Source organism: Trachemys scripta, chromosome 3, assembly GCF_013100865.1.
Source record: "Trachemys scripta elegans isolate TJP31775 chromosome 3, CAS_Tse_1.0, whole genome shotgun sequence".
Lineage (NCBI taxonomy): Eukaryota > Metazoa > Chordata > Testudines > Emydidae > Trachemys > Trachemys scripta.
The window spans coordinates 107,634,725-107,778,903 of record NC_048300.1 but is presented as its reverse complement, the minus strand read 5'-3'; the positions used below and the strand labels follow the sequence as shown (position 1 = coordinate 107,778,903).

The window sequence follows — 144,179 nt, the reverse complement described above, 5'->3', positions numbered from 1 at the left end:
AGGCCCTGCTTCTTCCCCAAGGCCCCACCACCTTTTGCTTGGCTTCCTCCCTCCCCCCATTGCTCACTGCTTTTCCCCTCTTCCCACCTGCCTGGTTGGGAGGGACTTGCCTTCAGAGCTGGGGCTGGAAGCTGCAGCCGCCCAATGCAGGTAGGAGGTGGCCCTGGCCAGCTGAGTAGGGGCTAGCATGGGTGATGACCTGGTGCCTGCCCTCCTGCCCCGCCTGCAGTAACCAGACTTTTGGTGTCCAGGTGGTAGATCTAACTGGACATGGTGAGGTCCCCTTTTCAACCAGACTTTCTGGCTGAAAATTGGACACTTAGCAACCCTAGCAATAAGAGTCTCTGCTGCAGCAATCCCACAGTGGGTGAGTGGAGGCAGGTAGGCAGGCCAGCAGCAGGAGTAGTGTGTGATTGGATGGAATGGGGGGAGGGCTTCATGGCACTTTCCTCTTCTCCCCCAGCAGCAACAGCAGTGGTAACTCAGTAGCAGCAGCAGTAGCAATGCAAGCCCCACCCACAGTATCTTAGGTGTACAGGAATGGCTTGCAGGAAGACAAACGATGGTCTCATGGTTAAGACAGTTGAACACTGCCCTGGAGAATTGGAGTCTATCCTTGCCTCTGCCACAGAATTCGCTCTGTGATGCTGGGCAAGTCACTTAAACCAGACTTTTCCATGGGTAATCATTAACTGTGTGTTCCTCATCTTCCGGATGCCCAGTATGAGACAGTTGGGCCAGTTTTGCAGAAATGCTGAGCACTCACAGTTGCAAATGAAGTCAAAGAGAGCTGTGCTTTGAACATATAAAGTATTATAAACATGCTAAGTACTCTGAAAAAAATCAGGCACCTGAGGCTAGATTCAAAAGGGGCCGTGCAATGCTCAGCAAGAGTGTGGGTTTAGCTGTGCTCAAAGTACATCTACTGGATTGGGTCCCAAAGGCAAGAAAGGCAGGGCAATGCTTAATTTGGGAATTCCACTCTGTTTTAGTGCCCGAGCTGCTAGATGGTGTCAGGATTTAAGTAGTTGTGTGAATGTCCAGCCGCCAAAATGTCAGCACCTTGAGGACTTTAACAATGGAAAATTAGATGCCTAGAGAGTTGAGGCACCTACAGGGTTAGGTGGTAACTGAATGCTGGTTCTGCGAATATCAGTAGTGCCTAAATGTTTGACTTAGGCACCTAAAAAGTGTCAGTTAAGTGCCTACATTTTCCTTGTGACTATAGCCTTAGGTGCCTCAAGTTGGGCACCCAAAGACCAGGCAATTTTGGCCTTATAGCTCTTAGTCCCTCAGTTTCTCAAAAGCTGCAAAAGGGGAATTAAAAAACCTGACCTCACCTCACGGGGCATTGTGAAGCTAAATTCAGCTTTATGGAAGTTAATGGCACTATAATTTCTACCAGCTGAGGATTTACCCCAAAAATCTTTTCTTACAGAGAAGAAATATTGCATATGACATGTGTTCTCAATCTGTCAGTGGGAGTCATAGAATCATAGAATATCAGGGTTGGAAGGGACCTCAGGAGGTCATCTAGTCCAACCCCCGACAATTAGATATCAGGCAGTCATGACCATACTGCCATTTCCAAATGGGTAAATGGGAGAGGGAGCTCTGTTTTGATCCCAGCTATATTAAGGGATATTGACCTGACTATATTAAGCAATTCAGGGCTGATATTCAGCTGGTGGAAATTGTCACAGCTCCATTATAACCAGGGCAATATCCCACTTTCACTTTCTAATTTAGTCCTGTGTAGATAACAAGCAGTATGCTTTTTCTACCCGTAGTTTGGTTAATGCTGCTGCTATTCCCTTAAACATATGCATGTGAGGAAATAGGCTACTAAATATCCACTAAATATCTTTCTTTTAAGAGAAAATACTATCAAGTGATAAGTTGTTTCAAACCCTCTTAGTAATGTTTCAGCTTGCTTGCTAGGAATTTTCTTGTATGGTTTAATCAAAACCAGTCACTATAATGATACTGGAAAATTAGGTGCATAAACTGACTTATTTTCCTAGTGTCTGCAGAACACTTCCTTACATCTAATCACCATGCTTAACCATCTCTGAAAGACTTTAAAAGCAGATAGGTTTCTAACTTCAGCACTCGGTATATTATAGACAATTTCTCATTTTTTCTGTCATACCAGGTTTTGCTGGTTCCATCATTTGAGATGGTCTAATTTAAGGAAGTTTATTCAAACTCTTAAGAACATAGGCTATTTTTTAAAAATGTAGGTACTTTAAAATCAGGCATTACAGTGTCTAAATATGGATTTAAGTAAGTGGCCTGATTTTCAGAAGAGCTGAACACCCACAAACAGAAGAAATGTTTGGACACTGATCTACATTTTTACCAAACTTTCAAATCTGTGGAAGTTCCAGTCCTTCAATGAAGCCCATGAGCCAGGTCTCATAATACCCCTTTACTTCCAAGCCTGTCCTTGACAGAAAATACCATAGGTTACTTTGGTCAGACTCAATGGACTCTTGAGCCTTTTCATCCCATGATGTTCCTGTTATCCAAAAAAAAAAAAAAAAAAAAGATGTTAGCTATGACTTGGTACAATAAAGGGTTAGTTAGATATTCACATTTGACACTATTGGGCTGCACTGATACCTAAAATAATTGCTTTTTTCCTGTGGGCTAAGGTGTTGAGCACCTTCATTTAATTATGCTGGAGACAGTTTGTACAAGAGCAACATTGGGGAAGTATGATAGCATCTTTCTAAAATCATTAGATTATTTTGATGTATAAAATTACTGGAATCTCTGTGTTTAAATTTTAAAATTAACTTTGAGGTACTCATTTGATTCTTTAATCTACAATAGTTGGGAAGCCCATGAGATACAAGAGGTCTTGTATCAAATATCATATTAGTACCACTCCCCTTATGCCCATTGACATGCCATGTGGATGTAAGGAGTCTGCCTGGGTGAACACCTTCCAGGATTAAGGCCTTCAATGATAACTTCCTGCAATAGACAGTGTTTCAAAACTGTCTAAAAACTACAGCTCCAATGCATAAGCAGAAAAGTCCAAGGGGAGTGGTCTCCTAGGCCTGGGATAAATTAGGGCCCTATTATCTCTCCCATTATAGTACCTGGCATGGAGCAGAACAAAAGGCACAATTGCAGTGGAAAAGCCTTAAGAACACTACCACATGAGCACAGTACTTTGCCTCCTGCTCTATCCCAGACCTTCCCAGGAGTCTGTGGAGACTGCAGATGTGGAGTCAGAGATCCATGTCTAGATATAGAACTAAGTCTGTGGAGAAATTGCATAGCTAATTGTAGAATTGCAATCAGTTTTTCAGCAGAAGTTGATGCTGTTTGTCTCTGGGCTTAGCAACATCATTTCTGATACTTCCAGAATGAGACCCTTGCGAGGGTCAGTTTCCAGCCTGGTTTCATAATCAAAAAAGCTCTGCCACTAAAACAATTGTAAAATATTGGCCATTGGAAGCTCTCACTACTTATGCAGCTTGGAAAATGGTTTCCACTCTTTTACACAGAGCTATGCTACCACATTCTCATGTGTCACCGATGACCTCCCTTTTCAGCCTGATAGTTGAGAAAAGCCCATTAAAATTAAAGTTGTTGTTTTTTATAAATACACTTCCACAGTTCATTCATGGTGAGAAGTGCTCCTTAACCTCTGAATTTCTATTCTCCTGGGCTGAGCATGCAGAGTGGTGTTTCCATTTAATGAGACTGAGCACAATCACTTCTGCAACTGAAAATGATAGAAGCAGCAGTGAAAGTTTGGGGAGGGAAGGTCATTTCAGTAAAGAACAGTCCTGCTTTTTAGCACTTGTAGACTAGGTGGTTATCAGTGGTTTATTTTCTCTTTGACATTTTCAATATTATTATGCTTCTCTAGCAGTACTTAAGATTAGTGTGACATTTTTAAATTACCCCCTATCTTTTACTTGAATAGCTCATATAAAATAAAGGTAATACAAATATTCCTAAATTCAATTTGCCCTCATTAGGTCAGTGCCTACAAGCAATCTGTGTGAAATGAACCTGTGCAAAAGAATATACCCTGAAGAAAAAAAAAAGCCCATCAATTTCCTTTCTCAAACACAAATATTTGAAAGGGTCCCACACCTCTTTAAAATTTGTGATAGGTTTGTTTGACAAGATCCTTCCTCCACTTCAACTGACTCCCACCTGACTCCCTGGCATTTGTCATGGCATGTGGGAAAGTCCCCATTGATTGGAGTATTTGACTCATGAATGGATGTCTTTTTAAAAGATCAACCACAAATTATTGGGCTGGATGCAGAGATTACTGGATGAGATTCTATGGCCTATGTTAGGCAGGAAGTCAGACCAAATGATCCTAATGGTTTCTTTTGGTCTTAATCTATGAAAATTTAATTATTTGTTTTTCAGCCTCAGTTGTGGTCTCCAATGTAGTAAGTGGGTCTGCAAGCCAGTTCCTTATCCAGCCCTAGAAAAGGGAGTGGAGCCACACATTATATAGATTGTTCCATCCCACAGTAAAACCCACAGGTGGACTTTTAGGGTAAACATCTGAGGAGAAGCCCCTCCCCCAGGATTAGAAAAGTATGTTATCCCTGGGAAAGTGTGGGGTCAGAGCCCAAACCTGATGGATCTGCAGAAAGCTATGGCTGTCTGCATGCAACTACCCTGCCCCTGCATGGACTTTGGCTCCCAGAATCCTTCCCTCTTTTCTCCCTACTAGAATGGTTTCATTGGACCCACACTACTGGGTAATCCTTCTGGCTATGGCTTCTTCTGGGAACTCTGGCAGGACTATGTGAAAAAGGTAAGGGCAGTCCTTAGGCATATGCGGCTGCGTAGGGCACCCGAAAATTTGGGGCACTACCGGGACAGCACGTAAGAGCGGGTCTGCTCCCGCACACGCAAGTGCACACTGCAGTCTCCTTTGGCAGGGGCCATATTCATAGAGCCGAATGCACTGGTGCGGCGCATTCTGCATGAGGGAGAGGGTATGGGGCTCTTTGTGGGGAACTGTGACTCTTTGCCGCTGTGAGGCGGGCTGGGTGGCTCAGTATCCTTTGCTGCCTCGTTCCTCCCCACAAGGGGCTGCGAGCCTGGGCTGTCGCAGCATCTGCTGCATACAAAGCTTGATGTGTGTCAGAAATGGGGAAGGGGGGTTTCTCCTGGGGGTCCATAGGCACCAGTTTAATAATACTGGGTAGGGCCTCATAAATCCTAAGGATGGTCCTGAAAAAGGTAATATAGCCCAGGTCTAGGTAGAGAGGATAATATGCATACCCTGCCCCTGTCCTCAGTGCACCTGCCAATCCTACTTAGTGTCTGACCCTCCTCAATACAGATCAGGATTCTACCAGATTTGGCTGAGGAGGAGAACAGTGTCACAGAGGTGGCAGTAATCTCTTTCTTCATGGAAGGCCCCTCTACAAGTGGATCTATGAGAGCACCATCTGTTCTATGATGATCTAGTGAATGGTGCCCTTGCAGCATGGCTGGTGTAAGACTATACTGAACTATAAGCCACCAAAATGTTGGCCCTCCCCCTAGAAGATTCAGCATCATCATTCCAGGCCTCCCATCCAGACAATGCATAGTCTATACTATCGGTCCTGTACCTGCAACAGGGAATCGCAGTCGACAACCACCTGTGTGCTGTGTGCTTACACATGGACTTTCTGCAGTGTGGGGCCCTCTTTGATCCTTCTGGCTACCTATCCTGGATCCCAAGGGTCCGTGCCTTGACCCCCTCTGTCACACTTAATACTGTTATTTTTAACATGGAATTTGGTAATACTTTCTAGAGGCTCAACAGTGAGGAGAGACCAGCTTTATTCCAGTGTGGTTCCATTTATACCATTGTGAGAGCAGAATCATGGATAGTATTTCTTTATGGTGTTAAGACATTTCAAGACAGAGAAAGAGTGTGCATATCTCGACATCGTTGGGGGTTTACAACATTCAGCATCTTGCAGAATTGAACCCCAAGTAAAATATTGGTTGAAGACAGTAACATTAATAAAAATATCATTTTATTCTACAGGCATTCTGAAGTAACCCAAAGTCAATTGAGATAGCAGTGAATGTAGAATAGCTTAGGCACTGTGCTTTGTTATCTCTGGTAATTAATACCTTTTTGAAATACAAAAGTATTTTTGAAAGCTCTGTGCCTTGATAGCAAATGAATGTCATGCTGTATGGGATTATTATAAAATATTTTTTTGTCTCACAGGGTGACATATAATCTAACACAAAGAGTGCACACATCACATGGTGTTACTGACTTACTAGAAATAAAAGCCGATAATTGTCTACTGAAAGTAGGTATATCTTCAGCAACCTACATTTACATAGTTCCTTTATCCTGAAGGTTCCCAACGAATTTTTACAATCTATATAGGAATTGCTCATTCAGCTAACGTGCTTGGAACACAGCATTCTTTTTTCAATAGAAATACAACAAATGTTTTAATAGATGGAAAGTGAAAATTAACTTTCAATTGAAACTTTAGGGGGAACTTTTAAGTAGGCTGAATGCCAGAATACCAGGGTTAATAATTCTACTCCTGCAAAAATGTGCTATGAAGTATTTTAAAGACTACAATTGGTCAAGACCTTCATTTTACAACTGATCCAGAGATGACACTTTCCAACTATACTCAGGATTTGATTCAATACTGATTTAGAGAAAAGAGTGAATCAGCAATTGAACCTACTGAATCATCAACACCAATTCCTTACAGTTCTCCCAATCAACTGGCCAGGCCTAAAGCAGCTTGCTATTTTCCAAAGAATTCAGGGGCAGATTTTTCAAGTGTTCAACATAAACAATTGCAGCCCGATGCATTAGTGTGATGGGAGGGGTTCTCCCATCACTGTAGCTAATCCACCCCCTGAGAGGCAGTATCTAGGGCCTGGTCTACACTGGGGGTGAGCGATGTAAGATACGCATCTTCAGCTACAGGAATACCGTAGCTGAAGTCGACATATCTTATTCCGACTTACCTCCTGTCCTCACGGCACGGGATCGACGGCCGCGGCTCCCCCGTCAACTCCACTACCGCTGCTCGCTCCGGTGGAGTTCCAGAGTCGACGGGGAGTGCATTCGGGGATTGATATATTGTGTCTTAACGAGATGCGATATATCGATCCCCGATAAATCGATCGCTACCCGCCAATTCAGCGGGTAGTCTGGACGTACCTTAGGTTGAAAAGTCTTCTATCCACCTAGCACTGTCTACACTGGGCAGGACGGGTAGGTCATCTTAACCAAGTTGCTCAGGGGTGTTGGATTTTTCATATCCCTGAGTGATGTGGGTCAACCTAACTTTTTAGCAAAGACCTGTCCTAAGTAATCCAGCCATAACGTTTAATAGTTAGAAAGAATGGAACCACTGGAAATGAGCCACTTACACATGCAATGACCTTAGGCATTAGGATTTTCAGTACTCTGCAGGATCACTCTAAAAGAACAGTTTATAGCAGTGCTTGAGGTCAAAGCAGTAGTATTCTAGGATATTTTTATGCAGTTACTTTAAACCAAATTCTTTTGTTTCAACGTCTATCTTGATGACTCCGTTATTTGATTAGAGTCAAATGTTAAATAGTTCTAATAAGGAACTCTGTCCTTACAAAGGGAAAAGGGTGCTAAAACTCCGTTCAAACAAAAGTCCTATAAAGCATTGAGCTTCGCTAGGTGGCAGCATAGTTAGTGACTTTCTTTTAAGCACAACTGAAAAATGCACCTCACATCCCATGTATGTTTGACATATACTTTAAAGAAACTGGATAGGAAATTTGCATGAGGAGTCAGAAAGAGCCAACAGACAAGCAGGTCACCTGGGAAATTAACATTAAACATAAACAAAACTACTTTAGGACCTTAAGATCAACCACACTATTTTAGCAAAGCCCAGACTACAGTATATGTCTAAAATGATGCACTAGGTATACATATCCTAAATGAAAATATCAGTCTCTATGAATTCCTAGCTAAGGTAGACTAGTCCTTATGCACCTAATAAGGGGTAGTAACAAGTGGCAGGTTCTAAGACCCCCTTGGCGTTTTATATTTGCACTGTACATGCCTATTTTAGGAAGTTGCCTTCCTTCTCTTCAGCGAAAACCTAGGTTAAACCCTAGTAATCAGGAAAATTTGGTACTAAAACATAAATGGACTGAAATAATCCAGTCTGCTTAAACTCCTGGCCTCCACTCCTCCATACATACCCTGTGATCAATGGTTGTGGATTCTGAAGGGATAATTATGGTTTATTAAAATGTTCTGTGAGCAAGCTATTTCCTGGTACACTCAGACACAATTATCCAGTGATCTATGATCTCCAGCATCATGCTCAGCCAGTACTTCTTAGCTCTTTGCAAGTGTGTTTGCAGTAACATTGCTGCTAAGTGATTTAGGACCCAATCCTGCAGCATTTACTCAGGCAAAGTTTTCATTGTCTGTAGAATTTTGCCTGCAGGATCAGTTCCTTTAAATTACAAGCCTTGAGACTAATCCTCCAATTAAAGTCAACGGAAGTTTTGCCATTAACTTTACTGAGGCACATTTGAGTCCTTGGTGTTTTCCAGTGACATTATCTTGCTGCTTTGACTTTCCTTTCATTATGAAAGAAACATATTTTTATAGGTCACATATATCAATGCAGTCCCAAATTGAATTCCAGCCTTGGTATTTAATCAGGGGGATTGGCTGCCATTCACGAATAGCTTGAGCTGTGCTCTTGCTGTTTATGATTTCAGCAGTATCCCCTGATTAAATTACAACCTTGTTCAATCATGGATGATGTATTCTTTTACATTTTTGGCAGCAGATCTATGGCACAGAAGCAATGTATAATGTGTTGTAAATGCTATTGTTTATAATAAAATAGGATATATTTTGTATATTGATCCATCTATTTTTCTTCCATGGGGAAAAGGAAAATAGGAAACTTTAAATTCAGGGGAACTCTAGGAGGCTGGTAACTCCAGTCCAAATTATGCATATTTGAATCTACTCACCGCTACCCTAAATCTTGAGAGAATCTGTTTGGGGATTGGAGGAGGAGATATAGCAGGATATGCATTTAACTAATATAGTTACACAGTAACACTATGGCTAAGACACATGGGGCCCAATCTTGCAGTATTTACTCAGGAAAAAATTGTCTATAAGGATTCAGGCTCAGTTCCTTAAATCACACACTTTGATTCTGTTCTCACTGAAATCAATCGGAGTTTTGCCATTAACTTCATTGAAATTAATCATGTCTTGCTTCTTCAACTCTCCTTTCATTACTGAGGATGCTCAACTACTAGACCCCCTACTTCCACCAGTAGGGCTCCCCGATCACCTCCCCAACTGTGATGGGGCGAGCATACTGTGTGGCACTGCTCTATCCCTGTGTGCTAGTGGGTAGGGAGAGGCTTGACACAGCCTTGACTCCATCTCCCAGCACTATGGCCAGTGGAACTGAGTTGGCATGGGGCTGGGAGAGTGATGTGCACCAGGTGAAGGGCTATAACAGATAAGTCACAATTCCTTCCCTGGGTTGCTCTTAGGACAGCCCAGATGCATGCCATCATGCCTTAAGGAGGATTGTGCCAAAAGGCACATTCTAACGCCAAAGATCTGTAAATAATTTTGATTAAGAAAGATTAAACACCTTCATGTCTGCTTTCAAGCTAAGAATCGGTGGCACTGGAAAATGTCAACTCTTTAAAATAAGTACAATGTTTCCTTCTTTCAATAAGTATCTGTTTGGAAATGATAAACTGATTCTTCTGCTATGTACTTTCTTTGTTCCTTTTTTTTTGTAGCCATTTTATCTTCTAATTAGCTAAAACATGCGTTATTGATTTACCATTGTAGAATGTCCAGAAATTATAGCATGAGCAATTATTCCAACCTCTGTTTTCTCCTTGAGGTAGAAGCTAAATCTTAATGCATGCTTTCCTGAAGATCTCTTTAAATAAAATCACTGTACTTAAAAACAAAAACCAACAACAACCCTAATAATAGGTGGCAAGGGCCTGGGAATGACTATGTTACCATCAAGTACAAGCCAGTGTTTTGTCTTCAGTGGAGAAGAGTCAAATCCACAAATGATGGTCAAGGACAAGTCTATTGTTTAAATTATTTCCATGAGTCATAGTCAAGTGCAGAATAAAATAATGGACTCAAATATTAGGAGTGTGGCTTGATTTTTGTAAAATACACTCTTAGTTAAAGTATTATATGATTTTGATTTGGATAGAACTATGTCGTAGAGGTCCCACATGAAGACTCCTTTTTAAGGACAAAATGTAATGAAACCAACTTCAGCTCTAGAAACTAGCAGGCATTTCAGGTTGGTTTGAAAAAAGTGGGAGCGGTAAGAAATCAATAAGAAACAATATGAAAAGTAACTAAAAAGCATGTTAATATTTTGTGTGTACTTCACAAGTGAGTCATGATCGTGCTAACTCGTACCCATGCAAACAGTGTTGCTGAAATCAAGGGCACTACTTAAATGAATAAAGGGTGCATGACTGAGTCTTAACTTCAATATTGTCACAATGTGATTGAACATAACATTCTAACATTAAAGATCTGAAAGGCATTTAGGGGAATACAGAATTTTCATGATGAGGTTACTGTGAAATTGTGAGCTGTATAGAAATTACAGTACAATTAAGTCATAGGTGAATAGCAGTTGTATTATTACTAATGCTACTGTAATATGCAGTGTTACCAGATACTATGTTGATGAATGCAGAATAAGAACCTGAACAGAAGAAAGCAGGACCAATGCAAATCATTGTGCATCAGCAAGGCTGTTTAGAGGCTTATCTACATGAATGCTTAGTACAGGGGTAGGTGACCTATGGCATCCGTGCCAAACACGGCACACCAGCTGATTTTCAGTGGCACTCACACTGCCTGAGTCCTGGCCTGTCTGGGGGGCTCTGCATTTTAATTTAATTTTAAATGAAGCTTCTTAAAAATTTTAAAAACCTTATTTACTTTACATACAACAATAGTTTAGTTATGTATTATAGACTTATAGAAAGAGACCTTCTAAAAACGTTAAAATGTATTACTGGCACGCGAAACCTTAAATCAGAGTGAATAAATGAAGACTCGGCACACCACTTCTGAAAGGTTGCCGACCCCTGGCTTAGTATGTGGCAAACTGGGGTGTGGATCACTTGATGATTACCTGTTCTGTTCATTCCCTCTGGGGCACCTGGCATTGGCCACTTTCGCGGGAGACAGGATATTGGCCTAGATGGGCCTTTGGTCTGACCCAGTAGGGCCGTTCTTATGTTCCTATATTCTACCCACACTAGTTTTCTAACTGTACACTAACTGTAATTCATTAATGTGTTTTGATCTAGTCTCTTTCAAAGTGGTGTAGATCAAAAAGCATTAACAAACTATTAGTGCCCATCAGCATGCAGCTGGCTAGTATGGGGTAGGATTCACACCCCAGGTTGCTGTGAATTAAATGTTCATCTAGACAAGCCCTAAGCGAGTTCAGAACTTTCTGTGTGGGCCAGGTGGCTCTCACAGCATGAAAGATTTTCAGATTGGCAGAGTTCATATACATGGTCAATATACAATTCTAGTCCTCATATCAGGGGCTAAATTTATGTGTGTATTGTCGATGCTCTTAAAATTCTCTCCCTGTATGCAATGGGCTTAGTGTAAAACCTAAACAAGATTTGCAGGGGCAGCTTCTTTCTTACTTTTTCCAAAATCATGGCTAGGTCTGAAGTAGGTGTAAAGCACTCACAAATCAGAACAGTAGCACTTCACAGCCCGGTTGCTCAGGTGTAACTGATTACATAAGGTGCTTGGCAGGGGAGAGTCAGACTCACATGGTCAATAGAGATGTTATGCAGGCTCAAAAAACCCCAAACCAAATGAACAAAAAAAAAAAAAACCCACATAAACACTGCTGGAGAATCTGGATTCTGGGAAATCACTCTTCTGAACTGCAAGATAAGTCGACTTATGTATTTCTTAAGTTAGTTATACCCTGAGAATGTTATGGTAGGTCAATGACTCAAAGAAAAGAAGACAATTATCTTACATTTATATGGTTCCTTTTACAATAAATGACCCTAAAGTGCTTTTTAGACTTAAGAACTTGTCTATATTAGATAAATTGTATTGGTTTAAAGAAGAACAGGAGTACTTGTGGCACCTTAGAGACTAACAAATTTATTAGAGCATAAGCTTTCGTGGACTACAGCCCACTTCTTCGGATGCATATAGAATGGAACATATATTGAGGAGATATATATACACACATACAGAGAGCATAAACAGGTGGGAGTTGTCTTACCAACTCTGAGAGGCCAATTAATTAAGAGAAAAAAAACTTTTGAAGTGATAATCAAGCTAGCCTAGTACAGACAGTGTGATAAGAAGTGTGAGAGTACTTACAAGGGGAGATAGAGTCAACGTTTGTAATGGCTCAGCCATTCCCAGTCCTTATTCAAACCGGAGTTGATTGTGTCTAGTTTGCATATCAATTCTAGCTCTGCAGTCTCTCTTTGGAGTCTGTTTTTGAAGTTTTTCTGTTGTAATATAGCCACCCGCAGGTCTGTCACTGAATGACCAGACAGGTTAAAGTGTTCTCCCACTGGTATTGGTTTAACAAACTCAATTTGAGGTTGATCTAGTTAAATCAGTTCAAATCTTTACGGCAGACACATACAAATCATCTTAACACTCATGTATTATTTTTAGTAGTATTACCATATCACCTAGGTGCCCCAGTCATGGATCAGGACCTCATTGTATTAGGTGCTGTACAAACAAAATAAAAAAGACAATCTGTGCCCTAAAGACGCTGCAATGCAAGTATAAGACAAGAGACAACAGATGGAGACAGACAGAGGAGTACAATGAGATAATAATATTGATCAGTATGATAGGCAGTGGTCTCAGCACATCAGCAGCCCAACTATTGTTAACGTTTTTGAAGGCATCACAGGCAAAGGAGAATTTAAAAGATAAATTAGTTTAGCTTACAAAGGTAATTTTAAATGCAAGTTAAAATGATTTAGGTTAAATTTAAAATCTATTTAATTAAACTGGAACATTTTTTCTAGTGTAGACAAAGCCTTAGGGTCCAATGGTATACTGGGATCTGCAAAGCTCCATGGGACTTTCTGTGGGTGGTAGGATCCATGCTAGCAGATCCCAAAGTAGCATCTGGGCCTTACCAATCTAAATTATACAGATGGTTTAACTTTCTCCACAACTGAAATGCAGTCACCTAGCTACTCTATATAGAAGCAAGGGGCCAGAACTGAAGAAGAATACTGTAACAAATTGAAACGGCAGGGGGAAATCTAGATAGTGAGAATGTAATTACCCACACTGGAATTTAGTTAGGAGACCAAGGTTAACATCACCAGTCTTGAGAATCAGAAAAAGTGTCAGTAAGAGAATGTCAGTAATCCCTTCAATTTACAGGAAAATTTTTCCATTGACAGTTAACGTAAGTAAATGCTATTCAGAGCATAGCTTTGTCATCCTTTCATATTCTGAATTCACATTGAAGCCAATGGGAATTTGAGTGCAGACTGATGGCACAACTGGCTGATGTGTATATGTATGAGACAGCTACAATGCAACAATTCTCGTATCCAAAGTAAGCTTGATTAGGTTTGACAAAATTTGATTATTTTTTTTAAATATTTCAGTGGATAGTCTCTTTATTTTTAACCACTTTTTATTTATCAGTATAAATTTTCACAGTTGCCAGAAATTGTGGACGGGGGTTAGGCAATAATTATTTAATGACAGCAGACAGATTCAAAATGTTAAAGCTTTATAATCGTTAAAACAGATTGTATTTTGACATGTGATGGGTTGACAAAGTAAATATTCTTAACTCAAACTCTAAGACTTTTTCCTTACTTTGCCTAGCTGTGCATTTTTATTATTGATGGAAATATTTTTTCATCGGTCTGTGTTTACAGTGAAATTGACACGTGCCTACATTTACCGATAAAAATTGAATTCTTCCAAATTCCTCCAGTCGATCATGCTGAGTTTTGGCCACCCTGTTAATGAGGGCATTTTCCAGTATGAAGAGAGATTTAAAATAAATAGATCCCAACACAGCTCGTCAAACTTTAGTTATGGAGACAATTTGTGGAATGCCTTGGGATTCTGGCTAAATTCAACAGTGGAGCCTTCAGGCTGTCCGCTATGTGCTCAGTGGCAAACATGTTGCGGCAATTAACAATATTCTAAGGCAGGGGGTCAGACTCATTCTGTGGAGAGACCAAACTGTGTTCCACAATCTAGTCTTTAATTTAGAAAACATGTATGTTTCTAGCCTTTATGGTTGCTTAGAAAATCTTAAAAACATTAGTTGAATGTAAACAAAAGCAGTGTGTTCTTTCTGAAACTGCAGAAAACCTGAAACAATAGCTCTGAGAACTGAGAGCTACCCCCATTCATGTCAGTGTGGTATTTAACTCTGACACATAAACAAACAAAGATGGCAATTTAAAATGGCAACATTGTCAACTATTTCACTGCTGCTAATTTTAGCAGAAAAACCTTAACTATTGTGCTTATCCCCCAATCATTTCCCACTGCTTTTCGGTGCTAAAACCTTCAATTTCCCTGACATCTTTTATGATGATTTTTATGTGTTTTCAACATAAAATTTGCAGCACCTAGAAAACTAAGAATATAAAAAAGGCATAAAATACACTAAATATCAAAATAAATATCACTGGGGTATGTCATTGAATGTATTAATCAATTAATACTTAATTCAGTTAAGTTTTTTTAAAATTTAAATGGTGCTGCCACCGTATTTTCAGTCTGCTGCAGAAATTAGAACGTCTTGTCACAGAATTTAGGCCCAGCTTTCTGCAAGTCACATCAGTTCTTGATCACCATTGTCATTGTATTTTCTGAACCTTTATCTGATAACAGCAGGTTACTATGCTTCTTCATAATTCCTTTCAATTTTTACGAGTTATGGCACTGGTACCCCATTGCCTTCCTGGCAATATTTCCCCCACTCCTTCCTCTGTAATTACATACTAAGAATCTTTACTGTACATACATCTTGGGAGATAGGGAATAGTCTGTAGGATTCTTTACTCTGGGCTGTTGTTCTGTAGCGGGATAGTATCCCCGCTCCTGCTTGGAGGCATTAAAAGCAGTCCTGGAGGGGGCTGCAGCTGGGTAAAAGGGATTAAGAACAGCTGGGGAAGCTGAGTGAGTAGCTGACCACAGCTGTGGCCAGCTCAGTTAGGGCTGTGGGCCAGAGGCTAAAAAAGAGTCTCTCTCCATCTGTTGAGAGAGATGGGCTTGGCTGCTGGGAGTTGAGCAGCATACCTAAAGTGGAGTAGGGTTGGGGAAAGGCCAGAGGAGCTGGGGAGCTCCTGCCTGGAAAACCCCCAGGCTGCAGACCTTGTTAAAGGCCAAGAAGGGTACTGGGGAGGCAGAGGGGCAGCCTAAGGGTAGGCAGAGGCAGCAGGTCCAAACCCTCCTTGCCAATGATGAGTGGCAATTGTACTGCAGTCTGCCCCAGTGAGCGGGGGCTAGATGGTGACCGGCAGTAGCCATCATAGACTGAGGCAAGGTGGTGATAAGGGGATTGAAGGTTCCCCCAGGAGGGGAGACCCAGTGAGACTGTAGGGTACTGCAGGGGGCAGAACCCCAAGAAAAGGGGCACCGGGGTCTGGGAGGGACACTGGGGCCAGCAGCAAGGCAAGACACTGGCCTGCAGAGGGCCCTCTGGAGGCTGGTGAGATAATTCCCTGGATGACCAGCAGGAGGCACCGCAGGGGTGAGTTGTTGCCCTGCTACATGTTCATAAACTTCTTTTGCCAAATCTGATTTAAATAAATCATATCTAATTGATAAGTGGCATTTGAGAAAGTATTCTGCTCAAATATTCTGAGTGGTAGCTTCAAGTGTAGACTTATGCAATAAGTGATAACAGAAATTTGAAACACAATGATGAAGGATTCCAACTTTTAAGTGTCTACATAAAACATTTTACTAGCCCACTTGATACTGGGTGATACACATCAGCTCCAGTGTACCTAACTTAATTTCCATGACAAATATTTGAAATTCTTCACAAATGAATTGAACACAATTATCTAAAACAATCTCTTCAAATGGCAAGTTTGCAGAGGTGCTTTCTGTAACTGAAGAGCATTTGTCTTGTGGATTCAGACAAGATAGCTGCATCCACAGCTCCTTCTAGGGTAACTTCCTTTGTATAACTTGTGCTCAGCAGCTGCTCTGCTCTTGGTTCCTTAGACCTTGTCTACACTACCAAGCTTTGTTGATAAAAGTGATGTTAACACTCAAAAATCGACATAATAAAAATCATAATGTCATTATTACACTCGCTCCCTCTGTCGGTAGAACACGTCCATAGTTGGGGTATTATCATCGACAGTGTGAGCAATTAATTGGTACTTGTCCCACGGTCCAGCTCAACACCTTCTGTCGCTAGGTGTTGTGGGAAGGCGGAGCTGATCGTGGAGCATCTTGGGACCAGGCTCAATGTCCCGTGAGGCATTGCTTTCTGTCCCAGCACTCCATGGGCTTCCAGCTTTCTTTCACAGCATTTTTCAACAGCCCTTATTTGCTCTGCAGCCCGGCAGCTTTCTGAGAAGGGATGGATCCCGCAGTGCTCTCGTATGCTCTGTTAACTGTCATGAAGACATCGCGGATGGCCGTGCAGTTAATCATGAAGTTCCTAACTGAAGAAGACTCCCAGTTGCCTGACATGCTGTGAGATAGGAGCAACTTTAGATTGCTTTTAGCATTCACGGAACAGCTGCACGGTAGACTGTTGCTTTTGGGCTCGGGAAACAAGCCCTGAATGGTGGTATTGTATCATCATGCAGGTGTGGGTTGATGAGCAGTAGCAACAGAACTTTCGGATGCGGAAAACCACCTTCCTGGAACTGTGTGTGGACAGGGCCGTCCCTAGCTATTCTGGGGCCCTACGCAGCCCCCCCACAGAGGGGTCCAGGCCTCCATGGGGGGGGGGAACTGGCTTAGGGAACAGGGGGGAACCACCCCCCAGCACTCACCGGCAGCATAGCTGGGGCCAGGCCGCTGCACTTCCCGCCGCCGGTGAGTACGGGCCCAGCTCTGCTGCAGTCGTCAGGGGAGTGGGGCTGGAGCGGAGCAGGGGCCATGGGGAAGAGGCAGAGCAGGGGCTGGAGCAGCACCCAGCTGCGCAGGGCACCCCAAATTTCCTGGTGCCCTACGCAGCTGCGTACTTTGCATACGGGTAAGGATAGCCCTGTGTGCAGAGCTCGCCCCAGCACTGCGGTGCAAGGACACCAGAATGAGAGTTGCCCTACTGGTAGAGAAGCATGTGGCAATCGCAGTGTGGAAGCTGGCGACTTCCGACTGCTACCAGTCGGCTGCAAATCAGTTTGGAGTTGGGAAGCCAACCATTGGGGCTGTGTTAATGCAAGTGTGCAGGCAATAAATCGCATCCTGCTATGAAGGACCGTGACTCTGGGAATTATGTGTGAAATAGTGGATGGTTTGCAGAAATGGATTTTCCTAACTGTGGAAGGGCGATAGATGGCACATTTATTCCAATTTTGGCACTAGACTACCTTGCAACGGAGTACATCAATAGGAAGGGGTACTTCTCCATGGTGTTGCAGGCGCTTGTGGATCACCATGAGCGTTTCACTAACATCAACACAGGGTGGTCTGGGAAGGTGCATCACGCACACATCTTCAGGAACACCGGCCTGTATAGAAAGCTACAAGCAGGGACTTTCTTTCAAAACCAGATTACAGTGGGGAATGTTGAAATGCCCATAGTGATCCTGGGGACCCGGCATATCTCTTACAGCCGTGGCTCATGAAACCTTACATGGGTAACCTGAACAGCAGTAAGGAGCAGTTCAACAACAGGCTAAGTAGGTGCCAGATGACAGTTGAACGTGCCTTTGGCAGATTAAAGGTGCTCTGGCAATGCCTTTATCGCAGGTTAGACCTCCATAAGGATAATATCCCTATGGTTATAGCTGTGTGTTATACGTTACATAATCTTTGTGAAGCTAAAGGTGATAGGTTTGCTCAGGCGTGGAGTGCTGAGGCAGGCCACTTGGCACTGATTTTGAGCAGCCAGATACCAGGGCTATCAGAGGAGCCCAGAAGGGTGAAATTCAAACCAGGGAGGCTCTGAGGCAACACTTTGAAAATGAGAACCAATACTGTATATCTCTGACTGGTGCTGCAATGTTACATTACACGTAGTTTTCCTAGGAAGGAATGGTGAAATTTGGGGCCTTACATTCCAGCAAGCACAGGAATAAATGGCCTGTGTATGTATTGGTAGTGCCTGCTATCTCAATTTGTAGAAAACAAAAATAAGGATGAGTTACCATTCAAAAACTTTGATTTTATTGCACAAGAAACAACAACTACAATCACACAACAACGCTTAGTGGGAAAGGAGGTACCAGGGAAGGGCAGACTTTCAGAGCTGTTCATAGGTCCAGCTATCATTATGAAAGTTGGGTGGAGAGGGGGTGAAGTGAAGGGGAAACTGAGAAGTCCCAGAAAGCGGAAAGGATTGTGCAGGTGGAGTTTGGGGGGGAGGGGGGGGGGCAGGGCGTGGAAAAAAGTTCTGAATGTGCTGCAGGGGAGGGCAAGCACACATCTGTTCAGTATGAAGCATTATTAAGGACTTCAGCAGCTGCATTTGCTCCTCCGTTACTTTAATCATCCGCTCAGGAGCGTCCTTAACAAACTCATGATTTTCTTTTCTGTCCTGCCTTTTAGCTTTCCACCACTCCTTGTGTTCCCTTTTCTCTGCATTGGAGAAGTGCAGTACTTCCCGGAACATGTCTTCTTTGCTCCATCTCGGGCACTTTCTTATCTGTCGGAGACACTTGGCCAGTGTGTGTACGGTGTTCCTGAAGGCCAGATCTGCCGAAGCACAAGGAAAAAATGTACAGAAGCATGATTCTTAAATTCACGCATAGCATTGAAACATTTCAGTAAAATACACCGTTTGCAATGTAACAATTGCTTTCTCACTGACCCTTGGCAGGCACACATCTCTGCAAACACCCAAAGCATGGTGAGTGTTCGTGGGGGGGGGTGCCCCTCAACATGGGGAAAAGAACTCCCTCTGTAAGGGTTGTGGTGCCGCCGACTAGGGAAAAAATTCTAAAATTGTCCTACACTTTTCCACAGGTGAGGGGTCATTCTAGCAGATATCTCCTTACTAAGGGAAAGCAAGGAAATGAGGGTACATCTACTACATGCTTGTGGCTTCTGCCCTACTTCCTATCCTCCTCGCTCACCTGTTTGCCACTTTGGTCCCTGCACAAGTGATTCCTAAATGGCCTGGGAAAGTGTCCTACAATGGGGGAAGGAACAAAGCTACTCTGCCACGGAACCTTCAGCAAAGGATTGCAAAATATCTCCAGGAAACTTTCCTGGATATCTCTCTGGAGGATTCCTGTGAGATTTCGGCATGCATCAACACCCTGTTCCACCGTACTGATTAGCTACACAGGGAAATCTCTAGCTCACAGAAACACAGCCAGAGAGCAACTGCTGAGACTGGCTAGACACCTCTGGAGTAGTGAACAATTCCTGGCTGCCTGCCCCACCAGGCGACCCTATCGGGAGCTCCACATTGTCATCTAACTCCATCTTTTCATCAATGACTTCGTCTTCTGGGTTAGGTCCTCTTTTCGCCACCTCCAGGCCTGCCCAAGTATCCATGGGGCTCTTGGTGATGCATGTGGGGTCACCACCGAGGATAGCATTCAGCTCCTTGTAGAACCAGCAGATCTTAGGTGCAGCACCGGAGCGACAGTTTGCCTCCCTCGCTTTATGGTATGCCTGCCTCAGCTCCTTTATCTTCGCTCTGCACTGCAGCATGTCCTGATTGCACCCCTTTTCGCACAAGCCTTGAGAAATATACCCATGGATGGCTGGTGACCAGGCCATTGGAGGCTAACTCCTGCCCCTCACTTGTGCCCAAGGCCCCGCCCCTCCCCATTTGCCTCCCCTTCTGTCTCCCTCCCCCACAGGAGCACAGAGCACCACAGTGGCAGTGCTCCTGGCCCTGGTGCTCTGAGCGGCATGACCAGCCCTGGTGTTCCAGGTAGCACAGGCAGCTCCCCAGTGCTCCGGGTGCTCCCGCTCCTGGCCCCAGTGCTCCGGGCGGCGCAGTGCAGCCCCAACACCAGCCTCCTGGACTCCCTGCAGGAGGCAGACCAGCCAGACTGGGGCAACCAAGGCAGAATGCTGGGAACCACTGGCCTGGGGGCGGAGCATGGGCGAGGCCATCTTACCCATGCCTACAATACCCGCCGCACATGAGCGTCCCTGTAGGTGTCCCAATTCCTACAGCTCAAGCGCAGCTGGGACTGCACAGCCTCCTCTCCCCATATACTGAGCAGCTCCAGCAGCTCTGCAGTGGTCCAAGCAGGAGAGCATTTGCTGCGATAAGCCACCATGGTCCCCTGGGAAGATGCGATGAGCCCTCTCCATGCAGAGCCAACAGGAAATTGAATTTCAAAAATTCCTGGGGCTTCTAAGGGGGAAGGACAGATGGTTGTTTACCTGGCTGCAGGGCAGTGGAGTTCAAACTGCTGACCTGAGCAGTCTTGAAGGGCATTATGGGACACCTCCTGAGGCCAATTAAAGCGATTAAATCAAGCACGGTCTATACACTGGCACTTCGTTGACAAAAATTTAGAGGAAAAAGTCTTATGTCTCTCATCAGGGTGGTTGTATTTTGTTGCCAAAACAGGGCATTTGTGCCGCCAAAAGTTGCATTGCAGTGTGTATGGATTCACTGTTTTGTTGACAAAACTTTGTAGTGTAAACAAGGTCTTATTCTAAAAATCAATATCATCTCTAAGGGCTTCTTATTGAAAGTTACAAAATGACAGATAGTGAAGAGCTTCATTAAATTGAGTAGGTGTTCAGAAATATTTTGCTTCCATGGTGGATGAGGAAGTGGAGTTGGAGGAGGATTGGGGGCAGGTGACAAGGATTTGTGAGCTGGGACCTCTTCTTAACTCTGGAGGAGTCTAGCCAGTCCCAACACTCTGGCTCTGGTATGCCTGATGCAGGAGAGAGGAGCTCTGGTAAGTACTCATTGTGCTTTGATACTGCAGGGAGACAAGAGGTAGAGCTATGCTTTTTTTTAAAATCAGGATAGAAGAGGCATTGATATACAGGAGAAAGTTCTGCGGGGAGGAAGGAAATATTTTTCTGACAGATTTTAAAGATTGGTGACTGACCTGCTGAGAGATTTTTGAATGCTAATTGTCCTAGTGGAGATGGATTAGTGGGTAGAGTGCAAATGAAATAATCTGTAACAGGGTATCACTACTCACCACTAGGGCATATCCTTGTGGCTCATCATGGGATTAGCTCTTGACCAGTCTGATGCCTCTTTCAATTGCTCACCCAATGGTCGGTCTCTCTCTCTCTGGAGTCCTGTTACTCTCTCTTGGTGACTCAGGTGCTTCCTCATGGTGGCTTGGCCCTCTGGCCAGGTCACTATAGTTTTCCCCTTCCAGGGTATCAAAGTCATTGGACTAGTTGACAGGCTATTGTTCCCAGCAATCCTCCAATTCAAAGCTATACCACTTCCCCAGGGGCTGGTAGGAGAAGCCAGGCCCATCCATCCTCCACTCTGGGTTCCATCTCAGGGATCCTCAAATCAGCAGCCAAGGTCTGTGCCATCCCAAAGCTTGCTGTCATCTCCCTGAACCTTTGCCTACTCCACCTCTACTGGGCTTCTTCTCCACCACCCTTCTGAGTAAACCCTTCCTTCAGGTCCTGGATCCAGGGCTTCTACTCTCCCCCAGGTCTCCTCCTTGCCCATTCTAAGTGACTACTGGATTTCACACTGTAGTCTCCTTCTGCCCTCACAGCTCGCCTTATACCAGCTCTGCTTGCTACTGCCTAGCTGGGCTCCATCTTCAATCAGAGCTTTCCGATCAAGGCTGACTCTCCCTCAGGTATGGCCTATCAGGTTACTTACCCCCTTCTGAGCCACATTAACCCTTTCCAGGCTATTGTGGGCGTGGACACCCCATCACATGGTCAAAGAGTAATGATAAATACATTTTTTAACATGCTTATTGCCTGCAGATATATTGTATACCATCCTAAAGAAAATAACAACATAGCCAATAAGCTCAACAAAATGTATCTCAATAGATCAGGGGTCGGCAACCTTTCAGAAGTGGTGTGCCGAGTCTTCATTTATTCACTCTAATTTAAGGTTTCGCGTGCCAGTAATACACTTTAACATTTTTAGAAGGTCTCTTTCTGTAAGTCTATAATATATAACTAAACTGTTGTTGTATGTAAAGTAAATAAGGTTTAAAAATGTTTAAGAAGCTTCATTTAAAATTAAATTAAAATGCAGAGCCCCCCAGACCAGTGGCCAGGACCCAGGCAGTGTGAGTGCCACTGAAAATAATTTCTCGTGCTGCCTTTGGCACACGTGCCATAGGTTGCCTACCCCTGCAATAGATAATATAATTGGATGAATTATCCTGCATTTATCTATGTGATTAAATTTGTAATGATCTTTTATTCAGACCCAGGTGCAGGTGACAGTGTGATGTCACTTTGTCTTTTTAAGATGTATACTACTGTTAGTCATGGGATAACTTCCCGTCTCTAGACTTTAGAATATGGCTTCATTGTCTCATGGCTTCATTGTCCATTGAGGACAGAGCAGAATGTCTACAGGCTTCACTGTTAAACTAGCTAAAAGGAATTCTGAACAATTAGTTTAAAAATTATTATTTTTATTTAATGTTATTACTGCTGGAGAGGCCCTAATAAAGATCAAGACAACCCCGCAGTACTAGGCACTGCACATATACAGATGCAGACTTGGGCCTTGCCTTGAAGAGCTTATGGTCTAAGAAGTAGTACAACAAAACTGAACTACGCAAAGAGTTATGGAGTTGAGGGGTTTTTGTTTGTTTGTTTTGTTTTTTTTGTTGGTAAGTTTTTAATTTTTCTTCTTTTATGGGAAATGCCTCCCTTATTGCTAGGGAGGCTGAGGCTTGGCATGATCAATAGCTGTTGTAAAGCCAAATCCTTTTATTGATGTAATATCAACAGCATATTAAAAACTTAATGATCCTGAATGTAGATAAGATTCCTGCTGCAAAGACCATACTCACTTGAACATTCTTTTTAAAGTTAATGAGACTACTTGTAAGATGAACGGGGTTTGAAGCTAATGGAGCTATTCATAAAACTACAGTAGGGTCTCAGAGTTACAAACACCTTAACTAGGAAGTGACCAGTCAACCACATGCCTCATTTGGAACTGGAAGTATGCAATCAGGCAGCAGCAGAGACACCCACCCCGCCTCCACAAAAGAAGAAGAAGAAAAAAAGGCAAATACAGTACAGTACTGTGTTAAATGTAAACTACTGGGGTGGGGGGAGGAAGGAAGAAAGCAGCATTTTTCTTCTCCATAGTAAAGTTTCAAAGCAGTATTAAGTCAATGTTCAGTTGTAAATGTTTGAAAGAACAACCATAACATTTTGTTCAGAATTAGGAACATTTCAGAGTTAAGAACAACCTCCATTCCTGAGGTGTTTGTAACTCTGAGGTTCTACTGTATCAGGATTTGAAGCCAATGACCCTGATCTTCAACTCGCATGACATTACAAAATAGTTGAGGGTGCTCTGTACTTTGTTGGAGGTGCTCAACACCAGGGTTTAGTCTTCATAGCTTCAGTCCAGCAAAGTACTGAGAATCTGAGTGCAATCCAGCAAAGCAATGGAGTTTATGTAAAGTTGAGAACATTAGTTTTATTAACTTCAATGGGACAATTCACATGTTTAAATTTAAGCAAATGCTTATGTGCTTTACTGGCCTGGGATAGAGAGTGTTCAGCAGCTAGCAAAGGCAAGTTCTATGTGAGTAAGACAAGGAGAATTTGAATGTAAAAGGAATATTGACATTGATTTCAATAGAGAGAGAATGAGGGCTTTGGTTCTTACTCAAGGTAAGAACATTGCCATCTGACCCCCCATTCTGGCTTCCAAGGTCTTCTTGAATGTAAAAAAATCCACAACAAAAATCAAGTTACTAACCCTTCAGTACATTCTGAAAATCCTAACTGGAATTAAAAACAGAAGGAGAGAACAGCTGTGTACATCAGACAGACTGAAGACTGCTGAGATAAAGATCTAGAGAGGCTGGATTTTTATAGAGGATTAAGTCCCTGAAATACCAGACAAAATAAATTGCAGATTTGTGTTGGGTGGGAGTCATAACATTGGGTCTGGGTATAAATAAAATTACATAAATTAATCATTCTTGTTATAAATGTTAACTTCCTGATGTAATCAATTATTCTGCTATAATGCCATATTTGGCAGGCTTTGTTACTAAATTATGCATTAATTTTCATGCCTGTTTCTGAAAGGCAGGTAATGGAATAACAAATTGTACTGCCTTGTTAATAAAGCTGGGTCTATTTCCACAATATATTTCCATGAGGACCTAATGTTTAGGATTTCACTCACTTTATCAAACTATTCACATATAAGCTATTTTTGTCTGCGCTATTATCAGTGGAATTCATTTAATTGGGGGACTTGCATAAGGACATTACACAGGGGGATCCTAGAAAAATGAGGATGAACTACTATAAGCATACCTTTATTTGCTCTAAAGTACATTCCACTACCTATTATTTGGCATCATTAAAGACTGTCCTGACAATCTATAAAGATGATTTTGGCAGCTTTCTGAGCTAAAGCTGTCTTAGCTGCTGCTGCTTCATTTTTTTTTTTATTTTCTGGAACATCAATAAGTATATAACGTTTCTCCTATAACACTGGAATTGAGAATCTGCCTTTGAATCAAGGATAGACAGTAATGGCAAATAGTCCTCGGGGATAGAACACCAATCACATTGTAAAGCCCTATTTTGGGCAGACTGTACGTACCTTGAAGGATGTGTCACTTTTTTTAGATACATTTTGGCAACACTTGTGTAGCTTGTCATGCCACTAGAGCAGTGGTTCTCAACCAGGGGTACGTGTAACCCTGGGGGTACGCACATGTGTTCCAGGGGATACATCAACTCATCTAGATATTTGCCTAATTTTACCACAGGCTACCTAAAGAGCACTAGCAAAGTCAGTACAAACTAAAATTTCATACAGACAATGACTTGTTTATACTGCTCTATATACTATACACTGAAACGTAAGTACAATATTTATATTCCACTTGACTTATTTTATAATTATATGGTAAAAATGAGAAAGTAACCAATTTGTCAGTAATGTGTTACACTGTAAAGTGTGTTGTGACACTTTTGTATTATTAAGTCTGATTTTGTAAGCAAGTAGTTTTTAAGTGAGGTGAAATTTGAGGGGATATGCAAGACAAATCAGACTCCTAAAAGGGGTACAGTTATCTGGAAAGGTTGAGAGGCACTGCACTAAGGTATTACTGAAGGCCTATAAAATAGAGAGATTTTTAATTCACCAAGTGAATTATTGTTGATATTTCTCTGTTTTCTCTAGGCAATTCAGCAATATTCAGGTGACAGGAAGCTGATGGATCGCACTTGGAGTAACTTAATTAGGTCATTTTAAAAAAAGATACCTTAATGTTTTACAAGGACCAAGTTCTTTTCTCTATGGAGCTGGGGCTGGGAAGAAGGATGAAAAAATATTCATGTTTCCCATTATGGTGCATCTCCACAGTGGCATAGTTATTCAAACCAAATATCAATTTGCTTTTTCTAGTGTTTGAAGATGGTTTTTCCATAATAATAATAATGTGCAGAATTTAAGATGTCATGGAATGGAATGACATCTGATCTGATTATCGTCACAGTTAACATGATGGTAGATAATTACAGTCTGTTGCATCTGAAATACTGCCACGACATATTTCAAAATCATAAAGAAGAAATGGTAATTTCACCCTTAGCATAGCAACAGTACCTTTCTCCAGAGAGAATTCTGCTTCACATTCATTCTCCTTTCATCGGTTGATCTATAGGTCCCTGATGAACTTTTGTAGAGACAGTATTGGTAGTGCTCATGACAACATACATGCGTGGGAAGCTTGTTGTTATGGGACCAGGTTGTTAAATCACACAGTACATGGTTTTGTTTTGTTTTTTCTTCCAGGAAACACAAGGTGAAGGGATGGCATTTCCATGTGCCATCTCCTCTTTCACTGACACTATTGACTACATCTAAAATTTGAAAGGCACATACTTATGCACTTTAAAAGAGACACTGAGAAGACTCCTATGCAAATGAAGAGTGAAAGCCACATTAATGAATAAGGTAAACTAGCTACCATTATCCCTCTTCCTCCTGAGACACTCCAAACAGAGAGGGTATTTTTTATTCAGAGGAAATCTCTCATTAGGACTTCTTATGCTCTTAAATACAGTAAAGATGGGCAAGCTGTTTCCTGCAATTTAATTTTATTTAACCATTGAATTTTTCTGTTCATGAATGGTCTGTGAACGGATCTTGAGGTCCATGAATTTGTTCATTGTTCAAAAATTACTCCATTTATGTTTTATGTAAACCTATTTCAGCCCACTAGTTTGGCTACTTAGGCCACATGGTATATTTCTGTTTGCTAGGTTGATGAGTGTAATGCTTAGAATGAGGTTTCTGGTGCAATTACTATTGTTATGATTTCAGAATTGTTACTATTGTTATGATTTCAGAATTACTTTCCATTAATATTTTGCAATATTCACTTAAAATTCACTGTTTCTGCAAACTTTCCTGTCAGTGAAAAAATTCACTAAGGACTCAACCCTGCAAACACTGTCAGACATAATGAATATTACCATGATTAGTAGCATTTATGTCAATGGACCCACTCCTAATAGTAAGAATGGGTCCCATATTAAGTAAGTTGTAGGACTTGTCTACATAGGAAATTCACAGGGAAGTTAGTGCAAAATAAGTAGAGTGTAAATTTAAAGGCCAATAGCTATTTCACAGTAGACTCCTGTGTAGACACTCTTCTTATTATCCTTCATTAAGGGTATGTCTACACAGGAGATTAAATACAAAACTTTTTGATATGTGTCTGGTACGCTGCTGCTGCAGCGCTGTTTCTGGGCCCAGTAAACCAGAGTAAATTGGGGTAAAGGATCATTCTGCAGGCCAGGAGATGACCAGCAGAGAAGGCAGAATTTCAGGATGGGAGGGCTATCTTTTTTTGAAGTGTGTGCAGAACTGACCCTGGAGCTGCAGCAGTGTACCAACATGCAGTGCCCCATACCTTTAGAGAAGCAGGTCACCACTGCCTTCTGTAAACTGGTTCCCCCAGAATGTTACTTGTCTGTAGCCAACCAGGTCAGCCCAGGGAGATTAACTGTTGGGGCCATTGTCATGCATATATACTGCCTAGCCAGGTTATAAAGCTGGGTCATGCTCAGGAGATTATTGAATGCTTTGCACACATGGGATTCCCAAACTGTATTGGAAATTTGTGCCACCCTCCCCCATCTCCCACCAGGGTACAGAATTTATAAATAGAATGATGTATTTCTCTATGGTCTTCTAAAGGCTGATTGACCACCATGACAGGTTTACAAACATAAATACTGGGTGATGTGGAAGAGACCATGATGTGAGGCTCTTTTGGAACTCAGTTCTATTTAAATTAATGGAGAAAGGATTGTTTTCCCTTGGGGACTACTATGCACATTAATGGTGTGGAAGCTTATCTGCTGATGCTCTGGTTAATGAAGTCATACATAGGCCATTTGGACAAAAGGAAGGAACAATTTAACTGTTGACTAAGTGTTTGTCTACACACACAATGCTACAGCAGGACAGCTGAGCTACTGCAGCCGTGGCACTGGAGCGCTTCAGTGTAGCCACTACCTGTGCCAACAGGAGGGAGTCTCCCATCGGTGTAGGTAATCCATCTTCCCAAGAAGTGGTAGGTAGGTTGACTGAAGAATTTGTCATTGATCTTGTGCTGTCTGCATGGGGGATTTAGATTGGCTTAACTACATCACTCAAGGGTGTGGATTTTTCACACCCTTGAGAGACATAGTTATGCTGACCTAATTTTTCCATTTTAGGCCCGCCTGTAGTAGGTACAGAATGGTGGCTGAGCATGCATTTGGCTGTCTGAAAAGCAGATGGTGCTGTTTATGGAATTGTTTTGAAGTTTCAGAAAAATACGTCCCCACCCATTATAGTTGTGTGCTGTGTTCTGCACAATATTTGTGGGACCAAGGAAAAAAGCCTTAACAATGGGTGGGAGGCTGAGATGCAGAGACTTTCTTGGCAGTTCAAGCAGCCAGCAAGGCATCCCACAAAGAACACTAATAAATAAGGGAATTTTGTCAGTGATGCCTACTGTTCATATTTTCAGTCTTGTATGTAGCTGTACAGCCAACTGCTAATCTGTAAAGGGAGGGATGGGAATAGACTGTGAATAGTGTAGTATGGTTTATGGTGGTGGAAGTGGGATGTTGCCTATGTACTTTTGTAAAATAGTATAAATTGTTTTAGCTTTATTTGAAGGATTTTGTTACATGTAGTGATAAGTCAAAATTGACCAAAATGGGTTTTAAACCGTTTTTACTGTGAAACAACAGTAACAAATGTAAAACTAAAGTTTTAATTGCATTGGTGGATAAATAACGATACTTTTTAATCTAAAAATACATTTACCAAAACAAACTACTGACTAACTAACAACCCCCCCAAACCTTTAAATAGGATGGTGCAACCCAAACTGAAAATGAGACAATCTAAACAGTAGAAAAATAACAAGGTTGAAGGGTGGGGGTTAAAGTTATAGGTGCATATAGGCCTTTCCTCTGCCTTTTCTTGTATGAGGGGGTTCTGGGGTTGAGTGCCACAGCTCAACTTTTTCAGGTATGTTGCCGGGCTCAAGTGCTGGGCTTCCAGGAACTAGTGTTCTTGGTGTGCAGATGATGGACCTGAGCAGAGAATGGTCTCTGGGACAAGTGCTGTGTGGGTCTGGCACGGAGGAGTTGCTGCTGGTCCCAGCAGCCAGTATTATCCAGGGTCTGAAGGACATGGCAGGGTTCCAACTTATGGGACAGCAGGGCCTGTTGGCCTAGCAGGAGAATGTTTTGTAGGAGAGCATTTTGCCTCAGGATAGTGTCCAAGAGTTGCCTCTGCATTTTCTCCTTGGCCATGGCAATGCTTTCCTTGGTCATTGCCATGCTGTCCTTGGCCACTGCCATGATCTCTCAGGAGAGCTGCATTTTTTTTTCTACCTCTGGATCATCTTGTACTGCCTCTACCCATCAGCCAATGTAGTCTTCCTCTGGGTCTCTGCCATGCCTCTCCAAACATCTCATCCTGAGTCTTCCTTTTTCACCACATCAGATTGGCCAGCCTCAGCAATAGATGAAGACCTTGTGCTGGACAGTCTGGCTGTTGCAAGTGCTGTGACTGTGGGAGTATGGGAAAAAAACCCTAGTTGCTTATTGTTCATCTTCCAGATAGCCCATGTGAGATTTTTTTTTTAGTATGTGTATGTGACCATACATCCCTAAATGGTAAATGGTCTGCATTGAAATTTCTGTCTGCTGAGTATGCTGTTGTATCTTAATGGGCTAGGGGGTGGGCTGGGACTGGAATTATGCTCCTGTTTTGGTTTTGCAGGTTTGATTTTGCATTTGAGATGCTTCTGTTGTGTCAGAGTGGTTGGGGGGGAGGGGAGTGTTCTGGGGAGTGGCTTCAGGGGTTGAGCCAGTTAGTAATCCCCTCTGAATCCCCGTTAGGCTGTCCTGACTGTCAGTGCCATTACATTGAGGTGAATGACTAGGAGGCAGAGAATGGCCTTATTTAAAAAGGCAAAGGGCAGATTACAAGATATGCTGTAAAGTTATTTACCAGGATGGTCCCTGCTAAAAGTGCTAGAGGAGTGGAAGGGGCTTGCGAGCTATGCCAGGGGATGGGCTATTCCCTATAATATGTGATGCAAAATCAAGCAATTCCGTGGTCTTAAGTTCTTCTTTGTCTCCACTGCAGACATGGAGAAAGTACAGAGAGAAGAAGATAGTGTCCTGCAGTGATTGCTGTTTAGAATGCTTGCTTGTTATAGGACATTTACACCTCAGCAGGGAACAGTATTGTTTGTACCTTTACCAGGCATGAAATGCCTATGTCATGTAAATGGTGGACACTAACCAAACTTATTTTCCTGTAACCACTGTCTCAATAAACTGTTGCATTTTCCACAAATTATTTTTTTCATTATTTGAATGTTCTGGGTGGGGTGGGAGGAGCACTGTGTGTAGAGACTACTGTGGCTGTGCCAATCTGCTAGCTGCCATTTCAGGCTGGCAAATGGGGTTGTGGGCAGGGGTTTCACCAGATGAGGGATGGGGAAAAGGAAAATAGGCAGATGGGCGAGAGTCTCTGTGCTGCAGTCCTGAAAACTGTCAATAGTCATGACTTTGGCATGAGACAGAGGATGGGCACCTGGGGGGAGCACCCACCATTTTGGCAATATGTATAAGGGGGCTAGATATTCAGAAGGACTCCTAGCTCACATCTGTCTAAGATGGATGCAGCCAGGGGCACTCAGAATAGAAGGCAGAAAGGCAGTATAGCACAATAATAATAATTAATTTTAAGGATCGATACTTACATGCCAAAGTTCCATCCAGGGGATCTGCCTCTTTGGTTCTGGCCTTGGTTTCTGGCTGGGACTCGAGCTTGGCTGATGTAGGGCAGAATCAGTGTACATTGCAGAAGGGCATGACTGGCTGGCTTTCCAAGTGGTCGGCATGAGGGTCCTGAGTCCCAAAAAGATCCTGGCTCTCAGGGGACAGTTCCTTTCCAACATCCTTCTGCTCATCCTCCGGAGGCAGGGCCGGCTCCAGGCGCTGGCTCCAGGCACCAGCCCACCAAGCTTGTGCTTGGGGCGGCACCTGGAGGCAGGCGGCACAGTGCTCCGGCCGCCGGGGACAGCGGAGCCGCGGCGGGCTCGCCGCCCTCCCCCCGGCGCTCTGGCTGCCGGGGAGAGAGGAGCCCCGACTGGGACTCACTGCCCTCCCCCCCGGCGCTCTGGCCGCCGGGGAGAGCGGAGCCCCAGCCGGGGCTTGCCGCCCTCCCCCCAGCACTCTGGCCACCAGGGAGAGCGGAGCCCCGGTCGGGGCTCGCTGCCCTCCCCCCGGGGCTTCGGCCGCCCTCCCCTGCCACGCTGGGGGGGGGAAAGGGGGGGTCGGCCGGAGGCTTTTTTGCCTGGGGCGGCAAAAAAGCCAGAGCCGGCCCTGTCCGGAGGGCCTTGCCAGTTGTCCTCAGTGGGGGGGGGTGTGAGTGTGGGCAGCAGCCTTCACCTGGTATCTTGAATGGATTGTTCCATAATTGTGTAGGATCCATTCCTCTCCAGTCACATGTCCCCTGGCAGATTGTCTCCTTTTGTTCCTTGTTTCATTTTACATACTCCTGAGCTACTTGCTCTTTATCTGGCACCGGTCAGCATCCTGGTTTTGGCCCCTCTTGACATCTGCTTGGCAATGTCCACGAAAAGAGCTTTATTCATTTATAGCATTTATACAAATGCTTCCTGCATCGACACTTTCCAGATGGCTCTGAGATCCAGGGTCTCAGCATAACTCCAAGCAGCTGTTGTGGGGCTTCTGGTGCGCTATTGCAGTTGTATTGCAAGAATGTTGACACACACAGCTTCAGGAGCAAATGGGCAAATTCTGGCCCTGTGCCAGCTTTTAAAGTGGTGGAGGGGACATCCTGGGAACTTACTAGCAGAGCAGGAGAAGTCACACAGGTGAACTAAGTTAGTAACAGTTGCCTTGCAAAGCACTGTGGGATAGCTGTTGGAAACATGGAAGAAAGTAGAGAGCAGCCACTGTTTCCACATGAACACTAGCCCTTGCTAATTCAATTCTCAGCAAACCTAGTCCACTTGGCAAGAGGACTCCAGAGTTTGTGGCAAATGTGGAGTTAGTGTGCAGTGTTAATGTTAGTGTTAATGGCACTGAGAGTCAAGACAGCCTAAAGGGGATTCAGAGAGGATTACTAACTGGCTCAACCCCTGTAGCCACTCCACAGAACACCCCCACCCCCCCGCTTCCCCCAACCACTCTGACACAACAGAAGCATCTCAAATGCAAAAACAAACCTGCAAAACCAAATCAGGAGCATAATTCCAGCCCCACTCCACCCCTTAACCCGCTAAGGTACAACAGCAAATAGCAATGGATTGTGTCATGAGTACATAATTGTTTTCAAACCAGATTAACTCAGTTTGACCCACTTTAAAATCCCTGTGTAGACAAGCTTTAGGAGTGTATTTTTGCACTTTATCTTAATCCACTTACAAAGTGGATTAAGATAAAACCACATGAAGTCATTCTTAGTGCACTATAAAAATATCCCCACAGAGTGCTAGTGTGGAATAGCTATTTAACAATAGCTTTTTTGCCATGTAAAAAAAAATCCTTAGAATATGTGTGCATAACAAATACAAGAAGGAATAATTCAGTCAAAGCCAACTGGTCTACAAATGAGAATGATGTTTATGCAGTATGTCAAGTCCTATTTTTAACACAAAAATTGAAAAACATGACTGAAATGTTTTCAGACTTCTAAAACATAATTTAAAAGATTTTATCTGATAAGAATAACGAGAAGATATTAACAATTAACAAAATACTTTTTTAATACTTATGCAAATAGTCCATGGGAAGTGAAGGTAGGCTTTTGCAGGATTAGACCATTTTTATCAATCATCTGGTACATTAAAACATGATTTCAAATTAATTCTTATTTGGAGACAACTTTTCTTGTATTATACATTTATAATTTATTGGGTAGATTCTTTTTACCCCATCTATGGCATCTTTGTGTACTTAATTGTACTATATCCAACTTGCAAGATTTTTCATTAATTATCAACATTACCTTCCAGACATAGTCAGGTTGCCATAATATGTAACACTGCTGCCCCAACAACTACATAAAATAAATTGTTGGGTGAAACTACACTACTTCTGTGGAAAAACCATCTGAGAGATAGTGTAAACTTTTGAATCATTTCAGGACATATGTAAGCTATTGTAGTAAGTGTACATCTTCGGTTTCTTTTTAAATTATTTGTTTGATGATAAATAATACTATATATCAAAAGGATTTAAAAGTTAGATTAATTTAGCTTCTATTTTAATGAAAAGTGTAATCTTCTGAAGAGAATCAAATCTAGTTTTCTATACATAAAAACTACCAACCGATGATTCAGAACAGTCTATATTCAATTAAGAGGACCTCTTGTCACATATTAATGTTATCATGGACAAAAAATGAATTACTGGATGTATAGTAGAGTGACAACTTATTTAGCTGGCAAAATGGGGACCACAACCTGAAATAAATCTTTTCTGAACCCCCCCTCTCCTGGCCTTCAAACAATCTCCAAGCCCACCACCAAAAGCAAGCTCCCCACAGACCGGGACACACCAACTCAAAGCAACAACACACCCTTTCAGGCCAGAACAACAGATACAAAACCTGTAGACATATCTCTACTGCTACAATGATCAACACCCCACACCCCAACACACTGTTCAACATGTGGTGTTCCTCATCTAGTACACTAAATGACCTAATAACTAAGTGGGTGAAACCAGACAATCACTACACTCTCAAATGAACTCACACGGGAAAATGATAAAAGAAAAAACACCATCACCTGTGAGTAAACGCTTTTCACAAAATAATCACTCTATATTTGACCTCTCCGTCGTCATTGTGTACAATATCTTCAAAAGATGAGCCTGGGAGCTTACATTCATAACTTTGCTAGACACTAAAAATCGTGTACTGAATAGAGAGAAACTGGATTTATAGTTTATTACAACAATCTATAACCCACTTACAACCCTACCACCACCATGCCGAGCTGCTTTTTTCCCTCCTCCCTTCCTTTCTCCCCTGTAACTGAAGTGTTGTTAATGGGCTACTTCATCTTGAATGGTCCTTATGCTAAACAATGTGTTCCACCTTGTATTTAGCTGTGACACTGAGTACATTTTGCAGACCTGAAGAAGAGCTCTGTGTAAACTCAAAAGCTTGTCTCTCTTGCCAACAGAAGTTGGTTCAATAAGAGATTATCTCACCCATCTGAAGGCCTGGTCTACATTATGACTTTAATTCGGATTTAGCAGCGTTAAATCGAATTAACCCTGCGCCCGTCCACACAGCGAAGCCATTTATTTCGAAATAAAGGGCTCTTAAAATCGATGTCTGTACTCCAACCCGACGAGCGGAGTAACGCCAAAATCGATATTGTCATTTTGAATTAGGGTTAGTATGGTCGCAAATCGATGGGAGCTATCCCACAGTGCACCATTGTGACCGCTCTGGACAGCAATCTGAACTCGGATGCACTGGTCAGGTAGATAGGAAAAGCCCCGCAAACATTTGAATTTTATTTCCTGTTTGCCCAGCATGGAGAGCACAGGTGACCACAGATAGCTCATCAGCACGGGTAACCATACAGGCCGATAATCGAAAAAGAGCACCAGCATGGACCGTACGGGAGGTACTGGATCTGATCGCTATATGGAGAGAGGATTCAGTGCTAGCAGAACTTCGTTCGAAAAGATGAAATGCCAAAACTTTTGAAAAAATCTCTAAGGGCATGATGGAGAGAGGCCACAATAGGGACTCAGATCAGTGCCGCGTGAAGGTCAAGGAGCTCGGACAAGCCTATCAAAAAACAAAGGAGGCAAACGGTCGCTCCGGGTCAGAGCCGCGGACATGCTGCTTCTACGCCGAGCTGCATGCAGTTCTAGGGGGGGCCGCCACCACTACCCCACCTCTGACGTGGATTCCGAGGCGAGGGTAATCTCATCAGCCACACCTGAGGATTCTGCGGACTGGGAAGAGGAGGAGGAGGACGAGCTGGCGGAGAGCACACAGCATTCTGTTCTCCCCAACAGCCAGGATCTTTTTCTCAGCCTGACTGAAGTACCCTCCCAAGCCACTATCCAAGACCACGACCCCATGGAAGGGACCTCAGGTGAGTTTACCTTTTAAAATATAAAACTTGTTTTAAAAGCAAGCATTTTTTAATGATTACTTTGCCCTGAGGACTTGGGATGCATTTGTGGCCAGTACAGCTACTGGAAAAGTCTGTTAACGTGTCTGGGGACGGAGCGGAAATCCTCCAGGGACATCTCCATGAAGCTCTCCTGGAGGTACTCCAAAAGCCTTGTGTGACGAACTGGGACTGTTCTTGCTGGGGTGTGGGAATGCTGACAGGGGAGTGTGACTAGGATGGTCTGCATCGGAGGATGGGAGTCGGCCCGAGGGAACATACCTGAGCTTGTAACATGAGAACCCAGGAGGGGGTTGGAGGTCAGGTGACTCCGGGGCCCGGGAAACTGAACAAAGGCTGTGGGAGGGGTCGCTGAAGGCAGAGTGCTGGAAGCAGGCTGGAGAGATGGCTGGGAGGCAGAGATGGCTCTGACCCCCCAAAGGGGGGTGGGCTGGGATGCCCTGGGACCCCAAGCTGGACCTAACTGAGGGGGGCCCTGTTGTCTGTGCCTGCAAGACCTGTCTTGGACTGTATTCCTGTCATCCAAATAAACCTTCTGCTTTACTGGCTGGCTGAGAGTCATGGTGAATCGCAGGAAGCCGGGGGTGCAGGGCCCTGAGTCCCCCAATACTCCGTGACAACTGGTGGCAGCGGCGGGATCTACTGCACCCCGTGGACGGCGCTTCCTGCAGTAAGTGACTGGGGAGCAGTAAAACGAAGGGGGATTGACGGGGACCAGGCGTGCTGAAGAGTGAGAGAGAGACGGTTATTACCCCTGGGAGTGTGTGACCAGCGAGAAGGACTTTTGCAGTAACAGGGTCCCCCGGGGGGATCGCAGCGAGTGGTCCCAGGGGCGGAGGAGTCTGCAGCTCGACCCTGGCAGAGAGGTGGTGACCTCGAGAAGGGCTGGCACACTAGGGGTCCCCCTGGGAACTGTGGGGAGCTGTGAGCACACAGGCCGGTGAGTGGCCAGCAGGAAGATGTATGCCAAGCGGCTTAAGAGCGACCTGGTGGAGCTGTGCAAGCAGAGGCGGCTGCGCATTGGGAGGCTCACCAAAGAACAGCTCATTGCCCAGCTGGAGGCGGAAGATCGCGCGAATGAACTGATCCCTGTGTCTCAGGGAAGCAGCCTGGCAAATGCAGCGCAGGCACCAGTGTCTGTCCCAGCTGGGAGTGGTCAGCCGGCTGCTGAGGGCTTCCCGAGACCCCTCCTTCCTATGCCTAGGGGAAGGGTGGGGAGGAGCCCAGCAAATACCGAAGGCGCCGTGGCCCCCCCGGCCAGCAGGGGACCCTCCCGGCGAAGCTCGCCGGCCAGCAGAGGATCCTCCCGGCGACGTTCGGCATCCGTGGAGCGGAATTGGCTGGAATGGGAGAAAGAGCTAAAACTGAGAGAGCTGGAGGATCGTGAACAACAGAGACAGCATGAAGAGAGACAGCGTCAGCATGAACGGGAGGAGAAAGAGAGACAGCGTCAGCATGAACGGGAGGAGAAAGAGAGACAGAGACAGGAGAATGAGAGACAGCGTCAGCATGACCTGGAACTGGCGAGATTGAAGGGCAGCGAACCCCCGGCTGCGGTGAGTGAGGGGGGACCCAGGACTGCACGGAGCTTTGATAAGTGCATCATGGCCCCATACAAGGAGGGGGAGGACATGGATGACTTCCTGGAGGCCTTTGAGACGGCCTGCGAGCTGCACCGGGTTGATCCCGCGGACAGACTCCGGGTCCTTACCCCCTTACTGGACCCCAAATCCGTGGCATTGTACCGCCAACTGGGAGAGGCAGAGAAAGGGGACTACGAACTATTCAAAAAGGCCCTGCTACGTGAGTTTGGGCTGACTCCTGAGATGTACCGGGAAAGGTTCCGGAGTCAAGATAAAACCCCTGAGATCTCATATCTGCAACTAGCCGTCCGCATGGAAAGATACGCCAGCAAGTGGGCTGGTGGGGCCCAGACGAAGGAGGACCTGATTAAACTGCTGGTACTGGAGCAACTGTATGAGCGGTGCCCATCCGACCTGAGGCTGTGGTTGGTGGACAGAAAGCCAGAGAACCCGCGACACGCCGGGCAGCTGGCTGATGAGTTTGTAAAGAGCCGGTCAGGGGGTGGCAGGGAGGAGCCCCAAAGGAACAGGCCCGCCGCGATGCAGAGAGAGAGTCACCCTGGGACCTCCCAAAGGGGGAATATGGGGAATCCCCTCCCACGGGGAATGCCCAGCATCAGGGACAACCGACCGGCTCGAGGGGACCCACAGGACATGAGCTGCTATTACTGCGGCCGAAGAGGCCACGTTCGGGCCCAGTGCCCCAAGCTCAAGGACAGACTGAGCAGACCGAACCCGCACCGGGTTAACTTGGTAGAGGCCCAGACGGACGAGGGGCAGGCTTCCCACGCAAGAGGGGCTGGCAGCTTATCAACTGCTCAAGAGAGAGAAGGGCCCCCGGCCAGCTTCTCTGGGGGGCCAGATGCTCCGGATTCAAAGTTCTCCGTTTACAGGGTTGGCGCGGGGCTGTCCCTGCGGAGCGAGTGCCTTGTTCCCCTGGAGGTGGATGGGAAGAAAGTTTATGGATACTGGGACACGGGCGCAGAGGTGACACTGGCCCGGCCCGAGGTGGTGGCCCCAGATCGGGTGGTGCCCAACACCTTCCTGACCCTGACCGGGGTGGGCGGGACCCCATTCAAGGTTCCCGTAGCGAGGGTACACCTGAAATGGGGGGCCAAGGAGGGCCCCAAGGACGTGGGAGTGCACCACCATTTGCCCACTGAGGTGTTGATGGGGGGGGACCTAGAGGACTGGCCCAGCAGCCCCCAGACCGCCTTAGTTGTGACCCGCGGTCAGAGCCGGCGAGGGGCACTGCGCCCTGGCCTTGGGGGGGGTGCCTTGCCTGAGGCGCAGGACCCTAACCTGGTGGGGAGGGAACGCCCAGGGACACGGCTCAGGGAGGCTGCAGCTTCAGACCCAGCGGGCGAGAAAGAGCAGGTGGCCATCCCTGTCCCAGCTGCTGAGTTCCAGGCCGAGTTGCAGAGAGATCCCTCCTTGCGGAAGATAAGGGACCTGGCCGACCTCAATGCGGTACAGACCATGGGACGAGGTGGCCGGAAAAGGTTCCTGTGGGAGAAGGGGTTCCTGTACCGAGAATGGGCTCCCCCAGGGAAAATGGAGTCAGGGGGGATCAGGAGGCAGCTGGTGGTACCCCAGAAGTATCGCCGCCAGCTGCTGTGCCGGGCCCATGACATTCCCCTCTCAGGGCACCAGGGAACCTGGCGTACCCAGCAGAGGCTGCTACGGAGCTTTTACTGGCCTGGGGTCTTTGTTACTGTCCGACAGTACTGCGGATCCTGTGACCCCTGTCAGAGGGGGAGGAAGGCCTGGGACAAGGGGAAAACAGCTTTAGGACCCTTGCCCAGCAATAAGGATCCTTTCCAGAGGGTGGCCAAGGTTAAAAGGGCGGCTCTAAACCAAGAGAGCCCAAAGCACAGACCTCCAGACTGGAGCGCTGGGAGAAGACCACAGCCCAGTTGGAACCCCAGAGGTATGGGGGTGGGAAAAGGGCACAGGCCGCATAAACCTTCCCACATGCGAACTGCGAGTGCCATCAAGCACCCCGACCTAAGGGGGGGCGTGAAACTGAAGGGGCCTGGTGTAATTCCCACCAAGGAACTGGAGGGATGCGGGGGCATCCATGGGAACGGGGGTAGGTTCGAACTTCCCCAGGTCACTGGCTAAAGTGACCCCGCTCAGTTCGGTCTCGAAGGGGGGAGAGATGTGACGAACTGGGACTGTTCTTGCTGGGGTGTGGGAATGCTGACAGGGGAGTGTGACTAGGATGGTCTGCATCGGAGGATGGGAGTCGGCCCGAGGGAACATACCTGAGCTTGTAACATGAGAACCCAGGAGGGGGTTGGAGGTCAGGTGACTCCGGGGCCCGGGAAACTGAACAAAGGCTGTGGGAGGGGTCGCTGAAGGAGTGTGCTGGAAGCAGGCTGGAGAGATGGCTGGGAGGCAGAGATGGCTCTGACCCCCCAAAGGGGGGTGGGCTGGCATGCCCTGGGACCCCAAGCTGGACCTAACTGAGGGGGGCCCTGTTGTCTGTGCCTGCAAGACCTGTCTTGGACTGTATTCCTGTCATCCAAATAAACCTTCTGCTTTACTGGCTGGCTGAGAGCCATGGTGAATCGCAGGAAGCCGGGGGTGCAGGGCCCTGAGTCCCCCAATACTCTGTGACACCTTGCCACAAGGTTTCTGGGCAGTGCAGCCTTATTCCATCCTCCATGGTAGGACACTTGACCGCGCCATGCTTGCAGCAAGTAATCTGGTATCATTGCATGACAAAGCCTGGCAGCGTATGGTCCCGGTGTTTGCTGGCATTCAAGCAACATCTGTTCTTTATCTTGCTGTGTAATCCTCAGGAGAGTGATATCGCTCATGGTAACCTGGTTGAAACATGGGAATTTAATTAAGGGGACAGAGGTGGCCGTTCCTACTGGGCTGTTTGCCTGTGGCTGAAAAGAAATCCTTCCCTGCAGTTAGCCAAGCACGGGAGGGAGGGGGGGGAGGAGGGAATTGGCCCAGAGCTTTTCGCGTTTGGCTGGCAGGGATCTTCCCTGATACCAGCCACGCGGTGGGGGGAGGGGTAAAGCGATCATCTCAGAGAATTCATGGTGGGGTGGGGGCTGTTAGTTTGGTTCCTGCAGGGATCTTCCCTGATACCAGCCACGCGGTGCGGGGAGGGATAAAGCGATCATCCAGAAAAATGGATGGGGGGGGGGGTTAGTTTGTTTTCTGCTGCTGAAGGTTAACAGGAAAACCGCAGCACTCAACGGGCTTTGCTTGGTATGTGGGAAAGGAGGGCGCAGAAGCCGAAAGACAATGGCTTACCATGGCCGCATGCAAGCCGAATTCTGTTGCCCGGACTTGCATCTGTGATCTCTAGCAGCAAAGCCACAGGCACTCAAAATGCGACCTTGCACAGAAATCACATGTGCTATGTAATGTGAATAGTGTTGGTCACCATGAAAGAGTATAAGCATTGTTCTGCAAAATGTATCTTTTTAAAAAATTCTCTCCTTTTTTCTCTCCCTCCAGCAGCTGCAAATTCTTCAAGCCTCCCTCTTCCATCCTGAAGGCTATCTCAGATAAGGTGTCGGAAAAAGAAGACGCGAGATGAGATGTTCACAGAAATCATGGAATCCACCCGCAGTGAAAGAGCTCATCTGAATGAGTGAAAGGACATGGTTTCAAAGTATAGGAAAGAAGCCAGTGAACGTGAGGACAGGAGGGACCAATGTGAGGACAGGAGTGACCAATATGAGGAGAGGAGAGAAGAGATGCTCGAGATGAGAGGTGGCGGCAGGAAGATCAGAGGAGGCAGGATGCAACGCTGGGGCTGCTGCATGAGCAAACAGACATGCTCCGACGTCTGGTGGAGCTTCAGGAACAGCAGCAGGATAACAGAGTGCCGCTACAGCCCCTCTATAACCCCCCACACCATGTTCCATAGCCTCCTCACCCAGACGTGTAAGAACGTGGGGGGGGGGGAGGCTCCGTACACCCTCCCATTCCACCCCAGTGGACAGCCAAGCAAAAGGCTGTCATTTTTTTAACCTTTTTTTAGTGGCCTTTTCCTTCCTGCCGATCCTCCTCCCAAACCCCACCCGGGTTCTCGCCCTCTTTTTATAATCAATTAATAAAGAATAAATGATTTTAAATAAATAAAGGATTTTATTTCCTTTGAAAGCAAGCTGGGGGAAGGGGGAGGGTGGGTTCCTTACAGAGAATGAGTCAATAAAGGGGGTGGGTTTTCATGAAGGAGAAACAAACAGAAATTTCACACTGTAGTCTGGCCAGTCATGAAACTGGTTTTCAAAGCTTCTCTGATGCGCAGTGCTTCCTGGTATGCTCTTCTAATTGCCCTGGTGTCTGGCTGCATGTAATCAGCAGCCAGGTGATTTGCCTCAGCCTCCCACCCCGCCATAAAGGTCTCCCCCTTACTTTCACAGAGATTGTGGAGCACACAGCAAGCAGAAACAACAATGGGGATATTGGTTTGACTGAGGTCTGAGCGAGTCAGTAACTATCGCCAGCGACCTTTTAAACGACCAAATGCACATTCTACCACCATTCTGCACTTGCTCAGCCTGTAGTAGAACAGCTCCTGACTCCTGTCCAGGCTGCCTGTGTATGGCTTCATGAGCCATGGCATTAAGGGGTAGGCTGGGTCCCCAACAATAACTATTGGCATTTCAACATCCCCAATGGTTATTTTCTGGTCCGGGAAGTAAGTCCCTTGCTGCAGCCGTTTAAACAGAGTAGTGTTCCTGAAGACGCGAGCATCATGAACCCTTCCCGGCCAGCCCACGTTGATGTTGGTGAAACATCCCTTGTGATCCACAAGTGCTTGCAGCACCATTGAAAAGTACCCCTTGCGGTTTATGTACTGGGTACCCTGGTGCTCCGGTGCCAAGATAGGGATATGGGTTCCATCTATCGCCCCACCACAGTTAGGAAATCCCATTGCAGCAAAGCCATCCACTATGACCTGCACATTTCCCAGAGTCATTACCTTTCGTAGCAGCACCTCAGTGAGTGCTTTGGCTACTTGCATCACAGCAGCCCCCACAGTAGATTTGCCCACTCCAAATTGATTCCCGACTGACCAGTAGCTGTCTGGTGTTGCAAGCTTCCACAGGGCTATCGCCACTCACTTCTCAACTGTGAGGGCTGCTCTCATCTTGGTATTCTGGCGTTTCAGGGCAGGGGACAGCAAGTCACAAAGTTCCATGAAAGTGCCCTTATGCATGCGAAAGTTTCGCAGCCACTGGGAATCGTCCCACACCTGCAACACTATGCGGTCCCACCAGTCTGTGCTTGTTTCCCGGGCCCAGAATCGGCGTTCCATGGATAGAACCTGCCCCATTAACAACATGATCTCCAAAGCACTAGGGCCCGTGGTTTGAGAGAATTCTGTGTCCATGTCCATGTCCTCATCACGCTTATTGCTGCGCTGCCGTCGCCGCCACCTCCTCGCCTCATTTTTGTGGTCTTGGCTCAGCATTAACTGCACTAGAATGCGCGAGGTGTTTACAATGTTCATGACTGCTGTCTTGAACTGAGCGGGCTCCATGCTTGCCGTGGTATGGAGTCTGCAGTGTTCACCCAGGAAAAAAGGCGCAAAATGGTTGTCTGCCGTTGCTTTCGTGGAGGGAGGGGTGAGGCTGTACCCAGAACCACCTGTGACAACGTTTTTTGCCCCATCAGGCACTGGGATCTCAACCCAGAATTCCAATGGGTGGGGGAGACTGCAGGAACTATGGGATAGCTATGGCATAGCTACCCACAGTGCAACGCTCCGGAAATCGATGCTAGCCCTGGTACATGGACGCACACCGCCGAATTAATGTGCTTAGTGTGGCCGCATACATTCGACTTTATACAATCTGTTTCCAAAATTCGAATGATATAAATTCGGATTAAACCCATAGTGTAGACATACCCTAACTCTCTAATTTCCTGGACCAACACGGCAACAACAATGCCGCATATATACAAAATGATGCACTGAGACCTAGCTGTGCAATTCCTGTTAACATAAATAGGAAATACATGACCAAATCCCAGTAGATGGCTCTGAAAATATTCTCTTGGCTCTGTGCTGCTTTACATCTCAATTAATCTGAATGTTTTTACAACACTTAACGGTTGGTGTCCCATTTCTGAGGAACAACAGAAAGGTTTTGGACTTCTTTTTCTGTGCACTGAAACTCTGTAATAGAAATATTAAAGCTGTTAATTCCATTTTCTGCTGGAACATATTTATTATAAAATGACTTAGATTCCTCTTTTAGAGCTGAAATTTGGTTACAAATTCATAACTTATTATTAGTGACTGGTTTGTGATTTGTCTTTAAGCCTTCCTCTAAGCCCCTAATTTACAAATCACAGAAGCACATGGTTAAGTGCTTTGCTGAATCAGGGCCTTATACTGTAAACTTTTGAGGCAGTGAACCAGTTATTAGTCATAGCTCTCACTATACTGTACAGTAGAGTGTACATTTAAGGTGCTTTTATAATTATTATCACTGAGCCAAATCCTGAAGTCCTTATTCACTCCTTACTGAGAACTCCACTAAGTTTTTTGGGAATTTTGCCTTAGTAAGCAATGAATGAGGACTTCAGCATTCTTATGTCATATAAAGAAGTAAAATAATTCTTGATACTATTGTATTTTAAGGTGGAATGCTCAGTTATGTAAAAGTATCTGGCTGTAAGTCCCATGGAAAGCTCTAGCAAAAGTAAAAACAGTTATTTTTTAACTGGTCTTTGTTTTTTCCCCAAGTTATGGTTATGTTATGACCCAAGTTTGGCTACAGTGCTTCATCTCTAATTGGGATCCTTTCAATGTTTACTTTCTATGAAACTGAAATGCTAAGCTCAAAATACTACAAGTGTAGCTCTCTTAATAAAATGGGATAGCTGAGTATTATAAAGCTATAGGCAAATCCAGTCAAAAGCCAGCATGGGCACAAATCTGAGTCCAGGGAACAGTTCCTGTCAAAAGGGGAAAACCAAAATATCTCAATCTTGTTTTTGATTGCTTAAAATTTATAAAAGGTAAGCTTACAGTTTTTCCACTCACAGCCCTATTTATTAGAGCAAATAGATGGCTTCTAGTGCAGTGAGTTGAATGATAGAAATTGGAAGAAAAATTAGTATAACATTCCTAATGCCTCTACTTGCAATTGAAGTCATTCCTTCCTTTCATTTAAATGCAAGAGCTCAGTGATTAAGCTAATTACTGAGCCTTGATACATTCAAAGAAGCAATTACCCTCATAATTAATATATTAAAATATTTGTATTATTAGACACCAGGAATACCCATATTAACCTTTAGAAACAAGAATATTGGCCTTGACATTGGTTAACACTCAAATGATTTGTAGTTTTCTCGCTGCTAACTCCTGATCCCACAAGAAAAGCCTCTGGGCCTGATTCTCCTTTCATGTATTCTGGCTTTACATCAGTGTAAAGCTGATGTAAGTGAGGAAAGAATCAGGCTCTCTGTCTCTAAGAATGTACTACTAGAATATTGATAGAATCTCAAAACACCCGTGTAAGAAACAAAATCACATGTTCTTTGTTTGCAAGACAGACCTCCCAACTGTCTCTCACTGGAAGGGGCATCTCCACTTCTTTTTTACTAAAATTTCCTTGCAGCTCACACAGAACTTTCCCCCCCATATATTAAAATGACAATTAATGACAAAATCACTGGCCCTGTGTCAGAGAAGAGGATGCATGGAGCTCACTCCACCTCTGTATAAAAGCTAGACAGAAGGTATTCCTTGCAGTTCACTGTTTGAAAAATTGCACAGAATTCATGTCCCGCACAGAATTATTTTTTCTCTGCAGAAAATACATTCTGCCAGAGAGGTGCTGCAGTTAAGCCTTTCGCCCACCAGAGGGCTGCTGTGGCACCAGCAGAGAGCAGCCCCAACTGTGGATAGTGAAGAGAAAAGGCTGCATTTCTCACAGTGCCCTGCCCATGAGGCCAGGTCAGGAGGCACAGGATATGGGGAGACTAAAGGCATGGGGCACATGGGGGGGTCATTGGGGTTCAGAAGGGTTAGTGGGGGGGGGGGGAAGACTGGTCAGGAGGCTGAATGGGAGTGGTGGTGCAGGGACATGTGGGGACCAGGGTAGATGTGCCTGACTGAATGAGAGAGGCTAAGGGTCAGCCAGTGTCTGCATGGGGAAGGCTCTCTAACAATCCCTCCTCTCCTCAAATTCTGATGAGGTCCAGCAGCTCGGGATTGCTGCAAGCAGGGGATCGCCTGGTGTACGTAGCAGGCATGGCCACCTGGAAAGATACGCTTAGACCACTACGTGCATCAGCGAGCAAACAGGAAGGGGACTTTCAAATTTGCAAAGGAATGTACGGGGTGGGGCTGATGGTTGGTCACCTGAGAGCAGGGCAGTAGAGTTCAAACCAATGGCCAGAGAGGTGAGACCAGGCATTGTGGGACACCTCCCAGAGGCCAATCACAGCACTGAAATCTCCATGTTATCTACCCTGGCACCGCAGTGCTGTAGCCGTGGCACAGAAAGCTCTACGCTTCTTGTCGGGGTGTTTTTTTAGAGTGCTGCATCTGCGCAGTTTCTGTGCACTAAGTGGCTTGGCAGTTTGTACACCTCAAGAGTTACAGCATTCAAAGCTGCTTTATTGTGCACAAACTTGCCAGTGTAGACAGGGCCTTAGAAGCAGGTGGGTAGTATACAGGGCAATGCCAACTAATGGATTTTTAAAAAAGAATTAAAAGTAGCTTCAAGTACTACACTTGCCACTCAACCCCCTGTCATTTTTTGTGGTTCCAGTAACATTTTCCCAGTTTACATTTTTTTCTCACCTTTGTTTTTAAGTGACTCACCCAAATAACAGGGGAAACCCATTAACTAAACTGCCATACACAGAGTGCTATCAAATGCTCAAGCAATTTGTGCTGTCATCTTGCATTCACAATCACTGTGTTGCTTGTGACAATAGCAGATTAAAAAAAACGTTCAGACAGAAATGTGACTATTTAAGTTGATAGACTCTCTCTCCCACTAAAACTGAAATTTGATTAAAGTTGTGAGGGTTAAGACTCCACTTCTCACAAGCCCCACAGCCCTGGAAGGGGGTAGACCTGGAGAGATCCCACATTGGAGTTTGGCTGAATTGTGAAGCCTCTGGCTAGACACGGGGGATGGGGGGCGGACGCAGCCACAACCAAAAAAGCGGAATCATAAAACTGCGGTTATATATAAAAACTAAAGTGAATCATTTCCTGCTCCTTTCTCTTCTTTTTCGTTATTGCTTTGTCGCTTCCCGGGAGGTTATTTGCCACCCGTTTTAAGAGCCAGCGTCTTGCATGTACAGACATGCAAATTGGGGGTCAGGGTGCAAGAGCCCACTTCCCACCAGCCTCCCGGCTCCCCAGCAGCTGGCTAGGTGGGGACACCTTTCTCTTCCTCGGGAAATTCCGCAGATGGTCTCCCCTGCGCCGCTCCTGCCTGTTCCCGAAGACACGGGCATTCCCACTTCAGCACGTAGCTGCAATGTGTGAATGCAAGTGACACATACACACAGAGCTCCCCTCCAACACAAGCCCCCTACACTTGTACCCTCCTCCTCTCTTTCCTGCCGATCAGTGCCTCTCCTCGCGACTCCTCCTCCTCCTCCCCCGCCCGGCTAGCTGGGACTCGGAGCCGCCGGGAGCTCGGCAGTCTGGCAGACCGGCCCCAAGGCGCAGCGCCTCGCCAGGGGGAGGAGAGGTGGCACGAGGGGCCGAGCAAACCGCTCGCTCCTCCCGAAGATCTCGCAAAGCAGCCGGGAGAGAAGAAGGGCAGACACCGTGCGGGGGAGCCGCGGGGAATCCCGGGCTCTTCGCGGAGCGGAGAAACTTACCGACTCGCCTTTCCTCTTGTAGCAGGGAGGTAAGAAAGAGGCGGGGGCCGGGACCCCGCCCGCCTGCCCCTGTCCCGCCCGGGGGCTCTCTGTCCCTGTGCCTAGCTCTGGGCGGCCGCCTAAGGGATCCTGTCCCTGCCCAGGGGTCCTGGGCGGTCCCCGCCCTCTCCAAGCGTTGGCCTCGCCCTTACCCCGTGCTGGGGCTGTGGGGTCCCTGTCCAGCTAGGAGCTTTGTTCCTGTCCCTAAGGGCGCTGGGGTCCCGGTCCAGGGGCTCTGTCCCGGCCTCTGTCGCGCCCCTCGGCTCGGAGCCCGCTCTGCCTTCCCCACGGCTCTCCGTGGCGCACGGGGTTGGTTTCTGTGGAGACGGGTTTCAGGCTGGGAGGCGAGACGTGAAACTTAGCGGCAGGCACTGGCAGGCTGTGCCGCGCCCCCGGGGCTGGTAGCAGCGGGCGTGAGCGGCTGGGCGCGGGCCGGGCCGCCGTGCGCCAGGCGCTGCTGTGTGGGTGGCTGGCCAGCCGGTGGGCTGCGTTTGCGGGAGCTCCCGCGGGGGTGGGGCGGCGCCGCACGCACGGCAGCTGAAAACTTTCCCGCCTGTCTCTCCCCCTCTCCAGCTGACAGATGAGTACCGGCTGCAGGAGCAGCAGAGGCGCCCCCAGGCCCCGCCGGCTAACGCTGCGGTCCAAGAGCCCGGGGCCATGGTGTCTCCTCTGTGCCCAGGGATGAGCAGGGGGCAGCAACCTCTGGCTGGCCGTGCAACTGCCCAGGTGCCCGCGCCAGCAGCTCCGGGACGGCGAGCCGCCTCCCTGCGCCAGGAATAAGTGTCCTGCAGCGGCCCCCGGCTTCTCTCCCACACGCGCCCCCCAGCATGGCTCTCTCGGCCCGAGTCGCTCTCCGGATGATGCAGGGAAAGGGCCAGGCAATCGGCTGCCCAGCCACCCACTGAATCGCCCCCGCCTCTCTGAAGAGGGCCTATGCCCCCCCCGGCGCCGAGCAGCCCCGGAGTTCTCCGCTTGACAGCATCAAGCAGCCGGAGCGGCTGAGACCTCGCACAGTCACTGCAGGTACGGGAGGGGTGGGGTCTTACTAAACCAACCTTCTCCCCCTCCGTCCAGAGAGCTATTTACACGCCGCACCCTCCCAAGTCAATCGGAAGTGACTTCGGAAGAGAGGCACAAATCTGAGCTCTCGAGGCAGGGAAGACACGGGGTAGGGAGAACAACGCAGCGCCCGTTCTACCCATCTGTGAAACTCTTATCAAGCTGGGAAGGAGGAGAGACACCCCTTCCTTTAACTCACTGCACTAACCTGGGGCAGGAGAGGGGGCATGGCATTGGTGGGCAGACTGAAATACAACCTTCCTCGCCCCCCAAATTCCTAAATAGGTCCTTTGGCATGCTGGAGGCTACTGGTCTCTTTGCAGCTGCAAAGACTATTTGTTGTGGTCTCACAATTCTGAAATACTTCACAGGCTGCGATCGACTCGTTGGCAGGAGTCGCTAGTGAGGAGTGGAAGCAAAACGGTTGTACTTTTCCCCAAGGCTAGTTTGCCTGTTCGTATTTATTTGTATAGAACTTCGATTTTTGTTCAGCTTTATGTTTGCTTTGACAGAAATGGTGGTGTACTGATTATTGGTGAGAGACAGATGGAAACTACAAAGGGGGTTGTATTGTTTCCTTACATCGATACATAACTGACTACTAAATCATTCATCAAGTGGACAGAAGCTTATTAGTAACAGTATGCTCCTAAAGGAGACTACAGCTACAGTTTAGAGGGTCAGTAGATACTTTAATTTTTTTCCTAGGCACAATAATTAACAATAGTGATACAGAATTCTATATGTTGCTCTGCAGAATTGAAAACCCTTATCTAGTCAATATTTTAGGATTGAAGAGGTTAATTTTTTCACTAATCAATTATCATGCAATATGTTGATACAGAATTATTGTGTACTCATTTAAGTTCTTGGCAAAGTATATTTTATTCAATAGTTAAATATACAAAATAAGTGTCTTTACTTTTGAGGAGGGGATAATTCTCTTAATTTGTCCTTTTGGTATAACACCAGTTGCAACACAACCAGTTGCAACATGAAAGAGACCTGCATTTTATTACTATGCTTTTAAAGGATGAGGATTATATGGTTCAATAAAATTCTGTCATTATAGGTTTCCTATTTTGTGATTTATCTTGGTTCTAGATTGATCCAGAAGTGATTGTTCTCTTATTTTTTGCTGTAAATAAAAGGCACTCCTATAAAGTGATGGGAGCCATATAAATCCCTACAAAGGAAAAAAAGCCCCATCAAATTTCCCCTTCATTTGTTTCTAAAACACTCTATGCACAATGTAGAAACTTTAAAAGCAGCAAATTATGTTTTCATTGTATAGAAACTGTAGCTGAATAATTTGGAAATGCTGCTACACTGTTAAGTTTGGAACATTTTAGTGTATATGTTGCCAGTAGCATTTAGTTGTAACAAAATACTTTGAATATAATTATGGGACAATTAGTCTTTTGTCTTTAGAAGAAAACAGCACTCCATACAGGGAGATAAGCCGCCTTAGATAGATATAAATTACATATGATTTTATTCTCCGAATTACTATGTTGTTGGCATAGAAACATATTTTACTTGTTGCTCATTTGTTAGAGCCAGCATGAAAGTGCAATATTGCTAAAGGGATACTGACTCACAGAGTTTAGTATAGTAAGATTGCTTTACTTGAATATAAGTGAGCTACAACTGATAATTTTAACCATTATAATTTTGTCAGAATCTAAGGGTTATTTTATTTTCACTGAAAGCTCCATAATCAGATTAAAACAGTAAGGCATTAAGGGTTCAATCCTGCAAGGTACTGAGCAATCCAGCCTAGCATTTAACCTGTAATTACATAAGTAGTCCCAGGTTCAATCCCTATTGCTGACCTGTGGTGGGGTTTATTATTTACATATGCTCATAGTCCCACTGATTTTAACGCAACTATTCACTTGTTTAAGTGCTTTGGGTCATGACCAGAATTTCCCAGCCTCTTGCAGGATCAAGCCCTAATTCACTGAGGCCTGTTTCCATTTCCTTGGACTTCCATGGTAATATGACAGAAAATACCTATTGTATACCACAGGAACCAGAATTTGTGGGTAAAACACTCTTGGGTCATTCATGTGTCTCTCAGTTAAAAATAAAATGAAATGGGAAAAACAGAAAATCAATAGTTAGTTTAGGGAAAAGATGAATAAAAGACAAATTTATGGTACAACCAACGGAGATGGCTACTAATTGTAGTTTATTCATTTGGAACCAAAATCTGAATTTTTTTTTCCCCTCAGGCAAAATTCCCATTGAAGTTGTTTAATCCAGATGAAAATGTGATATACAAAAAGGGAGAATCGAAGGTTGCTGTCAGGAAAAGTTTGCTATTTTAAGATCACTTTATTTTTTGTACAGGAGTCAATAGGAGCCTTGCTTGAGTAAGGACTGGAGCACTTGATTGAAATGAGAGCCTGATGTAGTAATGTATTTTGTAAGCAGTGTAGTTATTTTATTCAGTAAGGACTCGATCCTGCCCCACTGAAGACACCAGGTGTCTTGCCTTTAACTGCGGTAGGAGCAGAAACAGACCCTAGGTTGCATACATCTCTGGTCTCGCTGTTAAGATTTATGGTTAAAAACAAACAAACAAAAAAGCAACCAAACTAAGAAAAGAGAATAAATAACTGAGCTAACCAGAAAAAATAGTAGGGGGACAAAGCAATGTTTACATATTTTAAAATAACTATTTAATATTTTTATTATAGCAGGTCCTAATAAGGGTTGGAGCGTTGTTGTGCTAGGTGATGTACAAACACATAAAAAAGCCTGGCCTTTGCCCCAAAGGGTTTATAATCTAAGGCTCTGATCCTGAAATAAGATCTATGTGAGTGGAGTTGTGTGTCTACATGGAGCTGAATCTGGGTATTTTATGGGATAAAAAAAAAAATGGGTAGAAATTCAGTATCCTTATTATTATACAACTCTGATTCTTTGTCAGCCACAGTGTGTCATTAATTGGATAACTGACTCCAAATGATTAATAAAAGTAAAAATCTAAAAACAGAGTCAGAAAACTCCAGATTGCTGAAAGAATAGTTTGTTTCAGCAAAAACAATGAGGAGTCTTGTGGCATCTTAACGACTAACAGATCTCTTAGAGCATAAGATTTTGTGGGCTATGACCCACTTCTTCAGATGTATGGAGTGAAAATTACAGTAGGCAGGCATAAATATACAGTGCAAGAAAAGATGGGAGTTGCCTTACCAAGTGGGGGGTCAATGATTCAATCAGGCTGGATGTGGTTTGTTCATCAGCAAGAGGAAGACAAAATATATGGCTATCAATGTTCCAAAAGTAACCATTAGAGTGAATGAAGAAATACTAGAAGAAGAAAATCATGTTCCCTATCTAGAAAGTGAGAGGATGAACCTTCAGAGCATTGTTTTTTAGGGCTCGATTAAAGCGCTCTACCAGGCTGTCCGTTTAGGGATGGTATACAGACGTTCATAAGGTCTTGATCTTGAGTAGACAGCAGAGCCGTTTGAACGTTTGGGACATAAAGTTTTTCCCTTGATCTGTCAAGATTTCCCAGGGCACCACGATTCGGGGGAAGATGTTCATAAGTTCCATCACCACCTCCTTGGTGTTCATGGAGTGTAACGGCACTGCTTCGGGGTACTGGGTGACATAGTCCACCACAACAAGGATGAACTGGTATCTGGCGGTGCTCTTCTCAAGAGGGCCAACTATGTCAACTCCAATCCACTCAAAGGGTACACCTACAAGTGGGAGGGGGATCAATGGGGCTCTCTCAGCTGGCCGCGGTGGAGTGAGTTGACACTCTGGGCATGAGGCACAGAAATCGCCACATCTTGGTAGATCCCTGGTCAAAAGAACCGGCCTAAAATCCCAGCCAATGTCTTTTCCCTTCCAAGGTGCCCAGCCATAGATATGGCATGGGCAAGCCACATAACTTCCTTCTGGTAAGGCCGGGACACCAAGAACTGATGTGGAACATCTTCGGTTGGTTGATCTTTCTCTATGCGGTACAGACGGTCACCTTGAATCTTGAAGCGTGGGAACCATCCCAGTTGGCGGAGTTCAACAGTCTCCCCATTCACCACTGCCACTTGGGCATATGCCCGGCTTAGGGTGTCGTCAGCCCGTTGCTCCTCCACAAAGTTAGAGAGGCGAGTCAGGATCTCTGATTTGGGAAATGGGGGGAGTTCCCTTCCTGGCTGGGAGAGGGCCTGGTGGTCCTGAGTTGACGCTGAGACCTGTGATGCCCCTTTACCAGGGTCAGCAACCTCCCCCAAGCCTGCAATTGGTCACTGATTCAGGCTGGCCGGTGGCTGGGGTCCTCGACCGTCCGACAGGGGCACCACCAGGTTCACTAACAATTTCCCAAAATAGTCCCAGTTCTGGCCTAAGATAAGTGGGTAGGCCAGTGTCAGGGCCAGACTGACCATCAGGGGCTCTTCGCGTTTCCCTATTGTTAAAGTCACTTCCGTGTGGGGGTAGGCCTTCACATCCCTATGCACACATTGCAACATGATGGTGCCCTGAGGTGGGCCAGGATTAGGCACCACTATATTTCATACCAGGGTCTGGGCACACCCTGAATCTATGATTTCAATCTCTTCTTTCCCATTTACCCACAGCAAGATGCTCAGCTTTGCTGGGTCTCTGGGACATGCTCGTGCCTGCGGAATCCAGATCTTCCCAAAGCTACATTTCGTGTATGGGCAGTCTCTGGACCAGTGCCCAGAACGGCCACATGTGAAACAGTGGTCCTGCTCTTGGGTGGCACGTAGGGTTTTCTGCCTGGGTACTTGGGCGCTCTGGTCACGATGCGCCTTCACGAGTTCTGGTGGTTAGGTAGTTCTCCATTAACTGAATGGCCTCTGTCATGGTGTTAGGGTGATGCCACAACACCCACTCTCTTCCCCCAGGGGGCAGGATCTGGACAAACTGCTCTAGTAGAACCTGTTCAGTGACCTGCACCCATCTTTGCATCTGGTTTGAGCCATCTCCAGCATGAGTCACGCAGCTTCTGGGCAACCAGGCAGGGTTGGGCCCCCCACAGGTACTGCTCCCCCTGGAAGCATTGCCAGAAGGTTTCCTCTGAAATATTTAGGGCGTCAAGGATTACTGCCTTGACTTGGGCATAGTCCTGGGCAGCCGCGGGGTCTAAAGCGTGGTATGCAGTGTGTGCTACTCTGGTTAAGTACGGGGCCAGCATTGCAGCCCATTGGTCTCAGGGCCACCAGGCTACCATGGCCACCTGTTCAGAAGCCTCGAAGAAAGCCTCAGGATTATCGTCAGGTCCCATTCTGGCAAGCTGGATAGGGGCGGGGCTAGAGAGCTCTGCTTGGGCAACGGGTTGCAAAATGGAGGTCACCTGTTGGACCACCTGTTGTTGCTGCTGCTGGGCTGCCAATTCACAAATTTGCTGATACTGCTGCATAGCCATCTGCTGCAGGAGTTGCTGTTGATGGTGGGTGTTTTGCTCGGCCATCCATTTCAGCAGCTGTTTCACCTCCATTCAAGGGCTTGGCATGGGGCGGCTTCTCTCTCTCTCTGCCCCTTTTTTTGTTTGTTTGTTTTTAACTCCCTGCAGCAGGAAATAGGGTCATGCCCACATTCTCGACCATTTGTGATAGGCAGCCTAGTGGCTAGATCGTTGGTTAGGGGCTGGAGGGGGGAACCTGCCCTCCTTTCCCTTGAGTCCTGGCTCAGTGTCCTGGGCCACTCACACCCCTAGAGAGGGGAGATGGCTCTTGCTCCCAGCCATGAGGGGGTTGGGGTTCAGTAACTGTTGTCTGAGCTGTTCCCTATGTAAGTCCTTTAGTTTGGGATGTGGCCCTGCTAGTTCAGTTTCCCCACAGTTGGGGCTTGGCGGTAGATTCCCCTTGGCAGGGGAAGACTTACTTGCTTCCAGTGGCTGCGTTGGCAGGTAGGTTGCATCTGTGCCTTCAGACAGACACACAGAGAGCACCTGCCTCTTCGCCAGTCAGCCGTTGACTGAGCCAGTTTCCCTTCTTTTCTCCCCCTTCGAGACCTGGCATTGGCTGCAGGCTAGCTGACCCCACAGGTTTTCTTTAACCCCTGCTGTGCCTGGTAGCCGTCGCTCTGCTCCTTCACAATAACCTATTCATAAAAATACAGAAAATAACTGAAGCTACTTTCCATTACAACTGGTCAGTGGAAAAAAAACAATTGAGAGAGAACAGAAAATTCTACTTTTGTGAATTTGCTGCTGCTTACCTGCTGCTTCATAAGGGAAGGGAGACTGAGCACCTCAAGACTGCCATCTTGGATTTCCTCCATAGAAAGAGGCAATCTGAGGCTGAGCTTTTATATAATTTGTATATACTGCATTGGGGTTTGTGTTACCATGCTTGTAAAGTATGTGTTGCCTCCCCACCTAGAGGCTGATACATATAGAGGAAAACAACCTCAAAGTGCCACCAGTTAATGGACTTACTTTTTTAGCTCAGGTGACAAAGTTGTGTACTTTGGTCCTGAAGGTCCCAGGTTAAAACACCACTGAAGACCCATGGTAGGGTTTGGTGTGTGTGTGTGTGTGTGTGTGTGTGTGAAATGTGGTTTTTAGAACGTTTACAATGACAGCTGTAAGGATTCCTTCCACAGCAGGAGGGAATTCAGAGAGCCATTTAATTATTTTTATAACCCATGTTTTTATTCGTTTAAATCAGGGGTTGGCAACGTTTGGCATGCGGCTCGCCAGGGTAAGCACCCTGGCGGGCTGGGCCAGTTTTATTTACCTGCTGACGTGGCAGGTTCGGCCGATCGCGGCNGACAGTGAGCTTGGTAGCTTCTACAGTTAATCCAGCTCCATTCAATTTTCTTTCTCCAGGATTTGATATGGATGATGCTGGTATCGTGACTGTCCACCAGTAAACTGCATGCTGCATGTGGTCTTCTATAGCCCATCTTTCTCTCTTTAATGAATGTGGTGAGGAGGAGATTTGGCCAGTTCAAGGATGGCAGAAATTTGCCTCCTGACCACAGGGATTCACGTGACATTCCATATCAATGGCTCGGATTTTAACCCTGCCATACTCCAGCACAGTTTCTAAACTCTGCCAGGGCTGTAGCCTTTTGCAGAGCTAACGTTTAACACACACACATTCACATGCTCCACAACGTTGGTCTAGGAATAAAGTGTACAATGTATAGGAGATGGAGTGTCTACATAAGGGATCGGCAACCTTTGGCACGCGGCTCGCCAGGGTAAACACCCTGGTGGACCGGACCCATTTGTTTACCTGCCACGTCCGCAGGTTTGGCCGATCGCGTCTCCCACTGGCCGTGGTTCGCCGTCCCAGGCCAATGGGGGCTGCGAGAAGCCGCGGCCAGCACATTGCTCGCCCGCGCCGCTTCCTGCCGCCCCTATTGGCCCGGGATGGCGAACCGCGGCCAGTGGGGGCCGCGATCGGCCGAACCTGCTGCATCAGCAGGTAAATAAAACTGGCCCGGCCCGCCATGGTGTTTACCCTGGCAAGCCACGTGCCAAACGTTGTCGACCCCTGGTTTAAATCATTACAAAACCAGATTAATTAGGAGGCTTTTTAAAAAACTTCACTTTTATGTTCGGTGTGATATCACTTTTGCCAGGATGTGATTTTTTTTAATTTTTTTTCCCCACCCCACTCCGTTATGAGCCTGAATGTTTCCACATGAATATCTCTGCTTATTTGTAAGCAGTAGACTGTTATTGGAAAACAAGTTTATAGTCAATTAATGTTATCACTTAAAATTTACTAAATATTAAACTAAAAATATACAAAAGATGCTTGGTCATTCTTTCAATAGCATGTGTTTAAACTCATCCACTTGACCTGCATTACGGATGTTTACCACTCCTACTCTAAATAGTTCATCTTGGCCAAAGGTATTACATGCTAAAACACATGGGCAATATGACCAAAAGTTGAATATTGTCATGAATGAGATGAATTTCCAATTATTCTAATTTATTCCCATATTTAAAATTCACCCATGATTTGTTAGGGCTCAAAGACTTAGAAACTGCAGTACAGACCAGTGGCTCTAAAACATTTTACAATCAAGTCCAACTGTTATCAAAACAAATGAGCTCAGGCCCCACCTTCCCATCAGTTTGGGTAAATCAGTATTCATATATCTCTGCAATTAGTGTAATGCCAGACTACTAAAGCATATTTACAGTAGCAATAGCTTTCACCTTGAGATGTTCCAGTAATATGGATGAGCTTGTTTCTGTGCACCTAACTCAGCCCAGGTGTGGAATCATTTACTCACACTGATAATGTGTAGAGGGACCCACAAGTCCCAACTACTCCCAGGAGAACAGGGACTCGAGGGGGAATGTAGTTAGAGACCTGAGGTTTAAGAGGAAATAGGCTCATTGGACATAATGAGGGGATACATATTCAAGGGATAACCAGGACTCCAGGGAGCTCCCCAACTTGTCTCCTCCCCCCCTCCCCCATGTTCTGTCCTTCCACTCCTCAGGCTGTTCCCCCGAGGCTGTTTCATTTTGTTTTCCTGATAGCAAGGCCCTGAGGCATCTGGCTGCTGCTGCCTCCTCTTTCCCCAGAAGCTCCACTCTGTCTGGGCACCACTAGGGGGAGTATAGGGAATAGAGAAGAAACAGTTTTTCTGCCTTTAGCACTAGCAACACATTTTTGCCCCCACCCCAGCTAGGGTGGCCAGGTGCCTGGTTTTTGACTGGAAAGTCCTGTGGAAACCAGTCCTGATGGTGTCTGGTTAGATCTACTACCAGATGCTAAACGTCCGGTTACTACAGGAAGGGGAGGTGGGGAGGCTCTGGCTCATCACCCTTGCCAGCCCCTGCTCAGCCAGGGCCGCCTGCTACCTGCGTTGAGCAGCTGCAGCTCCCAGCCCCGGCTCTGCAGGCAAGTCCCTCTGGAGGTGGGGTGGGAAAGAAAGGGAAAGCAGCAAGCAATGGGGGAAGGGAGAAAAGGAGCGAATGGGGGAAAGGGCCAGGGGAGGTTCAGGCACTCCTGATGGAGTGTCTGGTTTTTAAATATTACAGAGATGGCAACCCTAACGGCAGCTGGACAGGAGGAGTCATCATAGGGGAATAACTTCTCAGTTCCTGCAGCCCTGAGGGATGCATGGGAGAGTTTTTAGTAAGAGCTGGAAAAAAGTGCACAGGAGATCTAACAGAATCTCAGGCAGTAATTTGTATTTTGTTCTTGTCAAGACTGTACATGAAAAGACAAAGGTTTCAAGCTCCATCCAGACATGGGAGGAAAGCAGATGGGACAGGCCCAAGAGTTTGAGAAAGCCAGGTATAGGCAGCTCTTCTAATTTATTTCCCTTAATAGTGTCTATAAAACCCAGTCTCGTTTCATTTCTATGTAAAGAGGCTTAGAAGTAATTGTGCAAACATGTATGCTATTTTCATTATTTTCTATTTCTCTAAAACTAAGGCTATCGAAGAATTTAGATTGTGGAAAAAAAAAAAAACAACAACCCTTTTTACCCTGCAGCTCAAATGATTGAGTTTAAACCAGTATTGTTTTCTTTTAAATTACAGAAACGTTTGTCATGGTGGACATATTTACAGCATTAGATCTTGTCCCATTTGAAGTGACTTGTGCTACTAGGTCACTTAAATTTTCAAAAGTACATTACTCTCTGACTTTTACTAAACTTCATTTCAAAATAGTTAATTTCATTTTCAGGCTTGGTGTTTGTAAAATTTAAGAATGAAAGTTTGTAGTATTGTTGTAGCTGTGTTGGATCTAGGTTATTAGAGATGCAAGGTGGGCGAGGTAATATCTTGTATTGGACCAACTTCTGTTGGTGAGAGAGACAAGTTTTGGAGCCACACAGCTATTCTTCAGGTCTGGGAAAGGTATTTAAAGTGTCACAGCTAAAGACAAATAGTCAATACTAGGGCTATCGATTAATCTCAGTTAACTCATGCGATTAACTGAAAAAAATTAATCGCGATTAATTGCAGTTTTAATCGCACTGTTAAACAATAGAATACCAATTGATGGGCTACTTCACTTTAAATGGTCTCTCAAAATGTGTGTAAATTAGGGCTCTCAAGCAATTAAAAAAAGTAATCGAGATTAATAGCGCTATTAATCGCACTGTTAAACAATAAAAGAATACTATTTAAATATTTTTGGATGTTTTTCTACATTTTCAAATATATTGATTTCAGTTACAACAAAGTGTACAGTGTTCACTTTATATTATTACAAATATTTGCACTGTAAAAAATGATAAAAAAATAGTATTTTTCAGTTCACCTCATACAATACCGTAATGCAATCTCCTTATCATAAAAGTGCAACTTACAAATGTAGACTTTTTTTGTTACGTAATTCCACTCAAAAACAAAACAATTTAAAACTTTAGAGCCTATATGTCCACTCAGTCCTTCTTCAATCATGAAGACAAACAAGTTTGTTTACATTAATGGGAGATAATGGTGCCCTCTTCTTATTTACAATGTCACCAGAAAGTGCCATTTGCATGGCACTTTATAGCTGGCATTGCAACGTATTTATGTGCCAGATATGCTAAACATGCATATGCCTCTTCATAATTCGGCCACCATTACAGAGGACATGCTTCCATGCTGATGAAGCTCATTTAAAAAAAATGCGTTAATTAAATTTGAGACTGAACTCCTTGGGGGAGAATTGTATGCCCCCTGCTCGGTTTTACCTGCATTCTGCCATATTTTTCATGTTCTAGCAGTCTTGGATGATGACCCAGCACAAGTTCATTTTAAGAACACTCATTGCAGATTTGACAAAATGCAAAGAAGGTACCAATGTGAGATTTCTAAAGATAGCTACAGTACTAGACCCAAGGTTTAAGAATCTGACGTGCCTTCCAAAATCTGAGAGGCATGAAACATGCTTTCAGAAGTCTTAAAAGAGCAACACTCCGATGTGGAAACTATAGAACCCAAACGACCAAAAAAGAAAATCAACCTTCTGCTGGTGGCATCTGACTCAGATGATGAAAATTAAATGCGTTGGTGTGCACTGCTTTGGATCGTTATCGAGCAGAACCCCTCATTAGTATGGATGCATGTCCTTTAGAATGGTGGTTGAAGCATGAAAGAACATATGAATCTTTAATGCATCTGGCACATAAATATTTTGTGACACCAGCCAGAACAGTGCCATGTGAACACCTGTTCTCACTTTCAGGTGACATTGTAAACAAGAAGTGAATAGCATTTATCTTCTGAAAATATAAACAAACTTGTTTGAGTAACTGACTGAATGGGAAGTAGGACTGAGTGGACTTGTAGACTGTAAAGTTTTACATTGTTTTATTTTTGAATGCAGTTATATTTTGTACATAATTGTACATTTGTAAGTTCAACTTTCATAATAGAGATTGTGGAAGCAGAGTATTACAGTGCTTGTGTGAGGTGAATTGAAAAATACTATTTTGTTTTATACCACAAATATTTGTAATAAAAATAAATATAAAGTGAGCACTGTACACTGTGTTCTGTGTTGTCATTGAAATCAATATATTTCAAAATGTAGAAAACGTAAAATATTTAAATGGTAACCTATTATTGTTTAACAGTGCAATTAATAGCACTATTAATCTAGATTAATTTTTTTAATCGCTTGACAGTTAACACACATTTTGAGAGACCATTTAAAGTGAAGTAGCCCATCAGTATCTCTGCAGACATAGCACTAAAAATGGGGAGGGGTTATTGGGTTACTGATTGTTTTAATAAGCCATAAATCCAGTGTCTTTATTCAGACCATGATTTTTAGCAAAGTATCCCAGTGGCTCCAGAAGGCCTTGGAGGAGGGGAGGTAAGCAGAGGAACTCTGGCCTGTGGTTGGAGCGATGTTTGGACAGAGAAAGTTTTGGGGTGACTACAGATGGGAAAAGATAGGTTTGGGAAGATGAAGGGAATTGTAAAAGTATGTAGACGTATGAGTGGGGGGTGGGTAAGTGTAATGGGGTGAGTAGTTAAGAGAGATAGAAGGGTTGGGATAGTGGAAGGAACAAACATTGGGATATGCATTAAGGCAGTGGTTCTCAACCAGGGATACACGTATCCCTGGAGGTACACAGTGGGGTTCCGGGGGTACATCAATTCATCTAGATATTTGTCTAGTTTTACAACAGGCTACAAATAAAAGCACTAGTGAAGTCAGAACAAATTAAAATATCACACAGACAATGTCTTGTTTATACTGCTGTATATACTATATACTGAAATGTAAGTACAATATTTTATATTCCAATTGATTTTATAATTATATGGTTAAAATGAGAAAGTTAGCAATAGTTCAGTAATCGTGTGCTGTGACTCTTTTTGTATTTTTGTGTCTGGTTTTGTGAGCAAGTAGCTTTTAAGTAAGGTGAAACTGGGGGTATGCAAGTCAAATCAGACTCTTGAAAGGTGTGCAGTAGTCTGGAAAGATTGAGAGCCACTGTATTAAGGGACAGGGAAGTGAAGGTGAGTGAATATATTTGGGGATGGGAGGGAATGACTAGTTGGGGGGGCAAGTTGAGAGAGTGTATCATAGAGAAGGATGCCAGTGTGTTTGCTTAGGCTTTGTGCAGGGGAAGACACAGAATGTGGCCATAGATTCCTACTTACTTTTCAGACCATACTGTTTATTTCCATTCTACTACTGTGTCTGCTTTATTCTCCCAGGATTTGGCCCCACTGACTGGTGTACAATGTGGAATATGACTTAGGCCCTAAGTGCTTTGTTGGAGACAGCTCAGTAGTTTCAGACTATATTTTATTAGAAAAACATAACTTGCTTCCTGAGGCCCTGATCCTGCAAATACTTATCGTATGTCAGGAAAGATAGTCATAAGCATTTGTAAAGGTTTGCAAAGTTAGTCATGAGCTATATTATGTTCCACAGAACATACTTTTTAGTCTATTATTTGGGGTGTTAGTGACGTTACTGCTGAAAAAGTGGCATGGATATAAGTTGTAATAATTGTGTAGGTGTGACATACCGGGGTACAATTCAGACCAGTTCTGTTCTGTTTCACCCCTGCCCTGCAATCTATGGTGCCTTACAAAGCCTTGCAGAAGTAGCTCCCACTTGGCCGCTCACAAACAACCTTCGAGCCTGCAAGCCACACCATGCGTGTCTTTGCGTAACTGAAGCCTGCCAGTTACACCCTGGCTCTCACCAGCCTTGGTTATACTGCAGGGTGAGCCCAACACACTCCCAGTCCCAGATTTTCCCCAGACATGTATGTCTTGTACTGCCCAGCTTTCTCTTGGACAGTTCAAATATATTAAGTTTGGTATTCCTATTAGGAAATAATATACCATTTTATTATCTTAAATAGAATTACCCAGACACTTCAATTTAAACACACTGGATAAAACAGTGAAACAAGTTTATGAATTACAAAGAGAGATTTTAAGTAATTACAAGTAATGAAGAATAAAAGTCAGAAATGGTTACAAGAAAAATAAAGATAAAACACTTACTAGTGCCTAACTTAACAAACTATATAAGATTCATGCAAAACTTCTCACCACATGCTTCCAACAAGATTACTGATCAAACTCTCAGGTCATGACCCTTCCCCCAAAGTCCAATGACTGTTTCCTTTTGTCTTCTCAGGTTTAGAGAATGCTAGGGTCAGGGGAGAGAGAGAGAGGGGTGGATTGGGATGTTTTCCCCTTCTTTTCAGAAGTCCCCCTCTTGAAAATGTTTCCAGCTGGGAACTAGGAGACAGAATCTGGATGGAAGGATGTTCCCTGCTGCTTTTTTTCTTCTTTTTTCACCTGTTTAAGATTTGTTTCCCTTCTCAGTGACTCTGTTTACTGCTTATATGCAAATTAAGGCATATGCACACTCCTTTATTCTTGACAGGCCTGTTTGACCAGTTTGGTGCTATAGTGAGTTTTGAACATGCACTCTTAATATCATACAGGGAAATCTTAGAAGTTCATCTACAATGCTGCCATACATATTTTATCAGGACAATACTGACCAGCAAATTATGAATTTTCGGATGATACCTTACAAGGTATACTTTGTACAAAGATTATTACAATTGTGTTTATAGTGTGAATAAGGGTTGCGCTCCATCACTTTGTGGGTGGGTGGGGGTTATTCTAGCTGTCAGTACTGTGGATTTTAACCTTAAATTAGATCATTGTTTTTCCTGCACCATTTGGAGATTGTGGATTATTAAATGCAAAAGAATTTCTCCAGAGGCATTATTAAGTGACCATAGCTGGATGTGAGTGGTGTGTCCCAAGGCATGTAGCATAGCTTTCTGTCCTGTTCTATATATTCTTATGCTGCCCTCATCACCATTGTATTTGAGTGCATTCCAGTAGTGCATTAAATGACGTGATTAACATTTGTAGAAGAAAACCGTTACCTCGCTGTGATCTATTGAAAGTCAGCCTTTGACACAAGACTAAAACATTTACCCTGCTTTAATTCTGCTTCCACGTATTATTATGTGTGGTTTGTTCCTTCTCTTCTCCTTTGGGGTGGAGGGAGGGAGAATTGTGTGTATAATGAAGTGTTTTGGTTTTTTTTTAATATATATAATGTTGCGGTGTGTTTGTTAGAGAAGGCAAGGTGAAAGAAGTGTGCACCTGGAGCAGAAGATGGGTAAGATTTATGATGGTCCCTGAGCTTTAAATGATCTTTTGGATATGCTGGGTCCAGGCTATTGAATGCCTTGAAGATGAGTCAAGTTCAAGGCCTCAGTCCTTCATATTCATGGGAAGCCAGGGTAGATTACGGAGGACAAATTTGATATGCTCCCATTTAACTGTGGGGCTAAGGAAAACACACTACAGCATTCTGTCCTTAGTTTTTTTTTTTTTTTTTCCTGAAGTGGCCACCTCCTAACCTGGCAGTTCTCTCTGCAGGTCTCAAATAGCATCCACTAAAAAATATAGGTCCAATAACTAAACTTATGTCAGAAAGCTAGGCAATCAGACAGAGGCAGGGACTTGTTAAAACCACAGGCTGAAGCATGAATGGCCCTTGCAGAAGATGTTGATGCTGCTGAAAATGTTCATAGGAGGATATTTCTCATGAGTCATTTCCTCTGGAGTTAGAAGCATGCTGTCTTGGAGCACAGTGGGATTTTGCCTGAGAAGAGGGATGAGGTTGTAAATTGTCTATTATTTCCTTAAACTTTGATTGTTGCTTATGCTCAGTCCTGTGATCTCCTGTGTATAGAGCATAGATCAGATTCAATGATGCTAACATAACAGTGGGATCCCGCTTGGAGACTTTGCTATTTCTCACTCTGCTGCTGCTGTTCTCATTTCAAACTCTGTCTGCTCTTTTGATTCAGTTGCTGTGGTGTGATCAGTGTCCCACCAGTCTGGACTAAACTCTTTCCCACACAGCCAATGGCCCTTTTGCTTAATGCCAAACTGACGAAAGTGGTGGCACTCAATTTATTATCACTTTTATTGGCTGATCTGTAGAGGTGTATGTGGGAAACACAAGATGAATATAGAGCTGTGAATATGATCAAATCAGGAAGAAAACTTTGGGCAGGAAGGATAGGTCAGTACTGTAGCAGCAGCCTGTAAAATGCTACACTGCACAACTACAAAAACCCCATACTGCCAGTAATCTGTTGCAGTTGGTGAGGAAGTTAAGTGGTTGACAGGGCCAGTTTTAGGCAATGCCCAGCAGAGGATGAAATGGCAGTGATGACCCTCCTACTACTACTTAGCAGTGGCAGCAGAGCCCTTGCAGAACAGCAGCAGAGGGCCCCCCCAGATCTGTCCCTGGCCTGCTCTAGTGGTGTGTGCAGCCAGGCATTTTCCATTGTGGTTGCTGTCTACATTTTCACGCAACCATCTCTGCATTGGTTATGCTGGGTTCCTGTTTTTAAGCTTTTCTTTGCAACCTTCAGGTTAATAAACATAATTTTTTTTTCACTGAAAGCTTAGAGTCTGATATCACATGGCTCTGATAGCTGGGGCTTTAGGGAGATGTCCATCGTACCTTAGGCCTTGTCTACACTACAAAGTTTTGTCGGCAAAACTTATGCTGCTTTAATTAAAACCACTGTTGCATGTCCACACTAGCTACTTGTGTTGGCAGAGTGCATCCACACTAACAGCTCTTGCATCAACACAAAGAGCAGTGCACTGTGGGTAGCTATCCCAATGTGCAACTGGCCGCAGGGTGCTTTGGGAAGGGTTTGCAACACCTTATGGGGCAGGTACAGTGTCACATGATGCAGGTTTCTCATTTCCATCTATCCAGGGGCAAGGGGCGTCCTAGTAGATTGTCAACCACTTTTTCAACTGCAGTGTGGGGGTGAGGGAGAGGAGAGTGGTGTGTCTGGGGTAGGGAAGACAGCAGGCTGACTGACCTATCCTGAGGCGGGGGAGGGGGACCCCCCCTCCACGACAGCTCCTGGTTCTGCTCGCCACAGCAGTCTCTCCCGAAGCAGCCTGCTCTGCCTGCCTATGGTTCTGTGATTCCCTCCAAGTTCTCCCACATCCTCCTCAGTTGCCAGGAGCCGTATCCCGAGCAGCTCTGTGAGCTCTCCCTGCTGAGGAATGTCAAAGTAGGACAGCAGTTCCCTGCTCCCCAATCCTCCCTCCCCCGTTTCCTGCAGCAGCAGTCTCTCAGCCGCTGTGTTCCTAGTGCAGGGCAGAACAGGCGCATTCAGCTTGCTCAGATGTCGGATGCTTCCCTAGCTTTGAAAGCAGAGGGGTGCATGCCTGCCTGCAGGGCAGCTGAGTTCAAAACAGTGAGCAGAGCAGTCAGGGCAGGCATGGTAGGATACTGGTGGAAGCCAGTTCTGTCGACAAAACAAACAGCAGTGTCTACATTGACGTTTTGTCACTTTAACTTTGCTGCAAAAAGCTTTATGCCTCTCGTTGAGGTGATTTTATTTTGTCAGCAAAACAGCAGAATTTTGTCACCAAAAGTAGTTTTACAAAAAGCAGCTTTTGCCGATGAAACTTTGTAGTGTACATAAGACCTTAAACCAGCCCTGGTAGGTGACCAGCTTCCAGACAAGAGAATCCATGTGGTGAGTGTGAAATAATATAATGTCTTTATAACCTGCTTTGCACTCTTCCAAATGTGTTGGGATCCAGTTGGATTTCAATAGAAAATCATAATTTTGGCAGCAGAAAACTCCCCAAAGCAGCAAAAGTAAATAAATAAAATTAAATTAGAAAAAGAAATGTACCATTTTCACATATCTAGAGCACAAAGCCATGAGGGCAGATTAAACAAGTTTATGTCTGTGGGCAAAAGTCAAAGGACGAACGTTGTTAAGCATTACTTGCTTTATGTGGATCTTCAAGAGAACTATCAATCATGGAGGTAAAACTATATTTAAAACACATACCTTGAGTCACTGCAGAAAGCTGAAAACAAGCCAAAAACTCCAGCCTGGGGTTTGTCACCCAAGAAAATGAGAGATGACAGGGTGTAATGTCGTGACTTTTTAGTAGATTGATCAAACTAAAGGGGATGGATGGCTTATATTTATCACTTCATATTTTGTTTACTGTTCTAAATTTCAGTAGAGTATATTTTATTTGCTAAACATTATTTTTTATTGCTCATTCTCAGGCTAGGTTTTGTTTTTATTAAAACAGATGCCACATTTTTATATTGCAACAACTCTTCCCCACTCTGCACATACAGTAAAATGAACGGAGAACAGGGTGGGAATCCATTCTCCCTGCTTCTTAGGACAAACATTCACAAGTTACGATAAAAGAAATCATAGCCACATATCCAGCCTTCTATTCAAGGGTCTGAATGTTTATCTGAATCTGTTAAGGTCTTCTTAAGGCCTTGCACTCAAGAAACTATTACTTCCCTCAAACAGTTCCTTGTTTCTCCCCTCTCCCCCACTACCATATGGCCTTGTGGGGAAGAAGTTTGTGTAGGTGGCCTACTACCCCATCTCTAGTGTATTTGATATCAAATGGTGGGCCCACTCCATTTCTAGGGTCTTTTCGTGTCAAGTTCTCTGTTTTCTCTTCTGAGGTTTCCTTTCTTCTGCCACCAGAAAATTCTAACCCCACTTAATTTTAACCCCACTGATCTTCTGTGACCCCCATAAAATCCCCTTCTCTCTAGATGCCCCCAAGAAGTCCTGTTTCTGTACTTCATCCTTCCCCCCCCCCCCGCCCCTCCTTTGTCTCCATTTCGTCTCATCTCTTTATTTCACTGCACCTGCATCAAAGTCTGTATTCCCTAAAGGTACGTCTACACTGCACACACCTTTCAGCAGTCTGTAGAGCACGTACACCACATGATTCCCTAATGTGGGTATGAATAGTAGCATAGATGGTGAGGCACTGCTGAGATGAGTAGAATAAAGAAACAGCCAAACCCTGGGGCATATATCTTGGCTCTCTACATGCCCAAGCAGCACCTCCTGTTTACACTATTTGTAACAGTGTAGTAGTGTCCCTTTGTTTCCTTTCTGTGGGTATAGATTCCAGCAGCAGGGAAAGGCTATGGCAGCTCCCTATTGCTGAGACTTATCCCATTGCCTCCCCCTGCCAGACCCTTTCACTACCAAGTGTAACTACACACCACAGTGTGGACACAGCCTCCTTTTCACTGTGGTGTCTATGGTCTTAGATGTAGCTGAAGGGGGTGGGAGTGGTGCCGGTGCCACCCAGACTAGCCAAGTGCTTCTGCTGTTAGCCAAGTGAGCAACCAGCAGCTCAATGCTGGGTCACTGTGTGACTCATTTAGGCCTGGTCTACACTGGGGGGGAGGGGAAATCGATCTAAGTTACGCAACTTCAACTATGTGAATAACGTAGCTGAAGTCGACGTACTTAGATCAACTTACTGTGGTGTCTTCACTACGGTGAGTCGACTGCCGCCGCTCCCCTGTCAACTCTGCTTGTGCCTCTTGCCAACCTTGAGTACAGGAGTCGACGGGAGAGCGCTCGGGGATCGATTTATTGCATCTAGTCTAGATGCAATAAATCGATCCCCGCTGGATCGATCGCTGCCCGCTGATCTGGCCGGTAGTGAAGACATACCCTCAGTTTGTGAATTGGAGCCTTTCAAAGTAACTCCTAAGGCTGTGTAACCCCCAGTGGTTCAGGAGAGACATAAGGGCTCTGATTTTCTATTTGCATTATATCAGTTTTACGCTGATGCAACTGCATTAATTTCAAAGGAGTTACTCTGAACATCATGAAACTGGTTTAAGAGAGTCGAGGATCATGCCCTGTCGACTCAGAATAAGGAGGTATATTGGATATGGGAGCTTACTCTTCCTTGGTACAATCTTCAGTTACTTACTTGAAGAGTTATGGCTTCTGGTTTGCTGAACATTCTTTAAAATACTGTGGGTGAAATCCTGGCCCCACTGAAGTCAAAACGCTCATTGACTTCAGTAGGGTCAGGATTTCATCCTGTATGTTGGCTAGTTATGGAGCCAGCATATGCCACCCTCTGGCATGTACCTGGCCCCCCCAACAATTAAAAGCCCTAAAAAAAATCTGATTTTTTTTTTTTTTTTAGGGCATCAGGCCCTTAGTACATAAACAAGGCAAATAAGCTCTCAAAGGACTAAAAAAGATTTAGTTCAGAGCCATGGCAATGAATTTCAGTTAGAAAAAATTCAGTTCTAAAAGACCCCAAATGCCTATTGGAATGTAATTTATCCAAAGAAGCCATTCTAATTTATCTCATCCTATTATCTGTATTTAAAAGTCCCAAAATATATAATTTGGATTTTAAAGTGTTTGTAAAATAAGTTGTACATGATACATCTAGCATTCCAATTGGAATCTACTTTGAGAGTAAGAAGGGTTTTTTCTTGTTTCCCTGGCGATATTATTTATATTTATAGTAATATACAAGGCTACAACAATGAGTTAAGGACGGAGCTCAGCCATCAGTTAGAATCTTTGATTGTTAGTTTAAAACTTAAATTAGCAGTGTTTTTGTTTTTTGTTTTGTTAATCAAGATGTAGAACAGCAATTCAGTGTCCCTATTTATGGAATTCTACCCTTCATGGGAGTAAATTCAGAGGGGAAACCTGTTCCTTCCAGTCCAAGGTAACTATTTATTTAAAAAATAACCTTTACGTATGATTCAGCTGAAAATAGGAGTGGCTTTCTGAGTCCAACAAACCCAAAAAGGCTTTGCTGACTCTACAGCAAGCTGACTATGCACCAAAGCACTCACCATGCAAAAAATTTCCCAACAACCCCCACCTCCTGAAGCTCTGAGGTGGGGAGCTTCTCGAGGAGGAGAGCTAATATAAATGAGTTCCAGATTTGTGCTCTACAAACCCTTAACCTGGACACTTCTCTTTTCCTTCTACTGGTTCTGCAGTCTCCTCTGTTTAGGGCAAGGAAGGAATCCCTGCAAGTAATCTGGGAGTATGTAGGCATGACATTTTCTGCTCCTGAGCCCAATCAGGCCTGCCTGGCTGATAGGTGTTCTTCAAAATTGAGCTATTAAATTTCTCCCTTGACTTAAACATTTAATGTTTCGGAAAAGAATTTCCTCCTATGTTAGGATGTCAAAAGACAGTACTAAGTATGCAAGCTCCCCTTGACTTTATTCCAGTGAGCACTGAACTGGCATTCTGAGGTCCCTAACACCTTCTCCATAGGTGGGAGTTCTAATAACACTGATCTACAATTTTTGAGAAGTCGTTTGCTTCAGAGATAAAATGTGCTATTTATTATGTATTTTGATGTGCTGAATTCAAATATGACAATTAAAACAACTGATTGGCTACTGTTTCTAAGATATTTAAGTTCTTACATTTTATGTCTATGTATATTGTGTAGATAGTAGAGTTTTAATCATAAATTGTAAACCTAGGTCTTTTCATGTGTTTATGGTTGCTTTACATGATAATATTTCACCTGTCCTGTTTATGTAACACTTTAAAAATCAGCAAAAGGGTTATATAAATAAAATTTATTATGAAACAAAAGGCAAAAAACTATTATATACATAGTTTAGTCCTATTCAGTGTCTACTCGGCGCTTCTTGGCTTGTCTCTTGTATTCATTAAATGGAGCATCTCTTGTCACTGTCCAGCAATAGTCTGCGAGCATTGATGGGCTCCATTTGCCGTGATAGCGTTTCTCCATTGTTGCAATGTCCTGGTGAAATCACTCGCCATGCTCGTCGCTCACTGCTCCGCAGTTCGTTGGAAAAAAATCTAGATGAGAGTGCAAAAAATGTATCTTTAGTGACATGTTAAAACCAAGGCTTTTGTATGCCTTGAGGAGGTTTTCCACCAACAACCTGTAGTTGTCTGCCTTGTTGTTTCCGAGAAAATTTATTGCCACTAACTGGAAGGCTTTCCATGCCGTCTTTTCCTTGCCACGCAGTGCACGGTCAAATGCATCATCTCGAAGAAGTTCACGAATCTGAGGACCAACAAAGACACCTTCCTTTATCTTAGCTTCACTTAACCTTGGAAATTTTCCACGGAGGTACTTGAAAGCTGCTTGTGTTTTGTCAATGGCCTTGACAAAGTTCTTCATCAGACCCAGTTTGATGTGTAAGGGTGGTAACAAAATCTTCCTTGATTCAACAAGTGGTGGATGCTGAACACTTTTCCTCCCAGGCTCCAGTGACTGTCGAAGTGGCCAATCTTTCTTGATGAAGTGGGAATCTCTTGCACGACTATCCCATTCGCAGAGAAAACAGCAGTACTTTGTGTATCCAGTCTGCAGACCAAGCAAGAGAGCAACAACCTTCAAATCGCCACAAAGCTGCCACTGATGTTGGTCATAGTTTATGCACCTCAAAAGTTGTTTCATGTTGTCATAGGTTTCCTTCATATGGACTGCATGACCAACTGGAATTGATGGCAAAACATTGCCATTATGCAGTAAAACAGCTTTAAGACTCGTCTTCGATGAATCAATGAACAGTCTCCACTCATCTGGATCGTGAACGATGTTGAGGGCTGCCATCACACCATCGATGATGTTGCAGGCTACAAGATCACCTTCCATGAAGAAGAATGGGACAAGATCCTTTTGACAGTCACTGAACATGAAAACCCTAACATCACCTGCCAGGAGATTCCACTGCTGTAGTCTGGAACCCAATAGCTCTGCCTTACTCTTGGGTAGTTCCAGATCCCTGACAAGGTCATTCAGTTCACCTTGTGTTATGAAGTGTGGTTCAGAGGAGGAGGATGGGAGAAAATGTGGGTCCTGTGACATTGATGGTTCAGGACCAGAAGTTTCATCGTCTTCCTCTTCCTTGTCTGACTCAAGTGAGAATGATTCTGGTGCATCAGGAACCGGCAGTCCTTCTCCGTGGGGTACTGGGCATATAGCTGATGGAATGTTTGGATAATGCACAGTCCACTTTTTCTTCTTTGACACACCTTTCCCAACTGGAGGCACCATGCAGAAGTAACAATTGCTGGTATGATCTGTTGGCTCTCTCCAAATCATTGGCACTGCAAAAGGCATAGATTTCCTTTTCCTGTTCAACCACTGGCGAAGATTTGTTGCACAAGTGTTGCAGCATATGTGTGGGGCCCACCTCTTGTCCTGATCTCCAATTTTGCAGCCAAAATAAAGGTGATAGGCTTTCTTAACCACAGTGGTTATACTGCGCTTTTGTGATGCAAAAGTCACTTCACCACAAACATAGCAGAAGTTATCTACACTGTTCACACAAGTACGAGGCATCTCTGCTCACTTTGGCTAAACAGAATGTGTCCATTTGCAAAATCAAACACTGACAAATAAGAGAGCACGACACTGTATGATTTCTAGAGCTGATATAGGGCAGTTTGTTCAGCAGAGTGATGTAAGCTTTGTTATGATTGCATCATCCATGACTTCTAGGAATAACATGATGCAATTCATATCATGTATGATGCAATACCAGCTTCAGATTGCATCATTCATTGTTTTGCCTAAAAAGCAAGTACTGTCCAAACTCAGTCATAGATTTATTCATAGATCCAGTCAGAGATGTATTTTAGTCATTTCTGGTTTAAATTGAGATCCCTTCCCTTTATAATTCACTTATCCTCCGCCATTCCCAAGTCAAGGGTCGTATATACTGACCCAACAGCGTATCTTGAAAACTAGAGCCAATCAATGATTTTAAGCATCATTTTCATTCTTAGTGACCCAGAATTAGTAAAGTTTGACTACATTTATTTCAGAAGCATTTTGCAAAAATGAATTTTAATTTTTGTGATTCATTAGACTTAGTGTCATTGTAGGAAGTGTGTTAACAATGGTCAGTCATTTATGAGACAGTGTGCAGGCTGGCTTGTTCTTGTTCTGGACTAGTTAGAATATTAACAGTAAATTTGCAATGCGTTTTTGAGGTGTTTGTAATGCAGATTGTAATGCTTAATCCATGTACTACAGTACTTTGGAATTCTGTCTTCAAAGCATAAACAATCTTGAAGTAAAAGCACAGGAGTGGGAGCCTGGGTTGTGTTTCTGGCTCTGTCACAGAATTCTTGTGTGATTTTTTTCGAAGTCTCTTTATGCCTTAGTTTCCCTAGCAGCAAACAATGGCATAATATTTACCTACCCCATGTGATGCTTCACATTCATTAACTTTTATAAGGTTCTTTGAGATCTTTGGCTGGAAGGTGCCAGACAAGTGCAAACTACTACAGTAACTCCTCTCTTAACGTCCTCCTGTTTAACGTTGTTTCAAAGTTACGTCGCTTCTCAATTAGGGAACATGCTTGTTTAAAGTTTTGCAATGCTCCCTTATAATGTTGTTTGGCTGCCTGCTCTGTCCACTGCTTGTAAGATTCTGTAGAAGAGCAGCGACTTTACAAGGGAGCATTGCACAAGTTCCTCTTCTCCACTCCTCCCCCTCCCTCCCAGCGCTTCCCCCACCGTCAAACTTTGGCGGCGCTTAGGACTTTCTGGGAGGGAGGGGAGAAGTGGAGAGATGGCATTTCCCCGCTCCTGCTCCTCCCTCCCAGAAAGTCCTAAGCTCCACCAAACATCTGTTTGGTGGTGCTTAGGACTTGGGGGTGAGGGCGCAGAGCAGGGAAGGAGCGGGGATGTGGCATGCTCTGGAGAGGAGGTGGAGTGGGGCTGGGAAGAGGTGGGCCTGGAGCATCCCCTGGCAATGTCAGCACCTGTTCTTCTCTGGGGAAGCCGCCGCTGCTGCTGCGAAGGCACTTCCTGGCGTCCTTGCCTGCAGCAGGCTGTGCCTGTGTGGGGTAAGTCATGGGCACTTCCCAACCACAGTACAGTACTGTACAGTATATAATGCCTTTTGTCTGCCCCCCAAAAATTTCCTTGGAACCTAACCCCTCGCATTTACATGAAATCTTATGGGAAAATTGGATTCGATTAACATCATTTCACTTTAAAGTTGCATTTTTCAGGAACATAACTACAATGTTAAGTGAGGAGTTACTGTATTATGTTCTTTGATCAAAAGGAGTTCTGAGAATGTTGGAGCCTGAATATAATCTGATAGCAGAAGGCACTTTAATCTAGTGGATGAAATTGTAGGAAGATCCGGTGGCTGGAAGCTGAAGCTAGAATAAAATTTAAGATGGAAATAAGGCACACATTTTTAACAGTGAAGGTAATTAGCCATTGAAACAATTTACCAAGGGGTTTTGTGGGGTCTCCTTCACTTGACATTTTTAATTCAAGATTTCATGTCTTCCTAAAAGATATGCTGTACTCAACCAGAAGTTGTCTCAATGCAGGAATTATTGATGAAATTCTATGGCCTGTGTTATGCACTAGATCAGACTACAATGGTCCCTTCTGGCCTTAAAAATTATGATTTTTTTTTTTTTTTTTTTTTTTTTTTTACTGATCAGGCATGTGTTTCCAGCTAAAAATGTGCTTTTTCTCTAGAGGAATTTAACTTCCATCCAGACTATTACATTATACATTTTAAAGTAAGCTCATTATTTAGATGAACATGATGGCCTAAATGTTTATTTTGAGCAAGTACCTCCAGCTGTATTGATAAACAGATGATAGAGAGGTTGCTGCTGAAGATAGAAAGCTATTCTCCAATATGCAGTTCCCTGAATAGAATGAAGATTGCACATGCTCAATGAAGTGAATGGAATACAATGAATTCCACCAAATAGGTGCTAAGGCTTGTCTAAATTAAGTTGGGAATGCTGCTCTGCAGATATATTGTACTTTCAAGTACAACATTCATTTAAAATTAAAATCTTTTGAAGATGTATTCCAAAAATAGTATTAACATATAGCTTGGAAACAGTTCACAGCCTACAAGGTGCGACAAGCAAGACATAATGGCTATAGACATTTTCTATGTAGAGTGTTGCATTCCAGCTGTTGGTAAAAATTTTCATGCATCAGACTGAGATTTCATATTCTGAATGTCTATTTATTTGACCCCATTACTGTATTATCTTAGTGCTTCCAAAATATTTTAAAATAGAAATAATGTTTCTCTTTCTTGCTTTACAGTCTACAGGAGAAATAGCTTGAGTAGATTTAAAAAAAATGAATGTGTGTGAGGGAATAGGTAAACTTTGTTGAGAGAGAGCACAGTAAGAGAGATGAGGTGTGCATTTAATTCTGAATGGAGAAGGGTCAGTTGTCATTCTTATCTCATCTGGTAGCGAATTCCACAGTCTAGGTTTAATATACATGAAAGTTCTGACTCCTGCGTTCATAAGGGTTCAACTGTTAGTCGACAGATTCATAGTTTCTGTGGAACAGAGCTGTCACAGGAGTTCATGGTTGTATGTCTCACCCAGCTCTCTCTAGACGTGTGGTAATACAGGAAGAAGATTCAGCCATGTGGGACTCTTGCAATGAGAGCACTGGAGGTAGAGGAACGGTCTGTAACAACAGTCTGGATTCTGTCTGACAAGAAGGAAGCACTAAAGACATTTTAGGACATTTCTGTTCAGCTCTGCAGCCTCTTGCAAGTGGGACGGGGTAGAAATTATCAATACTGCAGAAAGGTCCAACAGAACAATATGATTATCCTTCTCTTAAAGCAATCTGTGGTGTCTGTCGCTATCACATACCTGGGCTTGACACCTGACTGAGAAGGATTTAGAGTACTGGCATCTGACATGTGGTACAAGATATTTGTTAGCTTTTTGCTAAGCAAAGGGAGGTTAGACAGAGCAGAGCAATGGTTTCTTTAGCATTGGTTGGATTATTGCATGTTTTAAAGTAGGTGGCCAATTATCAACACTCCTTTGACAAAGGGAATTTAGTAGGGATTGCAACTGTAACTTCTCTTCTACTATCCAGGGAGAGCAGGAGTCAGAGGGCTGGTCTACCCGGGAAACTTAGGTTGGCATAGTTGCATCTCTCAGGGATATGAAAAGCCCACACCCCCGAGAGATGCAGTTATATCGACCTGACCCCTGGTGTAGACAGTGCTATATCAATGGAAGAATTCTTCCACAGGGTGAATTTGAGTTAAATCACTTATCAGGAAGACTCGATTTAATCATGGATATCTACATAAAAGTGCATTCTTGTTGGTTGTTATAACTTTAATACATAGTCTTCACAGCTCAGAGATTAGATGTAGGTTTCATTTTTAGAAGGTACACACTACACATTTTTAAACAGTGATTTATTTTGAAAATTTTTCAGATTAGTTTTACAACTATATCAGAAAATGAATGATTGGTTATTTCATTTACAAAAGGTAATAGAAGCAGATATTTATGAAGTCACTGGGAGGTGAACTATCTCCAATTCAACAGGTTAATCATTAATATTTGGAGGATTTTCTTGCCATTCTGTATTAGGAGGAGAACATCAGACATTTAAATTGTTTTATTTAACTAAAACAACATCGTTATGTATTCTAGATTTTTTTCTTCAACATCAAACATATAACTTAACAAAACAAGCATATGAATTTTTGAATTTAGTTAAATATTCAAGATTTTTAAAATCAGTTTGTGTTTTGTTAAAATTGTTTTTAGCTAAAATAGTTAATTTTTTTTTTTTAAATTTAATCGACTATGTTGACCTGGCTAACATAGAGAAACTTAAAATATTGGCTTCTTTAGCTAACTCAGTCATCTTCACCTTCATTTTCCTGTTTGTTCATAATCTGGAAAAGAAAAACAAGCTTTTCTGCTTTTTCAGGTCCCAAACGATTTCTCAGTTTGGAATGAATTAGTCCAAAGGAAGAAAATATTCTTTCTACGCTGGCAGAAGAAGCTTCTGCTGTTAAAAGTGAGATTATCACTTCAACAGTCTCTGAATCCAAGAGCGTAAGTGACTTTCACCAGTTCATTGGTGTGATTTTCTTTAAAACATCATCAGCAAACATATATTTCATGAATGGTTCACCCTTAGCTCTGAAGTTTATTATACTTGGCATTATGGAGGGATGATTGCTGGATGTCCATTTCATAGCCAACTCCTCTTCTTCAGCAGTTAAGGTTTGACCCTGGTACCGAGTATTGAGAATATTTGCAAGAAAATGAGCTGGAAATGGTGCTTGTCCCATTTGTTTTTTTAATGTTTGTAATTTAACTCTGTCATTGCATGTTTCTCTTTTTAAGTTCTCAGTTCCTTCCAAATTTCAACAGTGTCAGCAATAAAACAGCTATTTCCCTGCGTTTTGTTCAAGGCTACAGAAATAGGCTTCAGGATACTCCACGTGTCTTCAACTTTCTTTTAAGCCCAATGTTGAGAACTTTGGCTGTGATAGTGCCATCTATTTTTTCATGATTTTTGTTCACAAACTGTTATCAGATTAGGCCAGTTCTTGATATAGTGCTCAAAACAGTCCACTACTGAGTTCCATCACATGTCTTGTGGGAGAGTTAGCTTGGTTCCTCCCACTTTTTTCAGAGCAGCTGCTGCAAAGTGGTTGTTACGGAAGTATTTTACAATTTCAACAACATTTGCCTTTAATTTTGGAACACTGAAGTCTTTGGCTAGGAGCTGTATCAAATGAGCACTGTAACCGTATGTTATTAGCTTGGGACTCTCTTCTAAATTTCTTCTCATTTTGGATACATTTGCAGCATTGTCTGTGACCAAGCTGTGTACTAGACATTTGAATTTTTTTTTCGCAGTTAGTAAGTATTGCTATTTCTTGTAAGTATTCTGCTGTGTGGGAATTTCCTGATGTATCAATTGTTTCTGTAAGGAAGACATTCCCTTCTTCTGTTATCACAACCATGCAGGTTAACAATTTCACCCTCTAGACCTTTTGCACACTGCTCAATTTCTCTTTCATACACTTTATCTAGCAATTTGCCTGCGACATCTGCTCTGTTGGGTGGACTGTATCCTGGTCTTAATGACTGAACCATGTTAATGAAGTATGGGTTCTCAATCATATGGAAAGGAGAGTTTGTTGAATAAACAAACGGGGCAATTTTTTCATCAATTACCTCTTTTTGTAATCTGCTGGTTCTTATCACAAACTTATCAATGGCTGTTTCTGGATGATGGAGATTTTTTTTTCTTCTCTTTTTGCTACAAGTGATATACTGTGGCTATGTGACATACATGATGTGACTGAAATGCTATCATTGGCAGATAACTCTGAAACTATAGAAAATGATAGTGATCTTGAAGGTGGATAGTCTTCAGAATCCTGTATGTTGAGGATGGATTCTCCTAAACAAAATCAGTCAATGCAGTTATTTAATTATTATTACCATACTGCTCATTTAGTATTACTCATTGCATTCGCTGACACTCAGTACTACTTTAAAGGTGAAATTGTAAAAGGAAGATCTGCCTATTTCAGCTATTTATTTTTTTATCAAAACTGCATCTAAAATGATAGTACCATAGAGTAACAACTATATTTTTTTGCTCAAACATGAGAATTCAAGAATAGTCCAGAAGGAAGACTGGCAGTCCTTAAGAAGTATGAAATAAAAAATTTACCAACCTGAAGATCCTGCATGTTCAGACATGTTCCTTTTATCATCTTCAACGTAGCTTCCTCCTGAGAAGGGAAACTTCTCATGATGTTGTTTCATTCGGGCAATCATGCCTTGCATTTCTTTGTTGCACTGTTTTTGCATTTTGCACACATGCCTGTGTTACCCACAGGTAGAGGAACTTCATTAAAATATTCCCAAACTGGGTCTCTTTTACGGCCCTGCTGCCATTATAGGTTTTCCCTTCTAGTGAGAGAATGGAATGGTAGATCTCAAATCAATGAAGGCTACACTCAGAAAGACCTCAAGACTTCTGGAATATGCTGCTCAAACAGTTTCACTTTTGTTTCTACTGCCTGTTCCTCCCGTCTCACATTTATCTCCAGACTTCTTCTTGTCCAGTTCTATTCTGCCCCCAACAATCTTCTATTCATTGAACTTTTTGAAACTTTGCACTTTTAGAGAGAGGTAAGGGATTGACTCTGTGTACACAATTTTGCAGGGGGACAATAGGGTTGAGGTCTGTTATTTCTCACCTCTTTGTATTGTATTGTATTATGTAAAACATTTTTGCTGTTAAGAAGCATGTTATCTATGGAGAGACAAATCCACAGTTTGAGAACTGCAAAACTAAGCATCTCTGATGGGATCTTCTAGACTGAGCACTGAGTCCCATTGCGTAGATAGAACGATTAACCTAAATCTATACAGAAGCCCCTGGAACCCCATAAGATTGGGGTCTCTAATCCATGAACTATTCAAACTCATTTACAAAACTTTTCTTAAACATTACATGACTATATTGTCTCATACTATAGAATTAAAATTTATAATCCCTATTCCATGATGAGATACATTATAGCTCAGATACAGTATCTTAATAAAATTATCTTTAGATAAAAGAAATTATCTATCAAAAAATCTGATTTAAATACAAAAAATTCATTTTTTTAAATCATTATTTTTATCCACCCTGCCCTCGACCCACTACCAAACTTAATGGATCTCTGTGGGATTTAGAGAGGATGGGCCCTGCTATATCTTTCTGGCAATACAGCTCCATTGCAGCCATTCTACCAGGGCTTCTTATTGGTTGAATTGGCCCTTAGGATTCCCATGAGAGCAAAGCAGAAAATATAATATAGTGCAGGATAATACATGAAGGAGGAAGAAATCTCTGGAAAAAGTATTTTTGAAAAATATCAGGAGGCAGAGTATAAGCATTGCCAAAAAATGACTGGTTTTCATAACCAGTCTACTAGTTACTAGTAACTAGAGTTACTAGTCTCTGCAGTCAAAAGACACTGACTTTAATTTTGGAATTTTAGAAATAGTATTTATGTAAATACAATACCAAATAATATATGGACTGCAGCAGTCCTTTGGTTAAGACCTTGCCACAACAATACTTATAGCAGCTATTTAGAATTGGCAAAACTCAATTTTTTTTTTTTTTTTATAATTTTGATAAATATCTGTTCATTTTTAAGCTTTTTTTTTTTTTTTTTTTTTTTTTTTTTTAGATTTTAACAATTTAAATTCAAAGCTGCAGGGAAGTTAAAAGGGATGAGACAATTATTTAATGACAGTAGATTCTGAGATTCAAAAAGTTAAAGTTTTATAACCATTAAAACACAAATTGTCAGTATCAGATGTCAAAATATACAAAGTAAATATGCTTATATCTACGAAGGTCTCAAGCAGCATTTTTCTTTCTTTATCTCTACATTTTTATTAATGGATGGAAATATTTTTTCATTACTTTGTGTGTGCACTGTGATATCAAAGTTTACCAATAAGAATATAATCCTTTGAAACCTACATATATTCAAGTAAATGCATAATCTATTTACACGGGGCTAGATTTTGCCAGTTAGGCACAGCCATATAAAATGGTAGTGTGTGCTGTCCCATCCTGCTTCTCAACACTCATCTCATTCTGTTGCCGAGTTTTAGGGTGAACTATATGTAGCATGCCTATTATTGTACTACTTTTAGTGGGTGTGGCTTACTCCCCCTCACAAAATTGGCAAGTCCTGGTGCATGGAGAGCAGCACCGTTAGAGTAAGAATGTAGCAGCCCTGATGCTTCTCAAAATGCCGTGGCTGCAATATTCAACTTGGCCTTTCTGCAAGTGATGGAAATGGGGGAAGGCTCTTCACACTGTGGTCTACACATGCTGCTCACTCGGACCAAACAGGACCTGCTCTTTGATTATACGGAGTCTATTTCATGTGATATAAAACTGTGTAATATTTTGGTATTTATAATTCACTTTATGGTGATTGTTTAATAAAGTTTTTATATTCATTTATTTTATTGAAACTGTAATTGATTTAATATAACAATTAACAAACATTTTATTTATTTCTATTTAATAAATGCATTCCAACATCCTCCTCCACCCTGCATTAGTTTAAGTAAAGCTACTGTGACATTTAAAGTTTCTAATTGCTTTTTTCTTTAGCCACCCACCATGACCAACTCTATCTCTGTGGGGCAAAACTCTTATAGAACCAAGTTCATCTAGAAAGGGGCATGTGGGCAGATTCTGAACATAAGCAGCCAGAAGGGGGTGAGTGAGGTGAGTGGGAACTCAAGATGAACTTGCATTTTCATGAAGGCCTTGTTCTCGCCATTATGTAGTCCCCTTCCCCGTTCATGTGTGGCATCTATTCCCTTTTATTAGGACTGAATTAATTGGAGTTCAGTATTGCCATTGATTTCAGCAAACTTTGTATCCGCACCCCCAGCACCTTGAGTTCCAGCACCTACGCATGCAAGCCTTGGTGTTCATTTCCTCCTTGTTGGCAAGTGCACACAGATAGGAATTTTGCTCCATCTAGGACAGGAGAATATCTCTCGCTCTCTCGCTCTGTATTGGGCTGATAGGGTTTTCATAATAAATAGGAAGAACACAATCAGATTCTTTGACTGTCGTGACCAGAACAGGTCTGTTCTCCCTAAAAGGAGCAGTGCTCTGCGACTTCAAAGTTCGAGGAGGTGGATGCTGTGCTCTCTCTTTCTAGTAACCATTTCCTGCATTGAAGGGGGAAGCTCCCTTCAAGGTAAAAATCTGATTCTCTGCATTCACCATTTGTGGGATTAGAGAATGTACAACTGGAGCTAGAGCTGTGCTAAAGGAAGAGATAGGGTCAGAAGTGGTGGGGATACTGGGAATTACTGGATAGGTATCATATGAACTCTGTCATTGAAACATGCCTGTGCATGAGATCAGAATTCTCAATAGGCTAAAACAAGAATTGGATTTTTGTTTCTGTGACATCACTTATTTTCCATTACGGCAGTCTTCATCTTCTGGTATCACTCTTCTGAGATGAAACCTTGTATCTGATAGTATATTCATCCTCAGCCCAGGCATACGATTTGGCTTCCGGGCATCGAGCATCTGTGTTTGTCCAGAAGCCCAGATTCTCTAAGAACCATATCACTGTGTGTTTGTGTCAGCTTTCTCCTTCTATAGAACCTTGATCAGAAAAATTTGTCTATGAAGAGATAATTGAATTTCCTTCTTCCCTAAAGCCGATATTTTTGCTACCCAGAGATATCCTGGAAATAGCTCAAATGGCAATAGTTAAAATTGGGGAAAGAAAAAGGCTGCCATCCATCTACAGAACAAAAGCATTGTCTGAGAATGGTAAAATGGGAATGCTCTGAAGACAAGTCTCCTTTAGGAACTTGTTTAGATATTTCAGCTAGAACCTGCTCTGCTTGTTCCCTGTGGTTGACTATGAAGGGCCTGTATAGTGAAGAGAGCACTCTTTTGGGCAAAAATTCCCCCCGTTAGAAATAGAGTCTCTGCCCACCAGGCAAAACAGCCACAGTTATCTTCAAAAGTAATGCAAGTGTTTGACCAGATACACACTGAAGAACTTTCTGGCTTTATAAAATGGAGGCTGAGGGGATGGTGGTATAGAAAGAAATACATAGTGGGTCAAGAGGCTTCTGATTGCTTGCTGGTTCTTCCAGAGCCAGACTGCTGTCCAACCCCCCCCCCCCCGTGGGAGAAATAGAGGTGGTAGTGAAGCATGGCAACCTGAAACAGAAGCTAGGAACAATAACCAGGACATTAGGGTATGGTGACATGCAGTGGCGGCGAGGGACAACCACCTGATACTTTCTCAGTCTTCTAGGTGTGGCAGGAAAATCCTCTCCCTCTATTACTCCTTTCCAGGGTGCATGAGAAGAGATAGAGAGCTATAGTTTGTTTAGGGCCATTTCTACACTAGAGACCTTACAGCAGCACAGCTGTACCGATGCAGCTGTGCTGCTGTAAGATCTCCTGTGTAGCCGCTCTACGCCGATGGGAGAGAGCGCTCCCATGGATATAATTAAACCACCCGCAATAAGCGGCGGTAGCTATGTTGGCGGGAGAAGCTTTCCCGCCGACATAGCGCTGTGCACACTACCACTTATGCCAGTGACACTTATGTCACTAAGAGGTGTGTTTTTTCACACCCCCTGAGTGACATAAGTTTTGCCAATGTAAGTGGTAGTGTAGACATAGCCTAGAGCACTTGCATGCTTCCTAAGCATAGTTTCACAAGGATCAGTAAACTCTTGCCTGGTGGGTTTTATAAAATGTTTTAGTATTTGAGTATCTAACTCTGATTTGGACTTCTGGCCTTCCTCCCCTAAAGAGGAAGAATTCCCTATGGAGGAGCAGGGTGTGTGCGCACACCTGGTGCTATCTATGGAATTTTCCTCAGAAAAGCTCTGCAGCAGGGAGGTCTGGTTGAACCTACTTGCTGTTGGGGAGATATAAAAAAACTGGAGGGAACTTCAGAAGATGAGGCACTCCCCTATTGCCAGTGACTGGTAGGTCTGGTTCTGCCCCATGATGTAAGCAGGCTGAATTACCCATTGAAACAAATGTGTGGACTTTAGCACGAAGAAGAAAAACTATTCCTGTGTGTAGAGATGTTCAGGATCAGGTCTTCTGTAGATATTTTATGCCATAATGTAGTAACATGTACACTTATGGCCTTATATAAATAATAAAGTTGTCATAATTCCTAGGTGTGTGTTAGAATGCATATACCATATTTTTAGTTAGAATCAATCAACATTTTTAGCCACATCTGCAAAATAATTACCGCCATATTGTCTCCCTTACTCACAATAAACAGGACTTTACTCAATGTGAGCAATTCCATTGAAATGCATGGGGAGGGATGGAGAAATCACATGAGCAAAGTACTACTCACGATTTGTAAGGTGGCAGAATTGTGTCCTAAAACCCTGTCTGATACTCTTACATTAAGTAGCTCTTTGATATCAATAGGCCTTCTTATGGAGTAAGGTCATATTCAGTGTGAATAAAGATATTAGAATTTAGTCTTAAATGACAAAGTATTGCTGATGTTAAAGAATAATTGCAACTATTTGATAAAGAATAGTAATAAAATTGTTCATCAGATGATGTGGGTGGTACATCACCTTCTCTCACTTATGGTTGTGTTGTGTTGGTGGTGTCTTTTTTTTTTTTTTTTTTTCCACAACAGATGCAAACTTCAGCTCTCTATTAACATCTTAGCTGTTATTCAAATCTTTATTATAGGGAGGGTTTGAAAACAGTATATATATAGTTTCTTATTTGGTTAGTTATTTTTTTCCCACTCTCAGCAGATGTTCATACATATATGGCCTGTAATTAAGCAGTGGATTTTATGCCAAGTGGGTTGCAGATGTTCTAGATTTGAATTAATCTTCAGATGTTGATAAACAACATTCAAAGATTTGTAACACTTTTGTCTAAGTGGTTTTCCATTCTTCATTTGTGATCACTTATCCTGAATTTTTAGAAGTTATTGAGAATAATAAATCAGTTATGATGCCTTAATTACCAACATAGAGGGATCTGATTTATATGTCACAAACACTAACCTTTGTGCAGAAGAAAAGCTATATAAATAAAAGGGCATGAAGTAATCATAAACATTCAATAAATCTTTCTTATTGCAGAGACAATTAAAAATACTTCCATAATGTCTCTGTAGCTGTTGTGTATGGAAGACCTAGTCTAGAGCTGGAGTACACAGCTCTGAGTATGGATTGTGATGAAGATAAGGTCTCTGCAATGCATGGAAAAATATTTTCAGTTCAGGCCTTTAATCTCTTCTGTTTGCAATGTGTGGAAAAATATTTTTAAACAGAAGAGCATTTAAGCATATGTTTAAAGTTAAATGCATGTTTTGCTCTATGTACTTACTCAAATGGAACTTAAGGACATGCTTAACCACTTTGTGGAATCAGGGCCTAGAACTATAAATCACTAAGCACACCTTTGGTGCTACTTATATAATAGTAAGGGCTTGATAAATGCCCCTAAGCCATGGAAAATGATGGGGGAGGGGCTAGCAATAAGTTGGAATTTTGATTTACTGTATGTTCCTGAAGATTAAAAAATGTTTAGAGAGAGACTATTGCTGGGGCCTGCAGTGGTGAGCAAGGAAGGAAAACGTGAACCTGTGACCCCTTAGGACTTGTTCCCCCTGCACATATTTTGGCCACAGTTATAATTCCAACACTTTTATGGGTGTAGGAGCTACTTCCTATTAGGACTGCCTGGAGTGCTAGTCACCCCAAATGGTGGGGAACAGACAGAGCCATCACCCCAAGCTCCTATGGACCAGCCAGCAGAGCTCCTGTCAGTACAAGAGAGTATGCGGAATCCCTTTAAGAAGCATAGCAGCAGATGCGCTCCCTCTGTCTGACAGGATGTACTAGGAGACATTGAGTATGTCTACACTACAATCAGACACCCTCAGGGTCCTACAGCCCCGGCCCCAGTCCCAGCTCAAACATTTACGCTGCAATTAAAACAGCTCCTTAGCCTGAATGAACTGGCGCAGGCCAGTGGCGGGTGTCTAATTGTAGCATAGACATACCCTTAGTGCCTCTGAACTGCTCCTCACTGCAGCCTCCAGGGGATAGAGGACAGGCCCATTCACTGTTTGTAGTATCTTCCCGATTCAGTTCCCCACGCTTTCTCCCTTCTGTCTTCCTTTTATTGGTACTATTATTTGTATTACTGTAGCATGTATGGTCCCCAGTTGCAGACTTGACCATTGCGCTAAACACTGTACAGAACAAAAAGATGGTCCTTGTCCCGAAGAGCATACTCTGCAAATAAGAGGTGTGTTCTTAACTCCAGTTAGCTAACTTGGGTTAAAAGCAGCACTGAAGACATAACAACGCAGCTTTTAACTTGGGTTAGTAGCTTGAGTTCAACTCCAGGCTCCCCTATGGGCTTTAACTCAAGCTGCTAAATTGAGTTAAAAGCTATGTTGTAATGTCTTCCCTGCTATTTTAACCCAGGTTAGCTAATGAGAGTTGCTGCAAAAAAAGGCATATTCTTGAGATTCCCATTTTTTTTTCTCTGCACGTGCAAAGTTCTTTCCTTTTATCTCTGTTCCTATCTAGCCTTGCCTCACTGTAGTCCTGTCTTACTCCAAAGTCCATTATGTCTTTCTTTTCCCTACAAAGTCCCCCAGTCCTGTTTCCCTCCATCACTTAACCTCAGTGGGGTAATGGGAGGGGATCACCAACAAGCTATGTAAGGCTGTTGCTGTAACTCTTGTCCTTTCTCACTTCATCCTGTTTTGCTACCCCCAATTTGTTGCATCATAACTAAGCTGTTGGGACATGCACCTGTGTCTTTCTATCTGTCTTGTAAATTGCTTACTGCCTTCTGAGTTATCTGAGCCACTGACCTGATTCCCCTTCCCATCAAGCAGAAGCTGGGATAGCAACATTCAGCAGCGGGAAGAAGCAAAAGCTTCAAATAATAATAATTCTGTTAGCCAGTTTGGGAGAAATGCAGAGGAAGGGACAGAGGGTCAGAGAAGTTGAGCAGAAAGTCTGAGTGTATGGCCAAAAACTGGAGATTAGCCTGGTCTGTATGACCATGTTGGTCTTCTGCAATTCTGTAGCACTCTAATACAGGGAGATAGCATTACTGTTTTCCCATGACAATTCATAGTGTGACCATTTTCTGCCTAAAGTAATGTCATAAGAACAAAACCACACACTCAAAACCACACATAAAATAAAATATTCTAGCAGATCCTTCCCTTCAATGCAGCAGTTCTGGCTGCCCTTAAGCCAGTTAAACTGGGCCCAGGAAGATTCCACCTGTATAGGGGATCCACGAGTGGTGCAGAGCCACCACGGCACACTCTCCTGCTTAAGGGATAGGGACTGTGGCTGACAGAAACGGGCCTGGTTGGAGCATCTCAGCAATCCTTGGCTGCTCCTTGGGGGCTGTGAGCAGGCAGCACATATTAGGACAGGCTTCAGCACTGCTTGAATGCAGCAGAGGACGATGACCATTTTGTACATACAGTCAGCCTCACTGTTCAATTTTGAAAACTTAATACACACACCCATTAGAATATGCATGTATTGCTATAAACAAGGATTAGACCATGTCTCAGTCAAGAAACGAGGTAAACAGAGACACAGAACTTAAGCTATAAACCAAAGCCCCAACTCTGCCCATTTGATGTCAATGTGAGGTTTGCTATTGACTTCAATGGAAGTCGGATGAAGATCTAAGAGAATTTGGCTCTTCTGGTAGATGAGGACTGAGGGATTTGGCATTAAAAGTGCAAGCACTTCACGTTTCACACAGCATATGGGCAGAAACTCTGTCTCTAGGCAGCCGTGAATAAAATCAAAGTAATTATAAAGAATAATGCTTTATTGCTGGAATTTGTCTCTCAGAAAATTGATTTTTTTTAAAAGGTATAATCTTTTAAAAACAAGTTCTTTTGGCTCCCTCTATTCTATATAGCAGATAAATAGCAAGGTGTAGGGGTGTCTCTACCCTTGACCTAGGCTCTTCTGTTTTTGGAAACTTGCGTTTGACCATTATCTTTTGGTTGGCAGCACCATAGACTAGTGTTGATTCATGCAATTATCTTAAACTCTTCCTGGAAGAGGAATACATTTTTTGTGTCCATTGCAAATTTTATGACTGGATGTTAGAACCAGTACAAATAGTTCCAAAATGCTTCTAATATAAACAAATTTAGTCTAAGGTTTAGTATTTAAGGGAACAACATTTATGAGAAGTCTAGTCCAATGTGTAAATTTTAGATCCTTTGCCTCTAAGTCCCCCTGCCAACTTTTGCACTTTTAATATTCCCCCGCCCCCAAAAAAAGTTTTATTCTCCCCTGTTGCTGTATGAAAAACTCATACAAACAACTATCCCTACCTGATCACATAGGGAATAGAGAAACTGGTCATACAAAAAGTATTGTCAAGTACACAAAGTCAACGAAATGAAGAAGGAGATAAAATATCTATCTTGTCTAATATTGCTCAATTATAGGAATCTTAAATAATTGTAATAATAGTAGATAAAAATGTTTAAGTAAAAATGTTGTTTTTTTTTTTTTTTTAATTGACCATGTCACTGATTTCAAAAGAGAATTTCTTGATTTTTTTTTTTGGAAAGGTTGGTACTCATTTGTGCCCTGATCCTGAATCTGGGTTCATACTAGCAGAGTCTGATGTAGGGTTAGAGACTCAGGGCTTGTCTGCATGAACATTTAGTTTGTGGCAAGCTGGGGTGTAAATCTATCCCACATTAGCCTGCCATATACTAACTGTCCACATGGACCTTGCATATCCGCATTAACAATTGCTAGTGCGCTTGATCTACCTTGCTTTGAAATGGGAGTAGATCAAAGTGCAATAAGTAACAGTAAGCGTGTGTCAAGAAGGTCCAGGTGGACACTTAGGGCATGGGCAGGCTAGATTTACACCCTGGTTTGCCACACACTGAATGTTCATGTAGACAAACCCTCAGTCCTGCAAGGTCCAATGAGATTACTGACATGTGTAAAGTTAAACATGTTCTTAAGTTCTGTGTTGGTTCTGGATCAGAATGCTCCAATGAAGTCCATGGTAGCTTTGCCACTGGCTTCAATTGATGTGGGATCAGGACTTTACTGATTATGGCCCTGATCCTGGAAAGCATTAAAATATATGCTTGAACTTTAACTTAATATACAGTAGTTGCCACATTTTGTGCAGCTCCCTTATATTCTATAATTGGCAAATATGTAAATCAATTGCCACCCTAAAGCTTAAGGACAATACACCCTTCTGCAATCAGTGGCAGGAGTAGGGCATGGAGCTGCACTAAACCTGGCAGCTGTGGCTAGGATATGGTAGAAGGAGTTTGGGGGCTTCTGTGGATAGCTGGGTGGATGAGTGTTGCAGGGACAGGGTGGAATGTTGGTAGCTTCAAGAGAAGCTGGAGGAAACTGGAGCCTACCTGGGCCTCTCTCCTCAGGTCCATTTCTTCAGTGTCACTGGATGTGTGATCTTGCAGCTAGGCTGCAGGAAGGTGCAACAGGGCTGCCTGCCAAGCATGTGCTTAAGTATTACCCTGTATAGGGATGCTTTCCTAATTGCGGCCTCTATCTAGGATAATGAGCTCAAGGTTGATATGAAAAAATAGCAAAAAAATTGTATTTATAAAGTGGTCACTCTGAGTCTCCTCTTTAATAGAGCTTCCTTATTTTAAACTATTGAACTGTAGCTAATGGTTTAAAACCCCATTTTCTGTCAGAATCAGCAGGCAGACATATTCAGAAATCTTGGCAAATAAGGTGTAGCTTTATGGTGAGGGAGCGCTGTGCTTAAAATTGCAGTAAAGGAAAATTCTTTTCAGTCCCATGATGACATAAAAATGCTCTGTTCTTCCAATACATCTGCTGTGTTTTTGAGCAGCATCTTCCCAGCTGTTGGCAAGTTTATAAGGAGATTTGCAAGAATTTGAAAAACCTCAAGGGGTACGCTGGGCTGCATCTGTGAGACAGTTCATGATACATGCATTTGAGATGTGAAATGGTTTACATTCTATGAAACTTATAGGATCTGTGAAATTCCAATTCAATTTCCATTAAACAGTTAATGCTTCCTTTTAATCATGTAAGTGTCTTTCATCTTGAGAGGGTTTTTTTCACCCTCTTTAAATGGTGTGACTTATAACATGAGTCATTCTATGCAATATTTGGGTTAAAGAAAAGCACTTAAATGCAAAATATTTCACTCCTTCTTGATATTGACAATTATATGGAAAGCGAAGTGCTGTCAGCTTGTTGTATAGTTTCTCATTTGTCATCTCTTTTTTTGTATAATACCTGACAAAAATCTACATTAAAATGAAGTTAAGTTTCAGTGTAACTTAGAGCCAAATACGTTACACAGATGTTGTAATTATCCCAAAATAAAGCATTATAAAGCCAGGAAATATAGAGTTTTGGTTACACTTACAAGAAATCCAAACATTTTCAGGTAAGAAATGCACAGTTAAGGCACTTTTGGCAGGTTGGTTGTGTCCTTTGTGTGTGGCTCCGTGCTTCAGTTTCTCTTTTTCAAAGTCCCCAGTAACTCCAAACAAGATTTCCAAGTAAGAATAGCCTTTACATGGTTAATATATTACAAAAAACCAGCCCTGTGCATGTAAATCATAATACAGGATTCCTCGGCACAGTCCAAAGAAGTACATTCAATCTTTCAAGTTCCAGCAGTTCATCAAAACACCAAGTACAGCTCCAGCATCTCTCACCATGCTGAGGCTCTGTGGTACAGCTCCATTGCATCTCAGCACACCTCACCTCACAGATACAGCTCTGGAAATTCTCACCATTATTCACACCAGCCCCTCTAGCCGGGGTGCTTCCCTGTTTTTGTTCTCAGGTATGGTTCTAATTTTCACCTGGAGCCATCAGTGGGCTCACCCCTTCATTGTTCCCTAGCCTTCAGCTCTCTGGCTCAGATAGCCAGCAGCCAGCTCCGTCTGCTGCCCTCTTCTTCAGTCCTCTCCTGCCATGGCTCTCTGGCCTGGGGAAATTTGTACGTGATCCCCGCACCCGCAACTGCATTTTGCTGTCAGCAGCCTGAGCCAGCTCCAAGAGGGAACTCTCACTGTTCTCTCTGTCAGAAGCATTACCTCCCCTGCTGCGAACCCCCCCATCCCCCTGCCACGCCTCCGCCCCAAGCTCTCAATCCACCTCTGCTCCTCTCCTGCATTTTCTCTCCTTCTCTCTCTGGATTCTGCGTCCTCCCTTGCTGTTTCTTATTTATAACTCTGGGGGCAGCTCCACCCTCCTCATTACACCAAACTAGGAAGCACCCAGACTGGAACAGGAGAGCTGGGTCTGATTTCATTTAAGTGCTAGCTATCCTGTGACAACACCCACATATCTGTAACTCTGTCCTGTAATTATGCTATGCAATAATCATAAGATTATGATTACATTTTAGTGTTTGTGGATTTAATTAAATTGATCTTTAAAGACAGATTTTTCATATTTTTTCCTTTCATAGTTTCACTTCAAGTGTATTGGGGATAAGAATTTTGTTGTTGCTTATGGATATCTTAAACAAAATGGCTAAACTCTAGAGCTGCATATCCCATTGGATAACCCTCTGGAGAATGTTTATACTTTAATGCGGTAGGATTTTCTAACTAATTTACTCTTGCACACTAAGGTTTTTCTTTCATAAGTTTGCTGTCTGCTTCAGTGCTATGGATTTTGTGTGCGTATAGAGTGGTGCTGTTTAAAACCAATGAAGTTCCACAAATACACCTCTAACTCAGTGAGTGAAATCCTGTCCTATTCAAGTCAATGGAAGTTTTGCTACTGACTTCCATAGGGTCAGGATTTCATCCAATATTGCCATAGCTAGGATCAGTTTTTCAGTCCAGCAAGGAAATTCCTATGTTCCTATGAATACAGTTTGGGAACCTGGTTAAGGTACCATTCACACTATTCTCTTGTTACTGGGTGAGGGGACAAGTGTTTTGTAGCCAGGTCCACAAACACTGTTCTATTGTTATATAGTACGGCCTTTATACTGCGCTTCCATGATATTGCAGATATAGGCCTGACAGCCAGTGTTTACATGCCATAGAATAAGCAATTGCATATGTTCTGAGACTATGAGATCACTCCTTCTAGGGGCAGAAAGGACTTTCCTTCATGCCTTTCATTGTTTTCTGAAGGCATCTGCATATTCTCTGTCTCACTTGAAACTTGATCTGGAGTTTGTGTAGAGTGTTCTTTCAGACACAGAACAATCTAGCAGGTTTAATTTCATTAGATATTTCCTCTCTCTCCTCCCCCTCCCCCCCAGTTGTCAAAGATGTTGGCCTTAAAGAGCTTAAAAAAAATCAATTGAGATGAAAGTGAGAAATAAATAGGGCAGCATGGAAAAACAAACAAGCATCAAAACCAGACAACCCAGAAACAGGAGGAGGAAAAGAAAGAAGGTTTGAGAAATATGGCCTTATCCAGCATTCCTTACCTGCTGGAGTTTCAGTGCTTAAGAAATGCAGGATCTAGCATCATGGATGAATTCATCCTGAGGATGAAAATCACCTACATGATAAAAGTGAACTACAAAGCTTTTTAAAAACAGCCAAGATCAGGGGGAGGGATAGCTCAGTGGTTTGAGCATTGGCTTGCTAAACCCTGGGTTGTGAGTTCAGTCCTTGAGGGGGCTACTTAGGGATCTGGGGTAAAATCAGTACTTGGTCCTGCTAGTGAAGCCAGGGGGCTGGACTCAATGACCTTTCAAGGTCCCTTCCAATTCTAGGAGATAGGATATCTCCATTTACTTATTTATAATTTATGTATGTAGAAAGCCTAAAACCCACAAACTGTTTTGAAAGAGTGAACCTGAGCCTGCAACACTTACATGAGCTTCTTGGAACAGGAACTATCTTTATGTGAGTCTTTTACAATATGGAGCACTTGTCAGAACTTAACAAGTAATGATCCTTATTCACTAACTTTAGTGGGATGGCTCACTTAATTGAGGGTACAATTCTGATCCAGAGGAGATCTATTTGCCCTATAGAAACATTCACCAGTTTGCAGTACTGGGCCTTTAGCCCTTCACATACTTGTCAAATCCTGTGATAAATTTCTCACATTTCCTTGCAACTGTTGATAGCACCATGAAAAGCTCAGAGTCCAATCCTTCTCTTGCTTAAGATATTTATAATATGGGAGCATAAATTCATGATTTGAGAAAGCAAGAGAAGGGGGAATGGAATAATTAACTATTTTCTAATGTAAATGTATTGGTAATGTATAAGGCCCCAATCCTGCAATTTGCAGGATATGGGCATTTGTCAGCATGCGCATCTATAACTGATTTGAGATCTTATATTTTTACATTTTTAAAAAATGTTTATCTTGTAATAGACATCAGTTTAAAAATCACACAGTTTGAAATATTTTTAGCTACTGTTGCTAAAAGCAACACCTTCAGTACTGAGACTGATATTAGATTAATTGTTTCTCAGGTTCCTTCCTCCAGCCCCCAGTGCATTTGTGCATTTTTCAGCATTTTGTGTAGCACCAGTTCAATTTATGACTTTTTTTTTTAAAAAAACAGACCTTATCTCTGAATACGTTGTACCTTGTTGGAGTTCTCTGTATAAAGAGTGATGAAGAAAATAGAATTCTTACATTAAAAGTGAACAAAGAATAAGGAATTATGTGTCCTACACTCTTCCTTTCGTATGCATAAAGTTGGCCTCATTTGTTTCTTTGTCTGTCTGTCTCTGTGCCTATTATTTACATTAGCAACATCAGGCCTTGATTTCCCTCTTTATGGGCTCAGTTTTGCAAGGTGTATTCTGGGTCAATCCAGCAAAACACTTGGATTTACAAAGTAAGTGTTTCACTTTAAGCACATGAGTAGTGCCACTGAGGTCAACTGGACTATTCATGTGCTTAAACTTCAGCATGACTGTTAAGTGCATTGCTAGAATGGGCCAGTGCATCCGGCAGGATCAAATCCTGTGCTGAAGAGCTCTGTCAGTCTTTGGAGGATCTGAACAATTAGATCATAGTTTGAGGCTGAAATCTGAACTTAGATTTCTTATTTGAGGAGGGAGCAGTTGTTTAATTCCACTGGTATCTCACAAATGACCTCATCACAGAGTAACTTTGGGGTATCTCAACAACCCCTTTTCCCCCTCAGACAGGGCTGGAAAGCTGCAATTCAATTTCTAATGTAAAAACTTAAATTTTTTTTTTGGCCACCTTTATACATGATAAAGGACACAAACCTCTTTTGTTTGGCTATGTAGTTCACCTTTAAATATGGTGCTAAAAATAGACATTCTCAAGGAGATCAGTTTGAAGAAACACTCTCATTCTGAGTGAGGCAAAAGCTTAAATTTATAGAAAAAGGTTAATTTTAAAATTTAAAGTGACCCAGCCAACATGTGGTCCTGAGCAGGAGCTTCATTTCAGCTCCATGTGGAGAAGATTATTTTCTGAGGCTTTCAGTTGAATATTAAATTCCAAACTGAACCATTGCTTTCTTCGTAGCAGAAGACAGACTTTATGGCAGCTGGACTGTTTCAGCAAGATGGTTTGCAGAGAGGAAAATAAACAATGGCTTATGTAATTTGTTTGTTTTATTTATTTATTCATTTATCATGCATCTAAACAGGCAGAATTTAAACTTGACCTATACTCAGCGATCTGTTTAATACGTTAACCCTTGAGACGCAGATGGAAAGTTGTTAACTATCACTGAGTAACTCGTCATCCCTTTGGACTTATAATATGGTTTTACATGATACACATATGGGCATCCTCATTTCTAAGCAGCGTAACAGTATTGATGCTAAATCTGGTTAATATTCAGCCAGCAGAGTTTAGAAGGAATTCTTGCCATTGCACAGTATGTCACTATGCTATTAGACAGACAGATCGATATCTTTCTTTTGCAGTGGGATTTATGATACATTCTTCCTCTCCCTACACAATTTAGTAGGAAGAGAGTTCTTGGGATTTAAAGTGGATTCTGTTTTAAAAGAGAGAGATTAAAGGCATTTTGTAATCAGAAAGGCTCCCTCAGCAACAGGCAGATAAATCTTCAGTAGTAATTTTGCTAACCTTTCTCTGAGATAATTTTTAACTAAGAAAAAAATATTATTGCCATATTAATCCAATTAGACTTTAAAAGAATCTATCATGAATAAGGCTAAGATTTAGTCATGGGTATTTTTAGTAAAAGTCATGGACAGGTCACAGGCAATAAACAACAATTCATGGCCCGTGACCTGTCCATGACTTTTACTAAAAATACCCATGACTAAATCTTAGCTGCTCCTGGGGCCCCAGGGCTCTGATTGCAGGGGCTCACGGTCCCTGGCCGCCTGCTGTGCCGACGGGCTCCGGGGCTGCTCTGGGGCAGGATAGCTGATGCTCCAGCGGGCCCCAGGGCCAGCTGCACTGGCTGCTGCTCGGGTGGCCCTAGGGCCAGCTGACCAGGGCCGCCCAAGCAGCAGCCGATGCACCTGGCCCCGGGGCCACCCCAGCAGCGGCCGGTGCAGCTGCGGAAGTCACGGAGGTCCCAGAAAGTCACAGAATCCAGGACTTCCATGACCTCCGTGACAGACTCGCAGCCTTACTCATGAATTATGTTTTTTAGCAGTGGGAGTCAAAAAAACATTTTCTGTTTCTGTTTGCAGTTTATAGAGACAAACAGATTGGAATGCTGAAATAAAGAGTGAAAAATGCCAAAGATTATATCCTAAAATAGAAAAAAGAATCACCATATAAACAGATTAGGACTACTGACAGTCTGGCTTCTTCTTCGGCTTCTTCTTTTTTTTTTTTTTTAAATGGTTTTCCTTCCTTTTTCCATTTACAAATCCTAATAGACCATACAGAATGTGGCTACATAATCCACACCCTGGAAGATCTGGATTCACCAGTAGAGAGGCTGCCACAAACACTGGGCCTAAAAAAGAGATTCCTTAAGAAGTTGGTGGATGTGGACAGCAGAGGAATGAGGAGGGAAAAGGTTAGCAGGGAGGATGGGGAACAGCCAAAGCCTATTAGTGGCTTATGGGTAAATAAGGAGCTGGGGAGGTTATTGCATGCCAGTGAGAAGGAACCATAACCATATTATTAGATAGGAAAAAGGAAGGAGTGAGGGGAGATCTAATTGTCAATGTGACTATTCACATGCTTAAAGTTAAGCACATGCATAAATGTTTGCTGGTTCAGAACCTAAGGATAATATTTTCCAAAAGTGCTAAGAGACCTAGGAGCCTAAGTCACTTTTGAAAATGGAATTTAGACACTTTCTAAAATTTTACCCTGTGTGTGTGTGTCGGGGGGGAGGCAGTTACTCCATCTACAGAATGGGGATGGCCCCCTTGGTAAAGTGTTCTATGTTCTACAGATAAATCGTATTCCTGCCAGCATAGACCCAGGGTTAAATATATTTATATTACTGATATCCAGGATCATCACTTTACTGTAGCACTGTCTAAAACTATGTACTGGTATATTGGGGTCTTTATTATTTTACCCATAGGACATGTGAGTCAGGAGTTCTCTACTTGAAGCAACATCCCTTGCTGACCATCAGTTTCAACAGAGTAAAGAAATGCTTGTCATTGATCCCAGCTAACATTAGTCCTCAACATTGGCATTGCTATGATGTAACCTAGTTACTGTGTCAGAGAAATAAAGGTCCTTAAAAACTGCAGTTTCCCCATACCATGTGTGCTGGCTAATGGAGGAGGCAGGTATAACAATATAGATGAACCAAACCATGCTGAAAAGTACCTCCCTGCCCCAGCTCACCTTTCACGCACAAATTAAACTATAATTCTCTTCCCTTCTACACCTACTCTGTTCTGCCTGCCCTCTCTCCAGGTTCTTTTTATTGCCCACATTCTTTTTTAAAGTAATAGGTTTTTGAAATAATTGATTCAATAAAGAAAAGGGCAGAAGTACTTTTGGCACCTTGGAGACTAACAAATTTATTTGAGCATAAGCTTTCGTGGGCTACAGCCCACTTCTTCGGGTGCATAGAATGGAACATATATTGAGGAGATATATATACACATACAGAGAGCATGAAAAGGTGGGAGTTGTCTTTTGGGGCTTACAGTAAGACAGTGAGGAATCAGTTATTCAAAGGCAGGGATGGTATAAGTACTAAAGCAGTGGAGAAGGATAGCTGTAGCCTGCAGTGGAGAAAATTGGAGCAGGCATGGATTAAGCAATGAAGTACATACTAGCATAAGGCCAGGTCAAGCACAATTAAAGCAAGTTCATCAGAACATCTTACCAAGACAAAATATATGTTATTAAACACAAAAATCAATGTTGATGCAATGATCAACTGCACAGCTAATTCCCAAGTGTCAGAAAATGCAAAAATTAAGGTTCCAACAGCCAGGTTAACTTGGTTGAATTGCACTGCTTGCATGTTTTATAGCAATATGTTTTACAGCACAAAACATTCTATATTATGTGACACAATTAGGACCAGATGACTTTAGTCAAACACAGACATGGTGTGTACTAAGGAGCAATGACAGCAATAGTGGATTAGTGTTGGGCAGTAGTAGGGAGCTACACCACCTGGAGTGGTGCTTTGGGAATGGATTATGAGCCGGGGAGCTAGGATGAGACAGCATGCTCTAATCTCTGCTTCTGGCCAGCTCTGCGGGCTAGTTCAGAGGGTTGTCAGGGCTGTTGGCTTCTGGGTGGGTTTGCATTCTCTAGGGGTACTGCAAGGGAGTTTAGGGGATATCATGGTCCAGGCTTACCAGCTAGGCTTTCTGTAATTTACACTAGTGTTCCCACTGTTACTGACCCTGGTAGAGCTGAAATGGTTCTAGTGAGAGTGGGAATTTTTTTTGTAAAAAAATCCTTTTGTAGATTGGAGGTGGTCATGGTGGAAGAGGGTGTAATTCCTTCCAGACTAAGTTAGTCACCTGTGAATTTGTCCCAGTGGCTCCATGGCAGGCTAAATCATCCAATCAATTGTCTTGTTTCTGCAGCTGTGCAGACCTAAGTTCCAGTGTTTTAGGAGCACGCTCAGAAGCACACTGTAGAACTGGACACTTGTGCTGTTAGCTTGGTTTTTGCCATATTTATGGATTTATAAATCTGCAAAAATAGGTGTACAACAGATATTGGGAGTTCTAAATCTGTGCTTCTGCGGTGAGGCTGCCCAGCTGTGATTAACTGGTTCTTGTGCTTTTGCTGTCATGGCAACATGCAGTGGAGCACTCTTGCTGAGAGGCCAGCAGGTGCGGCATTGGTGCCGGCCTGTTGCTAGGTACCTGCAGTGTTCCCTCTGAGCCGGGTTGGCAGGGTGGCATGCAAGTGCTGTTGCATTCTAGCAGCACCTTACCCACCCCGCTCACATCCTACCATACCAAGACAATTAAATGTATAATGTAGCCAGGTTTTCCCTGTGAACGTTTCCAAGCACAGTTTTAAGTAGCTTCACACTATTAGGAGTATCTATGCTTCCCACCTAGAATTGACAACAAGTCCTCAAAAAAGTGGAAAGTCAGGATGAAAAGAGGAAAAGGATCAACAAAGAAATGAGCTGTCACTAATGGCAGCTTGGGACTCTATTTTTTAATAACTAGGACTAGGGAAGAAATCTTTTTTTTCTAGGGCCCACTACTGTTTTCCATAGTTGGGTCTTTCTATTTTGAGGTTAATCTTCTAGTATTAACCCAAGCCCCAAAGCAGAACTCTTGGGAGTATCATTGATTCTGACCTGCGCTTTTAATCACAGATCAACTCAGCTGTAAAGACGTGTAGATTCCATTTGTTAAATATTTCTGAAATTCATGGCTATTTAAAAGGCTCTTGTATAGGAAGCAGAACCCAGCCTCTCAATTAGGATACATCTGGTTTACAGCAAAGCCCTCAGTCATCAGCCCAGGACCACAAGAGTCAGGTATACCTAGGCTGATGCTAGCCACACAGCCCAGCCTCTTTTTCCAGGTGCTACCCTACCTAGATGCCAGAGACTTATGGAGATCTCCTGCCTGTACAGCTTATTTCTCTCACTTGTTGACTATGATCCTAATCTAGCATCTATGGAGTCAATATGGAGCCTTTCCATTGACTTCTATGAGCTCTGTAGCAGGCCCTATGTGGTTGCTAAGGGCAGCTTCTTGGCCTCCTTGAAAACCATGATGTTTCAGGAGAGTGGCCCTACCTAGTGATCCACATGAAAAAGGTGGGAAGCATGCATCAAGCACACCAGGGAGGGGTACTGTTAGGCAGCATGCAGAAGGTGGTGGACCCCTTACTACCAATCAAAGACAAAAGTGTGAAGTAAAGGGTGTCTGTGACTGGAAGGAGTAAAGGGGTAGAAAAGAAGGAGGGATATTTCCAGTTGGCTTTAGTTCTGTAGAATCCAATCCTCAAAATGAACCACCAGGGTCTGACCAGCTCCCAGGTCAGTAAGCAGTCCTGACTGTGTTATATATGTCTAATTCCCATAGCCCAGACCCTACAGAGTTCATTCAGTCATGCAGTCCAACAGTTCTCACAGTTAAAACCATGGTGTCTGCTTTGATTCACCTGTAACTCAATTGGTCTCAATTGTAACTCAGTGGTCTTTCTGTCTCATAGATTTCTCATTTGCAGTAGATACAGAATCATGTGGTTCATTTGATTTTTTTTTTCCATTGCCTCTTTTCTCTCCTCCATGTTACTCTCTTATTTAGTCATCTGCACTGGTTAAGTTATGAATTCAGGGTAACATTCCGTCTCTAACATTCCAGGCCCTTTGCACATAGTTCCCTGATCTGGTTCATCTCTGCCTTCTGCCCTCTATGTTCACTCTGTGTGGTCCTTAGCACTTGCATCTCTGTCATCCATTATCTCAGTGTCAGGCTTTTGTTCATTTTGGATGGAACTTTCACCCTCCTGGTATTAGAGCTGCTAATTCCTGTGCACATTTTAAAACAAAACAATTTTTCATCCACTTACTTCCTTAGCTAGCCTACTGAACTGTGACATTGGTGGTTGTTTTTGCTGCAGTACATTGATTGCCTTGAACAAGCATAGACTAACCTGTTTTCTCTTTTATGGCCCTTCATGGCCTCTCACATACATAGTATCAACCTGCAAATCATATCTGCAGTGCCATCCTTGATAGCACATTTGTCAAAATTTCCAATAAGCACCTTTACAATTTTTCCCATGCCACTGCTTCTACAATGTCAAAATCCACAAGGCCACTATAGAGGAGGTGAATGAGCTTTCTTTACATCTCTTTTTAAAACACACCTATGACAGGATGCCTAAAAAATACTTGACAATGTTTAGGCAACTGGCATACTGTGACTGCTGCTTATTACACTAATCATAATGGTCTCACTGTTACCTAGTGCTCCGCCATCTGTTTGTTGTATCCATCTGCTGTCTCTTGTCTCATACTTAAAACTGTAAGCTCTTTGGAGTAGCAACTGCCCCTTCATTGTATGTTTGAACAGTGCTTGTCACAATGGGACTCTGATCGTTGATTGATAGCCTCTAAACACTACTGCAATACAAATAAAATAGATATTTGTGAAAGGTGCCATACAAAATGTTAAATACTAATGAATACCCTTAAATATATATGAGTATTCATTTTGTTTTCACTTGTCACATGAGCTGTCTGAATAGTCTACTTTTAGCATAGCATCCCTAGGATGCTATTTTAAAAAAACATAATTGGTAGTGTGTATATATATCACGACCACCCCTCCCCCCACTGTAAACTGAAAGGTAAGTAGCTCTGTATATATCTACACTGCAATAAAACACCTGCTGCTGGCCCATGTCAGGCTGCAGGCGTATAAAATTGCAGCAAAGATATTCGGGCTGGAGCTGGGCTCTGAGATCCCAGCCTGAGCATTAAAGGCCACAATTCAATTTTATAGCCCCACAGCCTGAGCTCCATGAGCCCAAGTCAGCTGACACGGGCCAGCTGCAAGTGTTTTATTGCAATGTAGATGTACTCGCTGTGGTCATCTGAATGTTGGTAGATATCTACTGCTTCAATCTATTATAGCTATCTTCCTCCCCATATATTTCTCCCACCTTCTTCACTCAGCATTCCCACACACAGCTGACAATCCAGGAGCATTTTCTTAGAAAAGAAAAAACCCACACTCATCTGCTGGTGCTTTGTAGTCGGCAGAGGCAGATTTATTGACCTTCTTTTCTCTTGAGCAATGTATCAAGAAATTGGGTTAACGATTTAGAGATAGAAAGCTGACTAATACCAGCGATCCTCTGTGATGGTCTAAAGAGACCCTAAAGGAAGAAACATATTATAAATTTTACAGTAACTGGAAAAACATAACTCTAGATTCTTTCATGTGGCCTTTTAACTTCTTATTGATATAATCTCTGGGTTGCTTATACAAGTATCACAATCCAAATCACCAGCTTTTAATAAGATTTCGTGAATGGTTTTAAGTTTGCATTCATTTTCATTTCTAATTTCAACACAAATGAGTTACCTATATTTTAGGTAACTGATTCTGATCTTTACACCAAATTGGTGTAAATAAGGGGCATTTCCCATTGATGAAATTAATTGATGTACATCTTTGTAACTGAGAGCAGTCAGATTCAGGAGCAAGATAAGGTAGCTTATTAACAACATAGGGCCAGATTCTACCTACAAGTAGAAGTGGGTCCCCTAATAGCTTCAAAAGAACTTTGCATGTGTAACTGTGAATACATTTTAACCTATGATGTGCATTAATAAAATCTGACATAGCAAGTGACCCATACCTAAATGAAAGCTTTATGTCCTGCCGATCAATCCCAACATCTGTTCTGAGCCAGGTTGAGGTCCTGTCCACAAACCACATAATGCATCTGGTTTTATGCTTCTCATAAATTAGACTCTGAATGAAGAGCTTCCATTTTCAGCTAAATACAGGACCTGAGACACATCCATTATTAGGTCTATAACTGGTGCCTCAATTCTTTAGCCAGTATTCTATTTATTGTTCTTGACATATTAGGGACATTCTCATTTTTTCTCAGGCCTGGTAGCCTACAGTTCTACAAACTCTTTAGCAGGAAACCTGTCTGTAGCAGTAGTGACTGGTACAACTAGTACTGATTTTGAAAGTGGTGTGATACATTTTCCACAAATAGCGGAGCAGAAGTATACTGATTTATCGTTGCACAACCAAGCAACAACAACTTTGCCTTGCTTCAGAGTGGCTACGCTCCAGGACAGAGCTGGAGTGAGAAAAAGGTATTTGAAATTTAGTTCTGAGTGCATAGTGGACAGCAAGTTAGGTCTCAGGGAGTGCAAGGGAACCCTGGGTGCTCCATGGCAAAGTAGGTAAGGGATAGGAGGGGGAGCAAAGGCTGATTGTGCAGCTTGAAAGCATGTCTCTTTCACCAGCAGAAGTTGGTGCAAGAAAAAGATACTATCTTACCCACCTTGTGTGTCTGATATTTTGGGACCAACATGGCTACAACAACCTTGCTAAATTGCTTTTGGTATCTTAGCTTTCATAACTTCTGGCTACCTGTCAACAAAGTGAGTATAAGTGTAAATGATTAGAAGTTCTAATGATGCCCTCATGTGGACGTTTAGCTAGTTCACACTAATTTAATACTTACTGAAATTGAAAGCACTATATAGCTTTACCATACATTTTATAATGATTTCTTCATATCCTTTAAGGTATCACAAACAGAATTCAACTGTTCGTGCCAATGTAATTTAGCAAACGGAATATTTTTTTCAAACAATGCATTTTCCATTCTTTACTAATACTGATTTGTCCTTCATTAAAAGTCTGCCTCTCAAAAAGGAAAGGTTTTCTAAGGCACCTAGGGTGTCCAGATGAGGTGAAGAAAATATCAGGACACTGGGGGCGGGAAAGCAGAGTGCTGCTGGCTGGTCAAGAGCAAAAAAAAAAAAAAGGAAAAAAGAAAAGGGGAAAAAAAAAAAAAAAAAGCTGGCGCAAAACATTGGGACAAAAATTGCGTCCCGACCAGAGATCGGTCGGGACGTGGGACAAACAGCTCAAAATCGGGACGTCTGGTCACCCTAAAGGCACCACACAGTTTATGCAGACATTGATTTCACATCTGTCAGTATACATTCCTTAACCCTCTCTTTGGATCTCTTCACGAGCAAATTTTGTGCCTGTTATTCTGTCTGCCACTCACTGAGTATGTATGCAGTGGGAAATTACATTTTGTTAGAACGTTAATTAACATGATTAATTTAGCATACAGTGTAGACAAGGACATGTTGTGTCTAGACTAGAGTTTTTGCTCATTTTAACTCAAGTTAAAAGATTGCCAGTTAACTGGTGTTAGCTAGTATGTCTCTAAATACTAGTTTAGATGCTCCACAAATGTTTGTGGCTTAAATACACCTCCTTATTTGTTTAACATTGGGTCAGTGTACAGAAGTGAATGGGACAAGGATTAAGGGATCAAGTAAATAAGCCCAATATTTATAAACTAAATTTATTTCTGAGTGTTTTTCTAATTGTAGAAGAAGCTCCTTACCCATATTTCTCAATCTCTAGAAGACAAAAGCAGAACAAAGTCAAATGCGTATAAATATGTACAAACCCACATCCTTCACCTATGCAGTTTAAATTAAAACGAGCTCCTAAAGTTTTCAACACACAGATTTTCTTTCAATTGTATCACAAGCAGATATAGCGTATGACATAAAAGATGAAAAATACTGTACGTGTTTCATCTAGAGGTTCAATTTGCCATGGACTTTTTTCTAATGCCTAGAAATTAGGACTGATAACTACGAATGAACTGGTATATTTAATACATATATTTGGACAAAAAGCTAATACCTGCTTCTGATCACAATACTGATTTTGATTGAAACAATGACTTTACATAAAATAAAATGCTGAAATGGCTTAGAGACAGATTCTGCCACTTTACTCATACTTGGTAGTACCTTACTTAAGCTAAACCAAAGTAAATAGAAGAAATTACACAGCCAGCTCTCAAATAAACTGGAAATTCAATCAATTATAAGCAAGCACAAGAAATTCTAACCCCATTGGATTTATTTTCCTGTACGCACATGCCATTTTTATTCTTCTTTCCTTTTCAAACAATACAACTGCTTTATTATTATGCCCCCTTGTAAAGCAGCTTTTTCTCACATACCATAGAATTTCTTGCCATTTTTATTTTCTCACTCTTCTTGTCTTGCTTCTTGTCTCTGTTCTGTGACACAGACTATATCCTCACATAGCTCTGTGTGTGTGTGTGTGTGTGTGTGTGTGTGTGTGTGTGTGTGTGTGTGTGTGTAGTCTCCTCTTAAGATAGAAAAGCTCATTATGCACAGTTCTAGAAGGATTACTGCTCTCAACTTTTTATTATCAAGCTATCACTGTGACTAAACATCATGCATTCAGGCTGTTGCCCCTTTAGAAGCTAGGCTGTCAACAAGACATGAACTCAGCTGGTATAGTACACACCTTAGAATAGAAACGTGTTTTATAAAACAAACAAAGATGGAGAGGCAGGTGGGTTTTATACCTGGAATTCATCTCAGAACAGGTGTTTTGTGACTGATGGAAGGGAAGGGCTTGCTATACATTGTTTGGGAAGCTGTTAATAAACAAGACCTTCTTGGGGACTGGTTTATTAGCATAAAATAAACTCAAAATAAAGTTGCCCCTGCCCCAGTCTCTCACTCGGCACATTCCCTTCCCCTGAGGTCCTGTCTTCACATTTCCATGCTGGGCACAGCTTTTCAGCCCTTCCCAGGCTTTCCTTGGGGTTTGGGAATCACCGTCTCCAACTGCAGATTCTGCTTGGTATTTTACTTTATATTAGGAGTACTTGTGGCACCTTAGAGACTAACAAATTTATTAGAGCATAAGCTTTCGTGGACTATGCATCCGAAGAAGTGGACTGTAGTCCACGAGAGCTTATGCTCTAATAAATTTGTTAGTCTCTAAGGTGCCACAAGTACTCCTGTTCTTTTTGCGGATACAGACTAACACGGCTACTACTCTGAAACCTTACTTTATATTGTGTCACAAAGTACCCTGGCTCAATTATGCCCATTGGAAGCATTTTGTACTTGCTTCTAGTGTGTTTCTCTTAACCTTCAGGAAGCCCATCAGGTTTTATCAGTCACTGGGGCACTCAACCCCAATTCCTCTGAAAGGGGCCATTCACTCTATGACAGAGCCTCTTGTTAAAATATTGGCAGGGCCTCGATGAAAGCTTAGCCTATAATGAATTAGTTGTTAAGCAACTGTTGCAGGAATAAAATCCTTCATGCTTTGCTGGCATCATGGAAATAATGACCTACATGACTGTTAATTTGCCCAGATCCTGAGCTATGGCTGAAGAGCGCACAATACAAATCAGAAGGGACTGGGATATGCACTCTTGTGATTCTCTTTTCCCTGCACTAAATTACACTGGTTGCCCATAGCCATATAGCTGGGGCTTACCTACCCATCATTGGGTGCAATTGCTACCTCAGTTTCCCCAGTAGCCTGTGGGTAGTTTAATTTAGCCATCTGACTAAGTTAGAAGAACTCCACCCCTTCTGGGGTAAACAAACATCCAATGGCAGACCACAACAAACTGGCTTCTCCAAGCTGTTCGTTCTCTCTCTCTCTCTGGTTCTTTTCTGAGCCACAGCCCTCCCTCAAGTGTCTGAGCAACTTTTCCCTCATACCTGATGCAGGGAAGTGAAAGGGGAGAATTCCTCCCAGCCTCTCTGGAAACCCCAGCCTGGGAACGCTATACAAGAAGCAGGTACAAATCCAGGTTCCAAACCCATACTACTATTTTTACCCCAAGCTATTTCCTTCACCTAGCTCATAGAATCGTAGAACTGGAAGGGACCTGAAGAGGTCATCTAGTCCAGTCCCCTGCACTCCTGGCAGGACGAAGTATTGTCTAGACATGTTCAATCCTTCATCCTTTGATGCAGGGCTCACTGTTCTGGGTCTGGGCCTTACCACCAAATGGACAACTTATTCTCCCTAGGGTCCTTACTGCCCTGCATGCCTCTAGGTCTCATCCTCAGCCCTTCTCAGGCTTCTTCCCACTGTCCATCCCAGGCTGCTCTCTTCAGACCCTACCCTGTCTCCAGTCATCCTCCTCACTGGAGAGACCCATCAGTAGCTGCTACTCACCAGGTCTTCCTTTCTTCCTCTCTATGAAGTACACCATAACTCCCATTCGACATTTTTGGGCAACATCTCTATGAAGCCTTGCCAGAGGAACAGAATTGTGCTGAGCCATAAGCCTACCTTAAAGGGCCCAGCATACATTGTTACAGGCTCTGAGGGGCTGATACAGACTCCAGAGATTACTGGGGACAGAGGTGCTCTGGCCGTGCTCCCTTGCTGTCAGCAGACAGAGTAGGGTGCAGGAGCTAATACACCAGCTCTGTGCCCTTGTAGATTCCTGCCAAATTGGAGTGATCCCCCTGTGGTTGACTAGGCTAATTTTAGGAACACAAAAGAACATAAGAATGACCCTACTGGGTCAGACCAAAGGTCCATCTAGCCCAGAATCCTGTCTTCCGATAGTGGCCAATACCAGATGCCCCAGAGGGAATGAACAGAACAGTTAATCATCAAGTGATTCATCCCCACCCGCCCATTCCCAGCTTATGGCAAACAGAGGCTAGGGACACCATTCCTGCCCATCCTGGCTAATAGCCATTGATGGACCTCTCCTCCATGAATTTATCTAGTTCTTTTTTGAACCCTGTTATGATCTTGGCCTTTACAACATCCCCTGGTAAGGAGTTCCACAGGTTGACTGTGCATTGTGTGACGAAATACTTCCTTTTATTTGTTTTAAACCTGCTGCCTATTAATTTAATTTTGTGATCCCTAGTTCTTGAGTTATGAGAAGTAGTAAACAACACTTCCTTATCTACTTTCTCTACACCGGTCATGATTTTATAGACCTCAATCATATCTCCCCTTAGCCATCTCTTTTCCAAGCTGAAAAGTCCCAGTCTTATTAATCTCTCCTCATACGGAAGCCGTTCCATACCTCTAATAATTGTTGTTGACCTTTTCTGAACCTTTTCCAATTCCAATATATCTTTTTTGAGATGGGGTGACTACATCTGCACACAGTATGCAAGATGTGGACGTTACCATGGATTTATAGTTATATTAATTTATATTAATTATTCCCAGCATTCTGTTCGCTTTTTTGACTGCTGCTGCACATTGAGTGGATGTTTTCAAGAATTATCCAAAATGATTCCAAGATCTTTCTTGTGTGGGAACAGCTAATTTAGACCCCATCATTTTATATGTATAGTTGGGATTATGCTTTCCCAATGTGCCTTACTTTGCATTTATCAACATTAAATTTCATCTGCCATTTTGCTGCCCAGTCACCCAGTTTTGAGAGATCCTTTCCCTAACTTTTCGCACTCTGCCTGGATCTTAACTATCTTTAGTAATTTTGTATCATCTGCAAATTTTGCCACCTCACTGTTTACTCCTTTTTCCAGATCATTTATGAATATGTTGAATAGGACATGGTCCCAGAACAGACCCATGGGGGACACCACTATTTACCTCTCTCCATTCTGAAAACTGACCATTTATACCTACCCTTTTGTTTCCTATCTTTTAACCAGTTACCAATCCATGACAGCACCTTCCCTCTTATCCGGTGGCAGCTTACTTTGTGTAAGAGCCTTTGGTGAGGGACCTTGTCAAAGGCTTTCTGAAAATCTAAGTATACTATATCCACTGGATCCCCTTTGTCCACATGCTTGTTGACCCCCTCAAAGAATTCTAGTAGATTGGTGAGACATGATTTCTCTTTACTAAAACTATGTTGACTCTTCCTCAACAAATTATGTTCATCTATATGTCTGACAATATTGTTCTTTATTATAGTTTCAACCAGTTTGCCTGGTACTGAAGTCAGGCTTATGGGCCTGTAATTGCTGGGATCATCTCTGGAGCCCTTTTAAAAAATTGGGTCACATTAGCCATCCTCCAGTCATCTGGTATAGAAGCTGATTTAAATGAGAGGTTACAGAATACAGTTCTGCAATTTCACATTTGAGTTCCTTCCTGCAGCAGTAGCACAGTGCAAAATGGCCTTAATAGAGAGGGAATCTGGGGCATTCTCTCTTTCCTGGCTGAATCACTAAACTGTCTTTGAAGCTGACATTTTTGTTGCATGAAAACTAGTACAACTACGAGTTGGAAGGTCAGAAGTTTAAAAAAAATCTTTGTTCTTTAAAAGCTGGATGGTGACTGGTGCTTTTGCACCAGCAGGATGAACATGTTATGTTTTATAAAATAAATTAGGCCAAAAGTGTGCTGCGACCACTGACTAAACAGTATTGTCTCATTGTTTCCTTGTACTCCTCTGTCTTAATCCACCTGCTATCTCCTGTCTGATACTTAGATTGTAAACTCCTTGGCACAGAGCCCATCTTTTTGTTCCGTGTTTGTACAACACCTAGCACAATGGGTCCCTGAGCTAGGCCGGGGGCTCCAAGGTGCTATGGTAATACAAATGATTAATAATAATTAATATAAATCTGCCCCTCTTTCTCCTTCTGATCCATTGAATCATTATCTGATCCATTTTATAGCAGGGCTGTAATGTCACTCAGAATGCCACCAAAATAACGATTGAATTGAAACTTTTAACATACTCCACTTCAGCTCTGAGTCAAAATCTCTTAAGATTTGCTTGTTCAGATGTGTGCATTCAGAGATTTCTTTTCAGTCAAACTGAATATAGAGATACACTGGAGTTATCTGTATTTCCTCTTTAACATTAATATAATATAGTTTGTAAAAAGTTTCCTAATGTTAAAATGCATTTCATTCTAATAAGTAAATAAAACATTGTGCCATAAACAAAGATGCAACGTATTGGAGCATTGCTATGTAAGGTTTAATTGCTATCCTTTCTTATAAAGACAGGTTTTGATCTCCTGCCAATCTAAGTCCATATTGATTACATTGATTTCTGTGCAGTTACTCCAGATTTACATGGAGGTAAGTGAGATCAGCATCTAGCCATTTCTGTTAGCACCAAGGTAAAGCTTAAATCTTTGCCAGACCTGCACCTTATTTGCTTTATAAACCTGGTAGTGGAGGGGGGAAGGCAGGGGCAGAGAGATTTTTCTGGCAATGAATTTAGAAATAATTCTACAGTGAGAGTGAGGTCAGGAAATAGGAAAGATAAGGGAATGTAGACTTTGTTTTCAACTGTTACTCAGGCAAAAAGACTTTTCCAGTCCTGCAGCCCCCTCCAACTACAGGTTTTCCCAGAGGGAGAGGGAGTAATCTGTCCTTAAAGAATATAAGGAATCAGGTACTTAGAATGTCTCTCTTTCTCTCCATCAGCTAAGCTATTGCTGAACAATTATTAATGAATAGTAGATGCTTTTCTTCTGCAACCTTTGTGAAGTCTGCAAATGGGAAGCTTTTTTTTACAAAACTGGGGACATTTAAATGTGGGATTTTCAGAAGCACGTAATGACTGTGTGCCCAAAGGAAATGGGGGACTTGTGCTCCTGAGTTTATGTATTTTAAAAAAATCCCATTCTAAATGTCTAGGACCTGGAAGGATAATAGGCTAACATGCTGAGGTTAGTTCTATCTGTCAATATTAGTACTGTTATGGCATGCTTCTCTTCATTTACTTTATAGAAAAACTAATTACGTTCAAGAGTGTTGCCGTTTTTCTGCCCCCCTAGGCGGCGGAAGGTCCCGCCCAGAAATGCCGCCCCCCCACAAAGGCAGCGGAAAGTCCCGCCGCCAAAATACCGCTGCGGTCGCCACCCCCCAAATTGTAGTGCTCTATTGCACCAGCCCTGATTACGTTTAAATTGAACCCTAACAAAAGAAAACATTTTCCACAGACTAGGTCCTGTTTATTTTTGTCTGGAATCCAAAACAATGTTTTACAAAAATTGAGAAGAGTCATCTTGATGTTTGATTGTGTTTTGGCACAAACCTCGTAAGCACATATGCGTATGGGCAAATTTTGTTTTCATTTATCTTTTAAAAAAAAAAATCTGAACCTTAAATACTCAGTTATTTTTACTCTCCATTCTGGAGTTTTTAAAATGACACATATTTTTAGAATGTATCCTTTCTGAAGCATGCAAGAGACCACATGGCAGTAACACATTGAAGTTACCAAAATAGCACTGAAATGCATCTCCAGTTTAATTACAGGGCAGGAATTTTCAAAGGAGTCTAAGGGTACGTCTATACTTACCTCCGGGTTCGGCGGTAAGCAATTGATCTTCTGGGATCAATTTATCACGTCTTGTCTAGACGCGATAAATCAATCCTGGAAGTGCTCGCCTTCGACAGCGGTACTCCTGCTCTGCGAGAGGAGTACGCGGAGTCGACGGGGGAGCCTGCCTGCCGCGTGTGGACCCGCGGTAAGTACCTTGTAGTTCGAACTAAGATACTTTGACTTCAGCTACGTTATTCACGTAGCTGAAGTTGCGTATCTTAGTTCGAACTGGGGGGTTAGTGTGGACCAGCCCCAAGAGACTTAGGTATCTAATTCCTACTGAAGTTTTATTCAAAAAACTTTTGACATCTGATTGTGTCAAAAGTTCTTCAAAATTCATAAAGTACTCTGTGTACCCAAGTTAGCAATCTTTACTCAGGCAAAACTCCGAGACTTTTCACGGAAGCTATCTATTCCTTAATAGCAATGAAGCAGTTAGGTAGCTTAGGATGTCTCTCCACTCACTAAGCAATGTCTGAACAATTAATAATGAACACTGGACACATTTCTTCTGGAGAAGTGCTCCCACCTTGCTCCCATTCTCAAACAGTTCTACCTGCTCACTATTCATGTCGTGGTAATGTTGACTGTTATCATATTGGGCCAATTCTGTCCTTAGATGTGCACATATTTAAGCCAAAGGGTGTTGTATGCATGAGTCCAAGGGCAGAATCTGCCCTCTTATATTTAAAAACAACCATAATTTAGATTAAATCTCAGGAAAAACTTCCTAACTAAGAACAGAAGGACAATGGAACAGACTCTTTATGGGGGTCATGGAAGCTCCTTCACTGGAAATTTTCAAAAGGAGGCTGGATAGTTGCCTTGGATGGTTAAACACAAACAAATCCTGCGTCTTGGTGCGGGGTGGGGGTGGTGGAGTGGTTGGATGATCCTTGTGGTCCCTTCTAACTCCATGGGTCTATGGTTCTATAGATCACAGATCTTGTCTTTCTTTATTCCCCTCTGTCACTCAGCTTTTTCTTTGTCTGTTCACAAAATCTCATCACTCTTGAAGCAACAGCCTTCTCCTCTACAGCCATTTAAAACTATCTTCCTCTGTATCTCAGCCTAATCAGGTCTCCATTCCATCTGAGCACCATTTCTGAACTCACTGTCTCGTATCTTTCAATTACTCATCCTCTCTCTTATTTGTTAACATTCTCTGATGTATTATTTAACCCTGGAAAGCATTCTGAAAGATTCTGTACAAAATAAAGTTTTATTTCCCTGTATTTTGTTGGATGGGTACTTTCTTGGCCACTCTCAAATGTAATGAACTGACAAGCACTATTTCTACAGCTGTGCACATTTCTCCTGATAGTTTTTTTAAAACAGTATTTGCTGAAGTTTCCTACATCATTTATAGACACCTGGGCATACAGGTGAACCTAAGGGGGAAAACTTACTTCAGACAGCTAGATGATGCTGATTCAGAAAGAAGGATGTAAACTAAACCATGGTGCCTTGTGCTCCATGAAAAATCAAAGAAAACAAACAATGAAAAACCTTCGGATTGCCATGTGGATAAGGCAAGCATTATTAGGAAAAGGCAAAAATGATCCTGTAATTAGGAATTAAAATCTAGTATTAATAAACTTAATAATGTAGTAGTAGTAGTAATAATAGAATGTATTTTTAAAAATACACTAAAATCTATGATAAAATCATTGTCCTAAAGATGATATTCAATACAATTAATATTCACACTAACTGTAATTGTTTCACAGCTTTTAAAAGCTTTTTTAGCTAAAACTTCAAGATTGTTTAACAGCCATATGAAAACGGTATAAGATAAAGTCGATTGCTTTGGTGAAGACCAGTTCTGAATGATGCCATATATTATGCATTTTCAATAATTTCATTTTATATACTCCTGATAACTCACCATGAGCCATCTTATTAGTTTTCCCACTATATTTCTATCAATTAAGTCATACATATTACCTAGCTTTACCGTGCTCAAAAAACAAATTACAGTTTTCTCAAATTCCATGTACATGTGAAAGTTGCCATTTATGAAGAGCTGTTAAAATGTAATGGCTTTTTAAAGTAATATTTATTTTAATAAAAAGTTAATGTCTGATTAACAAATGTATATGTATATTGTATTGAAATTACTTATATTAGTATTTCTGTTTTCTTTTCCAGGGCAGAATATAGAACTATGATAGCAACTGGTGGAGTAATAACAGGGCTGGCAGCCTTAAAGAGGCAAGACTCTGCCAGATCTCAGCATCAACTAAATCTTGCCACATCACCAACTTCTGAAGAGAAAAAGCCAGTCAGACGCCGGCCCAGGGCTGATGTAGTAATTGTCAGGGGCAAAATCCGACTTTACTCCCCGTCAGGATTCTTTCTTGTTTTGGGAGTGCTCATCTCATTCATGGGAATTGCAATGGCTATCCTTGGATACTGGCCACAAAAGGAACAATTTTTAAGTCCTGAAGCTAGTCTAGCCTTAAATGAAACCCAGGTCATAACAAACCAAGGTGGAATTATATTTCGTTTCTTTGAACAACATTTACACTCAGATAAGATGAAAATGTTGGGCCCCTTTACTATGGGCATTGGAATCTTTATTTTTATTTGTGCAAATGCCATCCTACATGAAAATCGGGACAAGGAAACAAAAATCATACATATGAGAGACCTATATTCCACTGTAATAGACATGCACAGTCTGAGAATCAAGGAACAAAAGCAGTTGAATGGCGCTTATACTGGTTTATTGGGGGAAAGTGAATTCAAGCATAGTAGGAACTCATGTGCATCGCGGTTGGCTGCAAACACAATTGCACCTTTCTCTGGCTTCAGGAGTAACTTTCGAATGGATAGTTCAGCTGAAGAAGATGAAGTTGCCATAAATGAAGACAAGAACACTTCTAACCTTCTACCACCTTTGCTGACTGAGCATTCTGGCTCTGTCTTTGGACTCTACCCTCACACTAGCAAAGCAATGGATGACAAAAATAGTAGCTCTATAAAGTGTGAAACAAGGTCAATTGTATCATCCTCCATTAGTGCTTTCACACTGCCTGTAATTAAACTAAATAACTGTGTTATTGATGAACCTAGTATAGACAATATTACTGAAGATTCTGAGATCACTAGAAGCCAGTCTAGAAATTTGTCAATGGACTCTCTAGCCATTCCATTAACTGATACCAATGAATCCTACAAACCTGCCAATGCAATGCTACCCCGAAATAATTCATTTGTAGAATCTCCACCCAGTCAGTTCAAATCTTCTATGACTCTTGGACCAAGCACTGGAAAACTTTTATCACCTGGTGCTGCCAGAAAACAATTTGGGTCCAACACATCTTTGCATCTTCTGTCTGCACATTCAAAATCCTTGGATTTAGAGAGGGGTCCGTCTACACTCACTGTCCAAGCTGAACAAAGAAAACACCCCAGCTGGCCCAGATTGGATCGAAGCAACAGTAAAGGATACATGAAACTAGAAAACAAAGAGGACCCAATGGATAGGTTACTTGTACCACAAGCCACAGTTAAAAAGGACTTTACTAATAAGGAAAAGCTTCTTATGATATCAAGATCTCATAATAATTTGAGTTTTGAACATGATGAGTTTTTGAGTAACAACCTAAAGCGGGGAACTTCAGAAACAAGATTTTAATATTTAAATTACAATTTACAAGACATCATACAGTATTTTTAAAAATATTTTGACAAGTGTTTCTTTTTCAGTGAAACTGGCACAAGCCTGTTTTTACCAAATGCTTATGGCACATTCAGATTGGCTTGGGTGAACAGAGATCATCATCTCTGTAATGCCAAGAGTTTCATGTGTTAGTAACATACAACTGCAATACTGTATATTATCACCACTCAAATATATGTTCGTGCCACAGGTCCCATATTCTCCAATCTGTTGCTCTTTTGTTTCTATATAAGCACATGACCTTTCATCACTAAAAGTCAAGAAACCTGCATCAGAACTGGAGCTCCCATAAGCTTCTAGTTTGTTTTTTTTTAGTGATTGCAACATTCTAACAATGATACTTCCAGTCTAGGATGGAAAGTGAGTAGCAGTATCTACTGGAATTGCCAAATCCAAACACGCATTCTAGATATTTTCTTTTACATATGATACATCTTGGTAACTGCAATCCTAGAATGTCATTGTGTTTACATGTTGGGGAGGGAGGGTAGAAGAAAATTGGGCAGATTAAAACCATTTTTGTGAACTCACTGTAAATGGTCAAGTTGAATACCAGTGTTGTGAATTCTAGTTAACTATGCTTTATGTGATAACTTTCTATATCCACTATAATTTAGTACTGCAATTCAAGAAAATCATATGTAGAATAACCATGGCTTAGAAATTTGCAGATTTTTGTGGGATTAGTTATCCAAAGTGCATTAATTGGCAACAGCTTTACAAATAAAATGTACAAAATTAATTAAAAAGATATGAACATGATGAATAACAGGATTTTAGAATTGCTGTACAGTATGATATTGTGACAAAAATCTAAAGAGAATAATTAAATATATTATATATAGTGTTTATAGTAGCCAAATCTTAAATAACAGGATTGCTATGATTGAAAAAATGGAAACAACAAACTACAATTCAATATTTACACTAATGTTAATGCGAAAGCCCAATTGGCTAAATTTAAACTTGTATGTTTTGCATAATTATAGCTGATGGCTCAGGGGAGCCTTAGCAGTGATAAATTGCATAGAAAGCTTTTGCAAAGGATTGATGTTTAAGACTAAAAGGTTTCTCTCAGCAAAGCAAACTTCACAGTTGCATGTAGGCTAAGAAAGTTAATACGAATGACTCTACTAGAAAATTTTCATTTATTCCATTAAGCCATTTAGGCCTTGATCCTGTCATGACAACCACACTTGAGAACTCCTTCCCCCATTCACCAAGCAGTATTGGGGCCTTAACTGGTCATCTTTAACAGGTGTTTGATATTTTCACTTAACCTAAATACTCAGGAATTGTTTTTTTTTTTTAAGGCTTTCCCCAAAAAAGAATCAAAAGTTGGAATGTTGTTGTACTTCAGTTGATCATGAAAGACAGAAATATTTCTTTTTTTAATTTCCAGCTCCATTACTTGCTCAGTGAATTGAGGCATAGTGTTACTTGTTAGAAACTGAAGCCTATATATTGTAACAGAGTTGGCTCAATATTTTGCTATGAAGCTTTTAATAACTTTCTGGTTCGTGTTCTTAATACATTTGCTATTTTTTGAAATAAAATAAAATGTATATCTATGTCTATGGTAAGACTGTTTCCCTCCCCTCCCTCCATATATAGGATTCCTCCATATCTAGGAATATCATACATTACATTTGTCAAACATATTGGTCCATAACTGGATATTTGCCTGTGCCTCTCCTTGATTTCTTTTTTGCCTGACAGCCACATGTGCACATATCAGGATAGCATTTGGAACACGTTAGTTCAGCCATCCACGTACTATTATAGAAGCCTATTCCAGTACTTTCCACATTCTGAAGGTTTTCTATTGTGTCAAGTCTTGGCCAGAGTGACAGCCAATCTACTCAGAGTTCTCCGCTGACTAATCCATAAAGCAATGTTGGTGTCACGTGGAAGGAGGGAAAAAGAGGCTGATCCTCACTATAGGTGCAAGTAAGGTGCTGATTACTTTGCTATTGCCATTAAATATTAATAATAATAATAATACCACCTTCCTCTTATATAGTGCTTTTCCTCCATGGATCTTAAAGTGCTTTACAAAGGAGGTAATATATAATAATGAATAGGTAAGTAAAGTTGAATTCCACATTATAAATTCTGAGAATAAAATTATCAGGCTCAAGGGCAAGTAAGGTACTTTACTGTCTTTGCAGAGAAATCTATTACATTCTATGGGGGACTGAGCCAAAAACCCATTGAAGTCAATGGGAGTCTTTCAGTTGAGTTCATTAGCTTAGGATCATGCCCTGGGTGCCCGAAATGGAAGGTCAGCAGGTACCTTTTTTTCTCAAGCAATGCCATTGGACTCAGTAATACTGCTAGAGGAATAAGGCATTGTATAATACAAGTCCATGTATCACAATCTGGCCCAACAGAAATTAGAGTATTATAGAGGTAGTTGATATTGACCTCTTGTGACCACAGGAAGGGGTTAACCCTATACAGGGTGCTGAGGAAGCCATTCCCCCTCACTCCTGCTGGGCATACTCCAACTGGAACCACACTATAAAATGAAGCAGCTAAGCTCAGTCACCCCCCGCGGAGGAGAGAGATTGTTGCAAGCTTCTGTCCGGGAGCTATCGGAGCCCAGACCACAGAGGCCAGGCAAATACCTGGCGGTCCACAAACGCCCACAAGGGAAGCAGTCATTGGGAACTTTGCCTGCTGACTACCCTGGAGGATCAGAGGACCCGTGAACTATGGAGCAGGAAGACAGAGTAAGAAGTAGTCTAGGGGAACCAGACATTGATCCAGTTGTGGAACCAGGAACAGAGTCAGTGTGTTTTGGAGGGATCCCTGCTGACTCATGGTGGATACACTCACTACTGTTAGGGTCCAGGGCTGGGACCCGGTGGAGTAGGGAGTGCCTAGGTCCCTCTACCCTGGACACCAACCTACCCTTGGGTGGTGGCCCATCCCCTGCCTAGCCACTTGGCCATGCTGACCTGCACAGAGGGGTGGCCCCATTGACTCTGGCCACTAGGGAACGCCACCCTGCACAGAGGGGGGTGGTCCCATTGACTCTGGCCATTAGGTTCTACCATCCTCTGCTTAAGGGTGGTCCCATTTACTCTGGTTGCTTGGCCAGACAGTCCTGAACCTAAGGAGAGCTCCCTGACTCTAACCATTAGGCTATACCACCCTGAGAGGAGGAACGGTCTGTTGGACTTGGCCACAGGGCCATAACAGTACTGCCCTGGTGTGGTGGTGTGACAGGCTATACTTGCCCGCAACACCCCTATTTTAAGTTGCCTAATACTTTCCATTATAAGAATGCTTGGGACCTTTTCTTTGAGAAGCTCTCACATCTCTATTAGTTGCAGCAGGCCTTTGATATTTGGTAGGGGGAATCCTTCTGGCTATGTCCTATGAAATTCTGTTCAGATTTTGCTGAGACCAACTGTTAAAAAATCACCATTTCTCTTCCCTCACCTGCATTCCTCAGGAAAGTATTGGCAGCCTGTCCAAATCACAGAACATTCCAAGGCTGGGCTCAGGGTGTTCCTGTCGCAGCAGCACCACACATTGCAGGGGGAACATCATGGAGTGACAAGACCAGCTGGCTGTAGTGTTTGTGTGGGAGGCAGCAACAGAGTTGGGCCAGGATGCCTCCACTCTGTAAATCACCAGACCCAGGACATGGTCACAATGGCCCATTTAATAATCCCCCTCCCCAACTTTTTTCTTTAAGAAAAACAAAAGGTTAAAACTATCTAGGAAGTTACACAATGTTACAATAAGTTACAAGAACGTTGTTTAGGTTGCAAAGTCAAACACTCAAAAGTTAGGAGTGTGCAACCTTAATTCAGCCTCCTGGTGTGTGCGCATTATGATACAATATTGTAATTATATGATCACATACTATTTTTTCCAAATGACCCCATTCAGTGCACATGATGGATATACACAGGGGCAGAATTAAGGTTGCATGGGTAATTGTAAATCTGGCATTTCCTAATTTTGTGTTCTTGACTTTGCAAACCTACATTATATTATTTTAACATGAGACCAGCTTTTCCTCAGACCTGAAAAAGAGCTCTGTGTAATCCCAAGAGCTTGTCTTTCTCACCAACAGAAGTTGGGCCAATAAAAGGTATTACCTCACCCACCTCTCTCTCTAATCTTCTGGGATCAACATGGCTAAAACACCACTGCATACAATTATTTTAACATAGTTTTTGTGTGTAATATGAAATATGTTCATACCTGGGCTAGATCTAGGGTAGGGTGACCAGATAGTCCCAATATTTGGGACATTTTCTTCTATAGGCGCCTATTACCCCCCACCCTCTGTCCCAATTTTTCACACTTGCTGTCTGGTCACCCTAATCTAGGGGAATCTGCCACCTCTAGCCCTTTTAATTGTATAACTGCATTTATAAAGACTATTTAAAATGGATGACATGATTAGTTAAATTATGTCTTAGCCTAAAAGCTGGCTTTTGAGCACCATTTTATGGAAGAGTAGTGGTCCTTTCTAAGTACACCTCTACCTCGATATAACGCTGTCCTCGGGAGCCAAAAAAAAATCTTACTGCGTTATAGGTGAAACCGCATTATACTGAACTTGCTTTGATCCACCAGAGTGCGCAGCCCCTTCCCCCGGAGCACTGCTTTACACGTTATATCGGGTCGTGTTATATCGGGCTAGAGGTGTAGTAGAATAGCTGGTAATTGGAAATTTGAATTTAGAGATGGATACTGTAGAATTTACACCCAAATAGTTGTATTAGTCACTTGGAACACAAGGTAAACAGTCTTAAACTTCTGAAAAGTTTTATCAGAAAGCTGACTTTTTCTACAGAAAAAGTCCAAACTAATTCACATTTTGATATAGCTCAAGACAGTGGATTCAGGACTCCACCCATGTACTAAGCTAAATTCTATTATTATTGCTACCTATTAAAAGGAAGAAATCAAAAAAGCATGTCATATCATAAACACAGTGTAACTCTGTAGCTTTTATATTACACTACAAAATCAACCAAAATTCAGTTTATGCACATTACATTCAGTTAACAGCATTTATTGTCACTTACGAAAATAACTGGCTCAAGCTAGGCAAAAATTTATTATATTGCTGAAACAATATATTAACACTTAAAAGTGTTAACCTTTTATCCTGCAGGCTACAGCAGCTTTTAAGGTGCAGAGTGCCTTTCTGTGACCTAGGGGTAATTCTGCCTCTCACTACAGTACTAAGTTATCAGCCCTCAGGCTCTAGTGAACAAAGTCTAAGAAGTACTTTTAACTTCCAGCCTAGCTCTCTCCCTGAATAATCTTTGTACTTACACACTGGCTAGTACAGTTGCCAGACTTGCTCCTGTTACTTTCAACCTCGCATTCTGTTTCTCTTCAGTTTGTGTCTCTGTTTCTCCTTCTAGGAGTGCAAATGGACGTGTGGTTTAGGAACATTCCAATCAATAGACTCCTTATCTCTTGTGGAATAATCTCATATTCTTTGTCTTTGTTACAAAAAATTCAAGCTAAAAACAGGGTCAAACTAATTCCAGCTAATATATCTAAAATCATATTTAACTTTCAGTTCACCCATTTCAACTTGTTCATTAGTGTTAAACATGTACACCTACAGGGGGTGTTTGTAATTTGAATTTTTGGACTTGAAACCACAAAATATCCTCTCATAAGTAATTCATAATCACACACAGAATCCCTGATTTTAATGGATTACTTGTGAGAGTAAGGTGTTTGCAGGATTAGGTCCCTTAGTCAGGAGAGAGTGGAAACTAAACTGAAAATATTTTTATATTTGGACCATTACATTTTGTTGAAACTGGAACATAGCACATACCAGACTGGATCAGTACAACTGTCCATCTAGTCCAACATCTTGCATTTGACACTAATTCATAGCAGATGTTTTATAGGAGGGTGTAAAACCACCATGAAGTACCTATAAGGAAGGTGGTTTTTTTTCATAAGAGTAGTAGTTAGTGACAAACTTACACCCTCAGGCATAAAGGTTGCTATCCTTTATCAACTTTTGTCCCAACTAATGTAATTGCAGATGACTGTATTCATGAAAATATCTATTTTTTTTTCTTATTAAGCTCTCCACCTCACTAAATGTTGTTTTTTGCAGAATTCTGCAGGTTAATTATGTGTTGTACAAATGTGTTTCCTTTTAACAGCTTTTAATTGGCTCTCTCCTAATTTCATTGCAACCTCCCATCATTTTAGTTTTGAGAGAGTAGCAGGAGCACCTGATTTACATTTGCTATAACAGTCATTATTTTATAAGTCTCTGTCAAGTCCCCTCTTATTCATCTCCTTTCTGAACAGTTCTTTCTTATCTTTTAAATCTTCTTGCATATGAAAGTCTTTCTGTGCCTCTAATCATTTTCCTTGCCCTGCTCAAGACCTTTTCGATTTCTACACTATGCCCTCTGGAGATGGAGTGATAAAACTAAACATTATATTCAAGGTGAGAGTATCCTGTTGATTTCTATAGCAATATACTATTTCCAGTATTAATCTCTATCCTTTTCTTAAGGCACAAAAACACCTTATTTGCTCCTGTGCTTTGAAGAGGTTTTCAGTGAACTGCCCTCTGTGACACACAGGTCACTTTGAGTGGTTACAATTAGTTTACAACCTACCACAGTGTAGGAGTACTTCAAATGATTCCTTCCAATATGCATTTCTTTACACTTGTCAGAAATAATTATAATTTTTGACATGTTCTAGTCTAACTTTTAGGGAATATGTTTCAACAGTTTTTTTTTTTTTACTCTTATTACATTCACATGACTTTCAAGGCTCTCCATATGTCAAATTAAAATATATGAGTAAAAATATAAACCGCATTCAAATACTGAATCTCACAGAATAGGATATAATTAAACACTTTTACGTGTAGAGAGCTCATTATCATTTTAATAGACAGGAAGCACTTTGAGGTAGTATGCGTGGATTATATGATCTCTTGTTTACCAGTGTGCTGCATTTGCCCTTTTTGTGGAAAAGGTTTTAGATTTACAACTTTTAAAAGAATGAAAAAGGAATTATTCTCTAGACCTATCATACGCCTAGATAGGGAAAGTGAGTAAAGTACATCAAGTGTTCAAAAATTTAAAGAGGTATGGCAGAATCCCATTAAACTACAATTTGATAATCTGGCACCTTTTGTAATTTAACACAGAAATGGTGGTCTCTTCCCTGTTCTCAGCAAAGATTATCTTGGATGTCCACCTAAGGAACAAATCTGATATATTTCTGGCCCAGTGACTTTTGAATGAACTTTTGTGTTCCTTGAAAATTAACTTGAGGAGGGCTGTTTCACAATCAGATTAAGAATGGGTTTCATACCAAGTTGATTCTGAATTTTGTCTCCATGCTGAAATTCACTTTCGGTCTCTCATAGATTCAGTGGCACTCATTCACTGTGTTCTAAGCAGCTGGAATTCATATTTCTCTTCATCTAATGGGGCTTATGACAGTTGCTGTATAGAAGTAATGTACAATGTCTCATCACTGCATTTCAACACTTTCACATATAGATTTCTTTTTCTTACACTGTCTGCAAAATAGTTCTTTTGGCAGACTCCAAGTTTGCTCGAAGGCTGGACAGTATTTACATGCAGCTTGTCGGAGAATAACAGAGTTCTCACTTTTTACTTGGGTACAGCAAGTCAGATACTTTATTTTCTCAAGCAATTGCATAGAGGGAGAGAGCTAAACAGGTCTCTCAACAGGTAAATAATTACAGCAAGTGTTTATACCTTTTGTTACAGACAATAATGAGCAACAGCTGCATTTTGTTTATACATAGGTCATTCTGAAATCTTGTTTTGCTCACTAATGTAGACTCTTAGTCTACATTCCATATTATCTACACAAGGTCGCAACAACTTCTCACACAGTTCTTTCCCACTCGCCTCACACATTCCTCGCTTCTACAAATCTTGCATTATTAGCGTTACAGTTAGCCTGACTCTTGCTAATGAACTGTCATACATTGCATCCCCTTCCTGTCAGTTCTTTCTCTGCTTCCACAACTGCCCCCCCCCTTTTGTACTACTAGTACAACAAACATTTTCAAATCTCTATTTGCATTAAGTCTTGGAATTCAGATTCTACTTCAGATGCTTCAACCTTAGGGGTTTTGATTGGATGTAATGACAATGCATGATGAGCATGGACATGAAAGGTATTACTATTATTACATCCTTTACAACAACAACAACATACTCCTACACTAACTAACACCAACACAAACAATAATATTCCCATAGCAATAATATGATGGGGTTGTTGTACAGTCTTAGTCATAAAACACAATACATCATACTTAGTACATAAGGTGGACACTCTATAAGCTGTATGAAAGGCTTACTTTTCAACTTGATATATATATTGAAGCATGTGAATTTGCCCTTGTATTTCAGAGATCTTCTGAACCTCTGGTAACAGTGAAAGCAAATTTTGAAATCGATCAGGTACTAAACTAGTCCAATTAAAGGGTATCTGGAACCTAAGGGTTACTTGCAAAATTCTATCTGCAGTCCAGTAAATAATGATTGCCTGTAGTGGTAATGAGATTAAAATGTATGTCTTGCAATGTGGTGATTTTAACATACACACAGCTATCATTAGCTTGGAAAAAGTAAGTAAGTGTCTTGTCAGGGTAGTTCCTTGTCCCCTACCCTCCCAGCAAACGTAGTCATGAAGAGTAACAACTGCTCCTGGCTTCAGTTTACGGATACACTGAAGCTGTGGGGGTTCCAACGGCCAAAATGTCCATTGACTCCCTAACCCCATCCAGATGTCAGATGTAATCCCAGGAGCACTGACTAAAAATCGATTGGGCATACCAGGAGGTCTAATTTCCCAGATGTCTCGGTGAATTACCCAATCCCACATGCATCTTCCCCATGGACCCGGCAGGATTCGGTATGTGGGAGCCCACCCCCTCCCAACTGGTCCATATGCTTGGAAGGAGCACTGAGAATATCCGCACTTCCACCCAGTCTCCAAGTATGTCTCCATGGCCACAGATCAGATGGTACTCCTGATGTGTCTGTAAGGGCAGTGGGCCAAGCCTGATGCTCTAGATCATTCCGAATGGCCATTAGCTGGTCATTCAGGAAATCCTGAATTTCTGAACATGCTAGATGCCACTGCAATGCCTTCCTAGCCTCAGTGATATTCAGTACCATCTTTGTCAGCAACTTCTGGGTCATTGAACTAAGGGTGGAAATAACATGTAACTCACCAACTCCAGCCTGTACCTGGGTTAGTTGTGCCCCAGAAACAAGGCCAATGGCCTTCTCTAGTTGCCCCAATTTCTCATCATGTTGTTGGTTCTTAAAAATATTCCAAACTGCTGCTGCACTATTGGCCCCATCCCAAAGGGATCCGGTCAAGTCTCTCTTCTTTCTAGAGGAAATAACCCAAGCCCTCTGTTGTGCTAATCTAATGGCAGCCCTCTTTGAACAATTTGGGTATGTAGAGGTAATCTGGAAACTGGATAAGGGCAATGAAAATTTAACAGTCCCTAGTGTAGTGTTAATCACAGTCCATTGATATCCTAATACATCTCTCTTTGGTGTAGTACTATACCACATCTGTTGGTTGAACATCTTTATGTACTTCTGGGAGGCATTGATATTAATGGCATAAGAAAGGGTGTATTGCAATAAGGTATAGGTCACATTATTAGTCACTGGAATAATTTCTATGCAGGTAAAATTTCCAGTGGCAAAACAAACTTTGGGCATTTGTTTAATTGTTCACTAATTGGGTGACCAAATAACAATAAGGGCCTCTCTCATTTAACACAGTGCAAATTCCAGGAACATTCGCTATAGAACCCATCAATTGCAATTACAGATTCTTGGGGTTCACTGGTAGTGATATCATATACTTTTATCTCCACTGATCCATTCTTTTCCATTCAATTGTTTGCTTCTATGGGATATCCTGAACCTTAAAAATATATTTTTTTCAAACAATATTTAAATAAATCACTAAAGTGTGAAGGCCTTGGCCATTGGTTTTATCAAATATATGGCGTTGTCTGTATTTGGATGTGTTACAGGGGTAATAGTGTAATGGAGGAGATGGCAGGGGCAATGGCAACAAGGTGCCTTCAGTACTTATAATTTAAAATCCAATTAGGGAGGGCAATACATGCTGAAGGACTTATCCAAAACACAGGGCACAGCCTGTAGAATAAACCTCAAAATCCAATCAATACCACGTTCCCAAGCATGGGTCCCACAAATTTCTTCCTGCCAGTGTATAATTCTTTGTTTCTTCACCAGGGTCAGTTCTTAATGTCTTTTGTAGTCAGGAATCCCTGGACTTTATGGTTTCAATGAAGCAAGTGTTCGTTCTTCTCTTTTCCTGAAACAGTGTGATTCAGCATCATACAGGGGAGAGGTTACTAGCACATCACCCTGTAATGGTTTTGCTTCTTCTAGAAAAATCCAAAGGCAGAGTAGGTCTGTCAGTGGACAAGGGAGAGGTTACTAGCACTTCACCTTGTCTTTTTTTTCTTTTTCCTGCTGTCCAGAAGGCACAGCAGAGCTAGAAGGAGAAATAGGCTTATCAGTCGAAGAGTCCTCCCGAGGTGGAGGGGTCTTTTTACAGTGAGAAGCATGGGTCCAGGCAGGTAGTCCTTGGCACTTCACAGTGGTGTTGGTGGTTAATAGGACTTGGAAAGGGCCTTTCCAGTGTGAAGCCAAAGCAGTCTTTCGTTGATGGACTTTATGTAGACTCCGTCTCCTTGTTTCAATGAACGGCAGTGCTACTAGGGTCTTTGGGTAGCACTTCTTTTATCTGTGAGAAAAGAAACCTAACACGTTTCATTAATGCCTGGCAGTGTTTTGCAGATCAAATAGTTGCTTGGTCACATTCAGGCCCCCCTTTTCTTGGTTGTCAGCCAAGTCTTAGCTGTGAACAATGTCCTTGGATGGGGCCAGCATCTTATCTTTGGACTGAGCTTGCGTGTTTCATAGGCAGCCCAGGTTTCAGTGGCTTCTACCTTATTAGTTAGAAAATTGCATTAATACGGATGCTTTCTGGCTTGCTTCCAGATCCAAAGCTATCCACAGCTTAAAGATTCTTACTTAAAAAAAGGGACACAATTAACTTTCCCAGACTTTTGATTGCCTTTTACTTTTAACTTCTGCTTTCAAACACACAGTGATCTGAAAAAGACAACACAACCTATATTTGGTAGGTTTGCATTTCTTTTACCTCTACTACAATATACACTGCACATGTTCTGGGGAAAATGCACATCCTCTCCACAATTCAATTTCCACAACACTAGCCACATCAATTTCTACAAAGGTGTAACTGTTTCTTTTGTGCTTACAAAATCTCCATGCACCCCTAGTAAAGTGACAGCTTGACCACACAGAGCCAGGGGCACTGTCCTTCTCTCTCTACCAGATCTTTTATCTGCTATTTTGTTACCCAAAAACAAATTCAAATCTTTTATTCTCCTGGCTTTGACTATCCTGCTGCAGCCACAACCTTTGGTCTTTAGTTAAAACATTTTAAATCTTGTAAAGCATTAAGTCACCTTAAGGATTAAATGCTAAATACCATATTAAACAACAATAGTTTCCTGTGTCTGGCAAAAGTATTCTCAGTTTTTGCAACTTTAAATAATACCAATTCATCTCAAACTTATAAAACACAGATCCCACAAAAACCAATAATCTATTTGTCCCAGTGCCTGGTTTTCCAGTACCAGGCACAAGGGAGTTAAGTAAGTTGGAATGTCAAAAGATCCAGATTTGGGCCAATCAGTGCTCAGGGCTGGCCAATCCTGGGTGCAAAGCTGCAACAAGCGTCTCTTCAACATTCTTTTCTGAACACCGGGTAAAGGCCATTTACTTAACATATAATCCAAAGGGCTATCCTTAGAGGGTTTTACCAGAGACCCACCCATCTGCCTGCTGACACTCTAACAGAGAATTACACAGAGAACAGAGGGAATTATGGCCTAATAGGATCCTATTACAGGAATTTCTACTAATACTGACCACTACAGGGGACGGGACAGAAGGATCCCAATTCAACTTCAGAGCTTCATCACACGCAATGGCTTCCACTCTGAGGAATTATGAATGAGAGGCTCAGTTCCATCCACACACGTAACGCCCAAATGTATAAGACAGAAATTCATTAACCAGTTAACTAGAACAGACCCAGACCAGAACCAGATAGTGTCTCCTTATCCTATTAGGACTCACCTTATTGGAACACGAACCCCAGAGGCTGCGGTGAAGCAGAGAAAAGGGGCAAAACACCCCATTGGCGCTATTCCCAGTTCACCGCAGCCATCCGGAGTCCAATGTCCAAGCTTGGAGAATCCCAGTGGAGTCGCCAGAAACTGTCACCAAAATATCGGGTCCAATATTGGCTGAGAGCCAATAACAGCCAGACAGGGATAAGGAAGAGTTGCTTTATTCTGCAGAAGAAAGGAGAGTCTTGCACCTTGGTACAAAGACTCTGTCTTACCTACATTTTACCATTCCAATTATTATCCTGGGGATTTGAAATCCCCATGCTTATAATTACTTACTCCTTTCCTTCCACTATGCCCTCAAAGTTTCCAACCTGTTTTCCAATCTCTATCTGTTGCCTGCCCGCTTGGGCCGGATCCTGCTTTTCTCACCGAACAGTCCCTTCCATGGGCACTGGCTTTTTTCACTACCAATTTAGCTAGGAGGGTGGGCTTCTCAACTAGCCCCCACTCTTCCTGGTCTCTTCCCTTAAACATTCTTACTCACAAGGCTACCCAAGTCCTCCCTTGTGAGGCTTGCCACTTGGGCAAAACGCCTGGCCCATTGGCGTTTAACTATTCAATTTTCTTTTGGGGCAAACACTCTGCTCTTACAGCATATGCTGAGCACAAATAATTAAATTTTGACAAGTCCCTGAAGGACCGGTACTTGCTTAGCCAGTGCTTCCTTTTCTTGCCTGGAAGTCCTGTCTCAAGGCTTGCAACTTGCCCTGGGTGTAGGTTTGAGTTGCTGCCTGGTTCATGATCTATGCTCTTAATTGCTCAATTCTAGTTATCAAGTACACAACTCTTCCCTTTTCTCCAACTTCTCTATTGCCCAGTCTTGCTACGACTGGGGTAGATCCACCTGACACCCTTCCCGGTCAACCGGGGTGGAGAGAGGAATGCTAACCCCCTCTCCAGTTCTCAGACTTACTGCGGCTGAGAGAAGGCACACTTTCATACTCACACAGGTACGTCCAGACTGGCCACGTCTGTGTATAACATTCAGAGAAGGTGCTGTGCAATCTCCAACTTGCTTCCTCTCTTGGGAGGGCAGTTCTTTTACGCCCTGGGGTCTCCTGGGGTGTCTTTTCAGTGATTCCAGTCCAGGCCAGCTGCCTGTGGCTTCTTCAGTGTCCCCAAACCATGCCGGCTCCAGGGTCGCAAAGGCAGACTGTTGGATCTCATTGGACAGTTAAGCTTTGCAAATGTAATCTCAGCACTATAACTTGTATTGCCTTTGGTTTGACTATGTCTATATTTTTTTCACAGCCAGCTGGGGCCGAAAGCAGTTTTTCTTTGTACTTAGCCTGGTCTGCATTGATTCTTGACCTTGAACACAGAGCAACTTTCTCTTTATCTCTGGACCAAGCTGAATTTCAAATTAACCCCTTCCTTTCGTCAATAGACAAATTGTTCCCATTGTGTGTCAGAGGCTTTTTGGTGATTAAAAACTCCTCTGAGATGTATGATCTTATCTAGATTGAAGGTACCTTCTAGTGGGCATTGTTTAGATGAATTTTCATGCATGTAATGATTCCAATTTTCTAAATACCTGCAGGTTTTAGGACCATAATGTACGTACATGAAATCAGATGGGGTACCCTTAGGGGGTGAGAGGGAATGCTTAGACTGTCCCCCACCCATTTTCCAATCAAACACACAGGGAGGATGCCCTGTCCACTCTAGCGGCACATAAACTAAGGATCTCTCCCTACAGAGTACTCACACAGGAGAGGCTAACGAGGATGGCCACGACCCTCCTACACCTCCCTTCAGCAAAGAGCGTCAGCTAGTCTCAGAGAGACGGCGCCGCTTACTCTCGTTCCATCCAGTGAGATGATCAGACTGTCAGTGGCTCACACAGAGAGGAAAAGGGGAGGGAAGATGGGTTCACGCACTCCTAGACCCAGGTAGCTTCCTCGCCGGATGATGCCAGGCCGAGTTAGCCCACCGTGGGTCGGATCTCCTAAAAGATCCTCTAGTTACCGGGCTTGCGTTAGAGTAGTTCTGGTCACGAGCCAAAAGACTTCGCAGAGTACTCTGGGCATCTTCCGGTAACTCTCAATTCACACTGGTGTGCACGCGCACACACACACACACACACACACACATCTCTATCTCCAAATACCACGATGCATCTGTACCTTATGTCCGGACTCAATACACTATGAGGCGGTAACAACCCCTCTTGAGGCGGTAAAAACCTCTCAGCACTGGTGCATACCTATGCATCTCTCTTATGCATATGGGGGTGGCCAAACTAACAGTTCCCCAGAATCACATACAACTACCTTATTGGAGGTGGCAAAACAATTCCCCAGAACCGCTCTGCATCTGATCTTGCTGCACAGTCAGTAAGTTCGGATGGCGTGAGCCCAACAGGGACAGACGGCCCCACAGACAGTCCTCCTCCGACACCCCAGTAGAGATCTCAAAAGGTCTCCTACCTCTATTATGGCACCATGGGGTTTGAAGGGGAACGATCCGTAGCAGCTGCTGGTGCCTCTGCGGGCGTTGCCATCCCGGACAAGCCCCCAAATTGTCGGAGAATAACAGAGTTCTCACTTTTTGTTTGGGTACAGCAAGTCAGATACTTTATTTTCTCAAGCAATTGCGTAGTGGGAGAGAGCTAAACAGGTCTCTCAACAGGTAAACAATTACGGCAAGCATTTATACCTTTTGTTACAGACAATAATGAGCAACAGCTGCATTTTGTTTATACATAGGTCATTCTGATATCTTGTTTTGCTCACTAATGTAGACTCTTAGTCTACATTCCATATTATCTACACAAGGTCACAACAACTTCTCACACAGTTCTTTCCCACTCGCCTCACACATTCCTCGGTTCTACAAATCTCGCGTTATTAGGGTTACAGTTAGCCTGACTCTTGCTAATGAACTGTCATGCATTGCATCCCCTTCCTGTCAGTTTTTTCTCTGCTTCCACAATATCTATCTCCACACGTCTCACACTATCTGGTTGCTGCAATGTTTGTGACCCTTCCTTGCACTGTCTGTACTTTACTGTGGCTTTATGGTATTCTTTAGTAAGGGAATGGATAGATTAAATTACGGCTCAATGTCATCAGGCAGTCTATGACTTTAAAACCCAGATTTTTTGTCTTTTACAATGACGACACCCTGGTGACTCCTCAGGCAAATCATTTCATTGGAAGGCACTATGATCTGGTGGGATATATCTATTGCCTCCTCTTCCATTTCTGTGTGATTTCAGATCTCTGTTCTGACACTGACCTATTGTGACCTTGGGTTTTGGTGGTTTTAGGACCACTGTGATCAACTCTAGTCTGCCATCTCATATGACACAGGCCATAGAACTTCCCCAAAATCATTCCTGAAGCCTATCTTTTAGAAAAACATCCAGTCTTGATTTTAAAATGATGGAGAATCCACCACCACCGTTGGTAAATTGTGCCAATTGTTAATATTCTAGCTGTTAAAAATTTACACCTTATTTCCAGTACGAATTTGCCTTGCTTCAATTTCCAGCCACTGGAGTGTGTTATACCTTTCTCTGCTTGATTGAGGAGCCCGTTATTAAATATTTGTTCCCCATGTAGCTACTTAGACTAATTTAATCTTTTCTTTTTAAGCTTCATTAATCTTTTTGAGTCTATCACTAAAAGGTATGTTTGCTAATCCTCCAATTCTTCTTCTCTTATCAACATTCTTCTTGAATTGTGGACACCAGATCTGGACAAAGTATTCCAGCAGAGGTTACTCCTGTGCCAAATATAGAGGTAAAATAACTACTCCTAGTTGAGATTTCCTTGTTTATGCATCCTGGGATCACATTCGCTCTTTCGGCCACAGTCACATGGGTGCTCATGTTTGGATGATTATACATACAATCCCCTAAACTTTTTCAAAGTCACTTCTTCCCTGGATAGAGCCCCTCATCCTGTAAGTATGGTCTATGTTCATAGAGGTATACATTTACATTTAGCCATATTAAAATATATAGTCATTTGCTTGTGTTCAGTTTATCAAGTAATCCAGAGCGCTCTGAATTAGTTACCTGTCCTCTTCACTATTTACCACTCCTCCAACTTTTGTGTTATTTCCAAACTTTATCAGTGATGATTTTATGTTTTCTTCCAGGTCACTGATAAAAATGTTAAATAGCATAGGGCCAATACCTGGGGATCCATCTGGAAACACACCAGTTCAATGACAATTGCCCATTTATAGTTACAATTGGAGACCTATCAGTTAGCCAGTTTTTAATCTATTTTATGTGTGCCATGTTAATTTTATCTTGTTCTAGTTTTTTAATCAAAATGTCATGCAGTATCAAGTCAAATGCCTTACAGAAGTGTAAGTATATTACATCAACACAATTATTTTTAGTATCCAAACTTGTAATCTCATAAAAAAAGATTTTAGACATCAATTTAGTTTGACAGGTTATTGTGAGGTTATTCCATATTCTTTATGAAAATATGCTTAGTAGCTATATGCTATGAATGACATCACATGAGCCATCTTGCATAAAGTATCATTGGAAAGGTTATGATTTACTGAATTATGATTATCCAATGTGTATATGCCTGTATCATTTCTGTATCTGAAGTTAGGAATATTGACTATGTGTTTGTATTTCAACTATGCTACTTTGGGTGACGCCCACTGCTAGCACTTCAGGTACAACAATGGAAAAGCCAGACAGGGCGGATGGCCCATCAGCGAGGACAATGGACTGTGAAAAGCTCGGCCTTCCTGTGGACCCTCTATACTGCCACTGACTCATGGACTCTGTGATCCTCTGTAGTCTTGTCACCAGATACTAAAACGTTATCTGGGACTTCTTGTAACTTTCCACTGGAAAGTAATCAACACACTTTGGAGGTAGAACTAGTGTCAGGAGCCATCTGGGAAGGCAGCAAAGTGAAACAGAATAGCTACTTCAATCAAGTGTTAAGGCCAAGGCCCACAGCTCTGATATGCCTTGTCAATAAAAGCCCAACAAAGGATTGTGTGACATGACATAAGAAGCCTAGCCCACCACCCATGCAGCTATGCCCTGGATACTGGAGTAAGTTTGGGGAAACCCATCTTCTGTCATGCCTGTTACTTCCAGGGAGGATACACCTGCAGCTCCCCTGGTGATGCTCCTAGATGGTGTGTATGTGGGGGGGCCCTATGCTTGCACTGAATAATTGTGTTGTGGAAGGTAATTTTCCTCAGTTTGTTCCTGGAGGATGGAGACTAATTTACATGAGATGAAGGGGGGAAAAATTACTCTAACTACTACTCAATTCTCACAGGAAGTCACCCTTTACTCAGGGAGTGGAACTACCCACATTTCCTTCAGCATTAAATAATTCACTCAAATTAAAAAAAAAGGCGTGTTCTAATTTTATCTTTGCTAGAGAACATTACTAAACATAAAGGGAATACTGCATTAGACTCTGAGATTGATCTCAATCTCTCTCTCAATCTGTTCAAAGAGACCAGAAGTTAGCTGTCAATTTTAAGCACTGATGTTTGTGAATACAACATCCTATAAACAAAAATTGGCCTTCTTTAGCAAATATCTGTCCCATAATGTAGCAGCACAATAACTCCATATTTTATGCTGAGAAACCAGAGAACAGACAGACACTCGCTTTTGCCTCAAGGAAGTGAACTTGTGTGCTGACTCAAATAGAGTAAAGGCTAGCAGAGACTATTATATGAATTCTCAAATCTTTTGAGGCGTTAAAGTCTAACTGAAGCTGAGGAGACACTGGCGTATATCTTGTGATGCCAGTTGTTGAGGCTCTGATAGTCCATCTCTGCATGGAAGTACTGGATCAAGACATCAGAGGTGAAGGCATGAAAAAGAAACTATTTGAGCATTTTGATGGTATGAAATCAGAGAAAGGATAAAGAGTAGCCTGAATCCTGGATCCTGTGTTCAAGCTTCTCTTCTGCCCCCTCACAATCTCAAGATAATGTAAGAGCAGCTACACACAGGCCAGCAGAAGGAGAGCAAAACAGAAATAACTACAAGTATACAAAACCAACATGATGCAGTTGCAAAAAAGGCTAATGTCATTCTGGGGAGTATTAACAGGAGTGTACTATGTAAGACCCAGGAGGAAATTGTCCCACTCTACTTAGCACTGATGAGGCCTCAGTGTCCAGTTTTGGGTGCTACACTGTAAGAAATATGTGGACAAATTAGAGAGAGTCCAGAGGATCACTAGAAAAATAATAAAAGGATTAGAAAACCTGACCTATGAGGAAAGGTACCAAAAAAACAAACAAACAAAAAAAACCCGTAGGCATGTTTAGCCTTGACAAAAGAGGACGGGAAGGGGGACCTGATAATAGTCTTCAACTATGTTACTGGCTGTTCTAAAGAGGATGGTGATCAATTGTTCTCTATGTCCTCTGAAGGTAGGACAAGAAGTAATCTGCAGCAAGGGAGATTTAGGTTAGATATTAGGAAAAGCTTTTTAACTATAAGGGTAGATAAGCACTGGAATAGACTTCCAAGGGAGGTTGCAGAATCCTTGCCCTTTAAAAAAAAAAAAAAAAAGTGAACACCTTTTAGGGATGACACCGGTCCTGCCTTAGCACAGGGACTGGACTAGATGACATTTCATGGTCCCTTCCATTCCTACGGTTTAGTGATTCTGTGAAAGTATCATTGGTGATTAAAACAATATAAGGATTTGACCTCTGTTGTATACACTGAAATGAAGCTACAATACAGTAGATGAATTAAATTAGAAAACAAATAATTTGTCAATTTGTAATTTGGGATATAATAATTAGGATATGTATTATTAGAAACTAATTTAATAAGATTTAGAATCACCCTCAGCATGTCCAATCTTAATGACTCAGACACAAACCAGATAACTAACTGGGTCATTTAAGTAACTAAATAGTAATTCACTTACTGTAAAAAGCAGATAGCTTGATTCTAAGTTAAAGGTTATCTGCATTCTTGTGCTATATTTCCCCCCTCATATATGCAAGACATCTGCTGCTCAATAATCTTTTTTTTCCTTTCAGAGAGGCAAATCAGCTCTTACCTGCTAATACAATTTTCTTGAGGGATTTTCAATTTCCCAGAAAAGCAAATTCTCTCATTAACATAATCAGCAAATGTGATGCTTTCTGTGTTACCACACACATTTTTTTCCTCCCTCCTTTAGCATTAGAAATTCATATAATTTAAAAAACTAAACAAAACCAAAACCACACACATGCCTCAAAAGATATGATAATAGCAGTCTTTGGCCATTTGCTAAGAAGAGGATAATATGAAAAGAAAGTTAGTCTTCTATAGCTGCAGACTTTGCACTTTGGCAGCTCAATGTACTGTTAAATGAGCTTGTATTACACTTAAAATACAGCAGTGGTTAACATCATAAGGATTGACATGACCATACAAAAATATTCAGTTGAGTGCTACATGTACTCTGCACTTTCAAATGAGATCTACAGATTAAAAAACCATCACACAGGGGAAAAGTTATCAATGTCATTGCAAACAATCCAATGAGAAAAGTTTCATAGGTTCTAGGATATCAAAATATAGGAGCCTTTATTGTTGCTGAAAAACTGATTTGGGGAAAAGATGTTCCTGTGCATTTCACTGAGCTGAGCAAATTTCACTTTTGTGTCAGTTTACATAACATTTGTAAGCAAATTGCAACCACTCTTAAATTTAGATATTTAGATGTATATGAAGTTTTTATTGCAAATTTCCTCCAACATGACTACTAGAGGTAAATTTCTGTCCCCATTGAAGTCAATGGCAAAACTCCTGTTCATTTCAGTCGTTCCAAGATTTTATCTTTAATGAAAGCTGATTTTGAATTTTTGATATACATACTTCAGAAGGCAGGGAGTTAGTTACATAAATCATAGGGTATTTTTTTCTGTCACCTAATCAAATGACTATGCAACCAACTAACTAACACACACAGCATGGATTTGCTATTTTGAATGTTATAATCAAAAATAAAAGCAAAATTTGAATTGTGGTAATATTTAAGCTCAAAATTCATTTCCCGCAAATGCTAATGCTAGTAAAGCATAACTGTCTGTGCCAAACAAATATGAATGGGTCATGCACATGGTCTAACTGAAATTCATTTTCAAACTTGAATGAATATTTTCGAGACAAAAAGTCCACTATTCTCTCACTTTAAGTTCTCAGCTTAACACTGCATGAGAGTTGTCTTGGCATTTAATAAAATGTGGGTTTGGTGTCAATGTACATTATACCACTTATAGTAATTGTACAGTGTATAAATGCACTCCAGAAAACAAAAGTGATTGTATTAGTTAAAAACTGAATATGGATAAATAAATAAAGAATATTATAGTGTATAAAGAGCTTTTCTTTAAGGGTGAAATTCACAAAGCCCAGGTATTCAGGATCTGATGAAGTGCTGTACTGAGGGTTAATTCACATTCCCAAGTCATAGCCAGGAATCCCACAACCTCCTATACTCTTTAAATTGCCCAGCCCCTCCTCGCTGGGCAAGTTCTGGAGCCAAAGGATCCGTGTAAACACAGATCCATGACCCCTTCTTAGTCCACCCATGAAGTGATTTTCTGTGCCAAAGACCCACTTCCTGAACACACAGGGGTTGCAGGGCCAACCCTCTACAAGGACTCAGCCAACCAACATCCTATACGTGGCTTATATGGTGAGATAGGGCTAGGTGCCATAACCTGTTGTACCACAGATTAATTTCTCTCTAAGTGAAAACTGGTATCTACTAGAGTGGATCAGAAGTTTTCTGATAAAAAATTCTATTGAATTTCAAAATGAAATAACTAAGCAAATCCCACATGCACACAGGGCAAAGTTAGAACTTTCAACTTTCTCCCCCACCTCCCTTTTTCTTAAACCAGGTCTAGCATCTTCCTTATTCCTTTCCAGGCTGCAGGAACAATGATGTCATGAAGGAGACAACCAATAAATGCCTATATTTTTAATACTATTTTTGTTCTGATTAAGTCCTGTCAAAGAACATGTAGAAATTGAATGGAATAGACTTTGAAGGACTCTTCAAGGTCTTGTCCAAAATCACAATCCCAAATACATGCTGAGTACTTTGGACAGAGAGGGGGAAAGACACACAAAAATCACAGCTGAAGGAACTGAATGCACATCACTTTAAAGAAACAATAAATTATATGGACAAGTTTGAAATGAGGATTATTTTGCTTTTACTATTTATAGATCAGAAAGCTGTTGAAGAAATTCACCTTGGCCAACATTTTGCTACATGGCAGACTGAAATGTATTTATCTTTAGGTAACTTAAGTGCTGGTCAAAGGTGTTAGAATGACAGCCTCCATGGAAGTGCAGGTCCCCCCACCACCAACCATCCCATAACTATGCCTCAAACTTGTTTTAGAGGGGAAACCTCCTACAGCTATAAAGGGAGCTGGTTCTCCATGCTCAGTCATTCCTATGCCTCTCTGACATTAACAAAAAAAGGGCACCAATGAATGCCAGAAGTCAGTTTGGTGATGAAGAGCCCTATCCATTAGTAATGAGATTGCAACAATCTCATTTCACATAGACTACTGGATTGTTTTGAAATGGTAATAACATTTAGATACTGCTAGTCAAAATTACATCTGAACATTGAAAAAGGGTAAGGATCTTCTATTCTTTATATAATGTGGCTCTTGCTCTGATTGGGTCCTCTGTGTACTACTGGACTACAAAGAACAACGATAATTAGTCTCTTGTACCATCATGGCCAATTTCCCTTTAAACTTGTTTGCATTACTGCATTTATTTTTGGATAGAAGGATATGCTTCAATTTACAAGCAGTTCCTTTGAGATCCCTGTGTAACTCAAGCCTGGAGGCATTATCTTAAATGATAGAATGCAGTCTCCGCTATTTGCCTTTTTCAGTATGAACAAACCATCTGTTTTCTCTCCTACACAAGTAATGCTGACAAAGGACATATATAACTGCTGTAATGTTATCTAAAAGGAAAACAACATTTGCTTGCTCCAAGCAACATAAATAATATGTTGAAAAGTATATGAACATCCACAGTATATGCATATGTAGAAATAGTAGTAATTTAACTAGTGTAGTGCCAAACTTGATGGTTTATATCAGTGGGAGTTCAAATTAGTCAGATTTTAGTAGACAGGCTGGCGAGGGAACAATCCTGCCCAGCTGTCCATTTTATTTTCCCCATAGCCACTCCTTGTACCTGCTACTGCTCTTTTAGAATTGGTTCTCTCTCCCAAACCTGTCCATTTAGACATCTCTGCAAAATGTGCCCGGTTTCAATGGGCGCAGTGGATACTGTAAGTCATTCACTCCAAAGAGGAAAAGACTCACTGAGAAGTAAGTTGAGTCATGATAGTGACAACAGAGACAGTGTCCTCACAATGAGGACACCCTCCAGGTAAGGAAAAACTGTCCCCTATGTATTCTACACTCCCAGCTTTAACTTATTTGGGCAATGGGACTTCCATAATTATTTTCTTACCCTCATCCCATCTATTTCCCTATTCTCCCTCTCACCCCCATCCCATCCTCCTCATCATATGGACAGAACGAGTTCTTATCTTTTTGCTTTCTCCCACCTAGCTGGTTCGCTTTCTCAGGATCCTCCTAATCTTTTAATTACAGAGAATAGCTGATTTCACTGCCTTTTACCTCATTTCACCACCACTGCTAGAGTCTAAACAAGGCACACAGCTGACACCACTCAGTTCACAAGCTCCACAAGACTGGACTTCCATTGGTCAAGTGCACCCCAAAATGCACTGCACACCTGTTGGAAATGAAATAAACCCCTGTATATCTAAACCCCTTTCAATTTTTTCACAGTTTATTAAAAAACTAAAGTGCTAAATATATTTTTATCTTTAGCAGAATGAACAACAGAAGCAGCGTTGCTACCTAGATAATTACCTGGAAAAAGCTGAACTACATAATGTATACCTTTGAATCACAGGATTGTGCTACTGTGAATATTGTGTAAGTACTAAAATAACCACAAACCAAACCAAACCAACCTGTTAAAGGGTCTATTTCTGAGCTGTCACAGAAACTGTGCACACAAAACAGGACATCGTTAGCCTGTGAATTAAAAACAAAGACTCATTTATTTTTCAATAGTTTTCTTTTTGTTTGGTTTAAAAATTGCATGTGAAAGGAAAACCGATTCACTTGGACTCCTCTTCAGTGACCTGAGTGGCTCAGTCTACCTTTATTGTGTTTGAAAAAATAAAACTATTATTCAGTACCAGATGTGACAAAGTTCCTCCTCTATTTTAGTGGGTCCTGCACTTATTGGCGGATTTTCTTGCCTCAGAGATTCACAATGTGGGTTGGGGAACAGCCCAGAGACCTTCCCCTCTGGAAGAACCCACAGTCCAGGTCTATTGGGAGGTTTGGGGGAACCCAGGCCCACCCTCTACTCCGGGTTCCAGCCCAGGGCCCTGTGGACTGCAGCTGTCTATAGTGCTTCCTGTAACAGCTGCATGACAGCTACAACTCCCTAGGCTACTTCCCCATGGCCTCCTCCAAACACCTTCCTTATTCTCACCACAGGACCTTCCTCCTGGTGTCTGATAATGCTTGTGCTCCTCAGTTCTCCAGCAGCAGACCCTCTCACTCTCAGCTCCTTGCACCTCTTGCTCCCAGCTCCTCACACTCGCACCACAAACTGGTGTGAGCTCCTTTTTAAAACCCAGGTGCCCCGATTAGCCTGCCTTAATTGATTCTAGCAGCTTCTTCTTAATTGGCTCCAGGTGTCCTAATTAGCCTGCCTGCCTTAACTGGTTCTAGCAGATTCCTGATTACTCTAGTGCAGCCCCTGGTCTGGTCACTCAGGGAACAGAAAACTACTCATCCAGTAACCAGTATATTTGCCCTCTACCAGACTCCTGTACCCCACTGGTCTGGATCTGTCACACAAAGCATGGCCTCAAAGACATCTCCTTAGTCACAACGTTCTCTTAAAGGGCTCACTGCTCCCGTGGTACAGGGGAGCATATTGGAAAAGCATGGCCAGTGCTCCATCCTGCCCTAACTTTCATTGTCCAATAATAATTGAGAACCACAACAAAGATCAGACAGAAGAAGGAAAATTTACCAGAATGCCTGGAGTGTGACCACAACTCCTAAAAAGCCAACCTAATGGGATGGGAAGAGCATTGTGATGGAGTCACTCTCTGGTTTTCAGTGTTACAGCTTGTGACTGTGGTAGGGGTGTTGTTTTCTCCTCACTTGGAGAAAATAGCAAGAAAATGAAAAGTCACAAAATCTTAAAGTGAGATAATTCAAAATCATTCATTTTTGTGATTATTCCATTACTTTGAAATCAGAAGAGGCTGGAGACTGATTTTGGTTTCAGATCCTTAAGAAACCAGCAATTGAAGGAACTAGCCCAGCAGCTCCTTGCATTTCTTTCCCTTCATGAATGGTAGGCTGCTTACAAAAACAGTTTAAAGAAATGAGAGAGCAACAACTCCAGCGGGACCTATCCTCTCGTTGTTTTTCCTCCATACCTCTGCACATTCTAATGCACGCTGTCCTATAAATGCCTCAGTGTGATCCTGGTGATGCAATAATGGGGGAAACCAAGGACAGAGCGGAGAGGAGCCCTGTTTCAGGCAGGCTGGCCCTGGGGAGTGCTACAGAGATCCACCTGCTGTGTGAGAGTGAGAGAGCAATGCTAAAAAAGAACCTAAGGGAAAACTGCCAGAAAGGTGCAGGGCAGGGAAGAGATGAACCCATCCAAAGTCCTGGGAAAACAAGGTTTCTACTTTGCCCAGGAATAGCTGGGGTCCCAGTGCCAGAACAGAAAATGGAGGGAAAGCCTGCTGCTGAAGGGCAGGACAGGGGAGATGAACCATCCCCACCAGTGACTGAGAGACAAACAGCAGTGATGTCTCCTCCACAGACCTTGGAGACTGCAGGGCTAGAAAAGGGCTTAGCGGGGAGGGAGGCCTCCAGGAGCTGGCCAGTCTGCTAACAAGAGTAGGTTGCTGAGAAATCAGGCAGGCTTCCAGGGCCCTGGTTTTCCAGTGAAGAGAGAGTGTTGGCTCCCTGAACAGAGGTACAGGGAAGACTAGGACCCTAGGCATCCAGCACCTTGTGTAGCCAATTACTTCATTTTATCACTATTTATTCTGTGTTGTTATGATTATGATTAACTAACATGCTATGTCATATATGCTAAATAGATGTAAATTGTAGGATTATAGAAGTATAAGACTGATCAGTAGTCAGATGCAATAAGTATGCATTAAGTATCTATGAAGGGCTAAAACAAAAGGCCCACAGGCTGAGGCCTGTAAGATGTCAGCATAGCCATCCTAGGCCATTGGCTTAAGAAAGACTTGACATAAGTAAGCAACCAAAGAATGACCCGATGCTACAAGATTACGCAAAAAGATGTACCAGTGGGTGGTATTGCAAAAAATTAACCATAAGAGTAATTTTGACTATAAGATACCCAATAGTCACATTTTTCTAACACATACAGATGCGCAGAGTGTTAGGTGTAGTCAGAATCACAAGATAAATGAGGGCTCCCAGATTGGGTAAAATGAGTTCCCTAGGGGAAAAATCCAGCAGGAACCATCCCTCTACTGATGATCAATTTGCAAGCCATCCATCAAACCCGAAGAATATCGCTAAGGATGTGAGTATGAATATATCTGTAATTTGTGCACAAGTCTTTATAGGACTTCTATATGCTTGGGTAATCATAATCCTAATTAAACCTTTAATAAACCTTGTAAACCACAGTAGACCTTGTACTTGTGAAGGTCACTATCCTTTGTCTTTATGTGTTCCTAGAAACTCTAAGTCTGAAACAAGTAGCTGAGGTGACTTTCACTCTGTTGATCTTGAAACTGTAATCACAAGAGCTGAACCTACAATGGTGTAATACAACATTACTAAATTCACTTAAAATAAAATAGAATAGGCTACATTAGAGATGTGAATTGCATTGTTCATATGGGAAGAGACTTGGACTACAGGAGGCTGAGGGACACTGGAGGGGGCAGCTGAGTCTGGAATGGTAGGAGTAGCAGAATAAATACCCACCATTACAGGGTTGCCAGCTCTCATGAATTTATCGCAAATCTTACAATATTTGGTGTTTTTGTTAAAAGCCCCGCTCCTGTCATTGGGAGGATCTCAGCTCTCATTGTGGGGAGGTGGGAGAGTAAATTCTTAGAATCATAGAATATTAGGGTTGGAAGAGACCTCAGGAGGTCATCTAGTCCAATCCCCTGCTCAAAGCAGGACCAACACCAACTAAATCATCCCAGCCAGGGCTTTGTCAAGCCAGGCCTTAAGGATGGAGATTCCACCACCTCCTTAGGTAACCCATTCCAGTGCTTCGTCACCCTCCTAGTGAAATAGTGTTTCCTGATAACCAACCTAGACCTCCCCCATAGCAACTTGAGACCATTGTTTCTTGTTCTGTCATCTGCCACCACTGAGAACAGCCGAGATCCATCCTATTTGGAACCTCCCTTCAGGTAGTTGAAGGCTGCTATCAAATCCCCACTCACTCTTCTCTTCTGCAGACTAAATAACCCCAGTTCCCTCAGCCTCTCCTCGTAAGTCATGTGCCCCAGCCCCCTAATCCTTTTCATTGCCCTTCGCTGGACTCTCTCCAATTTGTCCACATCCTTTCTGTAATGGGGGGGACCAAAACCGGACACAATACTCCAGGTGTGGCCTCACCAGTGCTGAATAGAGGGGAATAATCACTTCCCTCGATCTGCTGGCAATGCTCCTACTACTACAGTCCAATATGTCATTGGCCTTCTTGGCAACAAGGGCATACTGCTACCTCATATCCAGCTTCTCGTCCACTGTAATCCCCAGGTCCTTTTCTGCAGAACTGCTGCTTAGCCAGTCGGTCCCCAGCCTTCCTAAGTGCAAGGCTCTGCACTTGTCCTTGTTGAACCTCCTCAGATTTCTTTTGGCCCAATCCTCCAATTTGTCTAGGTCACTCTGGACCTTATTCTTACCGTCCAGCGTATCTACCTCTCCCCCCCCCATTTTAGTGTCATCTGCGAACTTGCTAAGGGTGCAATTAATCCTGTCATCCAGACGTTGAACAAAACTGGTCCCAGGACTGACCCCTGGGGCACTCCGCTTGATACCAACTAGACGTCGAGCCATTGATCACTACCCGTTGAGCCCGACAATCTAGCCAGCTTTCTATCCACCTTATAGTCCTTTCATCTAATCCATACTTTTAACCTGCTGGCAAGAATACTTTGCTAAAGTTAAGATACATCACATCCACGGCTTCCCCCATTTCCTCAGAACCAGTTATCTAATCATAGAAGGCAATCAGGTTGGTCAGGCATGACTTACCCTTGGTGAATCCATGTTGACTGTTCCTGATCACCTTCCTCTCCTCCAAGTGCTTCTAAATGGATTCCTTGAGGACCTTAGCCCTCCTGGTTGCACAGAAAAGCTTGAAAACCTGATCTGCACACATAGGGGTGCTGAAAATAGGGGTGCTGCTTGAGGTAGTAACAACAACCCAAATACATGGTTTCCGCCTTCAGCACCCCCACTATAAAAACTGTTCCAGCACCACTGCCTGAACATAAGCTAAAGACTCAGAAACCAGAAGATAAGGGGGTGGGGGAACCCATGATTTTTAGGGCCTGATTTATAAATTTAGGAATCCTTAGCATTGGCAATATTGGACTTAGCAGAACCAGGGCTGTCTGGAAGACCGTAGGTTCAGGAATCTGAACATCTGGGACACCAACTCCACTCAGTGTGAGCCAGAGTGCTGACCTGTCACCTGAAACAAAAACCACTTTGACGTTGATATACGCCACATGAAGCGGGTGGTTAAATTCTCAGTGCAGCTCAGCCAGAAACTGGAGGGTAAGGACAGCATCCATTGTCCACCACCCAGAAGTGAAACCTGATTGCTGTGGAAGCTGTTAAGGAGCAGCTGCACTCTACCAAGCAGAATGTGAGTGAAGATCTTTCCTTAGAGGCAAAGCTCTGCAGTAGGGTTGAAATGCTTTGTTGCAGTGGGAACCCCAAGGGGCTTTCTGGCTCACTTAACCAGAATGCTGCCTACACTCCCGGGGAGTGAATACCATACTGGGAGCTCTACCATCCTTTTGCAGGACCCCTCCAGACTTGTCCAGCTTCACTGGCTGGTGAGACAAGAGGATGGTCTCATCTTGTATCTTTTGGGGATGCTCACACCAAAAGCAAGTGCTAGCTTTATACAATGCTTTATGCTTCCCCACTGCACTGTGTATAGGAGTGAAAGACTCCTGGCTCATCTCCACTGGACCCGACACAATCTGAGCATCTGTGGTATTTTAAAGAGGTGGTTCTTTTTGCTAGCTATTTTGTGTTTTCTGCAGATGGAAAATCATGCTGGCGGGGAAATTTGGCTTCTTCTTTTGCCTTCTCATATGCATTCTTAAAGATTCTTTTTCTCCTGATCAAACTTTTGATTGAGCCTGTTGTGATGCTGTTTGCCATATAACAGGTCAGACTGTCACATGGGGCTACAGGTTTCTTTAGATGGCTAGTCAGCCTGGGAGGTAAAGTGCAATGTGGCAAATTTCTAGTGCATCAAGAGGAGATGGGAAAAATCTGTAGGAGCAGTAACAATTACTCCATTTTATACGCCCTGGAAGCTCCGCTATATTTTGATGATTGGTTTTGTTTCTCTCCTTTATGTTCCATTTGAATGATTTCATATTGGAGTGGGTAACAGTCCATGATATTTGACTGGGAGGATTATTGGCTGGAAATGGTTTTCCAAGCTTAAGATACAGAAATAATAATAAAATGATATAGAACAGGGAGGGCTGCATGGGTGACTAATACAGGCAATGTAACAAATACTAGAACTTGCTGTCCTGTGGGCAGCAGCTACCTGTTGCTTCTGATATTAGTTTATTGCACATAACCGTCTTTTTCAAAAAGCATACATCATGCTGAGACCGTGATTTAAAAAAAGCTGGCAGGAGTATATAATGCTGGATGGATTTTGCCACTCAAACTACATGTGGGTAATAGCTGGTAGTGGGTAATATGTAGTGTTTGACCTTTATATAAATGAATGAATATTTCACTAGAATGTTGATTGGTAAGAACTTTACTTCCATTAAGCAGTAGGAATTGTTTCTCGCTGTTTGGGGCAAAAAGGTTTTACATAATTAGAGTTGTAATTAGAAATGCCAGCCCTAATTACCCGTTACCTACTTCTGTTTGAGGACTGTAGAAAAAATATTCACTTCTGACAGCTATTTCCACCCTCTAATTACTAGTGAGAAGGTTTGGACAGAAAACAGAGTCTAGATCATCTAGTAATAGGAAAGCCAATTAAAAGAAAAAGCAAGCCATTACTTCAGTTCTCTGGGTGATTCATTGAATTATTGTGATGTCATTATCATCACACACATTATATTCCTTCCAGTTTATTGGTAGTGTAGGGCCTGATTCTCATTTACATTGAGGCCCCTTTACCCTGCTCGGTCAGTTTAAAGGAGCCCTGCAGTAGGAATAAATTGCAGTGTAAAGAGACCTTTGAGCTAATGTGAATCAGGTTCCAAGTCTTCAAAAACACTGGGTATCCCGTCACCACCCAGCCATAAGGATAGTAAAGAGTATGGCAGAATGAATTCGGCTCTTTGGGTCACTTGCCTTGACATGCATGTCCATGGGGTTTGTCATTTCCCCTTGACTCAACAGATCCTTCTGACACCCATGAAAGCTAATTAATATGAATTGCCCACAGATATTGTTTTTAAAGCAGCTAGTCCAAAGCAGAGCTCAATCTCCCACCCCCACATAAAGCACTGCAGGCATTAACTGAGGACAGCATTGTGGAAGCATTTCTGAAGTCTGCCCCTCCAGCAGAGATAACACGATATGTTAGCACTGGTATCACACTGGTTGATCTCATGCATGAGCGTGGGGGCATACGACATGTCCACATAATACTATTGCTGTATTCTGAGCTAGTATTAAAAGTGGCACATCAGCTACTGTGAAAGCAGAGCTCTCCATTGATATTATGGTATCTTCCAAGATACACCCATTTATAATATTACAGCTTTAAGGTATTGCAAATGTTATATTTGACAACTATTGGGCTGCGGATCTTCAATAAGTACAATAAGACCAAGAATTAAGGTAAATGGTGATAATCAACAATGATATGTCCAAAATGTAACATTTTGCATCCTTTAAAAATAAATCCTCCAAAGCAGGTCTCACAAAGAGACCATGCCTCTTTCTCTCCAAAAGCTGGAGGAAGAGGAGGAGGATGTAATTTCATGTTGTGCCTAAGGCTAGCTAAATCTTTAATCTATCCATCCATAGATGTATTGTACAGTTTGAAATAACTACTCCCTTAGCTCCATATTACCACAAACTGCCTGCAAGAACTGTCTGTCAAGTGAACCACATCAAAAGTCAGACCCTCATTAGACACATACTAGTGTGAGCATCTCACACCAGGTAAAGTAGGGAGCTGTCTTCCCTTTTATTCTTTGCTTTATAAGGCTGAAGTGTATTCCAATATATTTTCAGCAATGGCCCACATAACTGAATGATGTCTGTTTGCCCAGAGAAGGAATAAAAATGGCTGATGGATATCTGGGATTTAATATTTCCATTTTTCTTCCAAATACTAATATTTACTTGGGGTTAAATTTTCATTTCTTCTTCTTCAACAACACAGACATATGAAAAAGATCAGCATATCTGTTATTTCAGTTCCTGGATGATGAAAACACTGCAAGAAGTGCAAATCTCATGTTGTTTTTGTTCCAGTAACAGCTCTTCTAGGTATTAAAAATAGGCAAAACACACAGACAGTTGCTATCCCTAGGCTGCCTGGTATGTTTCAAACAATAACCCACTTCCCATCCACTAGGGTTTTAAGGCTGAAGTTGGAAAACTATTTCTTTCTGGGGGCCAGACTGAAACCAAAGCTCTGTTCCAAAAGTACAGTCCAGAGCAGATATCCTGCCTTCCTAATGCAGAAAATCACTTTTCTTCTGCTTCCCATCTCCACAGCTGGCTATGGCTAACCTAGTATTAACCTTTACCCCCTCCAGCTCTGATCTCTTGGACATGTTCATATTTACCAGTATTTTTCAGGACTGCCAGTGAGTCATACACAACATTCATGTGAGAACAAAACACAACTGAAAAATTAGGAAAGGACCATTATACAAAAAAAGGAGGACGGGTGGAAAAGTAAAACAAACATGCTGTTTCAGGGGACTAGCAATGGAATACAGAGACCTTCACCTAGAACTTAATGGTGTGCCATTATTACGAAGGTTGGTCAAATTAATTCTGAATAATATCCAGTGTGAAATTAGGTCTTCCCCCCCTGTTCATTGAATGTTTGTGAATTCATCCCACTTTTCACTCATGTATTTGATATTTTTAACAATTTACCAGATAGTTTGATTAAACAATTTTCACCCCATGGAATGTCTGCAAACTGTTCACTTTTAATATTCACTAGTTATTATTCATCATTTGTGGTGTGTGATTGTTCACCTAAACTGAGATTTTCAAAAGAGCCCAAGGAAGTTAACTGAATGTCAGGGGAATTTCAGCACCTAACTCATCAGGATCCTTTGAAAATCCCAATCCCAACCTAATGGTGGTGTTTTTCCCCCTGATTAGGTGACTGAAACCTTCTAAGCAAGAAAATAATAAAAGCAAATAATAAATACTCTTGTTAATCCACAAATACCCTTCTCTGGGTATATGTGGAGATACGAAGAATAAACTTTTCCAAACATTTGTGAGATCAAAACCCTCTTTTCACAAATATTTTCACAAAAGTAAAAAAAAAAAAATCCGATCAAATTTCAAATGAATGGTTGTAAATAGTGTTTGGCAGCAACCAACCAGCTCTAGTTACTACCATCCAACAGCTACAGAATACTATATGGTGTGTGGCAAGGCACCTCCTTTGACTCGCTTAGCTCAGTGTTTCCCCGTCTGGTGATGGTGATACAGTAAATCAGTCCCACTCCAGAGAGTTTTTATTCATCACTAGGGTTTTATTTTCTAATATTTACAAAGTGGGCCTTCTCACTGCTGCCATTAAAGCTTCTGCAGTTTGTCTGTCACCTCTTCCATCAAAAGAGGGGCTTTTAAAGGCCACTGGCAACTCTGAATTGGACTTAGGTGTCCCTAGTTAACCTGATGTAACTTTTTCAACTCATAGGGAAAAGGGCCTTTAGCATTCTGGGACTAAAATCCCTGTCTTCCATCACTCTCTGGTGGCCCGCCCACTTCCCGGAACCCAACAGGACCACTCTCTGGTGGCTGTCCAGTCTCACTTTGTCACAGGGAGCCTATGTGAAATTAATTGGCAGACCAGTTCAGTATCTTTGCAAAATTCCCAACAAAAAGGATTACCGTTGAATGAGTATAGAATCTGAACTGCGCTCTTATCTTGAGGGTTGTTCTCTCATGGTTGAAGCAGATTGACAGGACAGTGTCCAGAAGCCACTACTGCACTGAAAATTGATCTATCGTCCGGCACCTTTCACAAGTACTAAATATAACTCAAAAAATTACAGACCAGTTTCTGCCAACCATACATAAAGTAGTATCTTGTAGT

General features: G+C 42.5%; 1 protein-coding gene across 6 annotated transcripts; it reads left to right on the top strand.

Moving 5' to 3' along the window:
- Window positions 1–46,321: 46,321 nt before the first annotated feature.
- On the top strand, window positions 46,322–112,826 carry TMEM200A (transmembrane protein 200A). 6 transcript variants are annotated; one of them, XM_034765682.1, is made up of 5 exons: window positions 46,322–46,555; window positions 47,139–47,588; window positions 48,137–48,303; window positions 106,234–106,312; window positions 109,719–112,826. In XM_034765682.1, the coding sequence occupies exon 5, from the start codon at window positions 109,735–109,737 to the stop codon at window positions 111,208–111,210; it is 1,476 nt and encodes a 491-aa protein (XP_034621573.1). In that variant the 5' UTR covers window positions 46,322–46,555; window positions 47,139–47,588; window positions 48,137–48,303; window positions 106,234–106,312; window positions 109,719–109,734; the 3' UTR covers window positions 111,211–112,826. The 6 variants fall into 6 exon arrangements, 4 of the variants coding, with proteins under 4 accessions (XP_034621573.1, XP_034621572.1, XP_034621574.1 ...); XM_034765681.1 differs by lacking the exon at window positions 48,137–48,303; XR_004645131.1 differs by lacking the exons at window positions 48,137–48,303; window positions 106,234–106,312; window positions 109,719–112,826 and adding an exon at window positions 74,668–74,708.
- The last annotated feature ends 31,353 nt before the right edge of the window (window positions 112,827–144,179 follow it).

What these genes read in the sequence shown, in the direction of transcription:
- TMEM200A (XM_034765683.1), top strand. Translation starts at nt 109,735, where the DNA reads ATGATAGCAACTGGTGGAGTAATAACAGGGCTGGCAGCCTTAAAGAGG.